Genomic DNA, 144,179 nt, shown 5'->3' with positions numbered 1-144,179 from the left:
CCATTTTTCTCACTGTTATAATGCTAATAAACATGAGTTTCTATTTCCTTAGGCTAGATTCCTAAAAGTAGGAGTGCTAGGTCAATGTTTGTAAAGGTTTTACTTTCAGAAAGATTGTAGCAATTTATTTATTTAATTATGTATTTATTTTTACTTAAATATATGGGATTGACTTGATCCTATTCCCCACTTACAAAGCCTCTTGCATTGGTTTTATTTATTTATTTGTTTGTTTACTTATTATTCTCTCTTATTCACATTCTCCAATCTCATTCCCCTTTCTCACCACAGGAAATCATTTTGGTGTGTTTAGTGTATATCATTTCGTTTGTAGGTATCCATTTAAAATGTGTGTTATTGTTTTAGATGCATGTATTTTTTTCTTATGTAAATAGTATTGTAAGGTGTATAATTTTTTTTTCTTGTTTACAACAACATATTTTAAAGATTTGGTCTATTGTTTCTAACTACTGTGTAGTACTTCATTCACCACATTTTGCCTAAGGATGTCTTCAATTATGGACACCCAAATTATCTCCAACTCCCACAACCAAAAACAACACTGCTGTGAATGTCTTCAAACACGTCCCTTATGGGACCTGAGCGAGACAAATTTGGGTTATATATCCAGTAGCAGAATTAGATGTTTTGTAGTTATTTTCTCTTTTATATAGTTTTGATTTTCATTTTTTGATTACTGATAAGGATAAGTGTGTGCGTGTGTGTATTTCTTTAACCATTGTATTCTTCCAGGAATTATCTGATCACATCCTTAGCCTGTCCTCCATTGCGTCTTTAAAGACTAATTTAGCCTATTATTGATTGTAACACATTGAATAAAGGTGATACATGAGTCCACACACCAGTCCATAATGATATTCAAAGAAAAAAGGAGAAAAAAAAAAAATCTCATTTGCCACCAATGGAAATATTATGACACTAACTCCTTTGTCAGGAAATTGGTTATTAAAGACAAAGAATGAAGCATTTAACCTGCCATTTTAGGAAGAAATTAGGTCCATCCCCAATTGATAAGGGGAAACTTTTCTTTACGGAAGAATGTCAGCTAGTAACTGTAGGACTGATAGAAAATCACCATTTTACAATCTCCAATGAGATAATTGATTCAGGCAAGGATTATCACTGAATGTTAAATTATTTAAAAAGGAAGAAAAAAGGACCAATCTACCATTGTATCTATTCCCCACCACTCACTTGCCCTATGAACACTTCCAATTTGCCTTCTGCTTCCACCATTCTATTGAAACTGCAATGCTTAGGGGACAATGGTGACTTCTCAGTTGCAAAATACAATGGCTTTTTCTCATCCTCCATGATCTCTTTATAGGATTTGACATTAGCAACCACCTCCCTTTCCTTGAACTCTCTTTTTGTCTACAAAAGACTGATTTTCTGTTGTATATTTCTGTATAATAAACCAGGCTAATATTAAGTGGCTTAAATCACTAATTTATTATTATTTCTCATGGTTCTGTGGGTAGACGGGGCTCAGTTGGGTGGTTCTCACACAGAATCTCTTGTAAGACTACAGTCAGGTGGTGGCTGGAGTCCTGTGAAAGCTCAACTGGGCTGGATATCCAAGGTGGCTTCCTCACTCACTTGTCTGGTACTTAAGCTGAGATGGCTGGAATAGCTGGGTATTAGGAGTACATCTCTCCTTCTCTCAATGTGGCCATCTTGAGCTTCCTAACAGCCTGGTAGTCTCAGGATAAATAGACTTCTTACATAGTGCCAGGTATCCCCCAGAGCAAATGTTCCAGGTGTCCCAGGTAGAAGCTATAAGGCTTCTTATGAGACAATTAATGGTTTCTTTCTCACCCAATATGCATCATCCACTCTTTCTAGCATTCTTTTCTTTCAAGGGGAAAAAGAACCTAAAGACCCTTCCAAAGCTAAGTGTAAAGCCCATCCATCTTTTTATTGCTTCATTTTTAACTATGTGTATATCCATATCTAACCGAAAAGCAATTTGAAATACTCGCTTTTTATCAAGTCTTTTGAAAGCATTTAACTTAGTTTTCATAGAACCAGGATCTACTTCCCTTTTGCACTTGTGTTTCTGCAGTTTACTTAATATTTAATTAAATAACATGATTGTAGTAATAAATACAACAAACATAAACAAGTTAGGGACAAAGCACCAGAAAACAGCCTATTGGCTGTGAGTGTTCAGTATATGAAGGTATAAATAGGTGTATTTTACATAGGAAATGGAAAGCTTTGGTTAATCAGTTAAAAGAGTTTCTAATATATCTTTTATTGAATCTTTTGAATTGGAAGTAACATAAGCCACTTTAAGACACAATTTATTGGCACCTGCAACCTAAAGTCTAGGGTGGATCCAGCATGGCTTGATTCAGGGGCTCAAATGATATCTTTGGCTCCTGATCTTCCTTCATCTCTCAGCTGTGCTGACTTCATATGACATTCCATGTGGTGGCAAGATGGTAATGGCAGCTCCTAGCACAGAAGAGAAAACATGTATCCCTGTCAGCAATCCTAGCAAAAGACTCACTACTTTCATTGGCTAAGATTGAGGATGTGCCCACCTCTGAGGCCAGGGCTATATGGTGACCTGATTGATTAGGACTGAGTCCCATGCCCCCCTGAAGCCCCCCTGAAGCCCTAACCCCATGGACTGAGAAGAATTGTCTAAGACTATTCCAGCATGCTATTACATAAGTCCAGTCCTGCGGTAATGATTGAAAGAAGGACTCTGAGAGGCTTGAGGGCAACTATAACATCTTGTTCCTCCCTGTACTCTCAGCGTCCCCCCCCCCCCCAGTACCCCAGTATCCTGTAAGTTTCCCTGCACACAGGAGGCATTGCTAATTGTGAACTAAAATTCGTGAGCTTCTTTCTCTTCATTTACTGTGCATTTTAAGGCAGTTTATAAGAGACTTGCCCTTGGTGTGCAAAATGCCAGTCCCCATTTGCCTGAATTTTGTTATCTTTTGATCTCTCCTGCTGTCAAAAGACCTCAAAGCAGGTTTGAATGGGATTCGGACTCAAAGACACACAGTGCTGAGTTCCATATAGAATCCTGAGTAAAGTCTTTCCGCTGGATCTCAAGTCTTGCATGTTGCTTTGTAATAGTGGTCGTGGTGAGGCTGCAGTTTTAATTTCACCTTCTGGGTTTGCACTTTTAAGGACTCTCCTAGGGTCTTTCTCCTAGTCTCCCCGGCAGCCTCCCCCCTTCCCTTGGTTCCTCCCTTCCCTGCAGCCACAGCTGCCTGGCTCCAGGGCACTCAGACAGCACTGTTGCCTTGGCAACCCAGAAGGGGGCTTCAATCTACTGTCTCCCCAGAGGGGCTGTGCTGGCCCTGAGCCAGGAAAAGGCAGGGGGCAGGAGATCTGACCCACCCAGTGCAGGGTATATAGGGAAGTAAACAGACCACTGGTGTGCTGCCTGGCAGAAGAGAGGGAATGTCATGGGTATGATTGTCTGAATGTTGTAACAGCAAACCAGTGAGGATAATAGGGCCAGCTCAGAGAACAGGAATGGGACAGGAGAAAGAAGGCCTGATGCCTCTTGGGCTAAGATCTGTAGTGACTAGTTAAATAGCTGAGGCTCTGTGTCAGTTTCCTGGGACTGTAGTGACAAAGTATTACCAACTAGGTGGCTTAAAATAACAGAAATTTATTGTCTCACAGTTCTGGAGACTAGAAGTCCCAAATTAAGGTGTCAGCAGGGCCCCCCTCTCTCCAATACCTGTAGGGAAATCCTTCTTTACCTCCTGATAGCCCCTGGTGGTTTGCTGGCACTCTTTGGCCTTCCTTGGCTTGCAGCTGCATAAATCCAATCTCCGTCTTAGTGATCACATGGCGTTCTCCCCGTTTGTCTCTTCATGTGGCCATCTTATAAGGAAACAGGTCATATTGGATTAGGGGTCCACCCCACTCCAGTATGGCTTCATCATAACTAATTACATCTGCAATGACCCTATTTCCAAGCAGGTAACAGTCAGCATATCTTTTTTTAGGGGACGTAACTTAACCTAGGACAGGCTCCCAGATAGATATGAAATGATGGGGAAGATGGTTTTAGAAATTCCCGTAGTTTAAAGGTCTGGAAAAGTTATTGGACAGGACTAAGGAAAGCCTTAGTCCTGGGCTTTGATTAAGCAGAGGGGAGTCATGCAGGGCCGTGGAGCAGGCAGCAGTGAGTACCTGTGATTACCTGTGAGACTAAGTGTTTTTTGTCATTGGTTGCTTTTTATTTTTCAGTACCAGTGGAATGAGCTGCTTCTTTCTCCAATGCTTACTCTCTAGCTGACTGTTTAAGTCACAGGCCAGCCACATAGCTCCAGCATGGCAAAAACCTCCAAAATAAATAGCATAGAGTTTGGTGCAGTTTAGAAGTAAGACCTGTACTTGCCAATTGTGTCAGTCTCAGTTGCCTTATGTCAAATGAAAATAATCAGAGTACCTATCTCATAGAGCTGGTGGAGGGATTAAATGAAGATTATACATATATATTTTTTAGAAGACTATCTGCCCAAGTAAAAACAAATGTTCACAATTATTGTGCAAAGATGCATAGTTCATTTGGCTAAGAAACACATGAAAAACAATTATTATTAGTGTTGATTGTTAGACTTTAGACCCTGGAAGTAGTGCCCCTCCCTTCTCTCCAGGAATAAGTCTCTCACATTTGCACGGCACTTTCCAGTTTTCAAAGTATTCTGTTACCCATTTTCCTTCTCTCTATGTAATCATCACAATGATCTTGTGAGGTGTCAGGGCTTTCATTATTGTCTCCAGTTTATAGATGAGAAACAGAGACCCAGATGGGTTAAATCAGCTGCTTTCAACATTGTTTTCTCCTAGGACACATATGACACAAGATGCCTTCAGGTGGACACACTCCCGTGTGTAATTCCTGCCATAGCTTCATCCCTTTCTCTCCCACTGAAAAGTACTTGATGCTATGTAGTCATTAAGAAGGGTAACAGGGCTATATGTAAATGATGTGAAAAGATATCTCTAATACATTATTGATGAAAAAAATCAGATTGCAAATTTACTATTTGTAGTAATACTCTATGTATAATATGTTAACACAGGGGTAAAGTTGTCAGAAAGGCCACATAGGAAACTGTTACCAGTGGTTAACTCGAACTGAGCAGTGAGAGGTGGTTGAGTGGGTGGAAAGAGATTTCACTTTTACGTATACAATTTTTAAATAAGCATGTATTATTTTGATAATGAAAACTTAATTCTATTTTTGAAATAGAGCATTTAGTATGCAAGCAATTATTATAGGCATACCTTGAATCTGCTCTGATTTTCTACAAGAAAATCATTCATGAATATGCATAGGCTATCCCTGGAAGTGTATTTAAGAAGCTGATGACAGTTGTTGCCTCTCAAGAGAGACTGGGGCACTGGGGTTTGGAGTCAAGGATGGGAGGAAAAGGAACTTTTCACTGTATACACTTTTATACGATTTGATTTGTTTTTAACCAAACACATGTGTTATGAATTCAAACGAATTAAGAGAAAATTATTAAAAGCTTCCGTGATTTATAATTATCAATGAATAATTTGTAATTTACCTCATGACCAATCACAACATACCAGTGCTTCCCACTGGATAAACACTAAGCACAGTGCTGAGATCCAAACTCAGGACTTCTGACTCCACGTCTGTGGCTTTTGATACTACATCATTGCCCAGTGTGGTTGCTTCAATGGCTGCACCCACCCACCCTCAACACCCCTCAGGCCCATTCCCCAGGCTCAATAAGCCATGGCAATAACATCACAACTGTCATGGCAGAAAAGTCATGACTGTGGAATAAACTCCCTAACCAATCTTTAGCCACCCACTCTTCTATATTGTTTCACCTACTTTCTTTGTTTTTCTCATTGAGATACAAGTTACCTGTGGTAAAGTGCACAAATATGAAATGTTCATCTCAGTGAATTTTTGCATATATTCACCTGTGTAACCACCATCCAGTTCAAATTATAGACCATACCATCTTTCTGGAAGGCTCCTTCATGGCCCCTCCAGTCCATACCACCCCCTAAATATAACTCCTATTCTGACTCCTATTATCATAAAGTTTGCCTGTTTTTGAACTTCATATTAATGGAATCATAAAGTATCTACTCTTTGGTGTCTGGCTTCTTTTGCTTAACACTGTTTCATGATTTATCCATACCGTGTATAGCAGTTCATTCCTTGGAGTGGAAGTACTAAACCACAGGGTGTATATATTCTTACCTTTAAATATACTGCCAAAAAGTTGTCTAATGTAGTTATACAATTTATCCTCCTACCAGCAATATAAGAAAGTTCCAGGTGCTCCACATCCTTACCTACACTTGATATTGTCAATCCTTTTAATGTATGCCATTTTGACGGGGGTCACCAACTCTGTTTTGACCCCTCCTTGGTTCTCTTGTTCCCCATCTGTTCAGTCCTCTGGTCTAACAGCCCCTCGATGGACTCTTCGGACTCTTGACCAATGCTTCCTTCATTTCTTTCCTGGAATAGAACGCTATCCTGCTCTCTGACCTCAGCCCCAGATTGAATCCTAGTGCTCCCCCCAAACAAATCTGATCTCTGCTGTAGGCTGAGACCTGATTCCAGCACAGACTGAGCCCTAATGCTAATCACAGATGGATCTCTTCCATAATCACAGACTATTCTCATAGCCCAACACAAACTGATATGCTTTCAAATCTTGATTTTGATCTCAAATGTTATTATGATGCTTGTGATTTACATAGTTTAAAAAATTACAGGATCATTGTGAAACTCCAATCATCAAATGGTAACCATTGCTTTGTGTATCTACACATGCAATATTTTAAAAAAATAATGTAAAATTGAATGTAAATCACAGCCCCAATCACAACTACAGTGTGAACCGTGATCCCAACCACTGTCTGAGCCATGACTCCAGTAGTAAACTGAGCTCTAATCCTAGTATAGGCTGAATCCTGACCCTACTCATAAACTGACCTGATTGTAACTCAGACCAATAAATAAAACTGGGCCAACCACAATGTTAGAAATTATTAGAGAATGTGAAATTGAAAGAATAAAATGCATAGTGAAGCAAACTACTATCTCTCCTCAGGTCACTTCAAATTTTAAGTGTAACTGAATTTTGCTAAGTTAAGAGACTATAATCAACCCCACCCTGATATGTTGTAAAGAACAGGCTGGAGGCGGGGGAGTGTGGCTCAAGGAAGCCTAAATCTGAGCTAGCCCTGCAGATGGCGGTGCAAAGATGGGTAACCTTCCTCCTGTCCTCACAAGATGGCAGGTTTATTTTAAGGGTGTTTTTTTTAACACCTTTAAAAAAAAATGGATTCAAAGAACACTGGGGAAAGCCTCTGATTGTTGGGCTTCTGCCCATGGTGCCTGTTTTTTAACAATGGTATTTGACTTCCAGCGAGATTTGTTCTCTCGTTACATTCTGATCATATTGCTTTTCACATCCCCCCTCCGAGCAGTGGCTATTGGAAAAGAAAAAGGAACCAGAACCTTCAAGAACGAATGCATAGAGGTGCTGTTTGCCCTTCCTCTGCTAATCAGCAGCAAGCTGAGAACATAATTTTCTCTTTTTCCTGTGCCCTTGAGAAAAATCTTGATTTCACCCTTAACACTAAGAGAAGTGTGCCTTAATGAGCTCTGTCCTGTGAAGGATGGGTGAGGAGTCTACTTTTCAAAGTGGACCTTCACAGAAGTTTTCTTTCCTGGACAAAAACGTTCATTGGTTTGAGGTTTCTGATTTCCTAAACATTAACTGGGTAAGATAACTTGTATGAAAGAGCCATATGGTATTAAGGACAGGAACTGGGCTGGTGTCAGAAGACCTGGGCAGCTCTGCCACCACATATGACCTGGTACAAATCTCTTCCTCTCTAAGCTTCCTCTTTCCATCTATAATAATAAAATTTAAGTGTAGCTGTTTGTACCGTGTTTCCCCAAAAATAAGACCTAGCCGGACAATCAGCTCTAATGCAGCTTTTGGAGCAAAAATGTATACAAGACCCAGTCTTATTTTACTATCATATAAGACCTGATCTTATATAATATAATATAGTATAATATAATATAATATAATGTAATATAATATAATGTAATATAATATAATAAAATATTATACCGGGTCTTCTATTAATTTTTGCTCCGAAAGACGCATTAGAGCTGATTGTCCGGCTAGGTCTTATTTTCGGGGAAACAGGGTAATATCTTTTACATACATTACGTCATTTATCCTTAAAACAATCCCCATGAGATGGACACTTATTATTCCCATTTCACAAAAACGCTAGCAGTGATTTAGAGAAATTAAGACTTGCCCAAGGTAACACAGTTTTTTTAACACCTGTGTTTTGTTTTGTTTTAGTTGAATGCATCCCTTTAATGTTGTTATTTATTATTAATTTGCTCACTGACAAACATTTTTAAAGCATCTTCATGTGCCAAATACTGTTTTTGACTCAAGGAACAGGGACATTTTCAAACCTAATTTTGTTGGTTAACGACTTTATAAAGGTCAGCATGTCAGCTGAAGGAGGTATGAATAGTTTTCTTTTCTCCTTCTCTTAGGACAAATTTGGGTTACTTTATAGCTCTGTGCCCCTGGAAGTCTACTAAAGTTGCAAAGTCAGCTATGGTATTAGGCAGCATTGCTTATAGTAAAAATAACCCCTGATTTGTAAAGTTCACCTGGGCCAGGATATATAAATATTTGGTGGGAAGCCATGGCTTTGGGCCTCCGTAAGTGCAGTGACTCTTGTAACTCGGCTCATCTCCCTTAGGGAACATGAAAGCCATGCCTAGGGGACACAAGGTATTGATTCCTGTCTGGGATGGGGCATTTCTAAACTAAGATTGTCACCACATTCACTGTTGTGATCTTGTCTCTTTGTACCTGAGCTGTCACCTGAAGGGCCAAAGAAAACTAATCACTGGATTACTGCAGGAACTCCTGCTGACAAGAAGTACCAGATGCTGTCCTGCCGGCATGCTGTTTCTTATTTTGGACCCTTGTGAGTTAATCTGATGCCAAGTGAGGCCTTTGGACGTTGAGTGAGGCTAAATGTCTAGTTGAGCCCAAAGACCACCTGCTGGTGGACATTTTAGGAACAAATCCAGGTCAAGTAATTTTAAAGATAGGATTCCAACTCTGCTGTTTTCTGACTCTAGAGCCATGGTTCTCAATCTTTGCCACACATTGGACTCAAACTGAAATGATATTAGAATCACTTGCCACAATGGACATAGAAATGGAAAAGAAAAAACACTGCTACACACAACATGGATGAATCTCTCTGACATAATGGAGAAGGAAAGAAGCCATTCACAAAAAGAGTACATACAGGATAACTTCACTTATCTGAAGTTCACAAAGAGGCAAAGCTAACTAGAATGATGACTATTGTTGAAGGGTGGGTTTTGACTGGAAGGAGGTACAAAGGAGTCTTGTAGGGAGCTATAAATATTGTATACCTGGATCTGTGTGGTGGTTACATGGGTGGCATATATATTCATAAAATATGTGAAGGCAGAGTTAATCAGAGAATCCAGAAATATAGGCTGGACCCAAGTTTGGGTGGGTTACTTACTAAATGGGAGATCAGGTAAATTTGAGGCCTTGGGCTGCCGGCTGTGTCTTCTAGAAAAGCTCCGACTGACTCTAGGATAGAGAGTAAGAACCTCATGATACGGTGTGTGAATAGTGTTTCAACCAGAGAGATCAAAGGCTTTGAGAAGAGAAATAGGGATACAGGACCTGAATTTTCAACTCCCAAGGGAAGCACAAAAGCAGAGCATAGGGCTGCAACTAAAAGACAAACCTCACTATGCCAGGGGCTATTAATATAAAACACAAAACAGATAATATTTTGTGAATATCAACATTTGGAATGGCATTTTATTTTTCACATGTCTCTCTTTTTTCCTCCTCTATTCTGTAAGAAGTTTAACTGCAGGGGAATTTAACAAAATAATTTGTAAGGCCTTATTTTAGTCAGTTGGGAGCCCAGACAGCACCTGAAATTAGGCTCTACTCATGATCAAATGGATTCATTCATTCTTGGCTTCAGGCTAGGACAAAACTTCTGTCATAAAACCCAATTGAAAGGCAGAATCCAGGAGTCATGTCTTTTGAGAAATGGCTAAGAGGATGGAGGTCATGGCCCTAGAGAAGCAAAGATTTAGGGGAAGAGGAAGAGGATAGCACACAATATATGTCTCCAGAGATCTTAAGGTTTGCCATGTAAGAAAAAGCTAGACTTGCTCAGGGTGATTTCAGAGAGGAACAAGGACCAGTGAGTGGAAGTTGTAGGAAACAGAGGTGCAATGAAGAGACTCTTTCATAAGGAATCAGAGACACTGCTATTTTCCCAAAATGTAGTTTATTCATGCATGCTTTCATTTGCCCAGCTAGGCTCTGAAATGCAGAGAATGTGATACATACAGAGACCCAAAAGTTCCCTTACAGAGCTTATTAAGTGTAGCAGAGACCACAGGCTGCCTATCTAATATTTATTCTCCTCCTCTTTCTTACTGACAAAATCCTGATTTTGTAATGTGACTGTAATGTATCCAGCTAACATATTATGTTGCTCAATCTCTCTTGTAGCAAGGGATGCCCAGTGAGATGTGAATGGAAACTACAGGGTGGGACTTCCAGGACATCTCCTTAAAAGAGGCTGACTTAGATAATTGAGGTACTAGTAGTGACCCTTTTTAAAAAATTTCTGCCTAGAATATAGATGTAATGGCTAAAATTTGAGGTGCCATTTTGGGCCATGAGCTGCCCTTTGGAATGGAACCCCCTAAGGATAGTGGAAGATAAAGACATAAGGATCTGGGGTTTTTAATGACTGGAAAGTCACCATATCAGCTCTATATTGATGTCTCTGGGCTTCTTTTACATGAAACAAACCTTTACCTTGTTTTTTAAGTTATTTATTTAGGTTTTCTGTTATATGTAGCCAATCCTAACCCTGACACACTAAGCAAACCATTCTTCAAACTTAAATTGTGTAAAATGACAACTGAAGTCCTTGTTAACTCAAACAGCTGAATACCATGACTATTATTCCCTGAGGTCCTAGCATGGTGTCCCCTTCTATATGAAACTTCCCCAGATTCTTTGGGAAGATTCAATCTCTTCTCCTTGGATCTCCTACAGAACTTTGTTTATTCTGCTAGGATAACGCATCAAATTGAGTCTCATGGCAGGTCCCCAACAAGCACATTATGATTACAGTTCACTCCTGGCTGCATACACGTAGCCTAATGAGCGTGTTTAGATGGGGAGGGCACCCTTGTTGCTGTCCAAGGTTCTGAACCTCCAAACGCCGAGACACGGTTGTTTTCTTCAGTTTCTGAGCCACTAATTCCACCTGACCAACCTCACCAAACAATTCTGTTGAGGCAAGGAAGAGACCATGGCAGGAGAAAACAGTAAGAGCTGACAAGAGAGACAAACTAACAGAGACCAGAGGCTGCTAAGAGCATCGCCACTGAAAGGAGGCCCGGGAGTAAAAATGAAAAAAGAACACAAAAAGTTTTGACAATTTCAAATAATGTTCTCGGCTAACAACGATTGACAGCTAAAGACGAGTCATAAATTTGTGTTCTAAGTGATGCACATCTGTGCAAGTATTGATAGGAACAACTATATTTATGCAGGCAGAGAACCAGAATGTCATCCAGGTTGTGATGGCAGGAGGAGTGATTGTCACTGGATTTACACCAATTTGCTCACACTTCTTCTTTTCAATCTTAATAAATATTTTGTGATTTTTCAAAGAAATAGTGCCACACAAGAACTTGGATTGTGACTTATGTTTTTCAATTCGTACAGCTAATTTCATGTCTTTTGTTCATGGTCTACCATATTTTTATTGGTTACAGAAAATGTTTTCCCTTCCCCAAATTTGGAGAATGGGACATTCTATCCATATATCTCTCCTCCTTGCGACCCATCCCAGGTGCTCACTCTACGTTTGGCTTGGCTAGCCGAGTGAATCTCTCCTATGCTCTTGATTCAAATTCATGCTAGATGTTTAAAAATGCATCATCTCAGTTAATCCTCTCAACAATATCAGTAAAATTATTCTCATTACAATTAAATTCATGTCATGGATCTTTGAGTCTGTTAATTGAATAGCTGAAACAATGAATAGTAATTCACAAATGTCAAGAGTCTATTCTAATTTACCTGTCAGTCTCCCAAAATAGCCCATGAAAACTTTGAAGTCATGAACTTTATCTATTTATTATTATATTTTCAACAATACCTAGCATGGTTCCTGACACATAGTAGGGGCTCAAAAGTATTTTTAGAATAAATAAATTAATTAATGGAAATGTATAATAATTAGTATTTCATTTATATCATTTAAATAGGTACATTTATGAATAATAGATCAAAGGAAATCTCAAAATAGTCTTAACTGTGGTGAAAGGATTAGAAAACCATTCTACATGCCATTTCTACTTTGTGAAACAATGCACTCTTGAAAAATAAGACAGAAATAGTGAAATAACCCCCCTTCACACCTAGGTGTCACTCCTGTAATGAATCAAAATGATTTCGCTTATTCTAAGGAATAGAAGGGTAAGCCCTCCAGGCCCATCTCTTTCCCTTCCTTCCCTTTCTTCCCTTTTCTCCCTTCTCCTTCTTCTCTTTCCCCTTCTGTTCCCATTTACGGATATCCTACTGTATTAATACACAATGAGGATTTCAGCCCCTGCCTTCAAAGAGTTTACTCTCTAGTCAAGACAAAAAAAAGTGCACAAATAGCAAGATCTATAATCATAGTGATAACATCTAACTTTGTACAATAACATCCAAGCCACAGTTTTGCCCAGAGCTGCCCTCTTGTCCCACATGAACCCCATATTGGACGACTTGGCTGACCTTATCTCCTGACAGAGCACAGGAGCAAAGAAAATTCTTTTTCTCAGTCTGTAAGTACCCGTTGTATCTGGCTGGACTACAATAACACAAGGCTTTCCTCTGAGATTAGAAGCTAGAGAAAGCCTCAGAATGATATCCAAAATGACTAGAGCTCCTCAAAAGAAGGATTATAACAATGGAAAGCGCCTGTATAGATTTTCCAGTCTAACCCCCTCATTTTTCAGGTCTGGAAGTTAGGGTCCAGAGAGGTAGAAGGACCTGCCTGTGGTCACAGCAAGTCAGTGGCAGTGCCAGGGCCCAGACACAGGTTTACAACCTCCCACTAAGTATTCTTTGTATTTTCCACTATTTCTTAAAGTTCCCAGGGCTTGCTCAGTGCTAATGTATACAAACACAGGCTGTGCCCTGAACAGCTCCGACGTGAGCTTGATGCAAATGGCACCCTTAGTGTTTTGCGTGCAGCCGCTCTGGTTTCACCAATGTGCTCCTGAGATTCTTACAAGTAGTACATGACAAACTTTAAAGACACTAGTAATTGGAGCAGCCGGATGGCTCAGTTGGTTAGAGCGTGAGCTCTTAACAACAAGGTTGCCAGTTCAATTCCCACCTGGGATGGTGGGCTGTGCCCCCACTACAATTAAAATTGAAAATGGTGACTGGACTTGGAGCTGAAGGACAACAACTTGGAGCTGACAGGCCCTGGAAAAACACACCATTCCCCAATATTCTCCAATGAAAAAAAAGATAGTAGTAATTATGCATTTATTTTAATGTTTAGGAAAACATATAAAAAGCACATCACATTTTGATTTTTATGGATAGGGATATCACATAGTGATCAAAAGTTTACTTTAAAATTTAAATTAAAAAAGATAAATGAATTAAAATTAAAATATTTTTAGAAAGTCGAGGGTAAATGGGATCAAATATATGGTGATAGAAGGAGAACTGACTTGGGTGGTAAACACACAATGTGATATATAGATGAAGTATTACAGAATTGTACAACTGAAACCTATGTAACTTTACTAACCATTGTCACCCCAATAAACTTTAATTAAAAAAAAATATTTTTAGAACGTAGTATAACTAGTACAAGAATGTAGTAAAAATCTTATAAGTGGTATGCAAATTACTGAAGTGTGTTGTATCTTGCTGCATCCCTCCAAGATAAGCTAAAGGACTTTGACAGATTTAGCTACTCAGGGCATTATGAGAAGATACCTGTTTAATGTGAAAGTGATGATGGAATAGTTGGATACACGTACATTTAACAGACACAGGTTGGAAGTTGTTAGGAGAGGACATTTTATTCAGGAAGGATAGAGGGCAACTAGGTGGAAGAGTTAGGCCTGACAAGTCATGGAAATTATTATACTTTCAAATATGTGCTCTCGGATAAGTAAAGGGTCAGCTAAAAGAAACCCTGTAACCTCTTTTCCTGTAATCGAATGTGAATATTTATCAGAGGAGCTAGATTCAAATTCTGACTCTGCCACTTTCCAGCTTATGCCCTCTGCCAGGTCACTTAACTCCTTTGAGTGTATTAGAAAGCTGTGTTGTGAGGAATAACTATGAGAATGTAAAAATGCCTTGAAAGGGAGAATGAGAGAAAGACTGCAAGAGAGAGGAGGAAGAAGAGAAGGATGATGAAAGAGAGGAAGCCAGGTTGGAGGGACTGTAAGAATGGGAGTTGGTGAAATTATCTCCGACTTTATGTGCTGAAATAGTCATTCTTGTCACAAGCTGCTAGATTTTCTTCTTATAAAAACATTTCTAAGGTGGCAGATGAATATATTTTTAAAAACTTTTCTGAAACATAACACTCCAACAGGATGTGTTAAATGCCAAGAAAAGAAGGCAGAAAGAGGTAAAGTCCTTGGATAAAAAGGAAGATAAATTGATTTATGCATGGACCTATGGAGAAAAAATTCTTGCCCTCTTTAAGAAGCCTTACTGACCTCCTGGGTGAAATTGACTGCCTTGGACTCCCTCGTACTTACACACCTTCTGCTAGGGTTGGTGTAATGGTTTAGGAGCTTCTGTTTGTCATTCCCATTAGATAATAAACCCCTTGAGTGTTGAGACTGAGCCTTCTTCACCTTCTGTATTCCCAGTTACTCCCACAGAATCTGGCACAGGTCATATGTTTAATTTGTTTGTTGAATGAATAAGCTTGGCTCAAGGGACCTGAAGCCTGTCCTTTGAGGGATGAATAGCAGTTCAGAGGACATTTAGGCTGGAGAAGAGATAACTCTGGGGGGATATACTGGTGTTTTCTAATATTTGAAGAACTGTCTTGGTGAAGTGTATTTGAAAAGGTCTATATGGTCCCCGTGGCACAGCCAGGACTAAGAAAGCAAGTCTTGACTCACTATAAGGGATTCTAACCATCGTAACTGGCTAATAATGCCATGGCCTATCTCAAGGGGGCAAGGGCTCATTTCAACAGAGACTGGATACCACTTTTCAAAGTTTCAGATACTGGATTAGATGATCTCTGTGGCCTGCCTGGCTTCTACTCTTCATATGAGTTCCTCCTCATTTTCTTGTTAAGTTTCTGACTGATTTTAAAACATCTCCCCACTGGGCACCTCTATCCATTCCTGGAACCATAGACTTCAGAGCTGAAAGGAACCCCAGAATTCGTTTGGTCCAATCACTTCGTCGTACTACTCTACAAATGAGAAAACCAAAACCCAAGCCAAGCAGCTAGATTATGGTGGAAGAGAGCCCTAGAACCCAGATCTCCAGGGTTCTCCACTGCTGCCCAAGATATGGTGCCATTGTGTCCGAGCAATATGACTCGCTTCCCTTTTCTTTTACCTGAGTCTTATAATATCCCAGCAGGTACTGTATCTCCATTCCCCATTCTCTCATTTCAGAATAAAAATTGAAAAAGAGAATATGCAGAGTTAGTAGACTTATCATAATGAAAATATCATCATTCTTTTGATAAACCACATTGCATAGTGTTTAAGGGACGTAAGCTGGAAGCAGAATGTACCCCCATGTCCATGAGTCCTGGTGCAGGGCTTCATGGGTCCAGAGGCAGAGGCAGCTGTTTTTGATTTATGCAGGTGACATATGGGATTGAAACTTGAGGGTCAAAGACCTGGGTTCCGGGTATGCCACTTTCCTAGCAGTGTGACAGTGGGTAAGTTAATTAGCCCTCTAATCCCCAGTTTCCTCTTTTCTAATGTGAGAATAACTATACCTCCCTCTCAGGAGGGTAGTAAGGCTTAAGTAAAAAAGCATATGAAACTGAGCACAGTACTACCATAAGCCCTCAATAGATTTTTTAAAAAGACAGCTCTAGCCTTTTTGTTTTTCTTCCCAGTGTCTTCTCAGATATAAAAAGAGATAATTGAATAAAGCGTCTCCTCAACATTCCAGCCTCTTCCCTTTCTATGGGAAACAATTCTGTCCAATCCCAGTGTCTGTCTCCGTGAAAACTTGCCCTGCATTCTAACTAGATCACATTGCACAGTCACTTCCTTCTATGAGAATGTTTCCCCATCTGTAAACGAAGGCAGGAGAGGAAGGAATGTCTATTTTCTATTTATAGCAATCTGTACCACAAGTATATCTTAATTTTGTAATGTCAAGAAATAAAGGATTTTTTAAAAATGGACTAGAAGGCTCTCTAAGGCCCCTCCCTGTTCTTACATTGTTTGAGCCTGAGAGTCTAAACCTTCTTCTCTTTTCCCCACTCCCGTTCCTTCCTCCATCCCTACCCTCTCTCTGGCCTTAGAACGCAGAACTCAGCAAGAGTGCACCATATAGGTGGGAGGATTGTAAGAAATAGACTTCTCCTCGGAACCCCCAGTAGAAGCCAGCCCCAAAATCACTACAGCTGGAAATGTAGGGAAGAAGCCCAGAGGAGATCTGGTTGCCTCACGTAGCTGGAGCACAGCCTGTCTTTTAAATTCGATTTCATTGTGTCATTCCCATGCAGTACCCAACTTCCTTTAGGGAAAGCCAGTAGTTGAGTTACAGAAATACAGACCTCAAGGTGTGCAAACTGGGTAATAAAGAAATCGAGTTCCTACAAAAATCCTGAAACAAACCCTGACCTTGTTCTTGTCCCTTCCCCACTCTCTTCCCCCCCCCCCCAAGAACCAAATGGCTTAAGCTGTTCTGACCAAATGACATTCATTTTATTTTCTTTGGCCCATTTGCCCATTTTAATAGAAAGAGGCCACAAGCTAGTTACCCTAAAGATTTATATTTATTTTTTTTCCAAGAGAATATAAAGTAAAAATTAGACATATGTGGAAAGACGTGTCTGACTTCTCTGGGAAAAATTACAGAAGGTCCAGTAACAATGAGACCACATTTCCTCAGGGCAAAAATTGGCTGGGGCTAAGTAGCAACTGCCTCTTTGGGGCATGGACTCTCCAGTTGACCCATCTCTATGCCTCCCTTGTATCACCTGACCCCGCCATGCTCAGCCTCAGTTTTATACTGTGAATCCCCGTCCACCTCACTAGAGCCTGATCCTCATAGACAAATGAGTTTATAATTTCAGGAATAGATTTTAAATGCCATTGTCTGTGCATCAGCAATCAAACAAAATTATTTGCAGTCAGAAAACATTTGAACGCCGTGAATGAGATTACAAAAGTGTCTGGACCTGGCCTATTATAGGCACTCAATAAAGAGTAGTTGCTATTCGTAGTACTAGTATTAAAATTATTATTACTTAACTGGGATATGTCTTGTCATTTTGAGGACAAAATTAGGTCAGTGATGCAGTCAAGAGAAACACAAATGGGATTCTTAAAAAGCACTGAAAAGCAACATAAATCTTAACCGAATGCCCTTGAAAACAAAAGGGGAATTATATCACAAAACACATCCTTATCTAATGAAAATCCTCATTACAAAGCTCTGTCCCCAGAGTACCCTTCAGGTTGATTCTTCAGGTTAACACTCTTCAGGTGACAGCACATTTCATTTCCTGCCTCTTTTCCCATCTCCAACCCCTGCCGATTTCTCTCCTCTCCCTTCCTTTCCTAATTCCAGTCTTTCTCTTGAAAAGTAGTCTGGCTGACTCTCAGCTTCTGTTATTCTCCTGTGAGAGGGTAAAAAGAGTAGCCAGAAGTGATTGTAAATACTTATATTTAATGTTCTTTTCTTTTATCCTTATCTCAATTATTAGTTTTTACAGGATGATTCCTGAGAAATTATAGAAATTTTCATTCATTGTCAAATATCCCAGAAAAGAGTTCTTATAATTTAGACTAGGGTGGGTTAAGACTTAGTAAAGGAATGTATAAAGTACATTAGGAATATAGAGATTGGGACACAAATGGATGTAAATCAGTGAAATCCAGATAATGCCTTTCCCCCTTCCACCACTCTGCCTCCCCAATACATCACTCCCCAACAATTGTAATGAGCTCAGCAAAAACGAGTGGGAATTTCAGGCTCAGAGCAGTCATCCCTCGCTGGCTTCTGGGAGGAGGGAGGTGCCCAAATGACCTTCAGCAGAATTCTGCAGTCCAGAAGCTTCCCTGGGTGTGCAGCCACTGGCATTTAAACTAATAAACATGATGAGCAAAGAGGGTCCATATGTGTAGTTGATAGAAGTCAAGTGTGTGTATTTAAATCAATTGTGTGCAACATATGAATGAGTAGCAACATTGAACACAACCTTTAGGAAAAGACAACAGGCAAGTGCAAACAAAAAGAAAGGAGAATATGTATTATTCATACCATAAAATAAATTCAAGGAAAGCAAAATCTATTTAGCTATTTACCAAAGGGAGAGCACTACATAATAAAGCTTATGGGAATAGGCCAAATCTCTACTTACAAGAAGATTAACAACCTTAAATTTCCTTGTTATAAAAATAAGGATGAGGGGCCCGCCCGGTGGCTCAGGTGGTTGGAGCTGCGTGCTCCTAACTCCGAAGGCTGCCGGTTTGATTCCCACATGGGCCAGTGGGCTCTCAGCCACAAGGTTGTCCGTTAGATTCCTCGACTCCCACAAGGGATGGTGGGCTCCATCGCCTGCAACTAAGATTGAACACGGCACCTTGAGCTGAGCTGCCGCTGAGCTGCCGCTGAGCTGCCGCTGAGCTGCCGCTGAGCTGCCGCTGAGCTGCCGCTGAGCTGCCGCTGAGCTGCCGCTGAGCTGCTGGATGGCTCAGTTGGTTGGAGCGCGTCCTCTCAACCACAAGGTTGCCAGTTCAATTCCTCGAGTCCCGCAAGGAATGGTGGGCTGCACCCCCTGCAACTAGCAACGGGCAACTGGACCTGGAGCTGAGCTGCGCCCTCCACAACTAAGACTGAAAGGACAACAACTTGACTTGGAAAAAAGTCCTGGAAGTACACACTGTTCCCCAATAAAGTCCTGTTCTCCTTCCCCAATAAAATCTTTAAAAAAAAAAAAAGAATGAAAATGCCTGAACTGGACAGTGAAATAAAGAAACACAGCAAAGAGAAGGGAGCAGACCGAATAAGAAAGTTGTTTGGCTGCAGTCAGGTCCACAGGCGTGGGACAGGGTGAGGAAGAAGGGCCTCTCAAACACCGAAATCATATAGCCAGAGAAGTTCAAGGACAACCAAAAGATGGGGAAAACAAAGTTTTAATGAAGTCATGAGTTGCAGAAAGGAGGGAATAATCAACAGCATCAAATGCAAAACAGAGGCTCCATACAAAAATTCCTTAAATTTCTACAGAATTTGGCAATTACCAGTAAGAGGTCACTAGAGGTTTTTTTGAGCTTCCCACAGAAAGGAAAGACTTTTGCAGAATTAAAATAAAGAACTTTGAGGTAGTTGTCATTTCTTATGTTTGCTGTCTGGCTTTCTCTTTAGCCTTTTATAATAAGTGTACTCTAGGGAGGGGGGTGGTAGATGAGGGTAAAAGGGATCAAATATATGGTGATGGAAGGAGAACTGACTCTGGGTGGTGAACATACAATACAATATATAGATGATGTAATACAGAATTGTACACCTGAAACCTATGTAACTTTCCTAACAATTGTCACCCCAATAAACTTTAATAAAAAAAGAGAAATATAAAAATGTTAGCTCACTTTTATAATAGAGAAAAAAATAAGGAATACAACATTTAAAATAATAATAATAAGTGCACTCTAATTTTGCTATGAAAGAGACATCGCTTCTTATTTTCAGCTATGTGGTTCAGGTGAAGCAGATGCCATTTCCACGTCCAGGTGTTGATGTGGCAGATTGTGAGTTGGATAACATACTCTAGGTAACAACATTCCCAGCCCTCTGCTCCATTGCTTGCTTCACCTGTACCCACTTTCCCAATCACTTTGCAGCAAGCAGTGACAATGTGATATATGGCACAAAGAAGACATAAATTCTGCATAGACATGATGACTAGAACTGGGGCATCCATCGTGAGAAAAAGTAAAAAGATCAAGAGAATTACAGGTCTACCAGCCCTGAATCATTGAATCGCTGGATGTACATAACTAGCTACATGACTCCAGATTTTTTGTGATGTAAGAAATATAAACTCCTGATGTAAACCTCACTCCTTGGTGGGAGAAGTATCAGTCACATTGCAAAAGAACATGTGCAATGGGATAAATATATTGATCCAAACCCATCTCTGGAACCCATCTCTGGGAAATACAATCTGATAGAGACTTTTAGTTTCAAGTTACAGGAAGCTCGAGACTAACTTAAACAAAGAGAAATTTTTTTTTTAACTTTTATTTATTTTAAGTGTGTTTTTCCAAGACCCATCAGCTCCAAGTCAAGTAGTTGTTTCAATCTAGTTGTGGAGGGCACAGCTCACAGAGGCCCATGTGGGGATCAAACTGGCAACCTTGTTGTTAATAGCACTGCACTCTAAGCAACTGAGCTAACCACCCAATCCAACAAAGAGGAAATTTATTGAGTCACACATGTGAAAACTCCAGGGATAGGGCTGAATTAATCTGTTGCAGAAGATTTGTGACCTATGGTGATGCTGACCTTGCCCCAGGTCCAGAGGTGAATATGTGACTCAGGTCTGTGCCAGTTCATACAGAACATTTCCTTGACAACAGCGAATTGTTCAGGAATGGGCACAAGAGCCAAGTCAGGACAATTAGAGCCAAAGAAACTCGATTTCCAGGATGTTTGTGTGAAATATCAGAGAAACAGACTTCTCTTTTCCTGAATTGAGCTCAGAGATGAAGCTGAGCTCAGAGATGAAGACAGAGAAACTGGGTTCTGGTGACATAGCTTCAGATTTATTCAAGCCTTATCTGGAGTCAGCCTGATCCCTGGAGTTTTTACATATATGACTCAATAAATTTCTCTTTATTTAAGCCCGTTAGTCTTGGGTTTTCTGTAACAAGAATCCAAAAGAGTCTATAGCAGACTGTAGTTTCCAAAGATGCCTTTGGACCAATATATTTATCCCATTGTGCATGCTCTTTTGCAAGGTGACCCAATGAGGTCTATGTTCCCACCCCTTCAGTCTGGGTAGAACTTGTAGCTGCCCTAACCAGTGGAATATGGCATGGTGATGCTATGTGAAATCTGAGGCTAAGGTAGAAAAAAGCACAGATTCCATCTCTCTCTCTCTCTCTCTCTCTCTCTCTCTCTCCCCCCCCCCCTTCTCTCCTTCCCTTTGTAACCTACCACTATATTGTGAGGAAAAATAAGTCACTTGGAGAGGCTACATGTGGGTGTTCTAGCCAACAATCTCAGCTAAGATCTCAGCTGACAGCCATGATCAGTCACTAGATGTGAGTGAAGGAGCATTCACTCAGATGATTCCAGGCTCCACTCTAAGTCTTCCCAGCTGAGATCTGAGACATCAAGGAGCAGAGACAAGCCGTTCTGGTGGTGCCCTGTCTGATACCCTGAACCACAAAAAAGGTGAAAGATAATAAATGATTATCATTGTTTTAATGCAACTAAACTTTGGGGTAACTGTTCCACAGCAGTAGATAAACTAATATAGAATAGGTTAATAGAATCGGTGTTCTATGTGAGAGTGGTTTAAGAGGAGGAATAGAGTGGGAAATAAGTTCGCAGAGTGTAAGGTGTGAATTGGAGATGAGAAAAAATGATGCCAGAAAGCAAGTTCCTCTGGAAAATGACCATGAAAGCATCTCCTTGGTATTAGGAAAGGATAAAACAAGTCTGAATCCAAAGCAAACAGCAGCTCATCATCAGAGGACTAAGGTTACAAGTGTGATAGAATCCTGGAGGAGGAACTTCAGTTAATAGGTTTCATGAATTCCCAAAGGCATTAAGAAGGACTCAAAGGTGAATCAGTGAAACCCTCAAGAAGAAGGCATTTATTTGAGAGGCATTCTCTCCTCAAAACCTCCAGCAGACTCCATTGCCTTCAGTAAGGATCAAGCCCTTCGGCCTGGCGTTCGAGGGTCTCTCCCAACCTCCCCTTTACATACCCTACACTGCAGCAGAACTGCAGAGCTGCGGAATGTCACTACCTGATCTTCTCCAAACTCTCCGTCACTTTGCCACATTTGGGGAGGAAGCTCTGGGACACCAGCTTTGGCCACAGTTCTCTTCAGAGCCTGTGCCTTTCTTCCCTCAGCCAAGGTGGGGAAGCCTCCTGGAGAGAGCGACCAATGATGTGTGGTCTGAGGGCCTCCAGCCTTCTTCTTATAATATTTTTAAAATGAGGTATAACTTATGTACAATAGAATGCATAGATCTTAAGCGTACAGGTCTATGAGTTTTGACAATTGTGTTCACCTGGGTCACTACCAGTCCAATGACGCTTTAGAATATTTGTATCACCCCGAAAATTTGTATTCCCCTGCCCCTTCCCAGTTAACCCTTGTGTACCTCTTCTTCCCAGCCCCCAGAAGACAGCTGCTCTGACTTCTCTACTATAGATTCGTTTTGTCTTTCTTTGAACCTCATATAAATGAAATCACGTAGTATGTATTCTGTGTTATGCGTCTTTCACGCAACATGTTTCTGAGATTCATTGGTGTGTTTTTTGGTCCATTAACTGTTCATTCCTTCTTACTGCTGAGTAATATTCCATTTATGAGTATAGTACAATGTGTTGATCCATTTCCCTGTTGATGAACATTGGAGTTGTTTGGAGTTTTAAACTATTATGAATAAAGCTACTGTGAACATTCTTGAATATTTCTAGTCGACATTTGTTTTCATTTCCTAGGAGTAGAATTGCTGGGTAATTGGATAAGTGATTGCTTCACTTTCTAAGAAACTGCTAAACAGTTTATCTAAATAGTTGTGCCATTTTATGCTCTCATCAGCACTGTATAAGTTCCTGTTGCTCTCCCCTTGCCAATATTTGGTATTGTTAGTCTTTTGGTATTGTCAGTGGGTGTGAAATAGTATCTCATTATGGCTTTAATGTGCATTTGCCTGATGACTAAAGATGTTGATAACCTTCTCATGTGCTTATTCATATATCTTCTTCTGTGAAGTGTCTGTTCAAGTCTTTAGCTATTTTTTAAATTGACTTGTACCTGAAGCATTCTTGCTTGCCAAGGTTACAGACATGGAATCCAAGAGCCCACCTGGAATTCTCTTGGCCCTGGCACACAGCTTCAAGGCAGGAAGAAAGGCCAGGTATCTGTAATCAAAGGATCTGAATCTGCTTAGGGGTTAGGCTACACAGGATTGCGCACGTGTTGCATATTGTGTCTTTTGACATTGGACATGACACAGTGTACCTGGATAAGGAGCAGACTTTCTGAATATTATACCACAATAGTGGGTCGCAATCTTGGAGACAAATTAGAATTGCCCGGGGAGTTCTCATTCCCCAGAGATGCTGATTTAACTGGTGGAGGGGCAGCCTGGGCGCTTGGAGTTGTAAAAGTTTTTCAAGTGATTCTAATATGCAGTCAAGATTGAGACTCACTTTTCTAAAAGGAGAGACTCTCACTCATTACTGAGCATCTGCTATGCTATTTTGCTAAACCACCAAGGTAATTCAAACGGAATATTCGGTGTCTTGTTCACATAGGGAAGTTGTTTAGAGAAGCTGGAGATTATTTATCAACATCAAGTGTCCAACTGCAGAACGGTGACCATGCTCAGTTACTTTTCTTTCCTGGCTTTATAATTCTCTCAAGACCTCATCTCACCTATAATAATCACGTTTGCAAAAAGGTGAGGATTTAGCCCTCATAGTTCTAGACACAGCCACCCAGCAATTAAAATGAAATGTAAGAGTCATCTTTATTTTTTTGTCTTCAGTTGATGCGGAAACATCCCATGTATAGGAAACTCACTACCAAGTTCCATCCCACCAAAATCCAGATTTCAAATCTGGAAAAGGTTGTTCAGAAATCATGATTTAGGACAAGGGTCAGCAAACTTCAGCCAATAGGCCAAATCCTTCCCGTGGGCTAAATCCACTCCACTGCTTGTTTTTGTAAAGCCTGTAAGCTAAGAATGCTGTTTACATTTTTAAATGGTTGAAAAAAGTCAACACAAGAATAAAAACAAGAATTATATGAAAATCAAATTTCAAGGTCCATAAAATGTTATTGAAACACCATCATTCATTTACATATTATTTATGGCTGCTTCTGCACTCTGATGGCAGAATTGAGCAGTGGCAACAGAAACTGTACAGCCCACAAAGCCTAAAATACTTACTATCTAGCCTTTTACAGAAGAGATTTGCTGATCTCTGGCCTAGATAAAGATTCTCTGGATGGGGAAGGAGAGTGGGAGAAGTCAGGAATGTGTAGATTGTGTGGGGCTTTTACCAAGAGTGACCCCTGTCTCCCCACTTCCCCATGAGGCCAAACCCTGGGAGATATGAAATAAATAGTAGCAAATAATAGGACTTCCTATTTCTTGGGGTTATCTGAATGTAGAGGGTTGACCCCCTTCTGCGTTAGAGCCCCAGAGAGGGGTAAAACCAGAGAAGTGGCAGCGCGGTTAAGTCCAGGGCCCTGGTTCTCAAAGCCTGATTCCTAGACCTGTGGCATCAGTGCCCCCTTTTATCCATGAGTGAAACCTCAGCTTCTCTTCCAAAAGTCACCTTGTAGCTGCAGTGGAGGAAGGCCCTTGTGACACAGGTAGACAAGATGAGATGCTGCGACACTCAGTAATGGACACACTTTGTAGTCAAAAGTTAGCTGATTTCAAAAAGGCTATTTGGTTACAAAACTCTATAGATAAATGATCTTATTTCTTTTTAAAAAATCACAAGGAAAAAAGATAAGAAAAATCCTACAGATTAAAAAAGACTTAAGGAACATGGCAACCATTTGCAAAGTATAGCTCTTACTTGAATCCTGATTTGAACAAATGGGAAAAAATGAGACAATTGAGGAAATGTGCACTTTGGATATTTGATTATATTAAGGAAGTTTTGTTAATTTTTTTTTATATGTGAGAATGGCATTTTTTATGTTTTTAAAGTAATGCTTATTTTTTAGAGATGCATTCTAAAATATTTATGACTAGATGTAATACCCAAGCTGCGCTTTCAAATAATATGGGGCAGGAGGGTAGTAGGCAGGGGTATAAATGAAACCAGACTGACCATGAGTTGATAAATGTTGCAGCTTGGTGATGAGTATAGGGTTCATTATATTACTTTGTGTACTGTTGTATATGTTTCAGGTTTTCCAATATAAAGAGTCTTCTGGGTTTTTTTTAAGGCTTTTTAAAAGAGTAATGATAACATGCATTTGAAAGAAGACACAGTTATTTGTCCAATAAAGTATTTAGAATCCTTATAAAAACATGACAGTATTTGTGCCAGTGAGTAAAACATGAAAGATACGTGTGATGACTGAGATTTTGCCTGCATATTTTCCAGTATTATAGTATGCAGGGGCTGCTTTCCTCATTGTATTCTCCCTTCAGGGATAGACAAATCCACGTATTCAGAGCCATGCATTCCTTGGGCCATGAATATGCCTTTTTAGGGTGTTGTCATTGCGATATGGTGGAGAAGGTGGGTTGGAGGGAGGAAGACCTTCCTGATGGGCAACAGCAAACCCTCACGACAAGCCAGGCAAGGACTCCCAGAGGCAAGGTTCTCTCTGAGGTTTCCTGGTTCACAGCGTCAGTCCTGGGGTTATTTATCCTGCATATCCATATAGTTCTCCAAGGATTCTTCACTGTGGCCATCTCTTAGTTAATTATAGATGCTGCTTCTCTTCCCAGGCGAAAGCCACTACAGAGCAATGAAAACTTAGGGGTTCCCTTTCAGGATATGGAGGTCCTAAATGGCACTGGTGATTTGCAGAGGACTCAGGGGTATTTAGTTTTTAATGCTTTTGATGTGGCTGTGGCTTGTCTCCAGTCTCCAGGCAGGCTTTCAATGAGATGTGTGTATCCACATGGGTGGTCTAGTACAGAGTACAGTCATGGGAGTGGCCAAAAGAATTCCATAAGGCTAAACAAATAGGCTTGGTCAGACTTTCTCCTGAATTCTTTTTTTGTACCCAGTTCCCCCAGCTGGAATGGGTGTGTTGATATGGAGTCCAATCTTGGCTTGGGAGCCTGCTGAGGCCCATGGTCCTTAAAATTACAGTTTGCATGTACATCATGATAATTGGAAGTGGCTCAGCTATTTAAGGCTGTCTTGTTGCAAAGTTTACTCAGTCCTTGCTTTGCAGTCCCTTTGCCAGAGTTTTGAGGGTGATGCAGAATATGTGGTTGAAATTTGATGTTTAAGTTTTTATACACATGTTGGAAAGCTTGTCCTGTAAAATGGGAACCTTGCTCTGAGTCTATATTAAGAGAAATCTCCCAGGGAGGAATTACAATCTTTTTAATCAGAGGTAATAGAATTTGCTTTCCTGCAGGGGAATGCCTTGAGTCATCCAGAGGATAGTTATTTCTTGTTGTTTACAAACCACCCCAAAATTCAGTAGCTTAAAACACCAATATATTATTCTCATAAATCTGTGGATCAAGAAGTAAGTTCAGGCTCGGCTGGATGGTACTTTTGTTCCACAAGACAATGGCTGGGTCACTCAGGTGCATTCAGCTGGCAGCTGGGCTGCGCAGGTTCCTCCGTGCTCCTCCACGTGGTCTTTTCCTCCTCAGGGCTACCTTAGGCTTCCTCACAACATGTCGTCTCAGGTTACCTCATTCGGACGTGGTGGCTGGCTTATAAGAGGGCATCAAACCACTTCTGTTAAAGGCTAGGCCCAGTACTGGCCCAGGGACACTTCTGCCATATTCTTTTGGCCAAAACAAGTCCCAAGGCCAGCCCAGAATCAATGGGTGAGGAAGTGGACTTTACCTCTTGATAGAGGAAGGGCATGTGTGTACAGGGAGGGAAGGAATTGATGAAAGCCATGTTTGGAGACAATGCACCACAGTCACTCCTCACTGGCCACGACAACTCCCATCACTCTCACATGTAAAATACACCCACACCCTCATCTAAAAGTCTCATTCCATGAAGGCATTGGTCTGAGGTCTAGCATCTTCACATGTAACTTGGGTGTAGGTGAGAGGAGGCTCCTCAGGTGTAACTCTGCAGATGTGGAGGCTTGTGAACTAGAAGGCTATGTCATCTTTCCGCTACACATTCAACCTACAGTGGTGAGGCAGGAGGAGAGGACTACGTTAGACCCTGTTCTTTACGGAGTCAGGGAACAGCGCACAGCCGTTACTGATTCCTGGGGATCCTAGGATCCAGCCGGGCACAGGTCTCCAGTTCCCCTTCCAATGTATCTATATATCTGTACTTATATAGAGAGATATATAGTTTCAAGCGCCTGGAAGGGCAGTTGCCACATATCAGTCTCTTCCTGAAAGTCAAGGGGACATTAACCCCTCAACAGGCCCCTACGTCCCTGTGTGGTACTTGTGATGTGAGTGGGGAACAAAGTCCTGGACCACAGGTTCAGATAGAGTAACACTGGGAGCCAATGTCCCTCCAGAGGCCAATGTTCTGATAAGCACAGAAGGGTATACTGAGTAGAACAGAATTGAATAACGAACCAAGTCCCAGAGTCAATCGGGATGGAGAAGGTTCCTGGCCGGGAGAGATGACTGGGTCCATGATGGGTCTGAGGTGAGCTGGTCTTGCAAGGAAGAACTTCGGAGAGTCCCGGAGTATGGTGGCTTGCACCGTGCAGAGGGCTGTAGCCAGAGCGCCCAATCAGACTTCTCACAGCATCGCTCTGGAGTTTTGCTTTTATCTTCTTTTCCTTGGCCATGTTTCCTTCTTAGGTGAGAACCAGAAGTTGTTTGCCAGGAGTTGTTTACCTCTTAGGTGATAACCAGAAGTTGTTTTGGTGAACGTGTTTTATCACTCAATTTTGTTATGCTCAGTTTCACACAAAAACATGTTTACTTCACTCTTATCAGTCTCACACATGTGTGGCCATAGTCCTGTCCCTACTAGTAAACAACTTGTTTTGCAAATCGCAATCCAACATATGTAATACATTTTATATGCTCTATACACATATATGTGTATGCAATTATATACATATGTACATATATACCGGGGGTGCCAAAAAATGTATATAAGTGGATACTTTGGTAAAAGTTGCTCAAGCAGTAGTTTGCCACAATTAGAAGTGTCTGGATGCTGATGGTAAACACTTTGAACACCTATTGTAATTGCAGAAGTCAAACGTGACTTGTACTCATCTCTTGTTATCGGTACATATTGGTATATTTAGTATTACAATTTTAATACAATTTTCCTTTGTTAAAATGGCACCCTCTTTTTTGGCACCTTCTGTATATGTATATGGGGGGGAGAGACAGAGAGAGAGAGAAAGAGAGAGAGAGAGAGAGAGAGATTATAAGGAATTGGCTCATGAAGCTATGGTGGCTGAGAAGTCTCACAATCTGTCATCTGCAAACTGGAGACCCAAAGCCGGTGATGTAACTCAGAGTCCTAAAGCCTGAGAACCAGGGGAACTGATGATGTAAATCCTAGTCTGGGGGCAGAAGATGAGATAAAATGTCCCAGCAGCTCAAAAAAGTGTTGAATCCTTCCTCCCTCTGCCTTTTGTTCTGTTCAGACTCTCACTGGATTGGATGCTATCCATCCACATTGGGAAGGGTAATCTACTATGAGTTCAACTCAAATGCTAATTTCATCCAGACACACCCAGAAATAACATTTAATCTGTGCATCCTGTGGTTAGTCAAGTTGACACATAAAATTAACCATCACCCATGGTATGGATATACCACAGTTTATTTAACCACTCATCTATTTAAAGACACTGAAACTAATATAATATTGTATGTCAACTGTAATTAAAAAAAATTTAAAAAACTTCAAGGAATTAAAAAAAAGACACATGGTAGTTTCTAGTCATTGGCTGTGTGAATAAAGCTGCTATGAAGATTATGAATATGTTTCTGTGTGAAAATAAATTGTCATTTCTCTGAGATAAATGTCCAAGAGTGATTGCTGCGTCATATGTTAAGTCCATTTTTGGTTTTAAAAGGAACCACCCAACTGTTTTTCAGAGTAGTTGTACCATCTGACATTTTCATCAGCAGTGGATGAGTGATCCAGTTTCCCTGCATCCTGACCAGCACTTGGCATTATCACTATTTTTTATTAAAGCCATTCTTAATATTTTTACAATCAAAATTCCCCCACAAATTTCCAAAATGTTCCCTAGCTGGTAGCATTGCTTTCATTGAGAATAGCTAAATCATAGACTGCACATTGGGATTGCCTGGGGAGCCTATGCTTGGGCCCCTCTCTCAAAAATTCTAGTTTAATTGGTCTGGGATGTGACCTGGCCATCAGTTTAATGTTCCTGAGGTGAGGTCAACCTACAAACAAATTCATTAAACACTGATGCTATTCTCATGACTCAGTCATTTCAATCCTAAAGTTTCAAGATCCTGTGAATGAGATAAATTCAAGGGTTGAGATAATTGTTGAAGTTGAGTAATGGTGCTTGGATAATACAAGATTTAAAAGCCTTGGGCCGGCCCGGTGGCTCAGGCGGTTGGAGCTCCGTGCTCCTAACACGGAAGGCTGCTGGTTCGATTCCCACATGGGCCAGTGGGCTCTCAACCACAAGGTTGCCGGTTTGATTCCTCGACTCCCACAAGGGATGGTGGGCTGCACCCCCTGCAACTAGCAATGGCGACTGGACCTGGAGTTGAGCTGCGCCCTCCACAACTAAGATTGAAAGGACAACAACTTGACTTGGAAGAAAGTCCTGGAAGTACACACTGTCCCCCAATAAAGTCCTATTCCCCTTCCACAATAAAATCTTTAAAAAATAAATAAATAAAAGCCAGAGCTGCATTATTTTCCCAGCAGAATGTCAGTAGAGCTCAAAGGAGGAAATAAAAGTAACTGTGGCCCAACAAGCCGTGTTATAAGAAGAAACTGTTTTTATAGAAATGTAAAAGACTAAAACCCAAACCAAATTATATAAAAACAAACCACAGATGCCTGGGACACATTTCAATTCCTAGAATTATAGTGTAGTGGTAGAAAGAGAATGGGTTCTGGAGTTAGAAGTCCTGGTTTAGAGTTCTGGTTTTTCCACCCAAAAGTTATGGGATCTTGGATGAGTCATTTGGCCTCTCTAAAATCTAGTGTACTCCTCCCTGAAATTGGTAACAATGGTTTCATCAGAGGCTTTTTGCAAATATTAAATATGTTGATAATAAGCTATATTTTAAATCATAGCATACTGTAAGTGTGATTTAATTACTACTGATAAGAAAAACAGAAACATTTGCTATCTGGGCAGCATCCAGCTCATCCCAAGCAATATTTAATGAGCATCTTTTATGTAACGTTTGCTGTGCATTATCAATTGTATTTTTATTTTCTTAGTTTTTTTCGTTTTACTTTGGAAATTTCAAACACACACAAAAGTAGAAAGAGTAATGTAATTTGATTCTTCTCAAGCTTTGGTATTCCTATACTTCACCCGGGAGCTTGTTAAACTGCAGATTCCAACTCAGTAGGTCTGGGGTGGGGCATGAGACTCTGGATTTCTAAAAAGCTTCCCTGTGACACTCATGTTGCTGGTCTGCTGACTACAAATACCACATATTTGTGTCGCTATAACAAAATACCATAGACCGGATGGCTTAAACAACACATGTATTTCTTATAGTTCTGGAGGCGGGCAGTCTGAGCTCAGGGTACCAGCATGATCAGGTCCTGGTGAAGGCCCTCTTCCTGGTTTGCAGATGGCTGTCTTCTTTGTGTCCTCATATGGCTGAGAGAGAAAGCCCTGGTGTCTCTTCCTGTTCTTAAAAGGGCACTAATCCCATCATGGGGGCTCCCTCCTCATGACCTCATCTAAACCTAATTACCACCCCAAAACCCCATCTTCTAATACCATCAACATGGAGGGTTAGGGCTTTCACATAAAAATGTTGGGGAGACACAAACATAAAGTTTATAACACAAGGGCATAATGAACTTCCAAGTACCATCACGCAACTTCAACAATTATTAACTCACAGCCAATTTTATTTCCACCTTCACCTCATCCATCTCCTCTTCTAAGTAAATTGCAGACAGCCTGTCATTACACCTATATTTCAGTATGTATCTCTTTTTAAAAGAGAATTAAAGTACTCTCTTTGAGAAACAATAACCACAAGACCAACACTACCCCTCAAAATTTAGCAGTAATTCCTTAATATCATCTAATATCCAGTCAGCATTCACATTTCCCTGAATGCTTTGTTTATTGTGATATATTAATCTTCCAGCTTTTTCTTTTCCTTGCTTTTTTTAAAAAAAATTATTATTAAAGTAAGTAAGATGTTTCTTCTGTAGGGATTTCCATACTCTGGTTTTGCCGCTCACATCCTCATGAGGTTGTTTAACATGTCTCTTTTTCTTTCCTGTATTTCCTGTAAATTGGTAGTTGGAGCCAGAGCCTTAATTGGATTCAGGTTTGATTTTTTTGGCACGGCTACTTGAAAAGTGGTGCTGTACACTTTATCAAAAGGTACATAAGGTGTGGTTGTCTTTCTTTCCATAACCTTTTTTTTTTCTTGTTTTGTTTGTTTGTGTGTTTTTTTCTTTTTTTCTCTCTTTTTTCCCATAACCTTTTAAAAGGAGCCCTCTCTCCAAACAATGGAACCCATGATTGGGGTATGCTGCCACCAGGTGGTGACAGCACACATAGCCAGAAGTTTAAGCAGTAAAGCAAGAGAAAACACTTTTCATGAGATCCCAAAAAGTTGGACTTGTCTTCCTCATTGAACCTTCATTAAGTCACCACAATTCTTAAATGTGATACTTCAAAACTACTTAAGAAAAAAAAACCTAATATTGTGTCTTTATAGCACTTTTATAGCATGTAATAACAGCTATATTTATTGAGCCCAAGAACTTTGTGTCCATGATCTTATTTAATTCTCACAACACCCAGGAATATTAAAACACAATGTCCATGGTAAAACAGTGGTGAGGCTGGGCTTTGATGTCTACACTTGTTCTCTTAACCATTTCTGTACCTCACTTCCTTGCCTTTTGGTCTGTAAAGCGGTCATCTGTATTATACTTGCTGTCCTCTTCCTCCCCAAGCTTCTAGCTGTCCTGTTTTTCTTTCCTGTTCCCCTCCATTCTCCCATTCGTTCTTCTCCCATTCCTGCCCTGGAAAACTGGCTTGTGTGGATTTTATCCCCAGGATGCCTTACGTGCTGGCTTCCTAAGGCTTACACCTGAATTCAGCGCAATTTATTCTTAGTGCTTCTTTCCTACTTAGCGGTGTTTCTGAGTGCTACTTCCAACTGCAGTTTCTCCTCCAGGTGGCCGCCCCTCTTCAGTTGGCTTTTCATCCAACTTCAGTTAATAGAATTTCTCTTCTTGCCCCTCAGGCTTCACAGGATTTTAAAAACTTCCCACTATTCTAATCCCTGGGAGTCTCAACTTCCCTGTAAGTATCTACTCCACCCAACTCAATGAGTAGTATCTTCATTAAGATGATTTCTTTTAAGAAATCCCAGCTGAGGGTGCCATCCATTTCTTGCTGGGATTCTCTCATACTCACTTCCTCACCTTTAATTTTCTCCTCAGTCCACTTCAGAAAGATAGAACTATAGCACTTCGCTAAGAGGTTCCCATAGTTTCCACCTTTTTTAGCCAATGGTTAATTCTCAGTTCTCATCTTACCTTAATGTCCTAGCGCTTTGGATGCACTGCTTGAAGCCCTTCCTCCCCAGGCTTCCCTGTCATCACGTGGTTGTCCTTCTACCTTCTCAGCCACTCCTTCTCTTCCTGACCACATTATGGTGGCATATCCCGGTGTCCAATTCACAAACCTCTTCCTTATTTCTACTCTCTAACTCTTCATTTCATCTAATCCTGGACCTCAAATACCACTTCTACACGGATGACGCCACAGTCTGTTTCTGATCTCAAAGTATCTCCAGAGTTCTAGAATCAAATATCTAGCTGCCTACTTGCCATCGCAAAATTAATAAGCCTCAGATAGGATTCTTGATTCCAGACCTCCTCCCACCCCGACTCCTATATACAAACATCTCAGTTGATGACATCATTATTTACCCAGCTGCTCAGCTCAAAAACCTTAAGAGTTGTCCTTGACTCCTCTTTTTTCCTCACTCCCCAGGATCCAGTCCAGCAGCAAGTTCCGTGAGTTCATCCTTCACGATATAGCCAGTACCCCAACAACTTTTCATCATCCACTGCTGTCCCCCAAATCCAAGCCACCGTCACCCACTTGGATAGCAATAGCTTTTCTGACTGGTCTTACTGCTTAAACTCTTCCCTTTTCCCGTTGATTCTCCCCACAGCTACCTTCTAGTCTTTTGGAAAGGTAAATCAGGTCACGTCGTTCCCTAAGTGTGACTTTATGTCACACTTGGAATGAAATCTGTGGTGCTTCCATACGCTGCAGGGCCCCATGCAGCCTGGTGGCTCCCACCCCTCTGCCTAACTGCCAGCCCTTCTGCCCTCCCTCCCTTCACTCCAGCCACACAGTCCTTTGAATATGCCAAGCTTGGCCCTGCTGAGTCTGTCTCTGTGGTTCCCTCTGTGTGGAATGGAATGGTCTTCGATCATTTTTCACCCTTCACACCTCTGCTCTCTTGTTACCTCCTCAGAGGGGCTTTTCCACACCACCCTATGTACAATAGCAACTCTCTCCCCACATCACTTCCTACCCCCTGTCACCCCTTAGTTTTCTTAGTCAGCAAGTGTCAAGGACTGAAATGAAATCCCTTATTTGTTCACGTGTTTGTTTTGTCTTGCCCACTAGACTGTAAGCTTTGTGAAAGCAGGGATTTCTAGGTGCCCTGTAAATACAGAGGGTACCAAAAAAATGTATACATATATTAAGAAAGGAAACAACTGTTAAAATCGTAATAATATATACCGATTAAAAAAGGTGAATACAAGTCATGTGTATACATTTTCTTGGCACCTCCCGGTATTTGTTGGGTGGGTTAATGAGTGAGTGGTATCATTGTCGGCTTGGTCTCTACACATAGCAAGGGCTTGGTACAAGTTTGTTCAAGGGAGAGCCTTAGCACGCAGGCCCTGATTCCAAAAATTCCAGGCCCCATGCAGGCTCCTCTGGCCTTGGGGGTGGAAAGTGTGTGAACTCACTGGGATCCCCCGAGGGCTCTGCATGCCTTTGTCAAGGGCCCAGTGATAACACAGCTACAGGGTGGGAGGTTTAAGAGGACTGTCAGGAAGGCCTGCTTACTGTTGCCATGGCCATTTCTTAGGCTGATCCCTCCTCTTTGTCCTTCAGTTCAGTTCTACACACATTCCAGCATCCTCTGCCAGCCCTGCTATGGGGAGGCAGAGCCAAAGAACCCTTTCTATAATGAACTCTTGGCAAAGAGGGGTCCACAATAGCGATAGCAGGAGATGAGAGGACTGAGTACAAAACAGAGGCCAAGCAGTCAGGCCCACCATTCCCTGATCAGCAGCCCATCTGGACGTTTCTGACCTTGGACCTGATGCTTTGCCTTAATCTAGAAATATTCCTTAGAGTAAACAGATTGGGCCTTCCATGCTCCAACCCAGCTTCAAGGATTTGGGGGATCCTGGCTGGCATGGAACGCTTCTGAACTGATTGGTAAAGCTGCTTTCAAGATGTGTTTGTACCCAAGGAGGTGGGTCTGTGGGCTCCAGTTACCATAGAAGATGACCCTCCAGATGACCTTTCCTTCTGAGGGTCATGGCTGTCAGGCACACACCGTATGGCAGCTGAGTGGGGGTCTGGAAGACAATGCAGGATCACTTTTTTCCTCGGGAGGTATGGATGCGCATTCATTCACATGTCAGTAAAAATGTATTGAGTTGTTACGTGTGGTGGAATACAGCTTTTAGAGATGTTTAACAATATTCCTTTCTCCATGTAGTTTACAATTCTCCCCTCATCTCACCCATTTCACCCCCTTTCATTCAAGGTATTGCCTTTTTTGTTGCCTCTGTCTGCGGGGAAGGGGTAAGAGAAATCAAAGGAGGCTGTCTTGCTTTGGTATCCAAAATGTGTGCCCTTCCATAAATAAAGGAAACTCCAAGAGTAGACAAGATTTCTATGAGAGAGAGGGGCTTCCCCAAATCCCTCAAACAAAGAAAAGGTTTCTCTGTGGCTGGAAGGAAGAAAAGACAAATGGGAAATAATGGGAATAGAGACCTTGGTAGTGTATGGAAGAACAAGCCCTGCCTTCTGGACAGAGCCCCAAGAGGCAAAGCTGAAGCTCGGAGCTTTCTTTATCTCAAGGAAGGAACACCCTGATTCCCACGCTCTTAGATGTGACACAGAGGGGAAGAGTGCTTCCAGGCCAGAAGGGTGTTGGCTGTCAGGAATAAGAGAAATAGTGGTGACAACTGGCATAGGCTGATGACCAAAAGCCAGATGTGCACCTCCAGCATCTTAATCGGCTGGGGGAGAATTGGGGGGCGGGGTGACTCCAAAAGACTAAGATTAAGTTTCTGCTCCTTTGCAGAATGGGAATTCAAACTCAAAATTAAGCTGTTAACACACACACACGCACACACACATACACACTCACTCACACACGTTATATTTCAAAAAGAAAGTTTATTGTGCTTCTAGTGTGTACCAGGCTGGGATCAGCTACACAGACACGGTCTCTGGCCAGGCCTGGGACACTCCTGTGCAGACACCCCTATGCTGACAGAGTGGCTGCTTAGGCTTTTTCTGAAATGCAGCACCTCTTTCATTCAACTCTAGCCTGCTACACAAGGTCCTCCATAATAGGTTCCCTGCTTACTTGATCTTCCTTTCTTCCCTTGTCAAATTTTTCTATATATTTTTCCCTTTTCTTCTATCTTCGCTCTCCCCCGCCCCCACTCCGGTTCAAGCCGTTGTTTGTCAGTCACAGCTCCCTGGCCCATGCTGGTATTATGAGCCTTGTGCTCCCCCACGGCTGAGGCAGTCGGTCCGTCCCTGTGCTCCAACCACCTAAACCACTGGGCTGGCCTAAATTATTCTATTTTTTAAAAGGCCTAACACTAGTATAAAATACTTCAATCCTCTGGTCAGAAATAATTGCTACCCTCTTGGGGCTCTAACCAGCATGGCTGCGTGCTCTTGTATTTGGTATTTCTGTTTGGTCCTTTATTAGAGCTGGTTGTTTATGGATCTGGCTCTTCTGTCTTGGGCAAAAGCCACATCTCTTTTCTTCCTTTTTCTGGCATTGCCCTGAACAGGGCCTGGCATAAGGTAGATACTGGTGGCTGATGAAAGGATGAATAGCACAAATTACCCTGTGTGAGAGGGGCAGACATTTGTTTATAGAGATGTGCATGTAAGTGCACATGAACCATTCAAAAAATTGTAACGGGTCTTCTTATTGCCACTAATGGTGTTATCATTGGTAGAGATGTTACATCCCAAATGGCCTGACCCACCCAGTTAGTGACTCACGAAAAAGGGATCAGCAGAATCATAATCCAACCTTCTTATTGTCCATATGAGAAAATAGGCCCACAGAGTCCTGCCTCCTCGCACTGGACTGTTTTCTCTTGTGGCATAATTACTCTCCTTAATTCAGTAATATTTAAACTCTTTTGACTATGTATACTCAAAATATATTTGAAACTTTAAGTAGACATCTAAATTTTCTCATCATAATTTTGAATGCTCACAAAGGACGTAATTTTTGGATTATTATAAACATAATTTTTAAAAGCTGGATTATAGTAAACATCTTAAAGCTGTAACATCACTTCTTTAAAGATATCCAGTAGATGGGAAATACTGCAATGATTTGATACCCACCATCATCCATTAAAAAATACATAAACAAAAATACACGAACTTTTTAAACACTCACTCCTTTTCCCTTTTTTCTCCTTACTTATATTTCCATTCCACAGAATGTTATCTTAATTTTGCTTTGCTTGAAAATCTTTTATCCAGCACCCCACTGTACTTCATTGCAAAGAAATACATATATACACTATACTGCTTCACAGCTAGGTTGAACAGAGAAATTTTAGGGCAGAGAAACTACTCTCTGTGATACTGTAATGGTGGACACATATCATCATGTATTTGTCTAAACCATCAAATGTACAACACCAAGAGGGAACCCTACTGTAAACTATGGTCTTTGGGTTATAATATGTCAATGCAGGTTCATTAGTTGTAACATATGTACCACTCTGGTGGGGGATATTAATATTGGGGGAGGCTATGCATGTGTGGGGACAGATTGTTTAGGGGGAATCTCTGTACTTTGCCCTCAAATTTGTCGTGAACTTAAAATTGTTCTAAAATAAGTCTATTTAAAAACTAAATATAAAAACATATATATAAATTTATACTTCATATTTTTCTTTCCTGTGGTTGCAATTTTTACTTTTTTCTCCTGGATCAAGTTATCATTACAATTTAATTTATACAGCATGAAAATTACATAACAAACTGTAAAATGTATTAGAAAGACTTTAATTATGATGCTGGGTTATTGTTTATGATACCTTGAATTATCTAATGGACAATTTGGTCTAGGGGTGGTGGTAGTGGTGGTAGTTTACTCCTCGTGGCTGGCAAAACATTTTAGTAAGATTTAGAGGAAGGACAAAAATGAGAACAGTGACTACTAGTGACCTCTGCAGATCAATTTTAGAAACAACGTAAAAAAGTTGAATTATGTGGAAACTTTGTCCACGCTACTTGGAGAATCTCAACATGCCCTCCTGGAGAGGTGTACCCCAGTTTGAGGGCCAAGGCCTTAAGTCACCCAGCACAGCCCAAGGGCCACTCGGCCACCCCACACCCTGGCCAGCCCTTCCCGCTTCCGGTCCGATGACGGCCGCGCGCCCCCGCCTCACTGAGACCCGGTGCGCGCGCCCCCGTCGCGCCCCGCCTCTTCCGGCCCGGGAGGTTTGATTCCCTTGGCGGGCGGAAGCAGCCCGAACTGCACGCTCGGAAAGTCTGCCAGGTGTTTCCGTCCTCACCGCTTCACCTCGGACCAGGTGGGCTCCTCGGTCCGTCTGCCCCGCCGCGCCCTGCCCGGCCCTCCGCCCCTCAGGTGAGTGTCTCCCGCGTTAGGTGGGGTCCGGGCAGGGCGCGGCGCGAGGGAGCGGCGGGGCGAGCCCAGTTTGCTGCCGGCTCCCTGGAAGCTGAGAATTTCACTGGAGCCCCACCTGACGGGCCCAGTTCCCTGGATGAGCTATTTAGCCTTTCCGACCCCCTGGTTTTCTCCTCTGTAAGTGGGGATAATGATCGTACTTAACAGGGTTCTCGGTAAGGTAGGTGTGCAGGCGAAGCGTATGCCCCCAAGGGGGCTATGACAGAACTGAACTGCCATTCCCGGTTTCCATGACCTTGTCTCCGCGAAAGTTGAAAGAAGGGTTTCGAGTTATTAATATTTCTGTTCCCTTTACTGGGGCCATCCCGTGAAAAAGGATATGTGTTATCATCCCCCCGTCAGAGTCCAACTCCTTCCTCGCCGGTCATTTTCCTAAAGTAGTGACTTAGGAGGCTCATGCCAAAAGGGGAATATGCACCGAATGCTGTAGCGGTAAAAGGAGCAGCTCCCACCCAGAAACCTGTGGGAAAAGGGGGCACTCCCCAATGAGGGCACCCCAAGAGAGCGGTCAGGCCCCTAGCGCCGAGGACGAGTAATTGTTCTTGAGCTTCACCTTTGGTATTTCTCTTCGGTAATGGATTGGGGGAAGGTGGAAGGCGGAAGGCGGAAGGCGGAGAGTACCAGCGGTGCCAGGAGTTTTGCTTAGAGGCCAGTGTTCCAAACTTTTTTGTTTGTATTTTGTTTGTTTTCTATGTTGTGTGGGAGAAATCAGAAACACTCTTACTGCATCTTCATGGGCTTGTTTCACCAGTGGATCTGCCCTTCCTGTGCATCTACTGTGGACCAATGAGATGGGCAAATCAGTTCCTTGATGCCTTTAGGATTGAATACCTCCCGCTGGTGCTCCCAGAAGCCTTTGCAAGGGAGCAGGCCAGGATGTTAGTAAATGTATTACAAGGCCACGTTACAAGCCATTCTGTATTCTACTCATTTGAAATTCCCTCCGCATCAATGTCTTACCTAGCTCACTAGATAAGGTAAATGTATTACACAGCAGGTAATAACATAGCCTAAATAATGTTGTGTTAGTAAGAAAATGTCCCGTTTTTTGCTATCCTCTAAAAGTTAATGATAAATCGCCTCCCATTATCTGGGCAATTCCTTGTTTCCTCAGAGAAGTTCAAGACCTCAATCAGATATGCCCCCGATTCTGTTTAATCACACTCAGAAGGATATGTCAGTGTCTGACTGGAGTCTAGTTTTTTTCTTCATTATCTACAGTTGAGGTGCTACCTTCCATGTTGACTTTTCTTTTTCCTTTTTTCTTTTTCTTTTGGCATTTTAAGCTGTTGGAGTTTATTTTGGGAGTTTTGCAAGACAGCAATCTCTATTTCTTTTTTTTTTTTATTAAAGTTTATTGGGGTGACAGTTGTTAGTAAAGTTACATAGATTTCAGGTGTACAATTCTGTATTACATCATCTATAAATCCCACTGTGTGTTCACCACCCAGAGTCAGTTCTCCTTCCATCACCATATATTTGACCATGTTGACTTTTGATCGTATACCTCCTTTAGCCGTTACAAAGTTGGGTTACTCCAATCACAAGCCTTTCCTGTGTTCTGCATTCCCAAACGCTAGAGGATAAACTGGGTACTTAATATTTTGAATCAGCTCCACTGCCACAAAATTTAAAAACCAAGTAAAATCTCTTATAGCAGTTTGCAATATAAACACCGGTTTTCTTATTCAGTAACAAAAATGATGTTCCCTGGGTTTGATAGATGTAATTTAGGCACACATTGGTATTACCTAAAGACATAGTGTAGTTTGTTTTTACAAGGGGGTAAGGAAAATGGAAGGAAGAAAAAGAGAAGATGCATGGTTCAGTCTTACACTGGTGCAAGTGGATCTTTGCTACTCGACCAGAGGCCATGACCTGGTCTCCAAAAGTCATTTGGGAGAAATTTGTCAAGAATTTAGTTACAATACTCTTATATCCCTCATCTGGGGAAGTGAATTCCAACATCATAAGAAATTGCTTTCTTTCTCTGAGTGTGGCAAGTTGAAATAGCCCAGCCCTCATATGGAATTTATGTGTTTCCTAAGGCCTGCTTCTTTCCCTTTGTCTCTTGTCGTCTGGTTTTTAAACTTTGAAATGTCTCTTTGTGTTTCCTCTTTAGCCCCTGTGTTCGGAATGCCCCAATACTGCGTTAGTTTGTTTGGGCTTTGCTCTTGAATGAACTTTGATAGCCCACTTTTATAGCAGGCAACTTCAGAAACAAAGTTATTGCCTGACATTCCCTCATTTCCAATCTTCTGCTCTTTTTCTTCTCTCTCATCAGGATTCCAAAGATTTCTTAGCCTTATGTTGTCATTGCCTGTTTTGAAATTTCTTAGTCCTGTGATTCCTGTTTTTTGGGTGTGGTTCTACGTCATTCCCACATATGCCACACTGACAAATGCCCTTTCAAAGATTTTGGAATTAGTACCGCTGTTAAGGATATTTCTAATCCTGTGCCTTAGGTTTTCAGTGAGAATAGATTTGTCCTCTGTGGTGTCTCCTTGCCTGAAGTAACTTCTGCCACTCCAATGGAGGCAGAAATGTTTCATTTTATATCACCAACTTTCCATCAGCTCTGGGACCTGACTGCTGCTTCTGTTTGCCTACCCCATTCATGAAGTTTTAGCTACATTAAAAGTTCAACCTGCTTATTAAATGGGTTGATTGCCATCTCTTTGTAGGAAGTGGCTAATATTGTTTATTGGATCAGAATGTCTTTTGCCCATGATTTTTATCTTTCTTGCTACTTCAGCTTTGATGTTGGGACTAAAACCAGTTTTTTTAAGCTGATGTTTTTCTTGAGTTTTGATATTTTTTCCTCCTGAAGCTTCTGCTCTAGGGTTCTGTCCGCTGACCACAGCTTTGAAGGCTTTTTACTTGCTGATAATAATTTACCTTTTATCTCCAAGTAAGATGATTCATGAAATCAGAGTGCGTCATGCATTTTAAAAAGGATGTTAAAAAATATATCCTTTGTGGCTGTTGGGCTTTTGATAATTTCATTCCATTTTTTTCTCCACCTCAATTTAAGATGACTCATCCTCACTGTAGTAAGGACCTCCCCTATTACTCTGTCTTTTCCTTTATAAACTCACCATACCCCTGAGGTTGAACGCACACTCTAGGTTTTCCAAAGTCGTGGCCATTATTAAGGTTTAGTAACATGCTGGTCACTCAGCTCTGGATGAGACAGGATGAAGAATAGAGAACTTGAAGGTCGTGAACGTGGTGCCAGCCACCCATCAATCCCAGCGCCCTCAGGGAGCTCGCTAGAGCTCTGCCTGTTGGTAAAGGGAGACTATCTCGTGTTAGAAATGAACACTAGCTCCAGGTTTCCACTTCTGAGAGGCCGTGATCATGATGTATGAGCTCTGCCCTGTCCAGGAGGAACTTTGCTTTCAAGTCTCAGCTGTGCATGTACTCACTTAACCTTTCGAAGTGTTGGAAAGAATGGGGTCCGGCATCCTGAACCCTGTGCAGCCATAGCTAGTCCACTGCTAGGTCACTGGAGGAGATTTGTACACAGGGAGAGTCCAGGCAAAGCAGCGTTTCATCACTAGCTGGGTCTTGGCCTCACACTCCTTTGTGAACTCTAGAGCCCTCATGTGCTGTGCTGGACTATACGGGAGATTCCTTGTTCCTGACTCAGTCACCTCCATTGCCCTGGCCCCTCTCATTCCTGCTTGGCTATCTAATGGGTGTGGGGGTATCTCTTCCCAAGGCTGAAATCCTAAGTTTTATCCACATTTGCCTCTGGGAAGAAGAGCCCCTTAGAGAAACCATTTCTGTATAGGTTCACCTTTCACCTCATGTCTGTCCACCTGTGAAGAAAGCTCCACTTTGTAGCACCTAAACTCAAGTCTTAGGACTTGACCTATATATGTGGGTACTTTAAAATTATTTAGAAATCTACTTCACAGAAACTTTCTTTTACTAGTTTTACTTGTTTCTTCTTTATTGGCTTCCATGAAACTGTATTCCTCTAATTTTTACTTTTCTGACTGTTCTCTCTACCTCTTCTTCTTGCCACTTCTAGCTATAGGTCTGGTGTGGGTAAGACCTTAGCTGTCTATATTTTTAAAGATTTGCCTTTTTTAAGTCTTTACAGGAACTGTAATTGATTTTGTGTATGGTGTGAGATGGAGGAGATACAATGTTCTTTTCCCCCCCATATGGTTAACCAATTGCCCCAGCTCTAAATCTACATTTCCATTTGCTGGTACCTCTAAAAGCAGTTTCAGTTCACTACATGTAATTTTTCTCTTCCTCTGGGATCTTTGCACTTAAATTCCCTCTTTCGGGAATGTTCTTCCTTTCTTTTTGGGCTACCAACTCCTGTTAAAGCCTACCAATCAAAGACCATTAAGAACACATCTGTAGTAAAGAACATCAGATGTTTTTAGCTTGCTGGTGCAGGAGAATCCATACTTCCTAGGACCTTGGGGTGTCTCAGTAAGAGTGAGTTAAAAGGGGCTTATAGGATTTGGGCTTATGCTGAGTGATTTTAAGAAGGGGTTTAGGAAGCAGGGACCAGTTTTGGAATGGCTTATATCAAAGAGCAGGGCATTTCAGCAATTGGGTATCTTAGAATAACATGGTCCTGAGGATGTCATTGGTGAGAAAGCAGCAGTAAGTCAAATAAAGGATCATTATCATTTTAACAGCTTTATATAGAAACATTGTTTACATGGTCATGTCCAGGTCCTGTTGAAAACATTACTCAAGTTTTGGTAGGAATGTCCCAGTCTGATTACCAGCCAGGCTGATACTCTTTTTCTTTCTTCTCATCCTTTGAATTAGATCTTGGCTTAAATATTACCTTCTCAATGACCCATTCTAACCACTGTTGCTTATTTCTTTCCCAGTATTTATTATAAATTGTAATTATTTAATTTGTTGTCTATTGATTTACCTTTTGTCTTCTCTACTTGAATGCAAGATCCATGAGGGCAGGAACCACCTTTCTTTTCTTCTCCATTATAACCTTAGTGCCAAGCTCAGGTCTGGCACATCATAGGTGCTCAGTAAATACATCTGTATGAATAAATGAATGAATAAAAGAAAATTCAGGTTAACAGTCTGACTAGTTCTGCCAGTACACTGCTAATCTCTAGTTAAAGTCAACTAAGAGCATATCCACTGTAAATATAACAAAGTTGGTATGAAAGTGACCGTATGGATTAACGCACATGATAGGCCCTACTTATCCTGATGGTTTTTTTGTAATTCTACTTAATTTTAAAACTCTGGAAGACAGAATCAAATAAGATCTACCTAAGACTTTACCACTAATTTTTATGTATTATTTGATATATTACTTGAGTATATGTAACACAGGTAAGTTGTGAAGCATAATAATAAAATATGTATCCCTTTATGTGTCTTAAAATTGTGTATCATTGGAGTCTTAATTTGCATTTCCCTGATGACTTATGAAGTTGAGCATATTTTCATGTTTTTATTGGTCATTTGTGTTTCTTTGCGAAATGCCTTTGTATTTCATTTGCTTATTTTTCCGTTGGGTCTTTTTCTATACCGTTGTCTTGGAGTATATGTTATAAGTGTTGCAAATATTTTCTCACATTTATGTATATTCTTTGTTTTAAATGACGTCTTTGGATGTGCAGAGGTTCTTAATTTTAACGTTGTTTATGTATTCTTTTATAATTAGCACTTTCTATATCCATTTACAAGATCCTCTTCTATCCTGAAATCATGGTGATATTCCTTTAAAAGTTTTAAAGGTTTGTCCTTCATGTTTAAGTTTTTACATTATCTGGAATGATTCTTATGTATGGTGTGAGATAGGAATCCAGTATTATTTTATATGGATAATCAGTTTTTTCAGTATCATTTACATGCCTAAAACGTATTTATATTTGCAGTTACAGGAGTGGAGGTGATAATCTCATAATTCCTTTTTTGATCATGTACTATTTCTGTCTTACAGGCTTTTTATAATTTTAAGTGAACTTCTAGGAGAACCATGAAAGATTATGATGAACTTCTCAAATACTATGAATTATATGAAACTATCGGGACAGGTAATTGTTATTTTTTCTTGGGGGCAGAGGATAGAGCATCTATTGGAGTGTGCAGTGTATTTGGGCAGTCACAAGCTTTAGTCTAACCTATGTAGTTTTAAAGTTCTTCAACCTACTTAGTAAGAAAAAGTGGAGCAAGAGAGGAGAGTAGTAAGAGGCCTTGTAGTCATTTTATTTAGAATAAAACTCATTGGAGAGTTTTGAGCCAAGGAATGATCTGACCTTTGTTTTTAAGGGTCGTTCTTACGGCTTGATTGTGATTGGGTAGGGGGAGGGCAAAGCAGAGAGCTGTTAGGAGGTTATTGCAGTAGCTCAGGTGAGTGATGCGGGACATGCTGGTGACAGGATGAGGGTGATAGTAGTGAAGGTACTGTATATAGACATACGCACATACACTTATGTGTGTGTTTGTGTAGTTTAATTTATGGAGGTGTAATACATAGTCAAATATGCAAGGTGCACTAATCTTTATAGAGTTTTGTATAATGCATATATTCACATATGTTCCCTGCTCAGATCAAGAGACACACAACATTTCCAGTCAATACATTTCTTTTTTCCCCCCAAGAACCAATGAGGTTTGTTGATGGGTTGGATATTGAGTGTGAGACAAAAGAGAAGGGATACGTATGGCCCCTGGGTTTTTGGCCAGAGCACCCGAGAAAATGGAGTTGCTATTTACTGAGATGCGGAAGACCATGAAAAGAACTACCAGGACCTTCTTTTTAGAAATGTTGGGTTAGCGATTTCTTTTAGATACCTAAGTGTAGACATTTATCCAGCTTTTGATCCAATTTTGAAATCTAGTTGCTTATCTTCACAGTTTTAAAATTGAATGGAAGTTTCATATTTGACTTTTGTCTCAGCAACTTTACATTGTGTTCTAGCAATGCTAATTATACAGCAAATTTAATTGCAGTATTAATTATAAAGCAAACTATAAAGCAAATATAAAGAGTGAATTCTGTTTGATATAGACATTTGATGAGGAGAGGTTAGGGTCATGGCTAACACTTTGGAAGCAACAGGAAGATAGAACCACAAACTTCCAGGAGTATGGATTAAGCCTTTTAAATGCATGTGGAAAGTTATTTGTGCCTGAGTCTTCTGTCTTACAGGTGCTTTTTTATAATTTTGAATAAACTTCTAGGAGGACTGTGAAAGATTATGATGAACTTCTCATATACTATGAATGCTGTTTGTGCCTGAGTTTGCTCTGATGTTGGTATTTAGGTTAATCTTGTTTATCTCTTCATAATTTTCCTACACTTAGGTGGCTTTGCAAAGGTCAAACTTGCCTGTCATATCCTCACTGGAGAAATGGTAGCTATAAAAATCATGGATAAAAGTGCACTAGGGGTAAGTTTAAAATTATTTAAAAATATTTGAAGAGCAGGTTTGTGAATTAAAACCTGAATTTGCTCTAAAATTCTAGAGCCTACTCTTTTATTAGAATAATATTTGTCTAATTTTTTTAAAATTGCCAGTTATGTATAACTATGATTTTAAAAAGTAATCTGGGCGAAAGGGTTACTTTGTCCTTAATTTTAATGCAGGGCAATGGCACATATTTGAAGCCTGTTGGTTCCATTGTTTCATGGTCTTATACGTGTTTCTGGGAGTTAATACCTCCCTTGTTTATCTTCTCATGATCACCTTACTCAATAGTGATCTATTTTATAGTATAGAGAGATCTTACGTCCTAGTATTTTATTCATAGTGACCTTAGAAGTTATCTAATGAAATCCTTTTCCTGATCAGCCTCGTTTTCCGCTACTGAATGCTTTCAGGTTTGAGTTGCTCATTACCTCCTAAAGCAGCCCATTCAATCTGTGGTCTTGGCTATAATGTACATAAAATTTTTTGTTTTTATATTAAGGGAAGACTTATCTCTTCTGATGGTCTTTATGGGCCTTTTATATACCTTTTCCAGTGACTGTACTCATCGTGAGTGGTCTTCCCCCCCCCCCCCCCCAATTCTATCTATCTTCCCTATGGTTTGGATTCTATGCTTTTGTTCTGGTCTGAGAATTCACTAGTCTCTCAGTACCATGTTTCCCCGAAAATTAGACCTAGCCGGACCATCAGCTCTAATGCGTCTTTTGGAGCAAAAATTAATGTAAGACCCGGTCTTATTTTACTATAACACAATATTTTACTATAATATAATATATAGCCAGCTCTTTAATTATAATATAATATAATATAATATAATATAATATAATATAATATAATATAGGGTTATGAGCACTGCGCTCTAACCACTGAGCAAATCGGCTGCCCAATGAGTTGTTCTTTTTTTTTGAATTAGATAGTTTTTTAAATTTTATTGGGGAATATTGGGGAACAGTGTATTTCTCCAGGGCCTATCAGCTCCAAGTTGTTGTCCTTCAGTCTAGCTATGGAGGGCGCAGCTTAGCTCCAAGTCCAGTTGCCATTTTCAATCTTTAGTTGCAGGGAGCGCAGCCCACCATCCTTTGTGGGAATTGAACCGGCAACCTTGTTTTTCAGAGCTCATGGTCTAACCAACTGAGCCACCCATCCGCCCCCCAATGAATTTTTAAATAGACACATTGGACTTGTTTTTGGTTTGTCTCATTGCTGGAATGAGACAGAGTTTAACATCAGTTGTTAACCTTATCTTTTGTTTTTAAGGATGTAAGTGGTGATTAACATATATAAATAAGTCAATGTAAGGAATTTTGTTATAGCAATGTCACTCAGTTCTTTGAACTCCTTCCAAAATATGTCAAAAATCACAGTGACCTATATTAGAAATTATTTTTAATAATCTATTTACTGATAATTTAGGCTCTCCTTCAATATTTTTTATCAGTTCCCAGTATTATATTTATTAAGCTAATAAAAAGGCACTAAAAACCATTTTCTTGAGAATTTAAACACTGATTACAAATCTGATTAATTTCCTTAAGCAGTTTAAACTTTAGTTACAACTTTACTATGACTTATTTACTTGAACACTACAAATGCTTAAATAGCAAACAAAATGTGTACTGTTACTACAAAATGTATTACCACATTGGTATGCAAAATGTATTCTAAAGCATCAGTATGGTGACATACATTCATTAATTCATTATTTTTAAACTCGTTTTTGTATTTTCTGTTGTTGTTATGCTTATTTTAGTTACTTCTTGGGCTTTAATAATATTTTGATTACTTCCAGGGTTTTAGTCATCAGACTCCCACTCACGCCAAAAAAGGAAGAAAAAAAAGAGATCATATTAGAATAGTCAAAGTTACAATTGACTCTTTTTTTTTTTTTTTTTAAGATTTTATTGGAGAATGGGATCAGGACTTTATTGGGGAACAGTGTGTACTTCCAGGACATTTTTCCAAGTCAAGTTGTTGTCCTTTCAATCTTAGTTGTGGAGGGCGTAGCTCAGCTCCAGGTCCAGTTGCCAGTTGCTAATTGCTAGTTGCAGGGGGCGCAGCCCACCAACCCTTGCGGGAGTCGAACCGCCAACCTTGTGGTTGAGAGGACGTGCTCCAACCAACTGAGCCATCCGGGAGGCAGCTCAGCTCAAGGTGCAGTGTTCAATCCCAGCTGCAGGGGGCGGAGCCCACCACCCCTTGCGAGACTCGAGGAGTTGAACTGGCAACCTTGTGGTTGAGAACCCACTGGCCCATGTGGGAATCGAACGGGCAGCCTTTGGAGTTAGGAGCACGGAGCTCCAACTGGCTGAGCCACCGGGCCGGCCCCTACAATTGATTCTTGAAGACCTGACATCTGGGTGCATAGTACTATATAATTGGATCTTAAACCACAGATCATTAGATTGAGTCCCTTTTTACAATAAAGTTTTACATGTTACTTCATGGATATCTAGATTTGTCTTTAACGTGGACTTTAAAATGCTTTCAGCTTGGCTTCTATTCCTCTTCCCCAACCAACTTATTTGGAAAATTTCAAGCCCCTAGAAAAGTTGGAAGATTGAGACAGTGAATACCTACATGTTTCACCTACATTCACCTATTTTTAGCTCAGCATGCTTCCTAAGGGACATTAGTAAGACTAAAAGTGGTAGCTTAGGCATGCACACTGAGTAGTGTTTCTGTCATTCCTTGTTTGGAAAGCTAACCTCCTAAGGGAGTCTGAGATTGTTTTAATTTTTCTGGACGTTGTGCTATTGACCCACATGGAACATGTTTTTCATAAAACCCTCAAGACTTGTTTTTTAAATGTAAATACAAATTTTATTTGTTATATTTTTCTGTATTGTTGAACAGTTTGTTTTGAGGCTGTTGCTCAATATTAAGGCGGTTGATATTGATGCTTGGAACACTTCCCAAATAGGTTTATTGTACATTTAATACAATGTTTTGTCACAGAGTGATTTGCCCCGGATCAAAACGGAGATTGATGCCTTGAAGAACCTGAGACATCAGCATATATGTCAGCTCTACCACGTATTAGAGACAGCCAACAAAATATTCATAGTTCTTGAGGTTAGTAGTATGTTCCAGAGACCTCACGGTATTTGGTCATTGTTTCAGTCCATTCAGGCTGCTATAGCAAATATCACAGACGGGGTAGCTTATGAACAACAGGATTTATTTGTCACAGCTCTGGAGGCTGGGATATCCAAGATCAAGGCACCAACGTGGTTGGGTGAGGGCCCTCTTTCTTCCTGGTTCATAACTGGCTTCTTCTCGCTGTGTCCTTACATGGTAGAAGGGGCAAGGGGGCCTCTCTGGAGCCTCTTTTATAAGAGCACAAATTCCATTCACGAGACCTTTGCCCTCCTGCCCTAATCACTTCGCAAAGGCCCCATCTTCTAATACCATCATCTTTGGGGGTTAGGATTTCAACATAGGAATTTTGGAGCTGGACACAAACATTCAGACCATTTCCATTCACTTTATCAATAGTTAAAAGTATGATTCACCTGAAAGATTAGAATAAATATTAAGTGGCTTACCTATTTGAGTTCTTCTGTCTAACAATTTAGATCAAGGAGACGACATGTAATAAACTGGAGATTGTAGATATACCCTTTGTAATAGACTGCTTATGAGGAAGTGTGGTTTAGTGGACAGGATGTATTAGAATTTGTTCCTGGGGGAAAGATTCATTTCAGTTTATGTAGTGTATTAATCTTGGGCTGCTGTAACAAATTACCACAAACTTGGTGTTTTAAAACAACAAATTTATTGACTCACAGTAATGGAAGCTAGAAGTCTGAAATCAGGGTATGGGCAAGGTTGGTTCCTTTTGGAGAATCTATTCTATGCCGCTTTCCTAATTTCTGGTGGTTGTTGGCAATCCTTGGTGTTCCTTGGCTCATAGATGTACCACTCCAGTCTCTGCCTGTGTCTTCAAATGGTCATCTCTTATCTTCCTGTCTTTAAATGGTGTTTTCTTATTTCAAATCTATTTGAAATTGTCCAAATTTCCCTTTCCATATGAGGATACAAGTCATTGGATTAGGGTCCACCCATATCCAATATGACCTCATTTTGACTTGATTACATCTACAAAGACCTGTTTGCAAATAAGATCAGGCTCACTGCTACTAGGTGTTAGGATTTGAACTTATCTTTTTGGAGGACACAGGTCAACCAACCCACAGTCTATAGGCAGCTTTTAATGCATGTGTTATGCAAACCAAGCTCTTTTATGTTTTGACCTGCCCTTTTTGACTTGGAACATAAAGTCTTTAAAACTTGCACCATTGATCTCTTGTTTCATTTTCCTTAGTCTCAACCAAATAATTTGTAACTGCACATCATTTTCACACATTAGCTTTGTTTTAAAAGCACTTTTCAAAATTCATAAAGCTGAAAGTTTTCAACCTAGAACCATTTTATTACAGTGTAAGTCCACCCACATGGTCAACAGTGGTGATTTTAAAGCCTTTTTAAAAAGCTTATCCCTTTGTACAAATTAAATAAATAAATAAAACCAAAAAACCTCCACGAACCTAGGACAAAATTTAAAAGCTACAAGAGACTGCCTGTTTCAGCAGCGTATATACTAAAATTGGAACGATACAGAGATTAGCATGGCCCCTGTGCAAGGATGACACAAATTTGTGAAATGTTCCAAACAAATAAATAAATGGGACTAGAGAGTATCTATTAAAAAGTAAAATTCTCTCCCCTGTGTTCCAGTCATCCAGTTCCCTTTCCCCTGATTTAATCACTTTTCTTGTTTCCTGTAGCTTTTCCATGTACTTATAAATACATACAAGTACATATATTTTATATACTCATATATACCTTGTTTGCCTGAAAATAAGACTTAGCTGGACCATCAGCTCTACTGTGTCTTTTGGAGCAAAAATTAGTATAAGACCTGGTATTATATTATACCTGGTCTTATTTTAATATAAGACCCGGTCTAATATAATATAAGACTGGGTCTTATATAATATAAGGTCTAATATAATATAAGACCTGATCTTACATTATATAATGTTATATAAGGCCAGGTCTTATATTAAAATAAGACCTGGTCTAATATTAATTTTTGCTTCAAAAGACGCATTAGAGCTGATGGCCTGGCTAGGTCTTATTTTTGGGGAAACATGGTATGTTTGTGTGTGTGTGTGTGTGTGTGTGTGTGTGTGTGTGTGTGTGTGTATGTATATATATGTGTATATTTTTATATTTATATATAAAAATATGTGTTTGTAGCTTACTGGTTTTGGTCACACATATGGTCACATACTATAATATTATTCTATACCTTGTTTCCCCCCCCCCCCACTTAACATTTTAGCTTGGAGACAATCTATGTACATTCACAGAGATTTTGGATGTTTTTTTGTTTCACCTTATTTTGTCTTTATTTGAAAATATAAAGTAGGCTGTTTTCTTTATATAAATCTTATTGAATAGCATTTTATTTTTACATTTTAAAGAAAGCAGACTATTGCTTAGCAATTAAAAGTATTCAAACATATATTTTCTACATAATTTATTGTGAGATGATCATTGATAAATTAATATGTTGGATTTTTACTTTTAAATTCCTCTGACATGAGTTCTAAGTAGTAACAATACCTGTGTGACTCTTGCTATTGAAGTATTGTTCTGGAGGAGAGCTGTTTGACTACATAATTTCCCAGGATCGCCTGTCCGAGGAAGAGACCCGAGTTGTCTTCCGTCAGATCGTATCTGCGGTTGCTTATGTGCACAGCCAGGGCTATGCTCACAGGGACCTCAAACCGGTAAGTGCCATAGTTAGATGCTCACCTGAGAGTTCAACATCATTTACCTGTTACTAGGTGTTTTCTGTTTATAGTCTATCTTGGCTTTGCTTTTTTTACCCCATTCATAATGTATCTTTGTTTTTTCCTCCTTTCTTATGACTTCTGGTAGACTGTTTAGGGTGGACTTATTACTGGCATTTTATTTATCTGCCAATTGTGTATGACATTATAAATGTCTTTGTCATCAGCTGTGGAATATAAACCTCAGGATTTTATCTCTAGGAAATAAGAATTTTGAGTATTCTCTTCGAGTGTATTGTAATTGAGTATTTTCCATTCAATTCTTTTTTCCTAAGCTCTTCTTCCTTTAATTTTAATTCCACTCAGAAAGGAATAGTTCACTGAGTGGATGGACTCTACTTTTCAAGGACAGAATAAAAATGTTAATACTCATGTCTGCAGGCTCTGACTAATATGGATGATGGTGAACATGGTTTTTAAATGCTACTTGGTACCAGGATCAGAATACTAGAATTGGTCTGACAAGATATGGCAGTGTTAATATCTTTTTCCCTCTGTTTATACCCAACCCTTTTATTTGAGCTCACTCTTTTGGTTTAAACTTGCCTTCAGCACACATTGTTTGCTTATAGTTGAACCTCAGAGCACCAAAGAGAAAATGGTTTATGCTAATGTGTCTTGAGAGGAAGTGGGATAGTTACTAACATTCTTCCTCTTTCCCCTTCTGTACTCCTTGTCATTTCATTCTTTTTAAAATGATTTTTACTCTGTTGTCTGCAGACTTTTTAATATGAGAACCTTAAATCATTTTTAGAAATGGCTAGAGGTGAGATGTGTTATAAGGAAGTCAATATGCAGTTGTGAAAATATCTTTGTTTTTCCAGGAAAATTTGTTGTTTGATGAATATCATAAATTAAAGCTGATTGACTTTGGTCTCTGTGCGAAACCCAAGGTAAGTGCAGGGATAAAAATGTATTTATTTCCTTTGTAAATGTACCTCTTAGTCTTGCACTGACTTCCACTTAGTGTTTATTGAGCCTGGTTGCAATCATTGAGAAGAATGTTAAATTTCATCCCTATTACAGGTTATCTAGATGATTCTAATGTGTAGCCAAAATTGAGAACCACTGCTCTAGGTCCAGGGTTGGTCTTGCTGAAGACCCCATGAGGATGCTGTGAGAGAATGTGCAGTGCTGAGGTGACAGGAGACCATCAGAGCATGAATACTGAATTGATTAGGCATTTGCAGTTTGAGTATGTTGCCACTAGATGATGTCTTTGTTCATTTAGATACGACTTTTTGAAATTTAGTGCAAATCTATTCTTTATTATCCAAATGGTTACATAACTAACAGTCAGTTACTTTTGAGAGTCCCCTTTCCTCAAGGGGAGAAAGTCCACATGTGCTTTTCAATTTATGCCGTTATGTATTTTCTTAATTTACACTCCATAGTTAAGTACTGACGCTCTCCAGCATACTTTCTCTTTGAGGTGACTTTGAACTTTCCACCTCTGCTGTCTGCAGCAGAGCTCCTGTGAGGCTGCCTGTTGGAGGCTTCCTCCTGAGCTCTCTAATGATGGTTCTCACAGTCTCTAAAATGAGCTGTCCACACTCATTAAGAATGTTGAAATTGCAGACCTGTCTCAGCCCTTTGTAAAAGTCCCATGATTATTTGCTACTCCAATCAGCATTAGCTAGGTGCAAAGGGAAGCAGATTTTGCCCCTTCTGCTGAATGGCTGATTCTTTCTGATTTTTCTCTCTTTCCCTTGGCTTTGCAGAGATTGTTAGTGGAGACTGTGTCTGGGAACCAAATGCTAGAAGGCGTTTTTTTGATCAGCAGGCATAGAAAGATAAAACATACTTTGAGCAGATAAAGAGGTTTAAGTCATGTTCTCCACAGGAGGCAGTGGAGAATGTTTGTGACAGACTCCATTAGCCTTTGTTTCTGGCTGCCATAGGTTTGACCCACACAGACACCATCAAAAAAAGCAGGGGTTGGCTAGGAGAACTTTGCCTCAGCTTTCTGCTGAGGAGCTCACCTCTGGACATGTTGCAGTTGTAAATGAAATCTCACAATTATACAAGTTCTTTGCCGGTTGTGGAACTCTGTGCTATAGGTGTTGGGCAGTAGTATCATTTTCACTACGTCTTGATATTTCCATGGGAAAGCAGAGATGGTTGAGCAGATTCCTCATTTGACCAGATCTGGAAGCTCAGGTCATGATTGGTGTTATAACTGAGTCTAGAAAACAGACTCTCAAGGCACTGTTCTATGTAGCATATTGTTTTCTTCCCTTTAGGGGGAGATAAATCTCTCTAAGATGTCATATTGGAGAAAGGGTCCAGCAAAGAAATAATCCTTTTTCCTTGAATACGTGGGGGTGCGAAGACATGCTTGGATGTGCGCTAAGCTGATTATTATGCAAACGAATGTCTAGGACATGACTGAATTAAGGGGAAAAGAATTTTGTTCGTGCCAGGTTGTATGTAGTATTGGAAAGTTAGAGAAGAGAAAACCCCATGTGCTTGCGTGTAGGCAGAGAGTATTAGGGTTCCTGCAGAAGTCTCTTATTATTTGGAGTAATTCTTCGTCTAGCTTCTCTTTGCTGTGCTGAAAGAATGTTTAAGGCTTTAATTCTCTTAAGGGCTGTAATGAATAAGTGTTTCATTTTTATCTTATTGGCAGGGTAACAAGGATTACCATCTCCAGACATGCTGTGGGAGTCTTGCTTATGCAGCACCTGAATTAATACAAGGCAAATCATATCTGGGATCAGAGGTAATTATTCATTGGTTAATTCAATGTATAATCAATATACATTTATTGTTGACCTGTAGTGAGTCAGGCACGGTGCGTTGGGGATTTAGCGATGAGGTAAGAAATAATCTTGTTAATCAGAGAGTTCAGTCTATTCAGAGAGTGATATATGTAAAGTAATAAATGAAATGAACAATTTACAGTATGTGTAATAATGCATAGTACACTTACGCAGCAAGGATGTATTTCTGGGGTCCTTGTTGTGGTTGTTTTTGTGTTAAACAGCACCATAGTGTAGGCTGGTTAGTCCAGACAGGTAGAGCACAAGCCAGGGTTGCAGGCTTAGTTTTCAGAGATGCTGCTTAGCACAGTCCATCCATGATATGTGCCAGAATTTCCTTCTTTTTTAAGGCTGAATAATATGCTATTGTATGTATAGGCCACATTTTGTTACTCATTCATCCATGGATGGACTTCCTTTGGACTGGGATTGCTTCCACTGTTTGGTTATTGTGCTGATAGGAACAAATATCTCTTTGAGAGCTTGCTTTCAATTTTTTTGGGCATATAACCAAGAGTGGAATGACTGGATCATATGGTAATTCTATTTTTAAATTTTTTGAGGAGCTGCATACTGTTTTCATGGTGGCGGCAGTATTTTCATTCCCACAACTGTGCACAAGGGTTCCACATGCTAGATACTTTTTATAATGTTTATTTAAGCCCCACAAAAATCCTTTGAAGTGAATCCTATTACTCCATTTTATCAATACAGAGGATGAAGAAATTAAGATTCAAAAAATGAAGTGCCTTCCCAGGGTCACACAGCTGGTAGCTGTGGTCCAGATTTGAACTGAGTGAGGCTCGACTGCATATCTGTACTCTTTCCAGTGTTCCATCTAGTCTCCCAGAAAGAGTGATAATCCTATGCCTAATGTTCACAAGATTCCTAGAGGGCTGTGATGAGGCCCTGTTGGTTTGCATGCATCTGAGATTTTCCTATAGGATCTTTAAGTTGTTGTCTCATCCATTTTAGTTTGACTTTCCATCCTTTTTTGTAAAAAGAAAGATGCTACCCTTCTTGCCTTGTAACATTTTCCAAAGGCTCAAATGTGGGTGGGAGCTGTGACTTCTTAGCCAACGATGGTGTCATTATTGACTAAGGCCCAAAGCGGCTTGAATAAGTAGTTAGTACTTAGGACTCATGGGACACATGGCTGTCTTATATAAAGGTTAAGCTTCTTTCTGGAATTTTGAGATTTGTAGCGCTGTTTGTGCTGGCAGGCTAATTTCTAGCCTCTGTATTTGAAAAGTCAATCGTTGAACTTTATCAAGGTTTGTCTCCAAAGAGAGGACTTTACAGTGCAGCTTATCACATTTGCAGATTCTCAGTAGTAAATTTTAAGACTTGTTTTGACATTCTCATGTGTGTTTACATAACCCTCATATGTAACAAACCCTCAGAAGCACTGTAGAATTGTCTTTCAGAATTAGAGACTTGGCTTTGTCTCCTTCCTCATTGTGCCCAATCCAGCCCAACTAACTGGAAATTATTTTCTATAAAGTGTCAGAGTCCAGTGTTAGAGATCAGTGCACTGAACTGGACATCAGGTGACCTAACTGGGTGGCCTGGGTGACTTTGGACAAGCCTTCCTTTCTGGACTTTAGGTCCCCTGGCTGTAGAATGAGTAGGTTTAATTGGATGATTTCAGAGCCCTTCCAGCTCTGTGAAGATTCTATGATTCTATTATGTGTACTGCCATTCTCAAATATGTTCTAAATTTTCTTTGGAATTACTGTTTTGTTTTTCTCCCTCTCAGGCAGATGTTTGGAGCATGGGCATACTCCTATATGTGCTTATGTGTGGCTTCCTACCATTTGATGATGATAATGTCATGGCTTTGTACAAGAAGATTACGGTAAGTACTACAAGGCATATAATTTCAATGTGAAAGTTTTCTATACTGCATACTGTATGCTTCTATTTATAGAAGTACAAAAACAGGCAAAAGTAATGTATGCTGTTAGAAGTGAAGGTAGTGGTTCCTTTTTGGAGGTGGATGGTAACTGGAAGAGGTATGGGGGGGCTTCTGTTTCTCCAGCTGGGTGCTAGTTACAGTTGTGTATTCAGGTTTTGAAAACTTACCAAGGTGCGTACCCTTATGATATGTTTATTTTTCTATATGTATATTATACTTCTTCAGTAAATGGCTTAAAGCAAAAACAAATGGGAAAGTAAACATGTAAGATGATTTTTCTGGTAAGAGTTTTTGTTTGTATCCTGAAATGGTTAAGTTGCTGTGTTTAATCACATTTTCCTTTTGAGTTATGGTAAAATAAGAGAAACTATTTCTTTTCGAAGGTAAAATTTGGCTTATCACAGTTAAGAATACTATACGCTTTGTCAAAGTCATACATATCAGACATAGAAAGTAGATTTGTGGTTACAGGCGTATGGGGTAGAGTGGCAATGGGGGGTGACTGCTAATGAGCACAGGTTTTTCTGGGGTGATGAAAACATTCAGGAATTAAATAGTGGTGATGATTGTACAACTTTGCGGATACCCTGAATTGTACACTTTAAAAGGGTGAATTTTATGTTATGTGAATTATACTGTTTAATTAAAAAAAAAACCCAAATCACGTATAGCAAGGAAAATACTAAAATTCTTTTTGAAGAGTTACTATTCAAAGCAAGCTAACAAAAGAAGATACGTAAAGAGGAAGAAAGAGCACCGTGTGGTGTCCGTGGCAAAGCAGGGTCAGACCAGCAGAGTGCGGCTTGAATTCCATTTTGTCTAACAAGTATTTCCTGAAGGTCTTCTTTGTATGAGATACCGAAGGGCATGAACAAAGATCTATGAAACTTGATCATAGGCCACCAGGGCCTGATGTCTTGTTGGAGACAGATCCAAGCCTATCTCAAAAGGGCAAAGGGTCAGGGATGCCATATTCTAATGGGTATAAAGGAGGTTAATACAGCAGCGGGGCTGGGCTTGGGAGAACATCTTAGGGTAAGTGCGGTTGGAGCAGGGCTTTAAACGAAGGGTAGAAGGACTTCAGAAAGGAGTGCGGGAGAGAACATACCTAGTAGAGTAGATGGTATGAGCGGAGGTGTAAGATGGGAGAAGCATGGGGAGAAATTGTCAGAAGTTTTATGTGGATGGACCACTGGGTCTCTAACACCCTTTAGGTAGAGAGACTACCTAAATCAACTCTCTCATTTCCGGGAAGTAGCACAGAGTTGAAAGTAGTAGTCCCAGGTGGCCCGTTGTCTACCCAATAGAAGTCAAAAGGCACTGAGTTCAGTCTTCAATTTTTAAAATTTATTTGACCCAATAGTTTTTCCTAAATCCCACCCTGGGAAGTGCAGTAAGAAATTTTGCCTCGAGCACTGTTCGTGACCTGTTAGTCTGGCTGTGGCTAACAGGTTCCATTCCAGTGCCACAGCAGTTCCAGGGACATGTACGAGTATGACTGACTGACTGGTGGCTCTCAGTTTCAGATCTTGGAGACAAAGTGCCTAGGGGCTGTGGGTTAGGGCTCTTGGTAGGGACATAGCATTCCTCCCTTCCCATCGCGGAGAACCTGCCCCAGGTAGCAGAGGAGGGCCAGTGTGAATGGCACTCCTAGTCCTGCAGGTGACGCTTGTTGGAGGCTGGAGCACGGGGACACACCTGTATGTGTCCCTTCCATGTTTCCTGTCTGTTCCACTCTGGGAGGTGACATTCAGCTATCCCTCTGCAGGTGGGGGTGCAGGCATGAGCTGCTGTTATGCCTTCTCACAGGCTGAGGGGCCACTGGAGTAGCGGAGGGGAACCCCTGTTTATCCCAATGCCTTCCTCTTGTCGCCTTCTTCGCAGTAAGCTCTCCTCACCTGTGCGGAGGCTTTACCATAGCGCCCCCTGGAGGCCTCCTGTGGTATTGGGATCTCGTCGGCTGTGATTTGTGTGAATTCTCTTTCCCCAGTGTGTGAGCTTTTAAGACTGTGAGTTTTTTCCTCACACTGCTTTTTTGAGGTCAAAAAAGACTCGCTATTTGGGAAGCACTGATTCAGGCAGAAACCCAGTAGTGTTCTGGTTGGGAGACACAGGCAAGGGATATTTATCAGGAAAGGAAGGTGGACAATTACATCAATAGAAGGAAGGCATTTCTATTAGTGAAAATAAACTAAGATAGTGACGCTAATTCATTGTTTTTAGTGTTCAGTCTGGTAGTCATAGTATCTGCTTTCTGTTATCCTTGCACATAGTTCTTTGGGATTCGGTGTTGCCTTAGGCCCATTCCAAGGCTTATTTTGCCTTGTTTTAACATTCCAAAGGCTTGAGGCATAAGACGTGCAAGACAGTTCCTCTGGGTTGGCAGCTCTGACTCCATTTTAAGGTGGCTCCATTTATATTATTCTTTTTTGCAGGATGTATGTTTAGACGAATCTAGTCATTTGAAGGTATCACTAACAAAATTGGCTGATGAATGGGATGAGGGGAGTAACCTGAGCAGTTAGAAATATGGGGCTGCTGTCAGCTGAGATGGAGAAGACTCCGGGTAGAGCAGGGATGATCAAGAATTCACTTTTGGACATAAAGAATGTGTCCATTTTGTCTAATTTTTCAAATTTATTGGCATGAGATTGTTTATTTACCCAGTGACAAAGTGCATATCAGATTTTTTACCTATTTTTGCAGGTTAGTCTATACATATACAAGGAATCATAAATGTTATCTCTTTATGACACCTACGCCCCCCAGTTTATTCACACAGATGGTAGCATACCACAGACACTGTTCTGCATCTTTGCATCCTTTAACTGTTGAAAAGGTTTTCATCCTTTAACAGTGTGCCTTGGAGATCATACCATTTCATACCCAGCTCAGAGCCTCTTCAACCTTTTTAATAACTACGTAGGACTGTAGTGTATATACATGCACCTTAATTTGTTTATCTGGTCAGTCCTAGGTTAATAGACATTTAAGTAATTTCCAGGTTGGCATTTTGTACATTGTGAATATATCTGGAAGAAAATTCCTAGAGGAGAGTTACTGGGTCAAAGGGTAATTCTGGTATTGCCAAATTGCTTCCCAGTGAAGTTCTATCAGTTCTATCAGTTTATACAGTAGAAATAGCACGAAAATTCCTGTTTCTCTATACTCCCTTCAATAGTGTATCACCCTTTTTGATCTTTATGTTTAAAATTTTGTTTTTGCCATGCAGGAGGTTTTTATTTTTATTTAGTTAAATTTATCAGTCTTTTATTGTCATACTGGGAAAGGCTTTCCTACTTGGATTTTTTTTTTTTAACTCCCATGTTTTCTTCTTGTATTTTTATGGTTTCACCTTTTTTTGTATTTAAATATTAGATTCACGTGGAATTTGCTTTATTGTGGTTTCTTGACGAAATGTCACTAAAAAAGTTGTAGAGATTTGTTTTCATGTTCTTGATTCTGGTTTTAAAAAATCTGGTAATTGTGATGGCAACATAGCCGTATATACTTGAATTTGAGGTTCATTGTTAACAATAATGTGAATAAGTCTATAATACAAATGGTCATTTCAAGTTTTGAGACAACCTATTAGATCTCATTAGGTGTTTTTTTAACCTTGTGTTTTGGCTGATGAGCTCCCAATAAGTTTTAGCTTTGTTGTTGTTTGTGCTTGTTCTTATCTTTAATCTGTGCTTTCTTTGCAAGAATTTTCTGTTACTTGGCTATTTTGTGAGGATTTAGTTTAGTTAAACCAGATACTATAATCTGTAAATCCATTTAACTGGGCTCAGGTAGAGCATAGTACTTCACAGAATACAGAGAGTGGGGAAGATGGAGCCACTTCATGTGTCTCTCAGTCAAGGAAAAATTACCCCATGCAGGGACTAGTGAGGAGGCCAGTGCCAATCCATGTAGTAAATATTAACAGAGCTTAATTTCTGTCTTATTTTTTAGATAGAAATGAATATAATTAGAATTCCTAATACCATGTTTCCCCGACAATAAGACCGGATCTTATATTAATTTTTGCTCTAAAAGACGCATTTGGGCTTATGTTTAGGGGATACCATCCTGAAAAATCATGCTAGGGCTTACTTTCCAGTTAAGTCTTATTTTCGGGGAACTGCGGGATGTTCGTCCACACCCTAGTGTATCTTCTTATGTACCTGCTGGTGTGCGCATGCCCCGCCTTAGAAGACGGCCAATCAAGAGGAATGAATGGGCGACTACGAATTCTTTAGTCCCTCAATTAATGTGATCTGTCTCAGCCAAGTTACTGAGTGTCAGTAAATTAGGGCTTATTCTCCCTGGAAATGTTCTGAAGTTATGACTCTGCTGAATAAGGAAGAAAGTGACTGTCAGTGTAACTGGGCTAGGATTGACGTACGTCTGTGAACATTGTCTTCTAAGGATACTTGCCTTTTGGTGATGAGTATTTGGGAATTGCACTAAGACATTTTGCTGTAAAGGATGACTATAATAATTTTATCCAGGAAAAGTTTGTTGTTTAATTTTTAATTTTTATTGGGGAATATTGGGGAACAGTGTGTTTTTCCAGAACCCATCAGCTCCATGTCAAGTTGTTGTTTTTCAATCTAGTTGTGGAGGGCGCAGCTCACTGACCCGTGTGAGAATTGAACCAGCGACCTTAGTGTTATGAGCGCTGCGCTTTGTGCTCTAACCACTTAGCAAACCGGCCCTGCCCCCAGCAAAAGTTTTGAATACTCACTTTGACCATACAAAAGTCTCAGTAAAGCCCTCTGACTTTGAGCAGTCTAACTTCCATATACCCCATGGATATATACCTAGTAAAACAAAAGTGAGGTACTGTATGGACTTACTAACTATAAACTTTGATTTTAGAATAATTGTATTACTTTTTTGTAGTGATGATTATGCAGGGCTATAATCTTTGATTCGTGATGTTAAAATGATGTAGTCCACGTGTAAGAATACTTGGCAGGAGGGCATGCATTCCGCTCTCAAGTATTATCCAGGCATGAGGGGCAAGTTAAACAGAAGGGGTGATGAGCTGAGGTTGGGGGGGGCGTACATATCTTTGTCTTACCCTGTTGGAAAGTACTGATTGATCTGTCAAAAAATCAGTCCTGCCAATCCTGACTCTTGAGTAAGTAGCATAATGCACAACTCTACGGATGTGTGGCTAGCTAGGCGTCTGTGTTGCAGCGTAACTTACTCCTTTCTAGAGTGCTAAAGGCAAGGCAAGATTGCTCCAAACCTCAGTCAGTCTTCTTTGGTACGTAATAGAGAGCAAAGGGGGGCAGACGACCTGTTGCCTACCACCTGTTGACGTAAATAAAATGTTATTAGAACACAGGCAGACCTGTCCCTTTATGTATTGGCTATGGCTGGTTTCACAACATGGTGGAGTTGAGTAGTTGTGGCAGTGATTGTATGACCCACAGAACCAAAAATATGTACCATTTGTTCCTTTACAGGAAATGTTTACTGACTCCTGGTATAGAGCTAGTGATCTGTAGTAGAATGATCATCCCAGAGCCCCCTCTCCTTTCCTACTATATTGGCCTGAAATGCCCAGGCTTGTAGTTTACCAAGAAACTGACATTCAGTTCACTGTTTTTATAATGAAAAACAAAGTGTGTATGGTAAAAAGTTAAAACAGTACAAAGGTGTATATACGAGGTGTGACAATTAAGTTTGTGAACTTGCCACTGTGTGCCTACATTGGCAGCACTGTACAAACAGCTTGGTAAGTTTCATAACCGTGTTATATCAGGGTCTCACAGCTGTGTTCGTGTCGACGTGTGGTGGTGTCTTGCTGAGTGGTGTTCATTATTGTTGTTGCGTGTTTCTGTGTGCTGTCACGAGAATGTCTGAGCTTAAATTAGAGCAATGAACAAACATTAAATTTCTTGTTAAACTCGGCAAGAGTGGAAGTGAAATCAGGAACATGTTAGTCCAAGTTTATGGGGATAATCCCATGAAGAAAAAGGCAGTGTACAAATGGATTAAATGTTTGTCTGAGGGGAGTGAACATGTCACTGAAGAAGAAAGGTCAGGGTGGCCAGTAACGAGCAGAATTGACAAAAACATGGCAAAAATATGTTGAATTATGCATCAGAATTGTTGGCTGACTGTGAGAAGCATAGCAGACCATGTAAACACCAATAGAGAAACAGTTAGGAAAATCTTAACTGAAAATCTTGGCATGAGAAAGGTGTGTGGAAAAACGATCCCGAAGGAGCTCTTGCGTCTCGACAATGCACCAGCTCACATGGCGCTGTCTGTGAGGGAGGTTTTAGCCAGTAAACAAATAACTGTATTGCAACACCCTCCCTACTCACCTGATCTGGCGCCCAATGACTTCTTTCTTTACCTGAGGATAAAGGAAATATTGAAAGGAAGACATTTGGTGACATTCAAGACATGAAGGGTAATATGACAACAGCTCTGATGGCCATTCCAGAAAGAGTTCCAAAATTGCTTTGAAGGATGGACTAGGCACTGGTGTCAGTGCATAGCTTCCCAAGGGGAGCACTTCGAAGGTGACGGTAGTGATATTCAGCAATGAGGTGTGTAGCACTTTTTCTTAGGATGAGTTTGTGAAGTTAATTGTCAGACCTTGTATAATGCGCACCCACGTTTCTGGCCCAAACTTTCAGGGAAACAAGTCTTTCCTTTTAATTCAAATTTTTTTTTGTTTGCATTTAGGTACTTGTTTTTTGTATTATAAAGGAATTTTAGTGTTTATTTTTTTAACATTGTACAAGAAATTTTGTGTAATAAATAATTACAAAACACAAGAACAGGTACAGGTACAAGAAATTTTATGTATCGGTAACAAAAAGGCCAAGAACTCTTCATTGTTGCAAGTTCTTTGTAAGTTCAACAAAACTGATGATCCTATTCCAGGGTATTATTTTGCATATGGATATCGTTATTGATTTCTAGAGTTACACTTTTAACTCCTAAGCATAAATAAAAGAATTAAAAACATTTATATAGATATGGAATTAGTACCACCCATGTATAATGTATATCCTTATTTTTCCCTCATAAATTTGGACAAAAAAGTGTGCATGGTACGTGGCAAAATATGGTACTTAATATTCATGAGCTTTTCTTATTTGGCAGATTCTACCCTAAGTGAGGTAGTTGCTGTTATTGTCCCGCTCTTATAGATGAGAAAACTAAGAAGAAGATACCTTGAATAACTTACTCAGGGCCTTATAGCAAGTAAGTGGCTGAGCTAGGATTTGAACTGAGCTAGTCAAGCTCAGAGCCCGTTTTCATAACCACTGTGAAGTATTGTTTCCTGACTCCGTAGTTGCTAGTCTCAGAGAAGCATAGACACCTGGAGGGGGAATGAGCCTCATCCTAAGCTGCTTTTTGTGCCAAAGCTTTAACTTGGAAATGTTTCTAGACATCCCAAGTCTTCAGGTTTTCCAAGGCTACAAATTAGTCGTCCTGATTCATATCAAGTATTGTGCATTAGCTTTTCTACTCACTTTAGGTGTCATCCCTGGTAGAACAACTTACTGGTCCTCGTTTTCTTCTTGAGTAGTGTTAGAGCATTGCAGCAATCAGTTATTTCCAAGGTCCATCCCAGCTCTGAGTAGCAAGCGATAAGTTCTCTGACTTCTATTTATTCACATTCAATCTTCCTTGTTTGCTTCAGCCTAGCATTCTCCTCTGTTGAAATTTTGAATCTTGATTCTGATCTCATGTAATATCAGCTGTCCTTGTCAGAATCGTGCCATTTTGCACATTTCTTAAATATCTCCAATCCAAGTTGTTGATTAAAAAACTCAATAGGACTACCCCTGAGTATTCTGGGTATTGCTTTTTAGTCTGCATCAGATATACTTATCCGTAAAGTTAAAATAAGTAACCATTAATACACTACTGAAATTGAACTACATTATATCCGTGGTGTTCCTCATTTACTGACTTAACTCCAAGCTTTGATGTTTTTTTTCTTTTTTAAACCTATCTGGACCTAAACTTTTATGCTGTTTAATTGCCTTTATTTGCTGTTACTGCAAGTTCACATTCATATGGCAGCCATGGAATTAATGCTCTTAATTATTAATGTATTGTTTGTTTCACTAATACAAGGTGAATGTACCAACATACAAACTTCAGTTTTCTCTACTTTTATTTATTTGAGTGCCCTAGTGGATCCTGTATTAATCCTTTGGGGGAAAGGAATTAGCTTAACATAATAATGTAAAAGTATTGCATCCTAATAGTAGATATTAGATCCAAGGTTTGATATTTTTGGTAAATCAAATATTTTTTCAGTGGAATAAATATGGTACAAAATGTCTAAGTCTTGTTCAGTAGAGATTTAGCCATCCTAATTAATATTATTTACTAATACTGTATATTCTTTGTTTCTCCTACTCTGAATTTCATTTTTAGTTTTTCATGTATTTGCAAGTTGAAAATTGATTCAAATTAGGACTTTTATGCATTATTGTGGAATTTAATTTCACACATTATAGATTTTGAAATTTATTGTAATCTTGGCTCAGAACTATTGTTCCGAGTCGCAGTGTAATACAGTCTGCTGGTTGAATCTAATTAAGGTGTCGTATCACTTGCATGCAGTATGTATTTTTGCTTAGAATGTTCTAAAATTCCTCACTTGGGAGTAACACTTCCCTCAGTTCTTGGTTTGATTGAAAAACCCAGCAATATTTGATGCACTGTATGTAACTCTGATTTAAGAGGCAGACTTTATTTATCTTTTGCATTTGTTGACTATTTTAACCAAAATGCTCAACTGCAATTTCCAGCATGATTACTAAAAGATTGAGTATTAATCTTATTAATGTCACCTATATTCACTTGCCATCACTGCATTCAAAGACAAGCATGACTGTACTCCAGTTCTGGGTGCACAAATATTAGGGAAGTATAAATAATTTAGTAAATGAAAGTCGAATAGCTTGAAAGTAAAATTGCTTTCTAACAAGTATAATTTATAATTTTAAAGAAAATGAGCAAATTATATCTTATGAGATTATATTTTACAATTATAGAGTTGACTACAGTACTATGATTCTGTGTTGGAAAGATTGTGTGTCTTTCTTAGCACCATGCGAAATGAACAATTTCAACCTCACCAGAATTCCCAGGATGGTCTTGCTTATCAGCCCACAAATCTTTTTTCCCCTCCACTTGGTTTCTCCCTCTATTACCTGTTTCTTGCTCTCATTTGCAAGGTAATCATCCCTTAAATAAACAAAAATTCTCCAAAGACTGAGCATAAACCAGGGTTACGGGGCAGAGCCCTGGCTGACACGGGGCCTTTTGTGGACGTGTTCTTCCTCAGCAGAATCGGTCCTCTCAAGATCTTTTCTGTTTGATCCTTAGATACATACTTTCAGTGTTTAAATAAGGAGACTTTCTCCCTGTCTACTTGTAGGCTTTCTTAGAACTTCCAGCATAGTACAATAGAAAGAGTACTGTATCTCCCTTCTAGTTTTTTCCCCACATCTTTTTTTGCTTTGAAGCAATGTTTCTCAACTTTGGCACTACTGAATTTTGGACTAGCTAAGTCTTTTTTGTGGGGGGCTTCCTGAGCATTATGGGATGTTTAGCAGCATCCCTGGCCTTCATCCACTAGATGCCCATAGTAGCCCCAAGTCATGACTAGCAAAAATGTCTCCAGATGCTGCCTGATATCCCCTGAGGGACGAAACCACCCCTGGTTAAGAACCAATGCCTTATGATATTGAACAAGTATTTGATTTCCCTGGCTGAGATGTAATTTCCTCATTTGTGTAAATGTGGTTAATAATCCCTGCCTACAGCACAGGACACAATATTTTGTAAAGTGTCCTGTGTGTTTTATAGTACTGTGTATAAATAAGAAGTTGGGTTAAGCCAGGCAGCGGAACTCTGCTCTGGACTGTATTTCTGTCAGTATTTCAGTGCAGAAAACAAAGCTGAGAATGTCAGGTCATGCTGATGGGTCATGGGCCTCATGACTTGTTTGTGGATGGTACTCTACAGAGTTGTTCGGTCCAGACAGGGGGAGTGGCTGGGTACATTTTTTCTGGAGGTGATGTGAGCAGGACATGACTAGTTGTGTTCCTTACCAGGCAATCCTAAGATCTTGAGGCAGCTGAAATGGGATCAAGCTCCAATGGGGGGAGGAAGGGGGCATGTGGCATTCCTTAGAATGACTTTAGCCTTTTGCTATGCTGAATATTTAGCACTCTGGCATGCACGGCTTTGGGCCAACATGCCCATCTTTGGTCCACCACTGTTTTGAGTATTGCAATCTCCCTCTCCTATTTATTTTATATCAAACGAACATTTGTGATCTCTTCTGTGCATGGCATTGTATTGAGTGCTTTCAGATGCATTCCCTTTTATTCCCTTTGTAAACCTGTATGTGGCATTACTTGTTTTACAGATAATAACTTGTTTTACAGATAAAATACAGATAATAACAGTAATAGTAGCAGTAGTAGATGCAGCAGTGGTAATAGAAACTAACATATACTGAGTGCCTGGCACTGTGCTAAGTTCTTTATATGTATTAGGTCATTGAATCCTAGCAAGAATTTATGGAGTAGATACTATTATTATGCTCCTTTTTACAGATGAGGAAACTGAGGCACAACAAGATTAAATACCTCTTCTACACAGCTAGTAAGTGGTAGACCCTGGATACGAATCTAGGCAATTTGTCCCCAGAGTCTACTCCCTTAAGACAGGGTCAGAGATATTAAATAGCTTGTACAAGTTCAAGGAGCTAATAAGAGGCAGACCTTGGATTCACACATAATCTATGACTTCAATTCGTTGCTGTTTCCACTATGCTAAGCACTCACTGTTCTCTCTGTTTCTTTCTGGATAGCACTGCTTCTGTGGTGCTCGTTTACAGCACAACACAGGGATCTAGGAGAAGATACTTCAGGAATTCATGATGGGATGATAAAAGGGGTGGTAAAAAGAGGCAAAGAGGAACTTGGAATCAGTCTGGTGGAGCTCTTGTTCAGTACTTGGTCTGGATATTTTAAAATCTGCTTTCTATAGAATTTTACTTTTAATTAAGAATGCTTTGGTTTTGGATGGTAGTTTCTGGATTTAAAGGCATACCATTTCTTTTATTATCATAGGTCTGGTTACGGGCCTGTTAGCTAGCTGTGTGTTAGAGCAGACCAGAATGGGCTAGGACCTGGGACCACACTTATCCTTAGGGTGGGCAGGCGCTGATAGGAGACAGGTTATTTGAGGAACTTAAACCCTTATAGATGGTGTATTAGTTTACTAGGTTGTCACAGCGTACTTCATGGGATGGCTTAAAAAAACATGTTTATTCTCTCACAGTTCTAGAGGCTAGAAGTCCAAATCAAGGTGTCAGCAGAGCCATACTCTCTGAAGGGACTAGGGGAGAACACTTCTTTGTCTCTTTCTGGCTTCTGGTGTTGCCAGGTATCCTTGGCATTCGTTGGCTGGTAGTTGTGTCACTCCAGTCTTTGCCTGTCTCCACATGGCCTTGTCCCCTATGTGTTTGTGTCTCTGTGTCTAAAATTCCTTCTTCATATAAGGACACCAGTCAAATTTATATTTATGGCCCCCCCTAACCCAGTGTGACCTCAACTTGTTTACATCTATAAAAGACCCTGTTTCCACACAAGGATGTTTTCACGGGTTTTGGGTGGACATGATTTTTAGAGGGTTACTATTCAGCGCAGTGCAGATGGTATCCAGAGAGTAAGCAGCAAATGGCTCTGCATACAGTCAGCATGAGGGAAGATCCACTGGGGTACATGGGGGTTCTGACCAGTGAGTGAAGCATGACAGAGGATACTCTAGGAACAGGTTGTGATTGGAGATTCAAGTAGATCATTACCATATTTAATTAGTGTAAGCAGATAGGAGAGTCCTTACCCCAGGCTGGTCTCTACTTTCTTGGAGTCCCTGGCAAGAGCAAGGTAAAAATCTCTGAGGTATGAGGCAAATGGTCAGTTTGCCATGAAAGAGAGCAAGTCAGGTACTTTGGATTTGAATCATGAGAAGCCTTGGTCTCAGGAATAAGGAAAAGTTCAGATAGAGTGGGGCCAGCTAGGTCAGGACAGGGCAACTGTAACTTAACTGCTGCGTCCCAGAGAGTTGGCTAAAGCATCTAAAAATGTCCCCTTCCTTGGGATAGGCCTGGAGGCCAGGAAGCATTGAGCCGTCAGCTTGGGGTTCCGTTGGGCATGGCTGAGGGCCAGGAAGGAGAAATGAATTAGAGGTTTCATCATTATAATTCAGAACCAAACTTTGTCAGTCAGTTTCTGATACTGGCAAGTGTTAAGGTGCGCTGGCATAGTGTAAATAAGAGTAGGTTCTCTAGGTAGTACTGGGGATTTCAGATAAAGGAGAATGAAAAATTTAATGATATTAAATGTCCTTTGTAAAATGAAAGCTCTTCCTGGGAAATACTTTGTAGGTCAGCCTGTCTGCTTTCATCAGCGAAGCTGAGTTGGCGGTTGAACTGTTTTGACGTCAGCATCTTTTCTTTTTAAATTCATTGCTTGATAGGGCTTCTTTGGAACTTTATTTCTTTAATATAATCAAAATCCATACCTGTCTGTTTCTCCCCTCGCCTTTAAGCTGGACTGATTTCTGGTAAGAATTACGTCCTAGACAGTTCACAAGAGCAGAGAACCCCAAGGCTGGTGCTGGTCGATGGCTTTTCCACCTACCAGCCTCCGTCCTTCTAGCCTTGTTCAATTACTGTTGACCATTTTTTTTGGGGGGGGAGGGGGCTTGCCCTTGTCTCCCTGGACCTATGTTATATTTCTAACCCAGAGTCTTCAGTTAATTTTGTCTTTTATTAGTTTTGGGGGCCCTCTGAAGTTTGCCATAGCAGACCATATTCCTTAGTTCCCAGAGTTACTATAAACTATTCTGTGCTGAGTGTTGCTGCTCATAAATGTTTGTATGCTCATAAATTATTTGCTTAGGATAAATTGCCAGAAGTGAAATTGTGGATCAAGAATATGCAGTTTTGAATACTTTTTATATGTATTTCCAAATCTCTTTAGAAAAGTTTATACTCTCTAGTTTTATATATAGGCACTCTTGTCCCTGAACTGTTACTAATACTGAGTGATTTTTTTTTTTTTAAGTTTTGCAGTGATAGACAACAGATGGTATCATATTTTTGTTTAAATTAATTATCTTTTTATTACTAGATTGAACATGTTTCATGTTTTTTGGCCATTGAAAAGTTCTTGTTTGAGCAATTACCTGTGAATATTCTTTGCCTGTTTTCTTTTGGAATGTATGCTTTTTATCCCATTTATTTATTAAACAAATATTAATTGAGCACCTTTTATATACTAGGGCTAGACAGTGTTCTAGGTGAATAAAAGACAAAATCTGTGATTAAGGAGCTTATATTCTAATGTAGTAAGGCAGAAAATTGAAAAAAAAAAAAAGTAATATGACAAGTGGGGATAAGGAGTGTAAAGAAAAGTCGGCCTGAATGGGAGGTAGAGAATGACGGGGTGGGTGGTGGGGGCCTCACTGCTACCTCCCCCTGCTGTTAAGTGGAGACTGGAAGATGAAGCACAGGCTCCCTGGTATTTGGGGAATGCATTATGGGCGGAGGGAACAGAGTGCAAAGGCCTTAAGGCAGGGACTGTGCTTGACACGGGACTGGGTTTGGTGCATGCGAAGGAGAGTTAGGAGGTGAGTTTGAGGTAACAAAGGGTGGGATGGATGTGGGGATACAGACCTTGCAGGGCCTTAGAGCAGAGTAAGGAACTGGATTTCATTCTGAGCGAGATGGGGAGCCATTGGAGAGTTTTGAGTAGAGAAGTGACAGAACCTGACCCAGTGTTTTAGAAGAACATTGGTGGTGTTAAGTGGGGGACATTGATGGAATCAGGAGGACCAGGGAGGTGCCTCTTGCAGTGTGCCAGGTGGGAGGTGCTACTGGTGTGGAGGTCGTGACAGGTGATTCTGGGTATGTGTGGAACATAGAACCAATGAATTCTGCTGATGACTCTAAGGTTTTTGGCCTAAGCAACTGGTGATGCAATTGCCATTTGCTGAGATGGGGGGAAATGTGGGGAGAACAGGTTTGGTGGTGGTGAAATCTTAATGATTTGTGAGAGCTTTTTATATGATGGAGTGTATTAATCTTTTGTCATTTAGATAGAAACTCCCCCGCCCCCCAATTTGTTAATGTTGGTGGTGTTTTCCTATACATGCCAGCTTTCTATTTTGTCATCTGTTAGACTATAGTTTTGGGTTCTGCTGTCATGTCTGGAAAGAGTCTAAAAATCTTGTTTACCTATGCTTTCTTTAAGTACCCTTCGGTTTTTGCATTTAACTCTTTAATCTGGGAGGAATTAATTTTGGTGTAGACTGTGAATTACAGTTCAATCTTAATTTTTCTCAAATAATTGACCTCTTATCCTGGCATCATTAAATAGTTTGTTCTCTGCTAGGAGACATGATCGTATCATTTCCCCTGAATTGGGAAAGAGGGGTGTGTGGCAGGTTGTTTAGAGGTACCGTGTTTCCCTGAAAATAAGACTAGCCAGACAATCAGCTCTAATGCATCTTTTGGAGCAAAAATTAATATAATTTTTACTATAATACAAGTAATATAAGTTATTTTACTATAAGACCAGGTCTTATATAATATGTGATGTGATGTGATGTGATGTGATATGATATAATACTGGGTGTTATATTAATTTTTGCTCCAAAAGATGCATTAGAGCTGATTATCCGCTAGGTCTTATTCTCAGGGAAACACTGTGTTCTGTCATGTGTTAGTGCTTAGCAAGCCCCTGGTCTTATTTTTGGTTGATGACTTGGTGACTAATTTCTGAGCATACCAAGTTACAAACATTTGTCTCCTGAGTATCTTCTATTCCCAAAAGAGATACTGGCCTTAGAAGGGGGCTTTTATCAATTTCCCTCAATGACTATGAATTCTGCCTTGTGGATGATATGTGACCTGTTTTTAAGCATGGCCTGTGTCCTGACACCAAATAAGCTTTTCTGCTATGTCATTTTGTCAATTGATAATTATTCCAAGATTATAAACTAAAATTTTCTTCAGCAATGCGAAATCGACTACAAGGCATACTGCAGATTCCCAGGTCCTGTAACCTTTATGTTTTCTACTGTTGTAGTCTGTACTCTAGTCCTTCTCTGATATGTGGATAATTTAGAGGTGACAATAGTATTTAATTTACTGGATTTTTTTTCTTTAAGGCAAGAAATGGATTTCTTATGTTATTAATAATGTTCACCAAATTTTATAGTTGGCTGAAGTCTTCAAGCTTGGAATTAAACCTCCAGTATGTTGTTAGCTTTGAAATTTGTGTCAAGGCTGACTGAACCTAAATCTCTTAAATATTTTCTGTTTTTTTTTTTGTAGAGAGGGAAATATGAGGTTCCTAAGTGGCTCTCTCCCAGTAGCATTCTGCTTCTTCAACAAATGTTACAGGTAAACTTTGTTATTTAGTATTTTTAAATAATTTTTAAATAAGTCTATTGCAATTGTTTGATCCAACTTTAGGATGTCTGTGGTGCTATTACATCTGGAGGACAGCACCAGTTATCTATTAGCTTTAAAAAATACCATTCATTATGTCTGCTGTGAAAATATCCTCTACGAGACACATTCTTAATGCTGTTGCAAATGCATTTTCTTTTCGACCTCTACTGTATGTCTTTGCTGATAATGGTTTTTCCTTCTTTTCCTTGAACATTGTCTGTTTTCTCTAACCAGCTCTTGCTCCACTATCTTTTGCTTTCTTGCTCCCACTCTTGTACATTAGATTATGTAATAGATGCTGAATAAATGCTTGAGTGAGCTAATGTACAGTTATAGGGGCCCCATGATCTAATGTAGTGGGTCTCAAACTTGAGCATGCATTGCAGTTGCCAGGGGGGCTTGTTAAAATACAAATTGCTGGCGCCACGCTGAGGGTGTCTGATTCAATAGATCTGGGGCAAGACTGAGAATTTGCATTTCTAACAAGCTGATGCTGCTTTGAGAACCACAGATTTAGTGGAATCACCTATGAGAGTGAAAGACAGGAATGCTGAGGTCTAGGTATCCGCCCTTCCAATCAGTATGCATGTCACCTACCCTAGTTCTGATTTATAAAATGGGGATGCCGGGCCTGGCCTTCCTGCTAGGTAGTGTTAGGAGGATAAAATGAGATTAATAGGAAACACTTGGAAAATATGAGTACCTTAGTGCAATTTTTTCATTATTATATATTCAGAATATCTCCCAGTTTTTCCATCTATTAAGCCATCTTCACTTTTTATTCAAAATTTACCTCAGGCTCACCCACCTTGATTAAGTAGGGCCAGACCACCAAATCTTTGTGAGATTGAAAACACCTCATCCTTTCTTGTAAACTCCAAAAAACTTAATCTTTGTTGATTAATTTTCTTCTCCTCACATTTGAAAATTACAAATGGAAAAGAAAGGTGTGCTTTTCAACTTGTCTATGTGATGGTAACCTCATGGGGAGGTAGAGATTGCATATTCAGTATGAATGCCCGCATTGTGGCTGCTTGAATATTAAATTGGTGAATATTTCCTGTGAATAGGTTTTCCAGCAAAAGACTATTACATCATACAATAGATTGACTGAACTTCATGAATAATGTCCATACCAATGAAGTTCATGTTTGTTAAGCATTTATCTTCTAAGCCTGTGTTGGTTGCTATAGTTTTCTTGCCTCTATTGCCTTTTTAAAAGCGCTTATTCCAAGGCCATTTTAAGGTCTTTGACAGCATTTTTGTGATGATAAAGTTTACATCTGTTCTGATGAATTTTGAGTTCTGTGTCCTTTATTTGGAATGTTAATCTCTAGCTACCTCTCAATGGCCACTAGGTGGACCCAAAGAAACGGATTTCTGTGAAAAATCTTCTGAGCCATCCTTGGATCATGCAAGATTACAACTGTCCTGTCGAATGGGAAAGTAAGAATCCTGTAAGTAAAATGAAATCCAAAAGAAATTAAAAAACAAAAAAAAATTGTGTCAGCTTTGTGTGGATTCAGAGCCTACAATGATGTAGTCTAAATATAAAAGAAAATGTTCTTTATAGACTTGTCAGATTGGTATTTGGGAGACTTGTAACCTAATTATACATTTGCCTGTTTATCTCTAGGAAAGTGGTTCTTAACCTGGGCTGTGCAAGAGAATCACCGGGACCTTTGAAAAAATGCATGTGCCCTACCCCCAGAACAATTAATGGCCATTATTATTATTATTATTATTTTATTTATTATTTTTTAAGGAGGGCGCAGCTCACAGTGGCCCATGCGGGGATCAAACCGGGAGCCTTGGTGTTATCAGCCCCATGCTCTAACCAACTGAACTAATCGGCCACCCCCGTGGCTATTTTTAAAAGCTTCCAGATGTTTCTCATGTGTATAGTCAGGACTGTGAACCAGTGCTCTGGGAATCATGGGCAGGTTACTTAACTTTGCCAAACCTATTTATTCGTCTGTAAAAAGTAGGTTAAAGTAGTTCTGTCTACTTCCCAGAGTAGTTATGAGGTTACAGCAGTTCTCAAACTTTTAAGTCTGAGGACCTCTTTGTACTCAATATTTGTTTATTGATTCATTTAAAAGTAACAGTAAACCTATTATATTTCATCACAAACACACTATTTTCAATTACAGGTGCCATTCAATATTTTATATTAGCTTCAGGTGTATAGCATAGTGGTTAGACAGTTATGTAATTTATGAAGTGATCCGCCCATTAGTCTAGTACCCACCTGGCACTATGCATAGTTATTACAATATTATTGACTATATTCTCTATGCTGTACTTTACATCCCCTTAACTATTTCATAATAACCAATTTGTACGTCTTAATCCTTTCACCTTTTCATCCATCTCCCCAACCCCCCTCCTATTTGGCAACCATCAGTTTGTTCTTTGTATCTATGAGTCTGTTTCTGTTTTGTTTGTTTATTTTGTTCTTTAGATTCTACATATAAGTGAGACTATATGGTAGTTGTCTTTCTCTGTTTGACTTACTTCACTTGACTTACTTACCTTCTAGGTCTATCCATGTTGTTGCAAATGGTAAGATTTCATTCTTTTTATGGCCAAGTAGCATTCCATTATATATACGTATGTACCACATCTTCTTTATCCACTCATCTATTGATGGGCACTTAGGTGCTACAAATATATATCTTTATGAAAAACAACTATTTAAAATATAAATTTAGTGAGAATAGTAGCATTGTTTTACATCTTTGAAAATTTCTTTAAAATCTAATTTAATAGAAGACACTTGGATCTGATATACATTCAGTCTATTTTGCTAAGTTGTTTTGATTGAAGCATATGAAGAAAATGTAGCCTTAAACAGATGTAGTTAGAAGTATATTTTAATACTTTAAAGGGGAAGTATTTTAATTTCAGATAATTGGGAATGTTCTCTGATAATCCACTAACACTTATGCAGTAAAGTGGAGTATGGACATGGATCCCATAGCTTGGAGAGGTGTGTCTCAGACGTGCCACGGTGTAGGCTTGGTACAGCTGTGAGTATGTGCTTCCTGGAATAATCTCACCAATAAATATAAATACTCTCCCAAAGGCCAGCTGGTCCTGGAAAAATAGACTGTGCTTGTTCAAGCCCCTCCTCACTAGTATACCCACTGTCATGGCCATGCAGCCATGAGCTGAAATCCCTCCTGATTCTCCTATGACTGTCAACTCCTAAAATTTCTTTTCTCCATATTCCCTTCGGCCCTCCATGACATCTTTAGTATCTATTGAGCAAATACAATTAGAGCTGCAACTGAACTCCAACAGCTGTCGACACAGAGCCGAAGAACAGCAGAGTGTGAAGGTGTGTGCGCAGCGCGGCCGGCGCAGCGCCAGGGAAGCTGCGACGTGCCCTCGTGGGGCGGAGAGTGTGGGCGGTGCAGACGCCTGTGTTCATCCAGTGGGGGTCATCATTTCTCCACGTGTGAGAGGGCTTTGCGTGATCCTCACACGATAGGGCACACTACTGTTTGCAATAGAATAGAGGCCAAAAGGAAGAAAGTCTCCGATTTCAACAACAAAAATTATTTTAAATTGGGGCACAGTATAAAGTAAAATGTATATTTTTGAGTGTTCCAAAAAGGTATGTAATTTTAGTGTAATAATAGCTAATATTTATCAAATACTTACCATAATAGAATAGTGTGCTATTATAGCAAGGACTCTGTATATTGTACTACAGTATAATATAGATAGAACCTTTAAAATTGTACGTTTAAGAGTCAGGTACTATTCTGTGGGCTTTTTGTTTTTAACTCTTTTAACTCATTTAATCCTCATACCAATCCTCTGAAGTAGATGCTATTATTGTCCCCATTTTGCAGATGAAGCAACTGAGGCACAGAATTGTGAAGTAACTTACCCAAGGTCAAACGACTAGTAAGTGTAGAACCAGGATTTGTACCCAGATAGAAGAACTCCAGAATGTAATGGGTCTATGGGTCAACTAATTTAAACTCAGGGCTTGTGTCCTGCATAGCTGTAGCCTTCGCAATAAGCAGTGCTTGTCTGGTCTCTATTGGAATAGCTGTTGGAGCAGAGTCATAGAGAGGTGGCATTGTGGTATGGTAGGAAAAACCCTGGGCTAGGAATGAAAAATGCCAGTCTTGGGCAGATAAAGGCATGAATTTTTCTGAGTCATTATTTTCTCATCTCTAATTTGGGAATATACAGAATCACTATAAGGGATTATTGTTGTTTTTCAAAGTCTTTGCTTTTCTCTCTTGGTATTGTGTTTCATCAAGAGTGACCTATAAAAAAAATAAATCAGATTTACCTGGATATTTAGGGTGTAAATGCTGTTCTGTAACTCTATGCATGATCCCCTTTTCATTGTTTTCACTCACAGATCTAGAACCTAAGTATTATATCGAATAGAAGTTATATTTAGTCCCATTTTTTGCCCTACGGAATAGCAAATGTAGTAGGCACGGATAATCCAAAATAATTGGCTAGCTTTTGGGATGCATTTTTGTACTTTATTTAACTGGAGTATATGTGGCTGAAAATTCAGGTACTTGTAACAAAGTATTGAGCCTCTTTGGAAAACTCAGTTGGAGCTGAGCCGTATTTTTCAGACTTTGGTGACTTGTCCACCCCACTCTTCATTCTTTCTAGTTTAGGAGCCCAGGAAAGAAGATAGCACCTCCTTCTTACCCTTCCCCCCTTTTCCACCTACACATTGTGGTAAAGGTACAGAGCAGGAGCCTGTGGGAGAGAGAGAAGGTTTTTATTTATTTGTTTGTTTGTTTGTTCTTGGAGAGTAACTTAAGGCGATGGAGGGAACCCCAGATGTCTTTCCCTTCTCACTTGAGCAGTAATGAAGATGCCCAACTGGGTGCTAAAATGTCTGGGCTTCTGAGGATGAGCCCTTTCTGAAGCGGGAATTTACAGTTTTGAGAACCACCAAAGTCAAAGCAACACAATGAAAACTTATTCTTGGCACTTTAGACTTTCTAGTGCCATGTTAGACTTTTATAGTAGTACCGTTAGTATAAATCTGCGTTGTCCCCACCTTCCCTGTAGCTCACGAGGGGGCTCTTGCAGCAGCCAATCCTGCAGGTCATTGTCTCGGCTGTGCTTACGTTGTCATGATGGCAGCATGAGTTTCTCTTGAGCCCGTTGTTACAGGTGTGATGTCCAGAACAAGGGGAGGTCATGATAGTGCTCTGGGTTGGGCAGACCTAACCTGAGGGACAATATGCTACACGTCGGAGCCACCCTTTTGCCAGTCTATTGTACAGTCACCCATTTTAGGTGCCTGGATAACTACTCTTTTAGGAAATTCCAGTGCAGCTCTTATGGCAGGAAAGGAGTATATAATCCCGTAACAGTTGATCAGATGATGATGGACTCCTCTTGAACTGCTTATTGTCATCTGCTTACATCTTACAAAATTATGGAGCATGTTTATTGTTACCCAAGAGGTTGACAAACTCATGTTGCTTTTACACATTGGTGTTTGGTTTTACAAGGTAATGATAGTAATTTTAAAATTTCAAAATAATATTTTGTAATTTTTTTGTTAATAAAGTTTATAAATTTATTTTTGTTAGCTTATTCACCTTGATGAAGATTGTGTAACAGAACTCTCTGTACATCACAGAAACAACAGACAAACAATGGAGGATTTAATTTCATTGGTAAGAAATATAGCATGAATTTGTAATATCTTTTATTTCATTGTTCTGATTTTATCAGTGCACTAAAAATAGGATAGCAGCATTTTCAGAGTTATGATTTTATCATGGGATAAATATTGTCCTTATTTTTATGTATGATTTTTCACTCAACTCTTTTCTGATATTTGCTGAATATTCTTTTTAAAAATGACATTTATAAAAGAATTAGAGTGAAAAAAATTAAGAAACAGAACAAACTAGTCCAGAGACTTGACAGAGTTCTGATTTTAACTACTTTAAATTCTTTAACATGGAACTATGATTCTGCTATAGAAATAAGATAAACACAAAATAGTTTTCTTCTTACCTAAAAGCTACCCTGTGGAATCACATCCAAATACCGTGAACCAAATACCATGAAATTATTATCATGATTTCTGGTGTTGGATCATTTTAGCTCTTTCAGATGCTTAATCTCTAAATCACATGTTTCCTAGAGATAGAGGCACTCAGAGCTGTCTCCAAGTATAATATAACATGCTGGGCTGGGATTGCACCCTCGTTTTCTCTTGGTTCAGTACTATGTCTTTCATCACTTGTGATTTGTATTGGTTTTTTTCTGTTTTCTAACTTGCAAGGTAAAGGCCCTAAGCACTTTTTTTTTTTTTTAAACTAACAGAGTTCTGCTAAGCCACTGTTCTTTTCAGTGAGGAAGAGATAGAAAGGAATTCTGTTGAATGACATAATAAGCAAAGGCTCTGGAATATGTCTGGAAAACAGTGATAATTTACTTTTTCATGGAATGAATAGGAATGGCAAGAATTGGGAATTGCTGCAAGATATGTTAGGTCCTTAGCCTTTTACATTGAAAACTTGAAGTTTCCATATAAGCAACTTTAAAAAAATTGGAAGACTTTTTTGGGGGGATGATCTTTAATAGAAGACTAAATTTCAGATACATAAAATTGGAATAAAAGCAAGGGACTATGAAAAAAATTTATTTTCAAATTTTCGTTATAGAAATTTTCAAACACCTGCAAAAGTAGAGGGAATAGTATAATAACAATGATCTTCCATGTACTCGTCATCCATTTTTAACAGTTATGTATTAACATTTTGTCATTTTATCTATATCCCAACACCTTACCCCATCTGCCTTTTCCAGTTGGGTATGTAAAAGGAAATCCCATACATCATGTCATTTTATCCAGAAAAAATTTGGTGTGAGATCCACAGACTTCTAAAATCTGAATTTTAAAAGCAACATACTCAGAATTTTAAGAATCATTGCAAAAAGTCTTTAAAATAATATCCTTTATGAGTTTGTACATACAATTTTCAAACTTAGAAGTGAAATGGAATGAGCAATTGTTTTTTTCTGATACAGAAAACAAAATAGATAATAAAGCATGATAGAGATTGTTTTCTAGTGTTACATCTCTCTAAAGATCCATTATTCTGCTAGCTAGGCATGAGAGAGATCAAGAATGCTGTGAGGAAAGCAATAGTTTCTCTTTTTTGTACTCTTTCCTCATTCTCCCCCCCCCCCCCCCTTACGAGTTTCTTTGCCTGTTTAATTGTTTGCAGGTAATGTCAGGTAAGTTCCATCTCTTCCTTGAGTTCTAAAAGAAGCAAAGAAGAAAGTTCATGGCTGGTTACATGGATTGTTAACAGGGTCTGCTGCATTGAAAGTGCAGTTGTGAGAAAACGGCCGTCACCTAAGGAGGCCTGGGAGGGCCTGCTGCACTTGGATTCGTGCTCTCTGATTCTGTCCGTGCATTTTCCCAGCTGTGGGCCTGGATATGGACAACTAGGTGGCCTTGGGTGTGACCATCAAGGATAATGTTTCCTTAATTTCTTTAGCAATTAACATTATTGGACCCAAATAATCAGTCTCAGACTGTCTTTGGAGCCCAGTTCTGGACCATGGTTTCATTCTTTAGACTTCCTAACTTGAGGCAGATCCTGGCGTGGCTGTGGAGCCTCTTCTCTGTGCCCTTACAGCGCTTCACCTCACTGTTTGTACTATCTTCCCTGGGCTGCTATACCAAAGTACCACAGATTAGTGGTTTCAAACTGCAGAAATTCATTCTTTCACAGTTCTGGAGGCCAGAAGCTCAAAATCAAAGTGTTGGCTGGGCCATGCTCTCTCCAGGGCTCTCAGGGAGGGTCCATTCCTTGCCTCTCCAGTTTCTGGTGGCTGCTAGCATTCCTTGGCTTGTGGTTGCATCACTGCAATCACTGGCTATGTGGCTACCTTGTCTTCTGTCCCTTTCCTCATTCTTCAGTGCCTGTCTATACTTATTTCCCAGTCCTAGGGAAGAGTAGAATACGTCTTCTCAACCTCAGCTGACCATTGGAATCACCTGGGAACGTTAGTCCTAATGCCTAGGTCCCACTCCTGGAGATTATGATTTCATTGGTCAAGGTATGGCCTAGGCATGAGAACTTTTAAAAGCATCCCAAATGATTGCAGTGTGCAGCCAGGAATTGAGAAGCACTACTCTAGAGTCTTGCTATTCCAAATGTGTCCTAGGACCAGCAGCATCAGCATCCTGTGGTGCTTATTAGAAATGCAGAATCTCAGGCCCCACCCCAAACTTACTGAATTGGAATCTGCATCTTGATACAGTCCGAAAGGGATTCATGTGTACGTCAAAGCTTGAGAAGCATTGGTCTAAGTCAGTGATTTTCAACTGGGAGTGAGTTTGCCACTTGGAATGTTTTTCGTTGTCACAGCTGGGGTGTGTGTATGTGCTAATGGCATCTAGCGGGTAGAGGCCAGGGTTGTTACTACAATATACAGAATAGTCCTTTATAACAAAGAATTGTCCGGGCCAAATGCTAATAGTGTTGAGGTTGAGAAATCCTGGTCTAGATAGTCTCAGAGTTCACACTGGTCCTGGGTACTTTCTAGTTTAAAGAGCCTCAGGTAAACCAGGTTTGAGATCAGCTGTGATCTGTTAATATTACTGGCATCTTGGGAGCTCTACGCTCGCTTTTGGGGGTGGTTAGACAGGACACAGAGAGAAATTTAGTGTGATCCATGCTAGTTTGGTGCTGCTGATCTTCGTGCAGAGAAACAGTATTATTCCCAAACATTCAATCCATAGACCTCACATTTTTATATTGTATTCATATATATGAACACTCAAACTGCCTTTATATGCAGAAGTCAGAGTGTCATATGTCTCATGATTTTGAGCTATCTCATTGCAGCCCTCTTGAGATCCCCAAAAGTGGTACTAGAGCTTCCACCTCATTGCTTTCCTTACTTTCCCTCTATTCTTCCAGCTGTGAGTTGCTCTGGATTGTGCGAACAGCCAGTCATCTGGGAGGCGAACTTCACTGAGGGTAACATGTGCATATGAGAACCTGTTCAGACCAAGACATCCCTTCCCTCCAGCCCTGCAGTGCAAATTCCATGTATTCTGGTGGCAGGAGTTTAAATATTGAGAGACTTGGGAGCATGTCAGGGGAAGGATAGAGGGCCGCTCTTCAGTTTCTCAAGCCCTGTGTACCAGCAGCTGCCTCTCCTCAGCCCAAGTGCCTGGGTAGTTCTTTGGCCTGCTTGAACAATAACTGGGGACTAAAAATGTGTTTAGTTTTCTAGAAATGGTAACTTCTTTGTAACAGGTAAACCTATTGCCTTACTTTCAGACATTGGACTTTCAAAAGAGGGCACTGTCTAAAACATAAGGGAGATAGACATTGGTTGTGTTAGACTTGTGGACTGATAACACCTGAAAGTGTGACTGATGTGTTGATTTATCTGCTGTTCAACACAGAACTCCCCTGTGCATCTACCTTCTCATAATGAGAAGTATTCAGTGGCTATGGCAAAAAAGTTATAAAAAGGATACGTTTTTGCCTAGGGAAAAAGAGGGTTTAGAGGATGGTTGTAAAACTCCTAAGCATGCTTTAAAAACTATCTAAACCTCTTAGCACTGTCTAGGTATTACACGTATTTACATTGGCTGGGTTATGCCATTGTTGATAAGCAAGTGGTAACTTGTTTCTGAGCCATTGTCTCTAATTAGTTTATGGCATCTTCAGAAAGGTGGCTATCATACATGAGACCATAGATATGGGAGGTGGGGAAAAAGTCTTTATTGTAGTCGTTGGAAAGTGGAGAGTGATTATAGCTACATAGTTTTCACCCAGTTCCCAAGTACTTTCTCCATGAAACCTTTTCTGTCTTTCTGTATCAAAGTCAATATTCATGATGATTTATCACAGTACAGTGGTACCTTGGTTTTCGAACTTCTCTGTTGACGAACATTTCTGTTTACAAACACTGTAAATTTTATGGATCTATGGTATCATTAGATAGTAAAACTTATGCTAAATTTGCAGTTTTTGGGGTTTATTTTAAAGGTATGGAACAGATGAATCCATTTTGCATTGCTTTCTATGGGGAAACCGTGCCTCAGTTTTCGAACGTTTCAGAACTCGAACGGTCTCCGGAACGTTAACATTCAAAAACCGAGGTACCACTATAGTTTATATTTCTCCTATTAGATGGATAGATCCATTATATAAATTTCAAAGCATATACTATGATTGTGGCCATCTAAAGTATTAACTGTTAAAATTTATAAATAAAAACAGAATTGATAGTAGCCTCTTTGGAGCATATACTTTGCGAGGAGATACATAGCATTAAATATTATTCAGTATTATTAAAATTTAACACTTTTACAGGGCAGAGCCTCATAGTCTTATGAGTACATTATTTAGAAACTTTCAGTTAAACACATGGGTTGAGCATATATGTTTGCCTCCAACACTTCCTAAAACCCCACTAAACTAACAATAAAGGGATGAAAAGGCAAAAAATTCACAATAAAGAGAATAAAAGAGAAGACAGAAGTAATGGAAGTTCTAAGATTTTGGAAGTTCTAAAATAGATAAGTGGCAGCTGGCATAGCAATCTGGAGAGAGCTGAAAGCTAAATGCCTGCGATGGGAAAGGGTAATAAATTGATTAGAGCACTCGAGCTCCAGAAAGGCTCAGGGATCAGCGGTGCTAGGAACCTCTGAAGTCAGGGAAGTGAGCAGGTTGGAAACCAGGAAGATTGGTTGAAAATCTGTATTGGAAGCAGTTAGAACCCTGTATCACTTTCTCTACTTTATGCTGCCTCTTCCCCACCCCGGCTGAAGATTGGAGACATTGAACAAGAAACACTCTTCTTGTACCACACACAGCTCAGGTGGAGGTGATGAGTCATTGTGAAAAGGATGCATGGACACACACAGTCCTTACTGGACAGTGAACCATTGCCTCTGAATCCCTTCACTGTTCAACTCTGAGAATGCTGGAACTAGGATTTTATCCTATTTGCAGTGGGGGTGGGAAAATATTGGAAGATTCATCTGTAGGGACAACCCAAGAAAAAAAACACCTACTATAGCAATGGTTGGGAGTTCAGGTTTCCTGTCTATTCACTTTAGAGAAAAGTCCTCAAGGTAATGAGCAGCCCCAGACTACACAGAGCCTTTAATTAGCTGTGTATTATAATTCTTCACTTTTAGAGACAGAGAGCCAAAGATCACCAGACATTTGAGGAAAGTTTCTAACATGAAAGCTGAAGGTCAAAACAAATGGTGTGGAGTTGGGAGGGAGAAGGAAGAAAAAATAAAGATACTCAGAAAAAAATAGATTAACAGGGAATGGAAGAAAATGGCTAAGAAACGATAATATTCTCAGAGGTAAGAGAAGCTATTTCTTTCTTGAAATAACAATAAGATGACTAAAAAGGAACATTTCAAAAAACAGGTCTTAAAATGTTTAAATATGACCATGGAAATGAAAAGCTCAGTAGAAATGTCTGAAATGAGTTAATGTGAAATCTTTCAAAAGTAGAACCTAGAGACAAAGAGATACCAAAGTAGAAGAGAAGGGGTAAGAAAATTCCAACATATAAATAATATAAGTTGCAGGAAGATAAAACAGAGAAGAAAGAGGGGAAGAAACCATCAAAGAAATGATACAAGAAGAAATATTCCAGAACAGTTTCTAAGAACATAGGGCCTTAACCAACAGTTGGCAAATGGATGAAAATAGATCCACCTAAAGGCCTGTTTTAGTGAAATTTCAGAAAATGAAAGAGAAGATCAAAAAAGTTTGTAGAGACAAAAACCAGAAGATTATACACAGTGTTGGGAGCCGGAAAGACTTTAGATTTTTCAATAGCTATACCAGAAGTGAGATGACCATAGAACAGTGCCTTCAAAATTGAAAATTATTATCAACCTAGAATTCTATACTCAGCCAAAGTAGAAGCAAGTGTGTGGATAGAATGCAGTCATTTATCAGACATGCGAGATCTCTAAAATTTACCTCCTATTCATCCATGCTCAGGAAGTTACTGGAGGATGTGTTTCACCAGAGCAAGAAAACAAACCAAGAAATAGGAACACTTAGGGTCTAGGAAACAGCATACATTTAGGACAGAGGCGAAGGGAACCCCTAGATGGACAGTTGAATGGCAGGCTGAGAAAGAAGCCAATCCAGAGTGGCGCATGGAATGCAGACATCAGATGAGACACATTAGCTGATGTGTGTGAGCATACTCAGAGGAGGTAAAGAGTGTTGAAGAATGTAGAGTTGAGTTAGTAAGACAAATAACTGCCTCTTTTTAGTTTTTAACTTCAGGAAAAACAAAGTTATTAAAGAAGGAAATGCAAGGATAGCACCCTGTGTGGTTTAGCTGCAGGGCTGATAACTCATCTATTGTGGCCATACTAGTTGCTAAGATACTAATATGTATACACTGATTGGTAAATAACTATTACCCAGAGGGCCCTCCCTGTTGGCCTACCTCTGCTAGGCCCTAGGCATCTCCCTCCAGTCCCACCTTGAAGGCATCAATTAAAAGGTTAATAATTGACCTGGCCCATCCCCCCCCCCCATCCTGCTCACCACTTGGCCTCTCTTCTGATTGGTTGGTGTCAGGGTATTAATTAAACGTGTGAATATTACCTTTACTTGGTTGTGAATACTATGTATTTAAATATAATAATGTAAATGTTGATTTATTACAAATTATGATAAAATTATAGTAGCAGGAAGATACAGGGAGGAGATGTGTGTGGGGAAGGAAGGAGTTGTTAGTAGAGCGAAATTCTTATTTTAACCAGTAGGAAATCTATAGTTAATATCTGAAGCTGAAAAAAATTAAAGCTGTATAAAAATTAATTTAGAAATATAGAAAAAAGAGCTAAGATGTTGAAAAGTAGTTCTTTCTGGTGAGTAGAAATTGGGTGTGTGGTGTAGGAGATAGCTGTTTTTTCATTATATTCCTTGTAAAGCTGAAAAATGTTTTAAATTCTAAATGTCTGTTACATTGAGAAAAAATTAAAGTAGAACATTATTTCAAAAAATGCCTTTAGTCTTCTAAACAACTTGATTTTCTTTTCCTCCAGTGGCAGTATGATCACCTCACAGCTACCTATCTTCTGCTGCTAGCCAAGAAGGCTCGAGGAAGACCAGTTCGTTTAAGGCTTCCTCCTGTTTCCTGTGGTACCCCACTCACAAACGTCAAGGTAAATGTGAGAATGTTTTGTGTGAACACCTACTGCTCTTGCCACGTGCCTGCCCTGTTCATGAGTGGGTACACCACTGGGAAAGTTATCTTTGCTGGTATTAAGGAGCCAGAGGCAAGACATTTTATGATGTAAATATTTTTGATGAGGGAAATGGATAATTCAGAACCTGAACTTTTAAATTTTGAATGTTAACATGGCATTTAAAAAAAAAGAAAATCCTCCCTTCTCCTTTTTTTCCCCACAAAAGTAATTCCTGGTTATTGTAGAAAAATTTTAAGCCACAGATAAGCTAAAATAAAATAGTATTTACTTGAAACTTACTATCTATAGATAATGTAGTTTATACAGAGGGTGCCAAAAAAATGTATAAGATGAATACAAGTCACGTTTGACTTCTGCAATTACAAGAGGTGCTCAAAGTGGTTACCATCAGTGTCTAGACACTTCTGATTATGGCGAACTACTGCTTGAGCAACATTGATGAAAGTGTCCACTTACATACATTTTTTTTGGCACCTCCGGTATTTTACTGTGTCTTTCTGGTCTTTTTAAAGTATGCTTATTTATGCAATGTATGTACATGTAAGTGGTTTTAAAAGACACAGTGTAATTGAATTACAGGTAATTTAAAAAATTACTGGTAGTAAGACCTGTGAATATGGGACGTATTATACTTTATAAGACATGAAATATTTCAATGAATATTTTGATACTCATTTATGTTAAGGGTTTAGCTTTTTATTTGTTTTGAACAGTAGCAACAGCTCATGCAACTGAAATTCCTTGTATGAGTTAGTTGTAACCAGATTATTTTTTTCTGTTTTGTCACCTTCGTCTCATTTTCTTTGTCACGAACATTTAGAGTGGCGGAGAAGCTGTACACACTTGCAAGCACCATGTCATTCCCGAGTGCTCACATTAGCCTGCTTTCTGTGTGATTCATTATATCTCCCATGGCTTAAAATTCTGCCTTCCAAATACTTTGCCTGATGGGTGTGGAACTTTGTGCTATAGTCTTCCCTCCAGTTAATTCAGGTGTAGTTTAAATGATTTTAGCACTAGGGAACTGTACTTTTGTTATCCTCAGAGAGAGATAGTTGGCGCTGTGCGTGGAAACCAGTATAACCCAAATGATTATGTGGGCGAAGTGGTTTTTGTTTTTCTTTAAGTCTCAAAACTCCGTTAAAAAATGTTAAAATGCCACTTCTTTCATGACCTTTTGTTGAATTCCCTTTAACACCTCATTCAGATAGATCTCCTGGCACTTGTCAGTCGTGTGGCTGCAGGTACGGTGGGTCCTATGTCCATGCCAGACCTGGCTTGTCTCCCTTCTTCCCTCCCCAGTTAGTCTTTGACCAAACTAAGAACTAAAAAATCCTAGCACAAGTGGCCTGTTGTGTAAAGAAATCTCTGAAGCGAACTAATCTTACTCCTGGGATGGTTTTCTGTTCTGTTCTTAGAGAGTTTTGTTGGGCTGGTGAATACTCCACGCACAGGCAGATCTTTTGTCCATAGGTTTTGTGATCAGCCCATCAGCCACCAGCCCACATCACCAAACCCTTTAAACTCTCAGAATCAAGGACACAAAAGCATGCCCTTTGCTTCAAGGTCATTTCAGAAAGGCATTAAATACCTGTGTACTTAGAATAACTACTTCAACTACATTTTTAAATTCATGATACCTCAATTAAGAGGTCTGGGACACTTCCCTAAGCCATTGGATTTTCTTGTATCTGGATGGAACCGGCCTCAGTTCATCTGCTTATATGATTCATAAAGTATCCGAGTGGAAAAGATCTGGGAATATATTTACACTTCTTTGCTCTAATGAGCATTTACCTAAAATTTAATTATTTGGGTATTCATATCATTGAATCGATTTTTTATAGCAGATACACATTTTAATAATGAAATAAAGTGGTAATCAAATGTTGAGTTCTTTTCTGATCTTTATGCAAATCATTGAGACTTGAAGCAAGCCATACAGTCTCTTGGTTCTATTCTCCCCCTTGATCAAATCATTTTATTTCTTTGGGGTGTGGTTTATAAGAAAGTAAGTGATCCTGAACTGTTAATCAGTAGATGGCAGTTTCAGTGAAACAATAATACAGTCTGATTCAAGAATCATAAAAGACCACATTATCATCAACATCATCAGCATTTTCAGGCTCCGTCCATGGCTCTTGGGAAACAAATCTCTACAAAGTGTGGTACTTGCTCCCTAACAGTTAAGTTGAGGCAACACATATGTATAGGTAACACCACATCAGAGTAGATGGTTAGTGCCAGGTAAGGGGCAGAGGTGTGCTCCAGAGGCCTTAGGGGATGAGGGTGACCCCATGGGTTATCCAAACCAGATCCATAGTCAAGTTTAGAAAAACGAAAAAGAAGAACGATATTTAGAGCAAGATAAATGGAATTAGCACAAGCTCAGGCACCTACAAGTGCTGGATATATTCTGTCGATAGTGGCTAGACTTGTTTGGCTGAAATGAAAAGTTCAAGCAGGGGAAAAGTGAGAGTGGAAGAGAAGCAATGAGTGAGCTGGAAGGGTAGGTGAGAGTTAGATTGTAGAGAGCCTTGAAATGCCATGTTACAGGGGTTAGACTTTACACTCTAGATAATAGGAGGAACCATGGATTTTTGAACAAGACACGACAAATCACTGACATGACTGTAATTAAAAAAAATTCATCCGGGGCAGCCGGGCGAGCTCTGAGCAACAAGGTTGACGATTCAATTCCCCCATGGGATAGTGGGCTGTGTCCCCTGCAACTAAAGATTGAAAACTGCGACTGGATTTGGAGCTGAACTGCACCCTCCACAATTAGATTAAAGGACAATGACTTGGAGCTGATGGGCCCTGGAGAAACACACTGCTCCCCAATAAAAAAAAAAGAAGAAAAGAAATCTTAAAAAAAAAAAAGTTCATCCAGTGGTATATAGAATTGGTCAGGGATGTGTGTGTGCTGCTACTCTCTACTGTAGTACCCATGACAGCCATCATTCATACAAACTGTACTGTTCCCCACTGAGCCTAGACTTAGCTTTCGTATTTCTCTCAGCCTAGCACTGATGTAACTAGGTGCAGTTGATGGTAAGTGGCAGTTCTAGAGAACTCTGTCATCCCTGGCTGAGAGGGTGGAAAGATTGGTGGCAGAGACCACATTGATGTTTCGATAGTTCAGGTGTGAGAAGATTTGTCCTTGAATTAGAACAGTGGCAGTGGGACTAGCAAAGAAAGGATGAGGTGTAAGAAATTCAAGTAAAATTGCCTGGCCAGGTTAACTAAATGTTAAGGGAAGATGAAGAAGGGAGAAATAAAAAATACAATTATACTCCACTGTCTTAGAATTAATTTGTTCCTAGTAGAAATTGCGAACTACTCTGTGTTCTTATAGCTAAGAAACTTGTATTTCAAAGTTGTTTCTCTTCCATCTTCTACTTTGTCAGAGCTTTTTATTTGTAGATTTGCAAAGAAGTTATTTGACTGGCATTATAGAGATTATCTGAAAGTGATAAGCTAAGTAGTATGCCATAAACATAAGAATGTACCAAGACATATTTTTTGAAAATTAGGAGATTCTCCTATCAAATAATCTGAATTAAAAATTTTTGACTTCCTGTTTTCTGTAATGAATGGCCAACTCCTTCAACATACCATTTCATTTGTTTCTGCTTCCAGGGCTTTGCCCTGTGCCAGGAATATACTATTTTAAAAATTGAGTCATGGTGGTGTTGTCTCTAAGTTCTTCTATTTTTGAACAGTCAAAGAACTTAAGTCTAGAAGATGTGACCACAAGTGATGAAAATTATGTGGCTGGATTAATAGACTGTGAATGGTGTGACGACAGTTCCTCAGCAGATGTGGCTACTCCCCGAACACCACAGGTTGGTTAACTTTATTTCTATTTAAAGCAGGACACGTTGTCTCAGTTTTACAAACATCAGGACTCTAACATGTGATCTAGTATGTGCTTGCAAATTTAATGAATTCCTAAACCACTGAAAACATTACTGAGAGTATTTGGGATATGAATGAAAGAGAAACCAATTATTTCCACGTTGAAGAAAGCCAAGATTCTATTGTGGAACACTTTCCTGCTTCTTTTCCTTTTCTTTTCTCTTTTTTAAATGAGGTATAATTTATATGTAGTTAAATTCACCATTTTAGTGTACAATTCTACGTTTTGGCAAATGCATACAGTAGTGGGACCCCCACCAGAATCAAGAACAGTTCTGTTGCCCCCCTCAATTTCCTCATGACCCTTGGTAGTCACCTCCTCCTTCCTCCCAACTCAGAACAGCAACTGATCTGTTTTCCTCTCCTTTCAATAATCTTTTTATCCTACTTGGAGTTTGTTGAGCTTCTTGCATGTATAGTTAATATTTTCCCTCCACTTGCTGAGGGGGCCACACAGAGTGTACTTTTTCCTTCAGTAGTGGAATACAGCTGCAGGTATGCGTGTTTCTGCTTAGCGAAGCGCACCAGAGATTCAGAATACGAAGCTTTTCTTGGGGGCTGTTTACTCAGGCCCTCTTTGCCTGTGTGATCAGTCACAATCATAGAACTAGTAGACTTCCAGAAGGAAAGCAGGCGTTCACCATAAATCACACTGTACAGTCCACACCATGGTGTAGCAGGGCTCAGTGCCCCAGTGATATAGACAGACTTATCAGTGTTGGGAACTTTTAGAAAGCTTGAGTTCCTAGACTCCAGCCAGAACCTGCTATGTTAACTCTTGTGCAGCGCAAGGCCCATTACGTATGTGCAGGAGTTCTACAGGATATATACTTAAAAATTGAATGCGTATCTTCAACCTTAACCAGATAATGCCAGTTTTCCCCCCAAAGTGAATGTGTTAATTGTACTTCAGCCAGCGGAAGAGTGTTCCCATTGTTCCACATATTTGATATTTTTAGCTATTTAATATTTTCTAATCTGGGGAGTGTAAAGTGATATTTCACTATGGTTTTAATTTATACTTTTCTGATTACTTAGGCATCTTTTCATGCATTAATTAGTCAATGGTATTTCCTTGTCTATGAAATGGTTTTTCACGTGCTTTGCGTATTTTTCTGTTGGATTGTTTCTTTTTTCTTGTTGTATCGAAGGAGATCTCAATCTTAATTCTGATACTTTGTTGGATATGTATTACAGATATATTATCGAGTTTGTCACTTGCTTTTTTACTTTGATGACAGACGTCATTAATTTTAAAGAGTCAGAAGTTGTCAGCATTTTCCTTTATGGTTTGTAATTTTTGTGTCTTTTTACAAGTCCTTCCTTATCCAAAAGTCGTAAATGCATTCACATATATTGCTTCTAAATGTTTTAAAGTTTTTCCTTTCACATTTAAGTTTTTAATCTGTCGGGAATTAATTCTCCTGTATGGTATGAGGTAAGGAACCAATTTTTCTCTCATATTATCAGTTGTACCAGCACCATATTATCAGTGTACCAGTCCACTCTTTCCCCGCCTATCTACTCAGGTACGTGTACGATGTATCAAATTGTCATACGCATATGTCTGTTTCTGGTCTATATTTTATTTTGTTGGTTTATTTGTAGCAATACCACGCATCTTAATTAATTTTATAATAGTTCTTTTATCTGGTTGGCCAATTTCCTCTTACTTTTCCTTAGGAATGTCTTGGCTATTCTTGTCTATTTGCATTTCCATATACATTTTAGAATCATCTTGACAAATTTCACATACTCAAAAATTGAAATTACATTGAATTTAAGATTCACTTTGGGGAAAATTGAAATCTGGATCCTTAACTCCCCTACCCATAAACACAATATACCTCTCCATTTATTAGGTTTTAGTTAATTGCTTTCAATAAACTTTTCTAAATTTTTCCCAAAAAGTCTTACATATCTTTTTATTAGATTTATTTCTAGGTACTTTTATTTTTTATTACTATTGGGAATGGTAGGTATTAAAAAATCTCATGTTTTTACCATCTGGACTGGCGTACAAATATGAAATTGACTTTTGTGTATTGATCTTATATTCAACAACTTTCCTAAACTCTTTAATTCTTATAATTTGTCTGTATATTCTTTTGAGTGTTCTACATAGAGAATTATATCATCTATGGATGACAGTTTTATTTCTTCCAAGTCTTATGCCTTTAATACCTTTTTCTTTTATTACTACACTTAGTGGTCCTAGCACGATAGCAGACATTCTGTGTTCTTCCCAATTATAAAAAAGGCTCTGTGGAATACACTGAGGCTAAGATTAAGGGTTGAGAGCTTGGGTTGTGCTGGGTTGAAGCTTTTCTTTTAGATAGGAGTTGTGTTTGCTTCTACTATGCTCCTGGAACACAACCAATTTAGGACTACTTTAAATTAAATTCTAGGCTTGAGATTTCTGGGACCATCCACATAATATGAATTTGGGTCCCAAGCCTATGTAAAGACTGTCCTATGGTTGCTTACAAATTATTAAAGGAGACTTTATTTTCTCTTTCAGAGCTAAGGCCAAGACAGACCATTTTCTTGCCGAGTTCTTTGCAGGACAGATTTATATTTAGTTCACTGTTTCATTTTAGTTATAGCCTCTCCTGGCTTTTCATGGGAGCTTTGGATCTAACTTAGTGTTTCGTGTAGGTCTACGGCTTCCATGGCTGTTAAAACTCAAGCTGTAGGTTATCTGATAAAGTAGGTAGATGCCCTTAGGGAAGTGGGTAGTCTCATCCTTGGTTACATTTTATGGATTTATGCTCCTATATTAGTTTGACCTCTGAGGCCTTTCCTTACTATTTTACAAGCTCAACTATAAATTAAAAAGTATTTTCTATCAGCATATCTGTTAGAGCATTTTAAATTGGTTTTCCTGCCCTAATCATTGACTAAACTTTTATTTTTTGGTACAAATTAGAGACAAATCATGGCAATCTAGGAATAGGAAGCAATTTTTAGGGATTTATTTGTGGCCATTCTCAATATTGCCCAGGACCTGGGTATGTTTGAGTAAACATTTAGTCTGAAACATCGAAAACTATCTGTCAATAGAATGGACTAAAGTGATCTATGTGTACGCGTACTAAAGAGAACTGAATATCCATTTTCAAATTTCTTGGTATTGCCAATAATATCCTTTTGGTAGTATTTCATTTTAATAAAAAAAGGTACAAGGTAATTTGCAAATGATTAAGGCATGTTGTAAAGAAATTGACTTTCTTCTTCTTCAGTGTGCTTTATCCCGTGACTTTTTTTTTCCAGTTTGCGAAGCATTGGACAGAATCAAATGGTCCGGAATCTAAATCATTAACTCCAGTTTTATGCAGAGCATCTGCCAATAAATTAGAGAACAAAGAGAATGTATATACTCCTAAGTCTGCTGTAAAGAATGAAGAGTGCTTTGTATTTCCTGAGCCAAAGACTCCAGTTAATAAGAACCAGCATAAAAGAGAAATACTCACTACACCAAATCGTTACACTACACCCTCGAAAGGTATTTGCTGAAACACCATTAAATTCTATTGTTCTTGCCGTATTTCCCCAAAAATAAGACCTAGCCAGACAATCAGCTCTAATGCATCTTTGGAGCAAAAATTAATATAAAACCCGGTATTATATTATATTATATTATATTATATTATATTATATTATATTATATTATATTATATTATTATATAAGACCCAGTTTTATATTATAGTAAAATAAGACTGGGTCTTGCTCCAAAAGATGCATGAGAGCTGATTGTCCGGCTAGATCTTATTTTCAGGGAAACAGGGTACCATGCTAAATAAACGTGTAGCAGGTCAGGAATGACTAGCATCGCTCTCAGGAATTTCTAGGAGAAGCCAAACTGTTTTTTTATTATGTGTTATTTGCATTAGTTGAAATGAAAGCATATTAGTCACCTTGTCATTTTTCTCAAATGATACTGAGTTTTTCTCTTTTTCACATACGTAAAGTTGAATCATAGTATCACAGAATATCAAAGCTGAAAGGCAAGTTAGAGCTCATTTAACCCACTTGCCTTTTTTATAGCTGAGAAACCTGAGATTCAGACATGGGAAGTGCTTTGCCCAAGGTCATACATCTAGGTTTAGACTTTGTTTGCCCCTTTGCCCTCACTTATAATGACTAAACTGAAATCTCTGCTGATCCTTCTCTGCCTCGTTGTATTACTGCCTACACACCAGCAGGCTGGGTAAATCTGTGATGCCCTTCCGGATATCCATGCGCAGATATTACAACTCTCTCATTTCCTTGGTTTCCTCTCTTCGGCTTAATCATCACCAATTATTTAAGCTGTTTCCTTTATGACACCTCAGTGTTTTAGTTGCTGGCCTCATCTAGACATTTTATTTTGTGAGTGTTCCTTTTAAAACAGTGCCTAGAACTTTACCCAGTTTTCTACTACTGGGTCTTATCAGGGTAAGACAGCATCATAAAAGTAGAGTGTCTGCCATGTTTATTGCAACACGGCGTACTACGTAAGAGGGGCCATATTTGTTGTCTGGTACATAGTAGGTGCCCAATGCCTGGTATATAGTGGGGACCATATCTGTTGAATGAAGGAATGAATAAATTAGAGCTTGAAGGAACTTTATTTACCGAGATAGAGTCTATGTCACTTTTTAAAATGATATCTAAACTTTATATTAACCTTTTTCCCAGCAGTTGTGATCTACTCTTGTGAAATGTTAAGATCCTAACGAACCCAAACTCTGAAACATTGCCATGTTAACTGCTACTGAACTGCATCCTGTCTTTGTGCTTCCAGTTTGCTAATGGGGCTGATAGCCAGTTCCAGAGTTCTCCCTCTTATATATAAAAAGCTGAAAAACTTTGTCAGAATATTTGCAACAAGTCCTGTTAATCACATTCTCCAGTCCATCAACTCAAACAACACTTTCCCCAAAATTGTGAGGCTCGTTTGGTGTGATGATGATGTGTGTGTGTGTGTGTGTGTGTGTGTGTGTGTGTGTATGGCTGCCTGTGGTTGTTATGAGGGTTCAGTGAGGTAACACCTGCACGTAGTAGGACCTCAATAGTGTTTGCTATTCCATCTTTTCCCTGTGTGTGTGTGTGTGTGGGGGAGCTATTTCTGGTAAGTTATTTCTCTTAATATAGGTACAACATCCTTTGTGAGGAGTGGGGTTGGGCAGGGAGATAAGATGGACCGTTAGCTCACGTTAGCTCATTCAAGGCTTTTACAAAAAAGCCTTCGATGCCTTAGTCCCTTCAATATTGATATTTTCTACTTTTATGTAATTCTGAAGGTTTTGAAATATGGATAATTTAGAATTTATAATCTTAAAGTGTCATCAGTTTACATGTCTTGTCCCTGTGAGAAAGATTATGCTGGTCAAAAGCTATTATTGCTGTTTTTCTTTAAACATAAGCACTGCCTATGGGAGCAAGTACCTGAAACCCCGATTGATAGCTTCCATTAGTGCTTTGCATTTTACTTTCTCTCTGACTCATTTTTGACATAAACATTAATTTCATTTTTCTGAGTCCTGTTTAATCCAGTCAGTGACATTTTGTTGAAGGGTAACTCTGTACAGTAGTACAAAGTATACAGAGATGAAAACTGTTTTCATACATGTTGATTGATCTTATTTTCTTGTTCTTGTGGAATCGTTGGGAATAGTGCTGAAGAGTTATAAACAAAACTAAACATCCAATCTCTTTTTAAAAACTTAGTATTGTATATTTATTATAAAGTGAATAATATTATCTTTAAAGGTATACAACTTTTATTTATTTTCTTATTTTAACATTTTAAAAATTTTCAATTACAGTTGACATTCAATATTATATTAGTTTCAGGAGTACAGCATAGTGGTTAGACATTTTTATAACATATGACGTGCTCAGCTCAATAAATCTAGTACCTATCTGACATCATTCGTAGTTATAATATTATTGACTATATCCCCTATGCTGTATTTTACATCCCTGTGACTATTTTTATAACTGGCAATTTGTACTTTTTAATCCTTTTCACCTTTTTCATCGAGCCTCCCAATCCCCCTTCCATCTAATGGCCATCAATTTGTTCTCTGTATCTATGAGTTTGTTTCTGTTTCATTTGTTCATTTATTTTGTTTTTTAGATTCTACATATAGGTGAAATCATATGGTATTTATCTTTCTCTGTCTTATTTCACTTAGCATAGTAACCATATTGGTTAATGCAAATTTGTTACAAACTATCTGGGATACAAAGTCCTGCTAGAATAAAACACAAAATTCTGGAATAGGGAATATAAAAATGACCAAAGCTCATTTCTCTTTAATAACTTCTGTCAAGCATTTACAGGGGTTGTCAAGCTAATAGTTGAATAGGGCTGTGACTTGAATTAACACCTCTCAATACTATGTCAATTAAAGGCATAAATTGAGTTATTGTATAAATACATATTGCCTTTTATTTATAGAAAGGAGAATCAGTAATCACAAAATCTGTATTTATATTATCTATTTAGATCTCATGATATTTATAATAAAATCATAAGCATGGCCTCAGTTTTGCAGTGAAGAAAAAGAAGAGTGACACATGCAAAGGAAAATGATGTTTTTATTATAAATTACACAAACATTTATTTAAAGAATTAGAGCCTTAACATCACCAGGCAAGTGATTATAGTATTTCTGAGTCAATGAATGAGGTGATGTATGCATTATTGATAGAAATTTTGAAACCGTAGCATGTCAACTACATACGGTTTGTGTTTGTTGTTTTTCTAATAGTTAGAAACCAGTGCCTGAAAGAAACCCCAATTAAAATGCCAGTCAATTCAGCCGGAACAGAGAAGTTAATCACAGGTGTCATTAGTCCTGAGAGGCGGTAAGTGTTCTGTTTTTTAGATTCTTTGATCTTTAGTATATGTAACCAGATTTCCTTTTTTCATATATGCTACACCCGTTTAAGGTAAACCATGATGTAGATTCTGTCGGAGACTGTAGGGATGTCTGTGTGTGGAGGCTGGTCTGTGGTCATTATGGGAGCTGTTGCCACTGCCTTCCTCACAGGGGAGAATTGTGAAACTCGTCAGCAGTGGCGCTGGCACCTCCATTTAAAGGACAGCGGGCTGGGAAGACAGTGGCCCTGGTTTTATTCTCTCAGGCCCATATTTCCCTACACTTCTGCCCGCAGAGTATAGACATCCACTGACGGTAACAGTCGCTCAAACAGTAAAGATACTAAGGGGTGAGAAAATCTGTTCTTGTATGAATGGTTCAGCAGCATAGGTAACCCTTCATTGTCTTTTATCGCTATTATTTTAAGCAGGATCCATTTTGAGGACAATTGAGAGAATTAGAATGCGAACTAGCTATTAGATGATACTGTGGCGTTATTAATTTTCTTGATGTTCTAATGGTATTGTGGTTATGGAGGAGAATGTCCTTATTTATTGGCGATGTTTGCTGAAGTGTTTCAGAGTGAAGTATCATGATATCTTCAGATGGGTTACTTTCATATGGCTCAGCAAAGATGTACATATATTTAATGCATTTATTATCTATCTATATACATAGAGAAAGCAAATGTGGCAAAATATTAACAATTGTTGAATCTGAGGATATATGGGTATTCATTGTACTATTCATTTAACTTTTCTGTATATTTGACATTAAAATAAAAGTTGGGGGAAAAATAGTTTTGCTAAGTGGCATTTGGCTGGGGGGGTATGGCTACATTCCAGCGGGAGATGGCTTTTGTGCCTGCTGAGGAGTGAGCCGGGCTGGCCTGAATGAGGCCCACCTAACAAACAGGACAAAAGCATGACCTGTGAAGGCCCCAGTAGGCAGGAGGCCCAGCTCTACTCATGAGTTGCTTTTTTTTTTTTTTAAGGTGTCGCTCAGTGGAACTGGATCTCAACCAAGCACATGTAGAGGATACTCCTAAAAGAAAAGGAACCAAAGTGTTTGGGAGCCTTGAAAGGGGGTTGGATAAAGTTATCACCGTGCTTACCAGGAGCAAAAGAAAGGGCTCTGCCAAAGATGGGCCAAGAAGACTAAAGGTAAGTGGACTGGAAATCTTTAATGAAGATTAAAGTCAGAAGGTGACTGCTACTGAACTCCTTTTTTTTTTTTTTTTTTTTTAAAGAAAAGTACTAAATGAATGGATTAGTATTTTTTGTTTACTTATTCATTCATTTAGTTAATACATATTTTTTGAGCATCTAAAACATGCATGTTATTGTGCAGTAGGCTTTGAGAACACACAGGTAAATTAGATAGGGCAGGCCTTTTCAAGAAGCAATAACTATAATTCAAATATTCCAGTTTAGGTAGAGGGGTTAACAGCAGAGGCAACATGGAGGTGGGGGAGCATGGGGCGTATACGAGGAACTGCCTTAAGGAGGCTTTAAGGATGGGGGCTTGAGCTCTGTTGTCATAGCTCTGGCCCACAGAAGAGTCTCTGACACCTGGGTACCCTTGGGGGCCCTCACGGAGTATCTGAGTGCACGGGAAGTTCATTTGAACTTTGAGTGTGGTCTGTGTGAAGAAAATAGTGAGCAACAGGCGGGGAAGGTAGGCTGGCTAGGAGCTTTGCACCTTATTTGATAGACTTATGATGCTTTAAAAGGTTGACCGTGTCAGTGATGTGGATACTCTATTTGGTGGGAAAGGAAAAGGAAAAGAAGTCACTAGTAGGTATAGAATGCTTCTTACTTTCTTGGATTCTCTGAGCATTCATTCAAACATTTAATGAATGGCATTTTTGTTTGGGGAAGTAAGAGGTAAAGGGATGAATAAGACACAGCACATGGCCTTGAGGGACTCGCAGAGTAGCAGTGAGAGCAGACGGGATGTTGCCGCTTTGACACACCGGTCTCAGTGCTGTAAGGAAAACGTGTTCCAAGAGGGGTGGGCCCAGAGGAGGGGGAAGAAGATGGTAGTGCGCCCTGTGAGTTGGGGACTGGGTCTCTGTCTAGTTTTTACGCTGAGGACCTCATTTTGAGCAAATCTGGACAAGTTTGGGGGAAGGAAAATGCTGAGCTGTTGGGCAGAAGGGTGCTTCAAGGGAGATTGTGCTGGATCCCATTTATGTCTTAAAGTGGAAGAAGATAGGACTTACCCATTAGTATTTGTTGCCTTGTTGAATTTACATAATACACTGAAAAGTTTTATGTTACATATGACTGTTTATTAGGCATATTTTATCCTTTTATTCTTAGATTAGTTAGAGACAGTTGTAAAGTATTCCAAACCGTGACATGGGGATTAAGAAAACCATCGTACCATTTCCCTGAAAAACATTAAACAATAAAGAAAATTAAGGAAACTTGTCCAATTATATATATCATTGAGAAGCTAAGCAGTGTCAAACACTAATGGATAAAGTACGATTAATTCTTTATTTTACAAAAAGAATCACTTAAATTGTGATTTGAAAGTGTTCAGTTTATTATTATCTTGACAAAGCCAATTTAGTTTGGTGAAGGAGCCTGGATTGGGATCCAGGAGACAGCCCTATCGTAGCTTATGCCACTTGTTCCTGTTGTAACTTGAAGCTGGGCTTCTCAAATGCCAGTCATTTAACACTTACCTTTATATCAGCCTATCAACATATCATCTGCACTGTTATTTATCTGGTATTATCTTTATATTGACTCTTTTCTTTAAAAAAAAAAACACGCCAGATTTATAGGGATACAATTGATGTACAATAAACTGCAGATATTAAAAATGTACAGTTAACATACTTTTAGCATTAAAGATGTACCTGTGAAACAATCACAATTAAAATGACTAACTTAGAAAAAATTTATGTTTACTTAAAAGGAAACTATGTATTATTAGTTTTGCTAATTATATTTTTCCTAAATCAGATTGGCACAAATATATAAGTATTAAAATAAAAAAATTTACTCATGTACCAGTCAGAGTTGTCTTGTATATCTCCAGTGATAGTTTACATTCTGGGAAACCCCACCCTAAGAAATATATATCTCTTCTTTGGGACACAGGTTCTTAATTTAGTTGGATGTTTTCCAAGCTTAGGATTTTGTTATTTATAAAAACTCAAATCTGAAAGACATAGAAAGTATGATTTTGTTTGAGTGAAGTACTACTAGGAAGATAGGGATTTCTGTCTGTCTCTAGGACCTATTAAAACAGTGTTTGGCACATAGTCAACCTTTAGTAGCTAGTTGGATGGATGGATGGATGGATGGATGGATGGATGGATGGATGGATGGTTAGATTCAGTTAAGAATGAAATTATCTGAGAACTCGGCTCTCACTAAATGAGGAAAAAAAATAACTTGATGCTACTTTTTCAAACGGAATACTTTTTATATTCATTTTCACATAGAATTGTCATAGAATCAGCTCCTGGGATTCTATGATGTTCTTTAATAATCAGGAAAGAATTAAGGAAACATATCCAATTATATACAAACAAAATATTCTAGGGCATTTGTTTCATCTTCCCACGGTTTACATTTCAGGACTGTTACTGTCTCTGTCATAGTGGAGGAAGGGAGAAAGAGGTAAAGCTCAAATGGGTAGACATTTAATATTTATTTCTTAAAAAAGATTGGTAAGAGAGGAAGAGGAAAGTATTAAAAGGATGATCTGGATATAGTTCCTGATTTCTCTAAGCTTTCCTTGTGCCATCTTAATCCAATTTACCAAGAGTTGGTTGTAGATTTCAGTATTTTTCTTGAAACATTTCCATTTGAAATGGTTCTATATGGAGGAGTTTGGGATCTCTAAATCAGGTAGGGTGGTCTTTGTGTTGGTATAAAGATTTACTTCTCATCCCATCTTTTTCTTTTTCAAGCTTCACTATAATGTGACCACAACCAGATTAGTGAATCCAGATCAACTCTTGAATGAAATAATGTCTGTTCTTCCAAAGAAGCACGTTGACTTTGTACAGAAGGGGTAAGAAGCACACTGACACGCTGTTGCATGTATTACTTGATATTATTTGAGCTTTGAGAAAACACAGATTGATTCCCCACTCCCCCCTTTAAAAAATACATTTCTCCCACCTCATTCCAAAAAGCTTTTGTGGTCGTGTCATTGTTCATAATTTAATCTCTTTTGCTTGATACGAACTAGAAATTTTTTTAAGTATTATCACCACTTTTGAAGTTAGACTTTTTCAAAATAAGATAATCTGAACTTCTTCTAGTTTTCTTTTACATCCTTTATTTTCCTTTGATGTTCTGCTTTACAATAATACTTATAAATTATAACCTAAATTTATGAGGCACCTCAAACAAATCAAGGATCTATAGAAACTCTTTTTCTTTATGACTTGATATTTTACAAGATTAGGTTTCTAGTACTTCAGAAAGTCATTTCACTGTAATTCTTTTCCACTGTTGAGTGAACTGCCATCAGAGCCTCCATGGTTATGATCTCATGGTCTGAATAGCCAGACCTCTTCTGATTAAGATGTTCACATTTCCAAACATTTCCACTCAGTGTGTCATTTTAAAATTTCACTATTAATGCAGCGAAGAAGAGCCACTAATAGACTTAACAAAAACATTTAGATAGAATAGTCAATCTAGAGTTAAGATTTTAAGAAACAATCTTTGCAAAAGTAATTTTACTTTTCACTCTCTGTAAATGTTAGCAAGCATTCCTTATGTGAACTTTGGCTTTCTTCTTTAGATGTCATTATAATACATCTAACTCATGCTTGGGGTTCAGCCACAGTTCCAGGACCTCCAGCCAAATCCATATCAGAAAGCTTTCAATCATCTTCTCTTCAGCATGTGGTCTCTACCACATCACTAACTGGCTGTTAACCAGGAATTTGTTCTTCTAACTTCCTGATGAACCAGAAGGTCTCTGCCTTGATCCCTTTTTTTTTTTACCTTCTTTGATACAAAGCGCAATAACAAAAGCTACCTTTTTCAGTTGTGTGATTGTACTGATCTCAGTTATATTCCATTATTATCTTTTTCCAATCAGGAAGAATTACTTTTTATCTTCCATATGACTAAATTGCTCTAGGCTTTGTCTTCCCATCAGGAACCATCACTACAGGTTACTCCTCTGAGTGTCTGATATTGACTGCTTATTTTAAGAGGTCAAGCCCCAAAACATAACTAAGTTAATAAGAAAAAGAGTGACATTTTGTGAAAACTCATAAAACATGACAGATACAAGTAATTCCTCCACATTTATGCGGAATAGTCGATCCTGTCATTTATTGTTTGTCTATATTGCAGATCAGTAAGACAAATAAAACTAAAATATAATGTGAAGTAATTAAAAAATTGATTTACATGAATTTAGTTTATGCAACTTTTCAGGAGCATACCTATTTCTTAAGATGTCTTTAGGCTTCATTTAGTCTGGGCCTTTCCATTATCAGAGTAGTTAACATGGCAGTTCTAATTATATATGCCATACATTTCAACCATGGAAATGTACCATCTCCTTGGTCTTTGTTTTGTAACTCTGCCATAAAGTGTAACAATCATAACTCCTTATTACTGTTGGAAAAACCTCAAAAACACATGTCCTTCTGACAGCTTGGTGACTTTAGCTTTATTTATACGAAAGACAGAAGTTTCTGATGAGGTGCATGCAAAAAATATTTTTAATCTTCCCTGAGCTTTCCTTTGTCGTGAACATTGTGGAAATGGCCTAATGTTCACGGATTACACTGTTGAAAGAGTTGCATAAAGGATGCCAGAAGATTTCTTGAGCATGAATGGCATGTATAGCTATGAAAGAAGGGCTTTTCTTGGAGCAAGGGAGAATTCTGGTAAAGCCTTTTCATCTTTATTCTTTCTTAAGATCCTAGTTCAGCTTCTGGGAGAATACCAGTCATACTCCATCACTAAAGCATAGCTGGGTCATTTGGAAACTGTAAGCAGTAATATATTGCTTAATAGGAAATAATGGTGTATTTTCTCCACCAGCCTCCTAGAGGCTTAGAAATCTCTTGTATTATACAGAATATTCATGGTTCTACTAACTGGCTTTTATCTTGTTCTTCACAGCTATACACTGAAGTGTCAAACACAGTCAGATTTTGGCAAAGTGACAATGCAGTTTGAACTAGAAGTATGCCAGCTTCAAAAACCCGATGTGGTGGGTATCAGGAGGCAAAGGCTTAAGGGTGATGCCTGGGTTTACAAGAGATTAGTGGAAGACATCCTATCTGGCTGCAAGGTATAATTGATGGATGGTTTCCATCCTGCGGGAGGCGTGTGGGTGTGATACAGCCCGTGTGGAGACGGGTACATTGGGTTGGATTGTTCAAGTCCACTGGAACCACAAACTCGTTTCTGAAGAACTGTCTTAAAGACCAGTATCTTTTTGTTTTTAAACAAAAGATATTATTTTGTAGATGAATGTAAGGCCAGCCTATCTTGTCATTATCTGTTCTGTCTCTTTTAATCATGTGGCTCTGTGTATCAATAACTGTTGACTTTCCTAGATTCACTTCCATATGTGAATGTAAGCTCTTAACTATGTCTCCTTTTAATGTGTAATTTCTTTCTGAAATAAAACCATTTGTGAATATAGCAGGCTTCTCTTCTTCTTTGTATTTAATTTTGATCCAAATAAAACCTCAAATGGCTTCCTGACTATTAAGTAGAGACTATTTGGAGTATGTTTTATCTGTTATCAAATATGCCTTGGGCAGAAAAACAGATAAGAATTCATTTGCATAATTTTTTCCTGTGTCTGATTTAAGTAGGATTTATTGAGATCGTTAACTAAGTCACAGCTGTGGTTACCAGAGTTAAACAACACATTTAATATGTTGAATAAAAGAGTATTGACTTCAGTAAGTGTGTTCGGTCAACAATGATAAGTATCTGAACTATGAACCTACATGAAATGTTACTTTATGGTAATTTTTCTTAAGTCTCAATGTTGGCCCCAAATTTGTATTTTTATTTCATTTTATTGGTCTCTAAAGGCCAGCACTCAAGTTATATTTGTATGGATTTTACCAATTAAACTAGTTGGAGAAAAAATAGCACTGTCTCTAGTCAGTAGTCAAGGTGTATTTTGTCATTTATTCAATAAACATTTACTAAGTGCTAACAAGCATTAGGTCCTGGGGCTGAAGAGGATACTGTCTAGTAAACTCAATGAGTTTAGTCTGTTAGCAGGGGCAGATGCAGAAACCAGTGTTTATAGCATAGAAGGGAGATCAACTTTGCCTGGAGGAAAAAGAGATGATTTCTTTGAGAAAACAGTATTTGGACGAAAGATATATAAGTTCAACAGAAAGAGAGGAGGGAGTATGACATTCTTGACAGCAAGAACAGTATGTGCAAAGGCATGGAATTATAAAATGGCATGGTGTGTTTAGGGTGGAGGCAGAAGGTCGTGCAAGGGGGAAATAGCAGGAGATGAGGGGGGAAAATTTAGCTGGAAATAGTGATGAAAGAACTTGAATGCTCCATGAAACAGTTTGGCAAAGGAGAGCTGTCAACATGTTTAGAATTTTTTTTAACAGCTTTATTGAAATATAATTCACATACCATAAAATTCACCCCTTTAAGTGTACAATTCAGTGGTTTTAGTATATCCACAGTTGTGCAACTATCACCACAATTTAATTTTAGAACGTTTTCGTCACCTCAAGAGAAACCCTGCACCCGTTAGTGGTCGTTCCCAATTCCCCCACCTCACAGCCCCTGGCACTAATCTACTTCCCGTCTCTATGGATTTGACTATTCTGAACATTTCATATAAATGGAATCAAACAATATGTGGCCTTTTGGGTCTGGCTTCTTTCACTTAGCATGTTTTCAAGATTCATCATGTAGCATGTGTATCCGTGCTTCATTCCATTTTATAGTTGAAAATATTACGGGTATATGACATTTTATTTATCCATTTATTAGCTGATGGACATTTGGGTCGTTTCCACTTCTTGGCTATTAAGAATGGTACTATGAACATTTGTGTACGTACACGTTTTGTGTGGATCTCTGTTTTGTGTACAAGGTGTGATCACCAAATATGGTTAATGTTTAAATTTAAAAAATGTATTACAGTAAATGACACATTGCTATTAATCCCCCTCAAAATACTCCTCCTCTCTTTGAACACACTTATCCCATCGTTCTTGCCACTTTCTGAAGTAGTTCTGGAAGTCCTCTTCCATGAGTGTCTTTAGTTGCGCTGTTGTCGCTGCCTCGATGTCCTGAAACGATTCAAAATGTTTTTCTTTCATGGTCATTTTGACTTTGGGGGAGAGCCAGAAGTCGCATGGTGCCAGATTCGGTGAATAAGGTGGGTGAGGACACACCGGAATGTTTTTATTTGACAGAAATTACTGTGCCAGAAGTGAGGTGTGACACGGAGCATTGTTGTGATGGAGGATAAATAAAGACACTCACAAAAGAGGACTCTAGCACTGCTTCAGAAAGTCGCAAGAATGAGGGGATAAGTGTGTTCGAAGCGAGGAGGAGTATTTTGAGGGAGGTTAATGGCAATGTGTCTTTTACTGTAATACTTTTTTCTAATTTAAACATTCACCGTATTTTGTGATCATACCTCAAATACCTACCGTGTTTCCCCAAAAATAAGACCTAGCCGGACCATCAGCTCTAATGTGTCTTTTGGAGCAAAAATTAATATAGGACCCAGTCTTATTTTAATATAAGACCTGATCTTGTATCATATAATATAATACCAGGTCTTATATTAATTTTGCTCCCAAAGACACATTAGAGCTAATGGTCCGGCTAGGTCTTATTTTTGGGGAAACACGGTAGGAGTGGAATTGCTGTCAACTGCCAAACTGCTAAGCATTTTATGATCCCACTAGTGATGGGGATTTTAATTTTTCCACAGTCTTTTAATATTTGTTATTGTCTGTCTTTTTTATTTTAGCCATCCTAGTGGGTGTGAAGTGGTATCTTGTGGTTTTGATTTGCTTTTCCATAATTAATAATGTTGAGCATTTTTTTCATGTGCTCATTGGCCATTTGTACACCTTTTTTTTGGAGAAATAACTTCAGATCCTTTGCCCCTTTTTAATTGGATTGTTTGGTTTTTTTATTGTTGAATTGTGAGAATTTTGTAGTTCTAGATATAAGTCCCTTATCAAATATATCATTTGAAATATTTTCTCTTATTCTATGGGTTGTCTTTTTACTTTTTTGTGGTGTCTTTTGAAAAACCAAAGTTTTTATTTTCCAAAGTCCAATTTAGCTTTATAAACATAAGAGAAGAATCACTCTTCTATCCTTGTGTCAAATGGCATAGTCTGGAACAGTGATTCTCAAAAACTTTTGATCGTGAACCACGGTAAGATGTTGAACCATGTTGCACTTAAGCTCATAATAAAGAGCTTTCAGAAAAACCAAGCTACCTGACAAGAGAAAGGGCGCTTAGAAATGTAGTGGTTGCTCTGTCGTTGGAGGTGTTCAGACCTGTTGGACCACCATTCGTGGGATAGGTCATAGAAGGAATTGAAGGACTGAACTGAACCAATAGTCCTAGAGCTTCTGTCCACCTTAGCATCTGTGGACCAATAACAATATGGAAGATAATGAGTCAATTGTTTGGATGTTAGAAGTAGAGTGACCCAAAAACTTTGGCAGCAGCACTTTAGGTAGTTTTGAATATTTTGGAAGTTGAAAATGATAGCATGATCAATGAGTTGCGGGAGCAATAAAAGCTTGTGTTTGTTGGCTGTGAGAGGGAGGAATAAAGTCATGATCACAGTAGCCCTCAGGTAGTGAGCACCCACTATCAGGTCAGCAACTTCTGACCTGTGGGACACCCTGTAGCCTTTTTGGGAAAGTTTTTTTTGAACACAGCCATGCTCACGTGGTCTATGACTGCTTTTGTGCTGCAGTGGCAGAGCTGAGTTTTGACCGACTGTGTGGCCTACAAAACATAAAAGTATTTACAGAAAAAGTTTGCTGACCCCTGATTTTAGATGAATGTTTTCCCATCACCACAACATGTATTATATATATTAACTCATTTACTCTTTACACTAACTCGAACGCTGCAAGGTAGGTGGTACCCTTTTTTTCACAGAGGAGGAGACAAGGCTCAAAGTAATAACTCTCTCAAGGTCATAAAACTTACAAGTGCATTGGATTTGAACCAGGCATGACAGGCTCCAAAGTTCATGTTCTTTCTTATGCCAGAAATAGAGGTGATACTTCTTTCTTGAGATTGTACCATTGGGAAAGCATGATTTTATATACAATACTTATCAAAAGATTGCTTTTTTATAGCAGCAATCTTACACAAACTGGTTAAGATGTGTGTAGGAAACTTCACTAATTCAGACTTTATTACAGTGCAGTTCACTACAATTGAGTATGTTATGTGATTCTTCTTAGTAAAAGTAATAAGTTCAAAGTGTCTTCCTCTAAGTAAACTAAGGAGAATAGTTTACTAAGGAAATAAGAATCGAAAGACTGAGCTTCTGGGTTCCACAGTGGTTTCATGCATTTCTAAGAGCTTAGTTTTATGATTATGATGATATAATATAGGCCTACAGAATTATATATTTAACAGCCTTTTTGTAGGTTCTGGAGTAGGATCCATTTCCTTGCCATTTCCAATTTCCAGAAGCTCCTGCATTTTTCAGCACATGGCCCTCTTCTCCACCTTTAAACAAGGGTAAGTTGAGTCCTTACCCATGTGAATGTTTATAGCATCTTAACTTCACATCGCTCTGACTTCTTCCACACTCACATTTCCCTCTGACTCTGAACTCTTCTCCATCCCTCTTCCACATTTTATGACCCTAATGATTACATTGGGCCCACCCAGGTAATGCAGGATTATTTCCCTATTTCAGGGTCAACTCTTTGGCAACCTTGATTCCACCTGCAAGCTTAATTCTCCTTTGACAGGTAACATATCATATGTATTGATCCCAGGAATTAGAATGTGATGTCTTTGGGGGAGGGTCATTCTTTTGCCTGTCACAATGGTCAACTGATTTTTGACAAAGATACCAGGACAATTCAATGAGGGGTGGAGGGAGAACAGTCTTTTCAACAAGTAGTGCTCAGATAACTAGATATCCACGTGCAAAAAGTGGAGTTGGAGCCCCACCTCATACCACATAAAAAGATTAACATAAAATGGATCAGAGACCTAAATGATAAAGCTAAAATGATAAAAATTATTACAAAAAATACAGGATTAAATATGACCTTGGATTAGGCAATGGCTACTTAGCTATGACACGAAAAGCACAAGCAACAAGAGAAACAATAGATACATGGACTTCACCAAAATTAAAATATTTTGTGCTTCAAGGATGCCATCAAAAAAGTGAAGGCAACCCACATAATGGGAGAAAATATTTGTTAAACACATATCTGATGAATGTCTGGTATCCAAACTAGAAAAGGATTCTTAAAACTCAAGAATGAGACAGCACAGTTTCTTCAGGGCAACAGATCTGAACAGATGCTTCACTAAAGAAGGTATACAGGTAGCAATAAACATATAACGGATGACAAGATGCTTACCATCACTTGTCATTAGAGAATTTCAAATTAAAATGAGATGCTACTATGTATCTATTAGAATGGTTAAGGTCCAATAAACGGACAAACCAAGTGCTGACGAGGATGTGGAGTGACAGGAACTCTCATTTATTCCTGGTGGGAAGGCAAAATGGCGCATCCACTTGGGAAGACAGTTTTACAGTCTCTTACAAAGCTAAATATAACATCACCATATAGCCCAGTAATTGTTCTCCTAGGTCTTTGCCCAGTTGATTTGTAAATTTAGGTCCATGTAAAAACCTGCATGTGAATGTTTATAGCATCTTAAGTCATAATTGCCAAAAATTGGAAGCAACAGAAATGTCATTCAGTATGTGAATGGATAAACAAACTGGTACAGCCATACAATGGGCTATTATTCAGCACCAAGGTGAAATGAGTTATCAAGCTATGAAAAGACGTGTAGGAACGTTAAATGTGTATTGCGAAGTGAAAGAAGACAGTCTGAAGAGATTATCTGCTGTACAATGACAATTGTATGACCTGGAAAAGGCGAAACTATAGAGACATTAAAAAGAGTAGTGGTTGCCAATGGAATGGGAAGGAGTGTTGAATAAGTGAAGTACAGGGAATTTTTAGGGTGGCAAAACTATTCTGTATGATACTGTAATGGTGCGCACATAATATACATTTGCTAAAACCTATAGAAATTTATAGCATGAAAAGTAAACCTTAGTTTGTTTCAGTCTCTTCAGGCTGCTGTAGCAAAGTTCCATAAACTAGGGAACTTAACATTTCTCACAGTTCTAGAGGCTGGGGATTCCAAGATCAAGGCCCTGACAGATGCCTGCTTCCTGGTTCAGAGTCTGGCGTCTTCTTGCTTTGTCCTCACATACTATGTTTCCCCTAAAATAAGACCGGGTCTTATATTAATTTTGCTCCAAAAGACGCATTAGGGCTTATGTTCAGGGGATGTCATCTTGAAAAATGCTAGGGCTTATTTTCCGGTTAGGTCTTATTTTCGGGGAAACAGTAGTAGAAGAAGTAAGGGAGCTCTCTGGGGTCTCTTACAAGGGCACTAATCCCATTCATTAGGGCTCCACCCTCATGACCTAAGCACCTCCCAAAGGCCCCCCTCTAAATACCATCACATTGGGGGTTAGATTTCAACATGAATTGGAGGGTGGGGGGCAGACACAAGCATTCAGTCTATAGCATTACTGTATGTGAATTGAAAAAAGATTTAAGAAGCTGGGATATCTTAGGAAGGAATGTATACTGCGACAAGGGAATCTAACTGTATTACAAAGGTAGGAAACAACCTCACTGAAGGGGGTGGGAGAAAAGGTGCTGATTTAAGTAACTTTGGAAATTCAAGGCAAAAGGAACCACCCAATCACTGTACCCCAGGTGAGAAAGTTGTTTCCCAAGGGAGTACAGGTTAACAATTCAGTATTTGTATCTGGAATTGAAGTAAATGGATGGCAGATGGTGAAAGCCAGATTACTCACTGTTGAAGTGGGAATTTACAGATAAGCAATGGTAGGAGACTAGATGGGATTACAGTAGGAGACACCAGTAAGAACTCACTTTACCTCAATATAGATACAGATGGTTACATATGGAAATATTGATAGATATGTATATATACACAAGTTAGTATTCACACATACATGTCTTTGCTCTGTCTGCTGAGAAACTCTAAGACACCCAGAAACAACAGGCACAGCTAGTGCCAGATCTTGGTTCCTAATCCCATCCTTCAATAAAAGGAACCAGGGCTCCTGGGAGAAATGGCTGGTTCTAGTGCTGGGGCAGGAAATGTGCAAGATGAGTCTGGAACATCTTGTAGTGCCAGGAAGTAAGGAAGTGCTAACACCACCAGCACCACCACCATCCACATTGGTGGGAGTATGCCCTTAAGTGGAAGAGAACTCAGGATTATTGGCAGATTTTAAAACATTTAAGATGTTTGAAATGACAATTGTTGTAAAAGCTCTGTTATATCCTAGCAGGGAGACATTGAGCAATTGTGTGGCCTTTGAAAGCTTCAGGTTCTCAGCTATAAAACAAAAAATAGTTCCCTCCTCTGAGATGCATTGTATGAATTGTCAGAATATGTGTGCAACTCAGAGCACAGGGTCTGCCCAGAGTAAGCCCCAGAAGATGAGCTTCACAGTATTCTCCTCACTGGTCTCCATGTAGAGTCATCTTGTCAAAACCCAAATCTGCTATGTACGCACACACCCAGGCCTTCCACTACCAAACTTAATGCCCCTTAAATGATTATCCAGTTGACCCAATGCCATTTGTTGAATATTTATCATTCTTGACTTTTAACTGTTGAGTTCAGTTACTCAGGTAACACTGAATTTGAACTTCATAGTTGGCGCTAGATGGAACATGGCAAAACATACATGTATGATACTGTGATCCAGGTGCTAAGGGCTTCAATGAGAAACACTAGGCAGCGCCAAGCTGTACAGAAGTTCACACAGGAGGTTTGCTTGGTGTCTCCTTTCCACGCGATCCTCACTCGAAGCCAACTTTCCAAGAGGCACCTGTCTCTCATAGCATATGAGGAGAAGGCTCTGGGGCATGACCTCTTATTCCTACTGTGAAGCATTGTAAAGGCTTCACTAAGACTAACTGTGACATTTGGTATCACGGTCTAGGCGCTTGTGCATTTTAATAGGAAGAGCACTGGATTCTTGGACTCCAGACCTGGTCCTGCTGTACGAACTTGGGTAAGTCACTGCCTGTCTCCAGGTTTGTTTCTGTAAACATGACACACATACAAACCTTTTCTAGGGTACCTCCTAGATGATACCACAAATGACATCAAAATTTGATGTGTAATTTGCAATGATGGATTAAAGTTTCAGCCAAGATAGATAGCTCCAACATAGTAGCTACAAACACCACACCATGTGGCGTAAGTATACACTCAAAATACAGCACTTCGGCCAAAAGACACTCTGGCCTGGACCACACACTCCCTCTGTATTTAGGTGTCCATTGTGCTGACCTGCTTGGTGTTTTGAATTCCCACTGGTTTATACACTCTGAAAAGCCTCAGACATTTGCTTTCTGGAGAGAAATAACTTGCAGAGAAAAATATTTTGAATTACCAAGCAAAGAGTTATAGGGAAGAAAGATGTAATTCCATAGGAGACTTTCAAAGAAGTTTGGTGGCTAATGGGAAATTTCTTACATTTGTCTTAAGAGATGTAAACCGTACAGAAGGCCAAGGTGTACTCGGAGGTGAGAGCCATGTACTTGGATATTTTAGTGTCAGAGGAAAAAACAAAAGGTCTTTGGAAACTGAATGTCTCAGGATTCATATCTGTATTTTATTTTTACACTTGAATGTATTTTTTAATGTTAAATTTGATTTTGTTTGGGCTGGATATTAGAATTAGGAAACACTGGTTTGTAGAATTTCAGAGCCAAAAGGGGCCCTTGAGATAAAAGTCTACTGCCCTTCCTGCCCGCCACCCCACTCACCCCATGTCCTTAGCTGAGAGGAGGATCTTTTTTTAGAGACATAGATGGAAAGAAATCACAGGGGACAAGTCCAGGGTGACAAAGATCCACCATTCATCATGGCTCCTGACTACGAACAGTTGGAGCCTTTCTCTTTACTCTGTGGGTTTTTTTTTTTTTAATTAACCTTTTTTCATTTTTCCTACTTTAGAATTTCACATTATAGTCCTTTGTTCATTCTCCTCTTTTCTCTTGATAATGAAAATGGATATAATATGAACTTAAACTCACTTGCCCTGGGTCATTGCCAGCGCTTAATAAAAGTGTATTAGTATTTGTAGTAATGATAATAACCCGCAGATAATGATGTCGCTAAAGACCAAAGGGTCCCCTTGCGTGAGAAACCCCTCCTTCTAGTCACCTAGCTTTGGATTTAACGGAGACCTTGACTGCTTCAGAGAGTCATTGTCTCTTAAATTATCAAGGTTTCATGGAGACAAGCATTCTTCACTTAAGGGTTTTCCAGACTGTCTGATGTGCTGGGCTCTGGATAACCTTGTTTCTATGTCATCATATGTCATGCTGCCTCTTGGAAATTGTTCCCTGATGTTTGCAAAAATGAACTACTTGAAGGAAAACTAAAAGAAATTCCCTTTGTTCACTTATACACACACACACACACATGCACACACTTTGCTATTGGAAATGGTTACACTCAGATAAGTGGGTCAGGGTCATGAGAGGAATAGAAGCTGTGTGATGTGAGGAGTGTGCAAGGAATGGACGAAACCAGGCTTTCCAGAGATGAGACTGAGGAGCTGAGACAGGCACAAAAAAATCTGAAGATCTGTGGAGGAGGGATTTGACCTTTTCTGGTGGGCCCGCTGGGTATTAGGAAGACCAAATGCATGGCTACAATAAGAAGCGGATTTGGTTCAATATGGAACAGGCCTTACTTCTACCTGCCTGAGAAGGAAAGATGCTTGCCCAAGTGGCCAGTTCCCTGCCCTTTGAATGCTCCAGCAGAAGTCGGAGTATCCCTCAACAGGGACTGTTGAGGAGGGATCATAAGTAGGTGATGTTTGAATCGAATCACTTGTGGTTCCCTTCTAACCCTGAGAGGCAATAATTCTATGAGGTTCTTGACATGAGAATCTAGTATCTGAATTTTACCTTGTAGAGTGGAAGTTCCAGGGGTTTCTTGATAGAAAGTTCAAGTCTAGGATCTGGCTTTCGGATATGAAAAATGGGCCCAACATCTCCCCTAGTTATTTGACTAGATCTAAGCCCTAAGCAAACCGCACCTGGGCCCAGCCATTGTCAATCACAGTGTCTGAGCAATAGGTGAAGGAGCTGAGGAGAGATGGGAGGGGAAACAATAAGTCGTGGAAGCCAAGAGAGGAGACTTTGGCTTTGGGGGGGATAGACAGCAGTACTGGGTGCTGCAGAGAGGACAGGGAGGCTGAGAAATGAAAAGAGGGTATTGGAGCTGTCCAGAAGGAACCAGGGGCAGCTTCAAGTGTGAGGTGACAGAAACTTGACCTCAGGAAGACAAGAGGGTTGCTGAGAAGTGGAGGCCAGAAGTTGAGACTGCATCCTCGCGGATTTGGCTGCACGAATGATTGGGTGGAGGTTAGACAGGCAAGACTGAGCAAGATGAAGCTTGAAGGCAGAAGGGAATGAGAATAAAGACGAGGAGAAACTGCTGCTGTTGGAGGCAGAAAGGATGTTGGGTCGGGGAGGGAGAGAGAACTTCAGTGTGGTAGTTGTAGCTTGCAAAGTGCTTTTCAGGTCCGTGATGCTATTTGATCTTTTAAATAATACCCCGTGGTCTTTGGAGAGCATCTCCATTTTCTTCAGATTCATGAATAGACTCCATGCAGATGGCACTCATTTTAAGTGAAGGTGAGAAATCTTTTGGGCTAAGGGGGATATTGGAGTGTGGCGATGGAGGAAACTGCCCACAGGTAAAGGGGCTCCAAGGGCACCACTGACTTGCTTGTTGCTGAATTCAGTGACTACGTTACTTCTTCCTGGCCTCTGACACTGTGGACAACTTCCTCTGTTTGGAACTTTTTCTGCTTTTGACTTTGTTGTCTTCTGGTTTTCCTACTATGCCTGCTCAGTCTCCTTTTCAGCCTCTGTTTGCCCCTTCAATGTTAATTCCAGGCTTCTGACCTTGACCCTCTTCTCTTCCTACTCTTCACATTTCTCTAGATGTCCTCACCTGTCCTATGGCTCACGATGGCTCCCAACTCCGTATCTCTGGCCCAGAGCTCTCTCCTCAGCTCCAGCCCGTTTGCCCACCTTTCCGCTGTGCAGCTCCACTTAGATATTTTGCAGGCACCTAAAGGCAACATTGCTAGACCCAAACTTAGTATCCTCCCAAACTCTATTTTCTTCTATAGGTCCTAGCTTTAGGGTGGCTGTACACCCCAGGTTGCCTGGGATAGTCTCACTTTAAGCTTATTGTCCCATTATAATTATTAATAATCCCTCCTTTTACTCTACAAAATGTCCTTGTTTGAATGGTCCATTACATGGTCGTTTTATCCATTTTGGACAATGGCATGACCCCTCGCTTAAATGCCCATGCCAGACACTTCATATTTACCCTAAACCCTCTCTTGCTTCGCTCCCATGTTCTATATTGTTCATCTCATTCCAGTAGATGCCGAGCCCCTGGACGGCAGACACGGTGTCTTATTCACTTCATATTCTCAGTGCCAGACACAGAGTCTGGCCTATACAAATGCTCAATAAATGTCAAGTGTAGGACACGAAGATGGAGTGAAAGGGTGGAATTAGGAGCCATAGTACATTAGGGCTGGAATGTGGGCCCTTAGGCATATCTTCTCCTCTTACAGATAAGGAAATTGAGGCCCAGTGTGGTGAATGAACTTGATCAAAAAAATTCACGTGGCCAGTAGGCAGGGTCAGTATTGGACCCTAGATCTGCCAGAATCTAAGGCTCTGTTCTATTTTTAAAATCTTCTTCATTAAGTAGAGGGATAGCTTAGCAGTCAGCCTTCATTAGGCTCTACATTGTGTGTGTGTGTGTGTGTGTGTGTGTGTGTGTGTGTGTGTGTCTGTCTGTCTGTCCTGAGGGTTTTTCTTTCCAACCATGTTCAGAGATGATGAGCAGACCCTACAAGGCTAACGGGAGGAGCATTACGTCAGTTTTCTGTTGGAGACGTCTTCACCCTCTTAACAATGCCAGACCAGGGTAAAATCAAATGTGATCTGACAGCTGCTCAGGTGTTCCTTTTATTTTGGTTTTTAACCTAAGAATCAGATGCTGTGCAACACACCCTCAGCCTGGCAGGAGGCTATGATGTCACTTACTGCTCAGGCTGACACTTGTGTTGGTAGACAGGGGGATTCTGGGAAAGACGCTGTCTGACTGCTTTTAGTGGATCTTCCGTCCTTCTTTTAGTTCACTTGAGATTCTTCTCTTTGCCTGGACCTGGATAATAAATCATTTGATTTTGAAAAATCATCCCCTTTTCTGAGCTTCATGCTCCTCATTTGTAAAATGAGTAGGCTAGACTAGGTCCTTTCGTAGCTGCATCCAGCCCTGAATTCCTTGGTGTTAAGTGTCCTCTGGCCATTGCCTAGAGCAGACTTAGATATTCCTATCCCATCTCTATCAAAATCTATGTCTCTGCCTTGCTCTTGGCTAGACCAAATATCTCTCCTATTCTTACACTTGATACTTACATTCATCATTCCTTAAATGTTGAATCCTCTTTCTTTTCTAAACATTCTTATAAGCTTATTTCAAGTATTTATATTTAACATGAAAGTTTAATCATGAAGTTGTTAATCATAGAAAATTATTAAGTAAGTGAGTTTAGAATGAACATGGAACAGCTGAAAAAAATGAGTGAATATTTCGGAATGAGCACTTTGGAAAAGAAATTTATGCATAGAAAACAATGGAGAATTACAATTAAGAGCTCTAGGGATCTCAAACTGATTTGTCCAGCTATTACATAGTCATTTCAATTTAAATTAAAATTGTAACTATTTTCTAGTCTACTAAAAATATGAGGTGTCATATTAAGAGTTTTAATGGCGCGTTCTCTGGGGAATGCAAAAACGCTAGATTGTAGCACATAAATAACTATATAGTGAAGAGTGAATAAATTTTCTGCCAAAACTGAGTATGATAAAAACAGAAATGACAGTGGATTATTTTATTCCCTCTAGTGAAGCGCGGCTTACACATTATAGCAAAGAAACAGTTCACAGGGTGTCTAATTCCATATCACTTTGTCAGAGCTGATGAAAGGAACAACACAAAAAATTTTAACTGGTTGATGAACTCAGGCCTAAATGAGGCCATATATTTTGTTTCCAAAGTAAAATATTTTTAGCCACAGAAAGTAGGTTGATATTAATATTTGATAGATCTGATTCATAGAAAATTGGATTAGTCAAGGTTTTAACCACTATAGAACATGTTTAAGGCAATCAAACTTCTGGAGGGGAAAAAAGATTGAGTCAAAAGCAGGAGGTGTGGTTTCCTGCAGTAGGCTAAACTCTGCGCTGTGAGCGTGTGTGTATATGTGTGTATTTATTCATGTGTGTTCATGTGCGTTCATGTATATTAGAATTGTTGCTCAGAGTAGGTGAAAGGTCTGATGGTAGCACACAAAGATTTGGAATTTTATTGTAATGCAAGTGAATTAAGATAAAAGAAGCAGTATCTGGACATCTGGAGAAAGAAGAAAAGTAAGAACCAGAGGCAAGAGTGTTACTATAACTAACCTTGGTTGAGCTTCCTCGTAGCCAAGAAGAAAAGGAAATTAGTGGGTTTCATGATTCTTGTCATATCAGTGTTTTTCCTACTCCTAAGTTCTTGGAAGAATTTGTTGCTTAGAACGGTGGTTCTCATATTTGAATACACATAAGAATTATCTGGGGAGTTTACAATATACTGATCCGTGAACCCTGCCTCTAGAGATTCTGTTTAATTTGTCTGTGGTAGGACATATACATCTATCTATCTATCTATCTATCTATCTATCTATCTATCTATCTATCTATCTATATTAAAAGCATATACAGTAATATTTATTTATTTATGTATTTATTTATTTTATTGGGTAACTGTGTTTTTTCCAGGACCCATCAGCTCCAAGTCAAATGGTTGTCCTTCAATCTTGGTTGCGGAGGACGCAGCCCACCATCCCATGTGGGAATTGAACCGGCAACCTTGTTGTTAAGAGCTTGTGCTCTAACCAACTGAGCTAACCGGCCGTCCCCTATACATCTATATTTTTAAAAACCTCAGGTGGGTTCGATGCACAGCCAGATCTGTGGCTCAGTGGTATAGAAAACAAATGAGTAATCGTTGTTCTTCAGAAGCTGCAAAAACTCCTAATACAACCTATTATATTGGTAATTAATGTAAGAAGAGTATTGATTTGTAGTTCAGTGAAGGCATTTCGAAAACAATTCAAATTTAGTTTTCCTACCACATAGAATTATGGGCACCTGTACTTTCAGTAACGCATTCCTGAAAAGCAGACATTTTGCATACAAATGCTAATTGGGAGCCAATTTTCCATTATTTTAAATAGAAACAAAATTCAATGTGTTACATGTCAACCCCAAACCCTCACCCAAATTTTACTAAAACATAACTAAAACTAAATGCCTTTATTTAAGTTACAAATGATCATAATAGGATGTAAAAGGCTTACCATATCCTTCCTGTCATTAAATGATAAATAAGGGTTGTGAACAGTTGTTTGTGCACAGTGACAAAGCTTTTAGTGCCAGCCTCCCCTGAGACCCCCCCCCCCCCCCCGTTGTTGTTTCCTGGCGTGCTTTTCAAGTTTGCATGTGATTCTGATGGTCTGCCAGTTGTAGCTGGAGTATAACTTGAAAGTTTTCTCATACATTGTTTCATAGATGATGTCACAATGAGTTGCTGCGATAAATTTTTAATGAATTAAAAATTTTTTTCTTTATAAATATTGGCTGAAATATTATATTGAAAGATATGTATCTTCTATGAAGTTTGGGTATTCCTAGTCTGAGGCCTCCTACCAGGAAAAAGTTAAACATAAAGCCATTCTTTATTTAAAAAGTCCAAGTTGGATGACCAGGGTTGAGAATTGAGTAAGGATTTTTCTTTTCTCTTCTCTTCTCTTCTCTTCTCTTCTCTTCTCTTCTCTTCTCTTCTCTTCTCTTCTCTTCTCTTCTCTTCTCTTCTCTCCTCTCCTCTCCTCTCCTCTCCTCTCCTCTCCTCTCCTCTCCTCTCCTCTCCTCTCCTCTCCTCCCCTCCCCTCCCCTCCCCTCCCCTCCCCTCCCCTCCCCTCCCCTCCCCTCCCCTCCCCTCCCCTCCCCTCCCCTCCCCTCCCCTCCCCTCCCCTCCCCTCCCCTCCCCTCCCCTCCCCTCCCCTCCCCTCCCCTCTTTTCTTTTCTTTTTTAACTGAAAGTAACATAACACTCTCCCTCATTTAAGTGGTATTCATGGCAAGAAGTCCAGAGGTGGATGGTCACAGAGCTGGTCCAGAAATGTAACAATGTAATCAGGGGCTGTGATTAGCTATGATCATTCCCACCTGCTTTATGCTTTTCTGCACTAATGGTATTGATGATGTCTCCCCTCGTGGTCACAGGACGGCTGCAGTAGCTCAGAGTACCATGTCTCTGTCAAAAAGAGTTCAAAAGCAGGAAGAGAGAGCAGCGAAAGAACTCATCCTGTTAAGTCTCTCTTTGTAGCAGGAGCAAAGTCTTTCTCACAAGCCTTCTAGGAGAGTTTCTCTTAACATCTCACTAGCAGAAATGGCTTTCATGGCCATCCAGAGCTATACAGGAGGCTGGAAAAGTGGTTATCTTGCATCTACAACCTAATCATGCAAGGAAGATGGGGGAGAAAAAAAGGCCAGTTAGGAGGTTCAGTAGAGTCCAGATTCTCTCGTTAAAGAGCTATGTGTCCTTGGGTAGGTCTCTTACCCTCTATACATTATGGTTTTCTAACAGACCATTTGGCTTGCATTCAAAGGTGTTACTTAAAAAGGTTTGACTTGATTAGGAAGGAGAATCTCTTTGGAGATTTTTGGGGCACCTTGGCATATAAAAATCTAACAAGTTCTGCAGTAAAGAGAACTGCAGAGACGAGTTGAACTTTGGCCAACCCAGCATTTCCAAAATGTGTTTGACTACAGAACCTTTTTTATAAACCAGAAGCTAATTAATATGTTGTGCATCCAATGTTCTATGGGACTCTTCAGGAAACACGAGCTGTCAGGTTGGCATTTCTTGAAAACAGGCTCTTCATCTTTAAATTTCACAGGGTCCTCAGTAGTTTCCAGATAACTGCTGCTCATCCTTCAGTCATAGCTTCAATCTCACTTCCTCGGGGAGGACAGCTCATGCATCCAAACTCAGAGGTCAGAGGATGCACACACATCCTGCCTAAATGTATCCTGTCCTCCTCCTTTATAACCCCCCAATGGCTTTGGGTATAATTATATATTGTCTATTTTGCCGGAGAGACTGTCAGCTCCCTGAGAGCAAGGGTATGTCTTATTCGCTTTTTTATCCTCAGTGCCTATCACAGTGACTAGCACATAGTAGTTGCTCAATACGTATTTTTGAGTGAATGAATGCCTCACACATGGCTGACTATAGAGGTATTTGTGTAATGGACACCTTGTGTTTAGTTTCCTGGCACTAATTCCCCAACCACCTTCTTCTAGGATTGCCCCCTCCACCCCATTTTGTCTATATGTTGGTTTCCACTGGTCCAGGAGTGGGTGCCTGGTCTAGTAACCCCTCCTGAGGCTTTCATAAAAAAAATTTTTAACTTTTATTTACTTTATTTATTTAAGTATGTTTTTCCAGGACCCATCAGCTCCAAGTCAAGTAGTTGTTTCAATCTAGTTGTGGAGGGCGCAGCTCATGGCCCTTGTGGGGATCGAACCGGCAACCTTGTTCTTAAGAGCTGGTGCTCCAACCAACTGGGGTAACCGGTCGCCCCCTGCTGAGACTTTTAAAACTTAAGATAAAAGGAAGACCAGATTTCTTTCTTCTCAGTGGTTAAAAATCTAAGAGGCCAAAGTCCGGAACTATTGGGCACCATATTTCCTTCTCTTTGAACCAGAGAAGTGGAGAAGATTGATCTGGGAAAAGATATATGCCCTCTGTGTGTATATATATATGTGTGTGTGTGTGTGTCTGTGTGTGTGTGTACATATATGCATATATGTACACATACACACAGACACACACACACACACAGTGCCAAAAAAAAGGATACACATTTTAAGAAAGGAAAAACTATTAAAATTATGCTGATGGTGACCACTTTGAGCACCTCTTGTAATTGCAGAAGTCAAATGTGACTTGTATTCATCTTTTGTTATTGGTATATATTGATATTGAGTATTACAATTTTAATACAGTTTTCCTTTCTTAAAATGTGTATACATTTTTTGGCACACTCTGTGTGTATCTATACCTATATCTATTTATCTATATATCTATATATCTATATCTATACCTAGGCCTATACCTATGCCTGTATCTATACCTGTATCATCTGTATCTGTATCTATAGGAAATCACAGGAACCCAGCCAGAGAAGGGGATGAAGAGTGTACTGATCAAGACTGAGCTTGTAGGTTTTGCACCTGAGACCCAGCCACATTCCTGTTCTTGGCTTTCATGAGATTCCCTTTGACCCTTACGATAACTGTCTCTTTCTTGCTTAAGCTCATTTGAGTTGGTTTTCTGCTTCTTGTGAATCCTAACTAATATAATTTGCTAAATGAATTAATTATTGAGCATGGTGCAGGTGGAAAAAGAAAGGGAATTTAGGGCATTTCGGTTCATAATTTCATATAAAACTGTGAACAGAGGGAGTGAGCTGAATTCAGGTTTGAGGAACTAGGACACAAGCAGAGCATGCCAGACTCAAGTAGAAGGAAACCTTCAATCTATTTATGTACATGGTGGTTTTGAGGATCAAATGAGTTAAGAGGCATAAATGTGCTTTAAAAACTGAAATAGAAGGAACTTTTTCAATAAATTCCCAATATGCATTCGGGTGGGGGAATAGAGTATAAAAAGCCCAAACCACAGACATTACCATGAAACCTGATGGCCAACGTTCTGCAGCCGTCATTGTCCCTTCTAACGCTCAGACCTCTCCTGCCTTCCCTGCAAAGAGCACTCAGCCCCACGCTGCCACAGCACCTGGCTCATCAGCGCTCTGCAGGTGTGTTCAAAGTCATTCCGCTTCTTGTTCCCTATCTGCCCTACCTGGAGACGTTCTCAGACTGTGTGAAGGACGCCGTCAGGGCCACTGTAGGGTGACTCTGGTGACTGAATAATGCATGAAACCAGCAGTGGCCAAGGGGAAGACTCCTTAAGTGGGTGGTGGGTTGAGGACAGAGTCTGGTCTCCATCTGGGGGATCTGACTTTCCCATCCATGGGGTCTTTCAGATTGATGGCTCAGCCCATAAGGATGAGGTGACTTTAGTAGATTCCTGAAATGTTTCTTAGCTGGGCTAGAAGAAGGTATGAATTGACAAATTAGACAAAGGTGCTTAACAGTTTACACAGGATGCTCATGTCCCATTCGTCTCATTTGGGCCTCACAGTAACTCTAGGAAGTAGAGGGGTCAGGCATTGTTATCTATTAGTTACTGACAAGGAAACTAAGACCCAAAGAAAGCATGATTTGCCCAAAAAAGATCAATCTTCTGGGGTGACTTAAAAATACTCCTAGATTAACTGAACTCACAAGATTTTCTGTTCTTAAGGAAAATTGGATTATCAGGATGATTTCTCTAGAAACAGTGTGGTATCCTGGTTTTCAAAGCTGTGTTTTAACCAGAATAAACTAGGGAGAGTTAAAAAAAAACCCACAAAGAATGCTGGGCTCCACTTCCACAGATTCTGATTTAGTCAGCCTGGGGCCGGCTCTAGAATCTGTATTGCTAGAAATCTGCTGTTTCTGATGAGCAGCAAGATGTGGGAACCACTGGTAGGTTGAAGGGAAGCAGGGTGTATGGGTCAGGCCCCCAGGCTTCATCACTGATTCCGTGGTGGCCTTGGACCTCACTTGCCCTGTCCATACAATAAAGGGATTGGCTTAGAATAGATGATCTCAAAAGTCCCTTCCAGTCCTTACATTTTACATGTCCTTTTAAAAATTGCCCACAAAGGGTGGTGCTTTGCAGCGTTCTGGCACCTGGAGCTCTGGAATAAAGAAAAACTTGATAGAAGTGTTGGAGCAGGTGTTGTTGGTTGCATTCCTGACATTTGTTCTTTCTCCCTCTTGTCTAACAAACGTGCTGCCTAAATACATCCCGTCCTCCTCTTTTACAACACCCTAATTGCAATAAATTATTGGGTATAATTATATATTGTCTATTTTGCCAGAGAGACTGTCAGCTCCCTGAGAGCAAGGGTATGTCGTGTTCACTTCTTTATCTCCAGTGCCTAGCACAGTGGCTAGCACATAGTAGGTGCTCAATACATATTTTTTGAGTGAACGAATGCCTCACACATGGTGGACTATAGAGGTATTTGTGTAATGGACACCTTGTGTTTAGTTCTCCAATACTAATCCCCCATATTTATTCAGATAGCCCTTCTCCCTCATATAGCCACGTGCTTGCAGAGATATTGACTCACATTGATTATATAAGCCAATCAGAATAACTCCATCCCTCAGTCATGGTGATTGATCATGGGCATGTGACCCATTCCTGGCCTATGCGGGGAGGTTTGCTAAGAGCTTCTGGGAAAGGAGGGTACTCGAGGAACTTGGAGAGCTTCTGGAAGTGACCCTCATTTTACCAATGGATATAAACAAGGCAGCAGACAGCCCTGATTCTCTTGGCAGCCATCTTGCAACCAGCCTTGGGATGAAGCTCACTACTGACTGCAGAGCAGACTAACAGTGGATTAATCAGGGTAATTATCATTAGCTGTTTAACAAACAAACCTCCACATCTCAATGTCTTAATACAACAGAAGTTTATTTCTTGATCATGTAAACTCCTATCAGGAGTCTGGAAAAGGTCTTTCATGTGGTGTTATGGGCTGAATTGTGTCTCTCCGAAATTCACACGTTGAACCCACCCCCCCCCCCGCCCCCAGTACCTCAGAATGTGACTGTATTTGGAGATGGGGCCTTTAAAAAGATGATTAAGTTAAAATGAGGCTGGGCCCTATCCAATCTGACTGGCAGCCCAAGAGGAGATTTGGACACATAGAGACACAGGGCTGTGAGTGCACAGGTGAAAACCCATGTGAGCACACAGGGAGAAGGTGGGTATCTGCAAGACAGGAGGGAGGCCTCAGGACAAACCAAGCTTGCTGACACCTTGATGTTGGACTCACAGCTTCCAGACTGTGAGAAAATAAATTTCTGTTGTTTAAGCCCCTTACTTTGTGGTATCTTGTTAAGTCAGCCCTTGCAAACTAATACATATGGTAATTCAGGGAATCATGTTCTTCCAGGTGGTTTTGCCATACTCTTGGACATTGGGGTCCTCCAGAGCTGGTTGGCAGATGAGGAAAGACATAATGGAGGATTGTGAGTGGCAGGTTTCTTTGCGCCTTGTTTGGAGGTGGTACACACCTGCATCCACATTCCATTGGCTAGAAATGAGTCACATGGCCACACCCAACTACAGGGGAGGCTGGGAAATGTGCTCTAGCTGTGTGTTCTGGAAAAATAGAAAATAGGTGAGTGAGCATCAAGCCTTCACTACCTACAGAAAGGTCTTGGATATGTGATGGCAAGGATAATCCACTGAATCAACCAATCCAGGAACCAGCCCAGCCTCTGACTTCACTATGGGTACCAACCCATTTCCTTACTGTTTAGGCCAGTTTGTGCCAGTTTTCCTGTTTATTACAGCTTAAAACATCCTAACTGCTACATGTGCCAGTCTTTTCTGTATTTCTGCTCCCTGCTGACCAGAATTGGATTTATGGCCACACTGTGGGACTGGAGAGTGGAGGGGTAGGAGTGGGGGTAGACATAGGGCTTTCCCTTGGAGTGAAAAGCAGAAATTAGCGTTCAAGGTAAAGTGGCCCTGGGCCTTTCTTTCCCAATGGTGTTGTGGGACAGAATGTGGTATCCTAAAAGATGATTCTTAAATCTGATATAAAGCCAAGTACAGTGGAAATTACTGACAAATTAAATTTTTATTTTTCTATACTTATATCTCTCTTCCCAGATGCCAGTATCTAACATATCATGATATGATTAATTAACAAATATTTGTAGCATGAATGAGAACCAGATGAGTGAAGGCTATCCCTGACGACCTCCAACCTCATTTTCAACCTCGTCTTCTATCACTCCCCTTACGTATCCTCTCCTCCAGCAAAATGGGTAGATGTGTCCTGCTGATCAGCATCTTTCCCTGTGTCTACATTCTTTTCTCTGTCTGGAGAACCTTACCTCTGGGTCCGTCTGGGCAAATCTTGCCTGTCCTCTGCACCCCAGCTCAAGGACTTTTTCATGACCAATGCCAGAGTCTCTCTGTTGAGCCCCATCTCTCCTTCCTCAGGATGCTGAGAAGCCTTGCCCTTCTCTTACCCCACTTCCCAAATTCTGCTGGATCTTTGCAGTTCTTTGTGCTCTTTGCACATATATTTGTTTCCTTCAGTGGAATGAAAGCTCCCTGAAGGCAAGCACAGCCTGATTTATGTACATGCGATAGAGCCTAGGACATTGTTCTGTGCAGAGAAGGGCTCAGGGACTGCTTCTGGGAATTGAACGCATTAAGGACATTCACAATGTTGTACAATCATCACCTCTGTCTAATTCCAGAACTTTTCATCATCCCACACAGAAACTCTATACATTAAACAATAACTCCCCATCTGTCCCTCCTGCCAGCCCCTGGTAGCCACCATTCTACTTTCCGTCTCTGTGAATTTACCCATTCTAAGTACCTCATACAAAAGGAATTATACAGTACTTGTCCTTTTGTATCTAGCTTATTTTACTGAGCGTAATGTCCTCAAGGTTCATCCATGTGTCAGAGTTTCCTTCCTTTTTAAGGCTGAGTAATATTCCATTGTATGTATACACCACATTTTGTTTATCCATTTGCCCATGGATGGACACTTGGGTTGCTTCTGACTTTTGGCTACTGTGAATAAAGCTGCTATAAATATTGGCGCACAAGTATCTGTTGGAACCCCTGCTTTCAATTCTTTTGGGTATCTACCTAGGAGTGGAATTGCTGGGTCATGTGATAATTTTGTGTTTCACTGGAAGAACCGCCATACTGTTTTCCACAGTGCTGCATGATTTTACATTCCCACCATCCTTTTCTATTTTTAATCTGGAGTTCATCCTCTGCCACAGCTCTCCAGCGTCTCCCATTTATCTTCCCTCCCTAAACATCCACCCTGTGTACAAAGCGGATGTGCTTGTCTCACTTATTAGAGAAAAAAAAAGTTGCATTAATAGTTAAAAGTATGGTATTACGGCTGTGTCTGGCAGTAGGTGATTGATGGCCTCCATTACACCCCATTAGATATTTTATTCTTGTTAAATGAAGAGCAGCCAACTTTGTCAAGTATTTTTAGTTCCCTCTGGTCTTATTGGTCCGAGCTATTCTTCAGGACGGCCTGTAAATGGCCACATATGGCTGAGTGTCTGCAGGACGGATGGCCGTGCAGCTGGCGTTCATTGGCCACCAATTTACCTCGGCCCCCTTCATTGTGAGCCTGACAGCACCGGGGAGCCTTGTAGATCTAACCAAATATATCTATTTTCTAATTGTCTATTTATCACCTTCTGGGGATTTGTGGGCCTCCTATCTGAAGGCAAAGGGGGGATGGCCTTGAACAATGATCCTTGTCAAGGCTCTCGCTCTCTCTAAATTAGGGCCTAGTTGCTAAATAACTAATTTAGTCCTGCTATCAAGCTGAAAAAGTGGGTATTCAGCGCAAAGTGCCAGCTGGGGAATTGATTATGTCTTCTCTCAGCGAGTGTGATAAACCTGCCGCCAAGCCACTGTGGAAGGCTGGGGACGGCTCCCCGGGGGCAGTGGCATTTCATCACGGAGAATTGGCAGAGGTGCCAGGTCCACTCCCTACATGGCAGCTGAAGTCTGGGGCACCGGGCCTGCCCCACCATGGCGCCCACAGGGAGTCTGGCCTTTGTGGCACCCTCCTGATCTGTGACTTCTCCTTGGAACCGTGGGGATGTTTGCATCTGTCAGAGACAGGATCAAGTTGAGAATTGGGGAGAGGAGAGGAAGGTCAGTTTGACAGCCCCAATTTCCAATTAGAGTGAGATTATTGAAGGAAGCCCAGGCCTGTGGTGGGGGAGGTGGGAAGGAATAAATAAATGGGAATTGGAGGTTCTAAGGAAAATGTATTAATAACAACTACCAGATTTTGAGCAGAGAAGAGGGCTGGGTAGCTGAAAATAGAGAGTTATGCTTTGCTGTTTAAGAAATCTAACAACAACAAAAACCACAACAGCAATCAATTACTCAGCCCCCCACACCCCAAGCCAGGCACTGTGTCAAGGGTCTTCAGATCCGTGATCTCCTTGAATCTTCTCAACATCCAGGGAGATCAGGGTTCCCACCCCTATTGGTACTTGGAGAAAAAGAATTTCAGACATGTTACCTAATCAACTTGTCAAAGACTGAGCTCTGCCCATAAATATCTCCCCCACCCAAATTTTTTACAGTGCCTGGAATGCCTTCATCATTCCGTCATTCAACTGGTCTTTCTTGAATACTCTTCTGAGTGCTGGGGGCTGGAGTGGGGACTCAGTCAGACCAGGCCCTGCCTTCATGGAGCTAATCTTCTGGTGGGGGCCATTGACCACGCCTGTGGTTCTCAACACAGCAAGACCCAAGGGCCCCTTTGTAACTCAGGTCTTTTGAGTGGCTCCTTTATCATTCTGAAATTAAAGTTGCACATAATACATTCTACTTGTTCACATAATTTAAACAATGATATAGCACTTTCACTGTCATATAATGGAGAAATAAAAGGAAAGCAATTTTAATAAAATGCTACCTATTTCAATATTCAAATGTTTGGTCATAAGTACACCAGAAAGTATCATGAAACATTCAGATGCTTACGCTTCCTTACAATGAGTGTTTGAATGTAAGAAAGAAATAATGTTGATCACATTTTCTCTTTATCTTTGATAATTTGAAAGAAGGGCTAAAAAAAGATATCGGTAAATATACTTAGAATTACTTTGAATGCAACAGCTACAAATGCAGACTTACATAAGAGTAGGGACAGTGAAAGAATGGTGTTACCACAGATGATGTCATTTTCTGAAAGGAGAAAACTTCAAATTGCAGAAAGTAAAATAATTGCTCTGTTTTTATGGAGTGACATTCCTGGAAAAGTCAGTGTAACTTACACCAAGCATACTCTCCTTTGTGCTTGTGTGTAAGATGGAATTTGAGTCTAGATTTAGATCATTATAAATGGTTTTTGGCCCACACGGGTATCTGGTTAAAATTCAGATGTTGTAAGGATGTGAGACAACCCAGGCCTTGCCTCCCAATCACAGAATGTTGATTCTGCCCCACTGACAATCCCTGAACTACAAAAAAAGACAAGTAAATAAACAAGAAAATAATAAGTAGTGACAACTACGATGACCAAAATAAAACTGGGTGATGGGCTAGGGAGTGTGTAAGGAGCTACTTTGGGTTGGGAGATCAGGGTTTCTGGTTTGGGTTAAGTGGTACCTCTAAGCCCAGATGCTCCTGGGAGGAAGAGGCAGAAGAGGCACAAACAAGCATCCTTTGGAGGGATTCACTACTCCATGGGAGAGGGGTGGGGAAAAAAGGAGGGTCAGGAAGTTGGCCAGCCTGGAGACTCAAAAGGCCCAGGTTGGGAGCTGCTCTACCAGTTGCTGAGTGACCTTGGGCAAGTCATTTTTTTCTTCGTGAGCCTCAGTTTTGTTAACTATGAAATGGAAAGAATGAGGATCACATTGCCCTCCTTCCAAGTTAATGAGAGGATCCAAAGTGATGGGAGCAAGTGCTTTATATACCGTAAAATTATAACAGGCCTTGTTTATAATGGGAGAAACAAACAAAAGCCTCCAGAAAGGGGTTGGTTTAGAAAAAGAATGGTACAATCACTGAGTAGAACTTTATGTAATCATTAACATGATGGAAAATAATAGTTAATGGTATAGAAAGATGTTCACAGGGCATTAAGTGAGAAAAGTAAGTTACAAAATAATATGGAGGCTATGATCCTATGTTTGCAATTAAAAGAGGAAAAGCAAGCTAACAAACAAAACCTAACCAACAGACGAAAAAGAATTGGGGGGCGGCCGGATGGCTCAGTTGGTTGGAATGTGAGCGCGAGCTCTCAACAACAGGGTTGCAGGTTCAATTCCCACAAGGGATGGTGGGCTGCGCCCCCTGCAACTAAAGATTGAAAATGGCAACTGGATTTGGAGCTGGGCTGCGCCCTCCACAGCTGGATTGGGGTACGGTGATTTGGAGCTGATGGGCCCTCGAGAGGCACACTGTCCCCCAATATTCCCCAATAAAATGAAATAAAAGAATTGGAAGGATGTATACCAAAATAATAACTGATGTTATCCCTGGGAATTAGAGTTGATTGTCATTTTATTTTTGCTCCATTGTATAATGAACAGTATCTTTTTTATAATAAGAGAAATAAGCCACAAACATGATTTTTAAGAGGCTTGTCACACACCAAGACCCCTGCTAGAATTACTGGTACCATGTCTGGGTGGGTGGCCAGTTTACTATCTTCTTTCTTGCATTTCACATGTGCAAAGAGAAACTGTGGCCACTTGCTGTCCAGGAAAAGCTATGTCATCCCAAGAAGAAGCTGGTTCTCTTTTTTATATCATGTTCTGTGCCCTTAGAGCTTGAGTTGAGTGGGTCCAGGTTCTTTTAGGCAGAGCTTATGACGTACTGGATTCTGGGCTAGGTACCATTATTTTAATCCTCATGACAGCCCTATGAAGTAGACATTATTACCCCCATTTTGTAGGTAAGAAAAGTAAGGCTCAGGAAGATTAAGTGACTCACTGCTGGACATATGTCTTCTAAGTGGAAGAACAAGGATTTAAACCTTCGATGTCTAACTCCTAAGCTAGTGCTGAGATTTTGGGCATAAATTTGTAACCACTTGGGAGATTAATTATTGGCCAGGTTTTCATGTCTCTATAAATGAAGCTGAAAAATTCCTAGAGTTTCAGTTTCCTCATGGCTAAACACCCACCTGTCAGCCTGGCTGGGAGACAGCAGGGTAAAGAGGAGAAAGTGCTATTTGTACCGAGGCAGCATGTGGGAAACACGGCTTCCTTTCCCTGCCTTTGGTCTGGGACGGGATTACAACCCTGCCACCGGCCTCTCTCTGCTCAAACTGAAACCCATCATGCTGGTGGGTCAGTCTCAAGAGAGATTCCAATGAAGGACCTGCAGGGCGGTCCTTGTGGAGCCCCAGCCTTCACAGGGAGGGTCTTGAATTTAGCCAGACTCCCAACTGTTTATCCACCAGCCATTCACCCATTCTCTCTCAGAAAAGAGAGATTTACCTTCTATTCAAGTCTGTACTCTCCTGTTACAAGGCTCACTCTCAATCACTTAATTTTGACCCACAAAACACTATTTGGGGATGACATATTGGCCCCCAATAACTTCAATCAACGCTATGCTTCAAATGCTTATAAAGGTCACTTACTAGAGCAAAAATGGAGACAAAAATACCAAGCACAGATTTAGTCATTTTTCCTTATAATTGCAAGTGTTGGATGTTGTAAACAAGCCTTTTAAAGATCCCTTTAAAAAACAACACACTAAGTGGTTACTTTGAAGAGCTCATGAATAGAGAATGGGTACTGGGGGCTAGGAGTGTAATTTCCAGTGACAGCATCACCCCTGGATGCAAAGTGTCTTGTATCTTAAATGACTTAGATGGAAGCGAAGGTGATGCAGTCTGGAAAGCTGCGTTAGGTGACGCGAGAAGTGGCTCTAGTGACAAAGATACCAATGTCAGATACGTATGTGAAGAGAATGAATATAATTGTTTCATGAATTAAATGTGAGCGTGGAAAGAAAGCAATGTTTCTCAATATACTTGGAATTCATATAACATTACATTAATGTTAATTGAAAATTCCTACATTAATTCAATTAACATGCAACACATTAATTTCAACTAACATTAATTTATAATTACTACATTCGTATATTAATGTTTTATATAACTTACTTTAAATATATATGACACTAAACTTTTAAATTTATTGAATAGGGAGACCTTTGACTCTCTCATCTATATTCCTAAACGTTTATACATGCAAGTTGGTCAAAAGCTTTGTTTTGGAGCTTTCTATTGGGAAAGGCAGATCTCTCTGTATTTGGGGTTGTTACATAGGTAGACATATTGACTGTAGGCCTACTATGTGCCAGGCATGGTTCAGGCACACAGTGAGCAGCCTTGATGGAGGAGAAACCAGAGTCCCAAATAACTACCTGAGTGCTGATGGTCAGTGTGGGAAGAGGTCTAACTGACCCTTCACCTTTCTGACAGCCAGATTGCTGGGCCCAAAGGGACATGAGCACTTGCCCAAGAAAGGACACCTGGAAGAAAATGCAAGTTCTGTGGCAAGGAGAGGAATGACAAGAGACAGCAAGGCAGACCCAGTCTGGTAGCCAAACACCACCCTTCCCTATAGCACTGTCCCCACCCCTGAGCCTGAGCTCAGCCTAAAGAGAAGTAAAGAACAAACACTCCCCACAGGGGATATTCTACTGTAGAGAGGATGCATCCACTTGCTGGGGCAGGATGGTGGCTCAGATGGAGTTGACTTCAGTAGGGTTAACCAGTTTTGCTCAATGCTTTTCCTAAAATAATTTTGAAACTCTATGTCCCTTCTTGAACATTTTAACGTTGACATCTAGAATATCTTAAACAATGTAAAATAATTAGAAAGGATGTAATGTCTGGTGTATTATAAATATGGAAGTTGTAAGATAAAACTCTCACATCACTGTTTTAAATGTGTCCAATAAAATACAAATATCATAGCAATTTGATACCTGACACCATCCTTTAAAACATACATGAATGAGCTCTTATTTAACAGTAGGAAATTGTATTTCCAATCCACTTCCCCCACAGAATTTTATTCTAATGTAATGTATTTTTATGCTTGAAAGTCTTTTATTGATTTTCCTATCATACTTCTCTGCAACAAAAAGATGTATATAAATTGAATTTTTTTATTTCCTGTGACCACAAGCCTCTAATAATTAAAAAAAAAAATTCTTCTGGATTGAATGACGATTTCAACTATTAGTAATACAAACTCGATGATATAACGTGAATGTATTGCAAATGTTGATAAGCAATTATTAAGTAGTAATTTATTAGAAATGTTTCTTTCAATGCGATGGATGGGGCCAGGACCACCTTGGAAAGGCATGCAGTCTGTGTACTATCATGTTTTCCCCAAAATAAGACCTAACCGGAAAATAAGCCCTAGCATGACTTTTCAGGAGGACATCCCCTGAACATAAGCCCTCATGCGTCTTTTGGAGCAAAAATCAATATAAGACACGATCTTATTTTCGGGGAAACACAGTACAAAACTCCAGGGAGAGCCATTCCCATAGACTCTGGTGGAATGACAACTGCTGGAACTATGTAGTGAACAACAGGTGCAACTGTATGTGGTGGCCCTGGATTTGAGGAGTGGTGGTTATAGTGCCTCGATTCAAGGTGATGTTGAGAATGCCATTTGTTGAACTGTCCCTTTATTTGATGCCCCAGACATTTGACTCAACAGGACAACGTACCATACTGAGATTCAGAGTGAAAAGATACCCGAGTCTGTTTGTATAGTACAGTACAAGGCAGATTATAGAAGGGAAGATGGGAATGCAAACCTGGCGCGATGCTTCCAGCACAGGCAGATCAGTTCTAGGAAAGAATTCATATGGAAGCTGAGAACCGGAAATAGATTCCCTTAAAGTTCTCTGTGCTTGGTATCCCCTGGAATGTCTTTCCAGGGCATCTCCACTGCCCAGCTGACGGTGCCCACAGAGCTGTTTGTGGAACTGACCAGATTGGAGGCTTTCTGCTGTTAGCCAGATCCTCTGTCTTTTGGGCTTGGCAGATCCTCTCAGCCAGGACCCCAAAATCCACAGAGCCTACAGAAAGCCCATCCCTGAGAGTGGGCCTGGGAGATGCTTCATACCAGCCTAAGGAAGAGCAAAATAATAGCACCTACTTGTTTAGAACTGAATAAGTTCCAGGCAAATTCTCAGCATTTTACTAATCTCATTTCATCTTTCCTCAAACCTAACAAAGTAGATACAATTATTCTCATTCTATAGATGAGAAAACAGAGGTTTACGTATATTAAAAACTTGCTCAAAGTCACTCAAATGCATGTGCAGCAGGGAGCTTTCAAACCTCATCCAGGTCAGCCAATCTCTAAAGCCTGACCCCTTTTCTATCCCAACATGTCTCTTTAAACCATGAAAGGAGAATGGAACTATTGTACTTACGGGTCTACTGTGAGCAAGGTGCTTTGCACTGGGTCACATTTAAATCTCACTACCATCCTGTAAGGTAAATACTATTATCTTCTTGTTATGGATGAGAAAAATGAAGCCCAAAGGAGTAAGCAGTAGAGTTGCAGTTGGACCCTGAGTCCATCCATCACCAAAGAATAGCCTCCTTCCCCTCCATTAGGCAACTCTCTGAGCCTTGATGCTAGTTCTCCAACCACTGCCAAGGCCATGAGCACAGAGTCCATTACCCTTTATTGTATGTCCTTTGGTATAAACTACCTTGGATTTACCTACAAAGAATATGGGCTATAAAAACAATAAAACCACTGTTGGAAAATTTGACCTCCGAGTCCATTTGGCCCAGCCTCACATTTTCCACAATTATTTAATTGAATTTAATTCCAAGAATGCTTCTGAGCCCTGGCCAGGTGCCAGGTGCCAGCCAGGTGCTACTAAGGGCATTAGGGGATGAAGGCAAAGGTGGCTCCTGCCCTCAGTTGCTGCCACATGACAGGAGGTCTTATCTAAATTCCAGAGAGACGGTGGTCAACATGGAGTCCTAGGAACAAGAGGAGGGAGTTGATTCTGACAGGAGGACCAGGAAGGCTTTATGAGCCTGGCAGAATGAACTTGGGTGTTATTGCTGTGGAGTTAATTCTGTTTAAATAGGCAGTTCAATCTGAAGGATTTAGATAGCTGTGGCCCTATGGTCTTAGTTTGAAGTGCTTGAGTCTGTCTCATCTACTGATTGGGAGTTCCTAGGTCAAGTCTGTGCAGAGCTCCTCATAGCATTATTTTGTGAAAATAATTCCAGCTAAATACACGTTGGCTTCTCATTGGAGTACAACAAGAATTAGTTCTTCACCAGGCCACTCTCCTCTTTTCCCTTGCAAGTAGGATTGATAAGGGCTCTGAAGATCTCAGGAATCTCCTGGGTATTTCTAAACTTGACCTGCACAAAATCCTTAGCCAGACACCTACAGGACTGTTGCTGAGACAGCCCCATGATAGTGCCTCCCTGGTGCCCCCCTGTGGTGAGAAATGGAGCTTCCTCCCGGGTTGCTTCTTGCTCTTTTTACGTGAACCACACCCAGACCCACAAAGAACGCCACTCCCCTGCAGAGTGAGCACCACCTGTTGTGGGGGCAATGTTCTATAGAGGAACCCTCATGGGCGTGACTTGGCGTAGAACAGCCCTGATCCTCAAGAGTTATCTTGAGAACCAGGCTGGGAAAGAGAGTCAGTCCTTTCCCAGGCAGCACTCAGTGGCTGAGTATATTTTCTCTGCAATCCTGGGCCATTGGGCTTCTCTGAGGAAAGATAACAAGTTTTGGGACCACACTCCATTCCTAATTTCTTTTGGAAAAGTCCTAATTAAGTCAAACCTCTAACTCTATCATGATGGTTTGTTTTCCTTTTATTGCCATTAATTTTTTTTTCTTTTTGAGTAATTTTAGTTATAAGGAAATGAGTTGTGGTCAATGCCTAGTGTCATTTATCTAGTTCTTACCACGTACCAGGTGTTTTCTTGAGATGCCACATTTCATTCTGCAAAGTAGGCAATGTTGCCCCTGTTTTACTGAAGAGGAGACTGAAGCTCAGAAAGGTGGAATAACTTGCAAGGTCACAGCCCAGGTCTCTCTGACTCTAGAAAGTGTGTTCTCTGCGTGGAGACTCTTGAGCTAGCTCTTATAGGCCTGTCCTCTACCTGTCAGCACCCTCTAAAGTGTAGCATCTATTACTAAACACAGCTTAGGTAGATGGTAGCATGATTTCACTCAATCCACATGTGGGATTAACGCAGCAGAAAGACTGGTACCTACTTTGCTGTGTGACCTGGGGCAAGTCACTCACCCTCTCTGGACCTGAGGTGTCTCATCTGCAGAAAAAGAGCATGGAATGGATGATTTCTCAGGGACTTTGTACTTCCAAAGTCCTGTGCTTCAAATGCCACAGTAAATTTAGGGGCTTTCAGGAGCTGCAGCCCATCAGATATTCTCCCCAACTTGACCTTTTCTTAAATTCATTTCATTAATTCTCTTATTCATAAGAATGCATTTTCATTTCATGGTTCCTATGTTTAGTGCTTTCTCCTGATGATGCTTCTCTTCCCCGGTATAATTTTTTGTTCCATTAATTTCCAAGGACCATTTTGCCAGATCAGAGTGTTAAGAATCATTCACACCTCTTCCATTTGTCTAACCAACCGCTCATCCATTTCTCTCCAGAAATAATTGTATATGGTTCAATAAGTTTATTGTTCAAATCTGTTTACACTTTAGGGTGCATCTCATCAGGATTCACTACAAAGGGTGGAAGCCAGTTTCCAATTATCATTATTATTTTTGTTTCTCCAAGTTTTTCAAATATTCCTTTTCTTCATCTTTAGGAATTGTTTTTTCAAATTTTTCAAATTTATTTTTTCTTTATATTGAAGATAAACTTTAAATGAAAAAAAAAAAAACTGATTCTTTTCAATATTTACTTGCCTGTTTTTCCCAACTCACCGGGGCTAGTGAATCACCTGGGCGCGATGCTGGCTGGGCTTGTTCTGTCTCCAGCATGACTCTGCCTTTATTTTGAGACGTTGTCTTTAAGGGCTATCGGATCTTTGTGACTCTACAGGCAGAAGACACAGTGGGCAGGGGGTTTCTGAGGAGGGAGAGAAGGGAGAGAAGAAAAAGAGAAGCAGAAACAGAAGTCTAGGAACAAGAACAGGAGAGAGAATTCACAAATGAAAACATTGCTGGTCTCAGAACCAGGTGCCAAACCAGACCCAGGTCTGCCTGACCCTGAACCCTTTCAGGGGTGGAGGTAGCGCGGTGGGTAAGAGCTTGGGGGTCTGCGGCCCACAGAGTGGTTTTCAATTCTGTTCTGCCAATTAGGGTCTGGGCAGTGTGAGTAACTTCCTTCACCTCTGCCTCAGTGCCTTAGCTATAAAAGTGGGTATAATAACAGCTCTTGCTTCATAAAGTCATGTGGGGATTGATTCATGCAGCCACTTATTCAAGCATTTATTAGGTTCCTACAGTGTGTCAAGTTCTGTTCTGAGCACTGAGGATACTGTGGGGAGCAAAACCCAGACCCCATTCTTGTATTTATGGAGTGTGGTCAGGGTTGGACGACATGTATCACTATTCATTCTCATGTAAAATTTACCTGGACTACCAGATCACCCACGATGCCCTGGAGGGAGTCCTGGGGGTCTACCAGGTGAGGAGAGGGGACAGAGCATAGGCAGCGGCAGGTGTGGCTGCGGCAGAGAGGGTGGAGCCCAATTCCTGGTGAAGCTGGTGGGAGAGAGCACCAAAGGTGCCTGCTCCTTGTAAGTAAGGTCGCGATCTGCTTTGCTCCGGGTAGCTGCTCCCCTGTGTACTTGAATTGTGACTGCAGGCGTCCTAGGGGCTGCAACCATCACCCTGAATGGGAACCCAGCTGTTTAATGCCTCCTGTCCAACCGTGGGGCAGCAGTGATAGGCCCAGGAGGAAGGAGCTGGGGTCAAGGGTCCCAGTGATTGGGGTGCTAGGATCCACCTGAAGGAGAGCCCAGCTGCAGGAGGTTCTGAAGTGAGGTGACACAAGGCAGGGGCCGTGAGATTTTCTGAAACTGTCTCCAGCTGTGGTTCATAATCTTCAGCGAGTATCAGAACTAGCGGGGTAGTTATTTCAGTCAAAGATGTCTGGGCTCCATCCATGCAGGTTGATTTATCAAGCTTGGGTGAGGGCCTAGAAATCTGCATGGTAGTAAGAGCCCCAAGTCGGGGTTCTCCCGAGAAGCACTGCCGGATGGCTATTCGACCTTCTGAACAACGTTGGGCCTCGTCTGGATTCCAGCAGCTTCAGTCGGGGGAACTGGGAGGCTTCTCACAGGAAAGAAGTCTTCTGCTTGGGTCTGAATGTGCTAGTATTAGCAGCTCCCCAGAACCTAAAAGCACTGTGTTTCTTGTCAAATCCACGTAGCAGCATGAAACTGGATTTAAGGAGCCATAGCCTGGTACATCGTTTCAATGAAGCTATGAGAACCCTGCCGAATGTGCCATTAGCTGTGGGAACAGCTCAGCAGGTCCAGTGAACATCTGGATCCAGTGCTCCTTGGTGGCTGACACTCAGGGAAGGTGGGACATGAAGATTGGGGTGTGCTGATTCAGAGAGGGACTCAGCCCTGGGAGTCCTGCCAGGCTTAGGGAGCTGTTCAGGGACAGGCCCTAGAAGAGGTGGAGGCCATGTGGAGGGAGCAGAGAGGGGCAGGGGGAATGGAGGACTCAAACTTGGTGGCAGGGTGATCTCCCGTCCTGATTTGTCAGAGACTTTCCTACTTTTAGCCCTGAAAGGCCCATGTTCCAGGAGACCCCTCAACGAGGGCAAAGAGGGATGGCTGGTCACCCGACTTGTTAACAAGGGAATTGCATTCTCCTGGGAAGGCTGGATTTCTCAGTGGTTACCGCAGAGACTCTACCCACCCAGAGCTGGATATCAATTCTGGTTCCACTATTGCTGTGTGATCTTGGGAAAGTGTCTTAACTGCTCTAGGTTTTACTTTTCTGATCTGTCAAATGGCAAGAATATTGCTTCCTTCCTAAGAGGATTTTGGAAAGGAGTAAGTGCAATGATGCACATAGAACCTTAGCATAGAGCTTGGCACATTTATTCACTCGTCGAATATGTTTTGGCCACTATTGTCGTATTTCACCATGTTTCACTGAATCTGAGATGCATCAATTGTATGATATGCACAATGATTGATCTATTACGGGGGAAAAAATGCTGCCGGTTAAACTTTGACCTGTGGTGAAGATGTGAAAACGTGAGAAAATGCTCACCTTAGAATCAGTGAACCAGGTAGCGCACTGGGAACTGCTCAGGCTATAGTGCTGAATCAGGCATTGCCCTCTCTGCCTTTACTTCATTTTCAGCCCAGGGCAAGCTTGTGGAGTGATAATTTTCTAAAAAATCCTGAAGTGTAAGTGTATCTCCTTGAAGAATGTGTCAGGTATTCTGTGTTCAATATAAAAAAAAAAATCATGATGTGAGAGAAAGTTTCAGGCTGTGTGGTGCGCGGGAAGAAAACATTCTTGGGTTCCCATTGGGACACAACTGCCTGGTGACCCAGGGCGAGTGGTTGGTCGAACTCTCAACCTCATGTGTAAAAGGAGGGCTTGACTCAGCTCTGAGGCCCTCCAGGCTTTGCCCTTCAGGAACCCTGTAGGGCGGAAAAGCCCTTGTCCCCCAGTGCTAGGAAGCGATTGCTACCAGTCAGATGGGCTGACAAGGGAATGCAGCCCTCACTCACTGCCTGACGGGAGGTCGCAGAGGGGGTTGGGGTGGGGTGGAGGAAGCTTCAGGGGTCCGAGAGCTCCACTGGGATTGGATGGTAACCAGTGGAAACATCCTATCTTACCTTCTCCACCTCTCTGTTCTCTTCATTTTCCGTTCCCTATATGAGGAAATTCCATCTGCTGAGATCAAGACATGATCCATAAACCATTACAGCACCTGCCCCCACTCCAATTGTGCTTGATTATCTTCCAGAGGAGCTTTCTGAAAGGTCAGGTGTGGGGCGTTTTGGCATTGTTGTCAGGGAGGGTGCCAATTTCTACCTAATGCCCAGCAGGAGCACTGAGTGGGGAAAACCCTCGGCTGAGAGGGTGGCTCCGGAGCTGTTTAGGGGCAGCTTTATGGATCTTGTTAATTGGCACCAATGCCGGCTAAGGGGGGAAGCACTCAGGGTGGGCTGAGGGTAGGGCCACCCTTAGGGTCTTTCCTGCTGGAGATCTGGTGTGCTTGTGGGAGCAGAGGGCCAGAATTAGACACTTGTCCCAGGGCCCTGGTTGAGGATGGAAAGTCATTCCAGGTTGGGCTGGGATTGGAGAGCTGACTTGGTAAAGATGCAACACTCAAAAATATACACTTACTGTTTTTTGTTTCTTTTTTCCTGACTAGATGAATAATATTTTTTTTCATGGTAGGAAATCTGGAAAAACACAAAGTAAAAGTAAAAGAATAAATTTTTTAAAATCATGGCAATCCCATAATCTAGAGTCAACTTCTTTAAAATTCTGGTGTATTTTCTTTCAGAATCTTTTTCTAAACTTAGGCCTAACCCTTCCATTTGAGAATCCTAGGGCAAGAGCTCTTGTGGAGTCCCACAGATCACTGCTTAAGTATTTAACATCTAAATCATTTCTCTAAAATGGATATCTTCTACAATATTCAAAACCATGAAGATAAAAGGCAAAATTCAAATTACAATTAGAAAATATTAAAAATTTAGATCAAAGTTATTCCAATAAAGTTGACATTTTAAATTTAATTTTAAACAATTGATTAAATTAAATTAATCTTTAAAATAGTAAAACTCTATGCTATTTTTAATGGCTAATGTACATCTATTAATAGTTATCAACTGGTATTGTGCTCATGCATATTTTGTCTAGATCTACATACATGCAAATTTAAGAGTAAAATGACTTATTTGCTATTGCAAGATATTCCTCAGCTGCTATGTGCAGCTGCTGCAAATATTTTCCTAATTAGTGAGTATCTCTGGAGTCAGGAATTAGAACACAAAGAAAAGCAAAGAAACGGACACTTGGCACTACTGGGAGATGGCATTTTGTTATGCAAGAAAAGACTGCATTTCATGCTATGTGAGAGGAAGTATTTGACAAATTAATTTTGTCTTTTCTCTTACTTAAACACGTCCATGGCTCAACTCTTCCCTGCCCTCTGAAGCAGTGTTTGTCTCTGGTGGCAGCAGCAGCACAGCCCACACGGAGTGGCATTGGGATTCAGTCCTGTTTTGTTTCATAGACAGAGGGCAAGAGATGGAGACACATTTCCTGGGGCTTGAATGATGTTATTTGCGAAGTGATGTTTAGGGTTATGCTATGCAGCACTGAGCACCAGCTCCCAAGTAACAGAAGTGCCCATGTCTTCTGTAATAACTGTGTGTATGTGTGTGTTGATGAAATGCAGACCACCCTAAATTGTGGGGCCCAAGTATAAGGTCTAAGGAGAATATAAATGTGTATGCACACACACACACACACACACACACACACACACATATATTTTACAATTTAGGAACATATTATATGTATTATTTTTTCCAGTTTTCAGTCATGAACATTTTCTTTATATTCTTCTAAAAACTTATTTTTAATGATTGTACAATATACCTTAAATGAGATATGTCATCATGTATTAAACTAGCCCCCTAGCATTGAAATTTTTGTTGTTTCCAATTTTTCTCTCTTATAAACAACACCACAGTGAACATCCTGATGCACATCTGAGGTCCATTTCCGGAAGTGGCATCACTAGGTCAAAGAGGATATACATAGAATTAAGTCAGGGAGGGCCCCTTTAAGAGCCCCATGTTGAGCTGATAAGCTCTTTTATCCTGGTTTGTTAAGGTTTGGTCCCAGGGAGAATGATGATGCAGGCAGCACTGGAATTGGTCCAGGGAGTAGAGTCTGGAGTTCTGGATCCCAGCTCTATGTGAACGAGGACAAGCCTCTCCCTGCCTGAGCCTCAGTTCCTCCATCTGTACAGAGGAGTTGAACTACGGGGGGGCGGGGGGGGGGGGCGGGCTCCATCCATTAGACCACCCTGCCCCCTGCTGGCCAGTTGCTAGATACCAGTCTCGGTGCCGACTCCAGCTGGAAGAAACCAGATACTTGTTGAACTCACTGCAAACCAACTGCCCATTGGGAAACCAGCAAGCTAGGAGAGGTGGAGAGGTGGCTGCTGTTTCCTTTCCAGAAATTTCATTCTTGAGCTATGCTTTCAAATGTCTCATTTGGTTCATTTGTTCAGCAAATGCTCCCTAGTTCCTCCTTTGTGCCAGGGCTGTGTGAGGGGGTTGGGAACTTGGTTTTTGCTCTTGATGAATGCACAGCTTAGAAAGGGCAGAACTTGCCACATACAGGACAGAAAGAGAGGTACAGAAAAATGCTTCGGACATTTCATTATTTGGCTACTGCTGGGCTCTCAAGCCCCTGATATCCATTGGTTTGGACAAGGAGCCCAAATAGATGGTTGTACTGGGTTGAACAATGTCCTTCCAAAACTCATGTTTATCTGGAACCTGCAAATGTGATATAGGGTCTTCGCAGGTGTAAGCAGGTTAAATGGGATCATGCTAATGGGCCCTAATCCCCTGACTGGTGTCCATATAAGAGAAATCAGAGACACAGAGCGACAGAGTGGAGAAGGCCCTGTGACAACAAAGACAGAGATTGGAATGATATATCTTCAAGCCAAAAAACAGCAAGGATTGCCAGGAGCCACCAGAAGCTAGAAGGGGCAAAGAAGGATTCTTCCTCTAGAGCCTTCAGAGAGAGCAGGGCCCTGCCAACACCGTGATTTTGTACCTGTAACCTCCAAATCTGTGAGAGAACAAATTGCTGTTGTTTTAAGCCACCCAGTTTGTAGTAATTGTTACAATAGCCCTAGAGAACTAATATAATAGTGACTGTCTGAGGATGAAAGTTGGCAAACAGAGGAGTACTAGGAATCTAATTGTGTGTGCATGTGAGAGAGAGAGAGAGAGAGAGAGAGAGAGAGAGAGAGAGAGAGAGAGAGAAATGAGTGTGTGTGGTATATGTGAGTAGGAAGAGCTGGAAGGCCCGAGTTGTAGCCTCAGTCCAGCTGCTGACTGGCTGGCTGTGTGACCCTGGGTGAATCTTATCCCCTCTCCAGGCATCGGTTTGTTGATCTGTATAGGAAGGGTTGGATTAGACCAGTGGTTTTTATAGTTCATTCTGCTGCTGTTTTATTTCCTTAAATTACATTCTTTGAGACTAAGCCAAAACTTTTTTCTTTCCTTTCCTTTTCTTTTCTTTTTGAGAATCAGAACTCTTTTTTTCTCAGACAAAAGTAAACCTAGAGCCCTATATATAAAAGAGTATATACCATGTTTCCCTGAAAATAAGTCCTAATGTGATTTTTCAGGATGACATCCCCTGAACATAAGCCCTAATGCGCCTTTTGGAGCAAACCGCAATATAAGATCCGGTCTTATTTTCAGGGAAACATGGTATATGGCACATACATACACATGCAATAGGGCCCTAAGGCTCGGTGGAGAACTTTTGAGGAGTCCTAACCCAGCTCCAAGGGCATGAACATGTGCTCAATCCTGCACTGGCCCCCTGGTGTTGAGAAGAGTATATTTGGTGTCAAATAATTGCAGGCAACAACCTAGAAGTGAGTCACTTCCTTCATTATTGAACAGGAAGATTTGTTCAGTCTTCTGGGTTTACAAGCATGGGGTCACAAAACTTTCCTGTGGGCTCAGAGAGGGTTAAAGGTATTAGTTCCTTGTGGGTGCTGTAACAAATCACCACAAACAAAATTTTATTCTCTTGCAGTTCTTGAAGCCAGAAGTCCGAAATCCGTTTCGCTGGGCCAAAATGAAGGTGTTGGCAGGGCCACGCTCCCTTGGGAGGCTCTAAAGGCGAATCCATTCTTTGCTTCTTCCAGTTGTTGGTGGCCTCCAGCCTTCCTTCGCTTATGGCTGTATCATTCCATTCTCTGCCTCTGTGGTCATATTGCCTTTTTTTCTGTGTATGTCAAATCTCCCTTTAGCTTGCTCTTATAAGGACACTTGTGACTTAGGACCGTGTAATCGCTAATCTCTCCATCTCAAGATCCCTAAGTTAATCACATCTGCAGTCTATTTTGCTGTGTATGGTAAGATTTACAGTCTAATCCACGGGTGAGGACCTGACGTTTTGGGACAGCCATTATTCAGCCCACTACAGAAGTGATGTATCTGCAATGAGTCAGTGGCAGAGATACATTCTGTCAGTTTCCTCCTCTATTTTTTCTTTTTTTTAATTTTAAGTGTGTTTTTCCAGGACCCATCAGCTCCAAGTCAAGTAGTTGTTTCAATCTAGTTCTGGAGGGTGCAGCTCACAGTGGCCCATGAGGGGATCGAACTGGCAACATTGCTGTTAAGAGCACCGTGCTCTAACCAACTGAACTAACCGGCCGCCCCCACTCCTGTATTATTCTCATTATTCCCATTATGCCCAGTAAAGAAGCTACAGGAGGAACTTGGAGCCCTGTTTTGGGTGAGGGGTGGAGGAGGAGGCACTGTCTGCTACGGCCCTCCCATGGAAGGTAGAGCCATTTCCATGGAGAAGCACAGAGGAGACCCAGCCGGGCAGCCAGGTCTGAAACCGGGTCTGGAGGCAATCCTTTGTCAAAGGTTCATCTGACCAGGGAGGAAACTTGCATACGCTGAGCTAGTTCCTGTGCGAGGAGCTTCCCCCTCTGATGTAATCCCCTCAACAACCCTCTGAGCCAGAGATTGTTAGGACCACTTTACAGATGAGAAAACTGAGGCTCTGAGAGGGCAGGTGACTGGTCCAAGGGGACACAGCTAGTGAATGGTACTGTGGGGACCCAAACTCACCACTGTCTGAAGGCTCCAGAATATCTACTTGGGTCTGGGTTTCTGCTGCCCTGTGCCAAGGAACATGCTCTGAGCACTGGACTCAAGTCTGGGAGCACAGGCCCCCCTTTTAAGTAGTTCTATGGGCAACTCATTCGAAATCTCAGAGCTTCTGTTTCCTCATCTGTAAAATAGGGCTGAGACCCCTTGACCTACCCCCTGGGAAAGACTTGCCCGCCATTCCCCACAGAGGAGAAGCTGTAGGTAAGGTTTTGCCAGACCAACAAGCTATGGGCAGCCTTCCAGGAAGAATAGTGGTGAGAACAAGGTCTGTACATGGGTCTTTGCAAGGCCTGGCACAGACAAGGACAACTGACCCCTCCAGAATGTGCCCAGCAGGCAGGGTGGTGCAGCAAAGCACTTTAGCTGTAGCTGATGGGCATTTAATTTAATTTATCAGGCATTCACTAGGGAGCAATTCTAGGACAAGCTGACCAGGTGATGAAGGTAAGGCATGGTGGCCCCCATCAGTGACCTCACAGGTCAAAAGGAGAGATGGGTATGTAAATAACACAGGCTCAGGCCGTGCATAGTCAGAACCAGGAGAGAGACAAACAGATGGATGTGGATGCTGAGAAGGGAGTGATCAATACTGACTCAGGGAAGGGGACAGTGGAATCATAATCTTCTTTGTGGTCCAGTTTCCTTACTGTCTCCAGTTTGATCCTCACTCCCACCTCAGGGACACAGAGTAAGATTAGTTGCTAATATACCACAAATAAATTTTGTTCTTTTGAAATTAAGAATGGAATGGCCACTGTAGAACGTGTAGAAGATGCAAATAAGCAAAAATAAGAAAGTAAAACTCACTCATGAGCCCATTGCCCAGTGACTCCCCATTGCCAAATATTTTGGTGTATTTCCTTCTAGTATTTTTTTTCTCTATAGATTTCACTCTGCAACCTGTTTTGTAGCGTGTTTTTAAAAAAATGAATAATGTTGTGAATGGTTTTGTACAACTGAATGTTAAATTGCGTACCTAATATTTGTCAGATGACTATATCATCCTTTAACTAACCCCTAGAATATAATTCTTAAAATTCTTACATCTTTATTCACACAGTCAATTATTTCGTCAGGATAATTCCTGGGTTTGGAGTTGCAATGTCAGAGGGTGAGCTCATTTGAACAGCCAAATTTGCCCTCCTCAAAGGTCATTCTGATTTATATTCTCAGCAACAGTGTTTGAAAGTGCCTGCATCTCCCCACGTTCATCTATGCTGGCTTTTATCACCTTTTAATCTTTTGTTAGTTTGATCATCAAAAATGTCCTCTAGCTGGTTTAACCTGTATTTCTAAGATGATCAGGGATTTTGAACATTTTTCCTATGTTTACAGGCCCTGGGTATTGTGTATGTGTCTTTCCTGGTAAAATGTCAAGTTTGTGTTTTCCTGATGTATTTGCAAGATCATCTGAGGTACCAAGACGGGAGATAGTGGCCCCCGATTGAAGAGACAGCTGAGGTTCAGTGAGGGTAAGTGACTTGCCCAAGGTCACTTGGGCAAATCAGTACTGGAACTGAGACTTCTGCTCTGGGCTTTGCAGTCACTCTCTAGTACTTTGCCCACAGCGTCACACTGATAAATGACCCTCTCCTATGGTTCTGGGGAGGGGGAGGGGGAAATCAAGCCTGCCTTGTTGCAATTTAGTCTTGATTCTTAAAATAATCTATCCTGTAACATACAGTAGTGTTAGCAGAGAAAATATGTTCCGCCACTTACTGCTAAAGGAGCTGGAGATGTGCCGTGGGCTGTGACCCTTTAAGAGCGTGCCCTCCATTCTGATAAATCAGGTCCTGTGTGGGAGATTAGTGCTGACGTGTGTGGGGACAGTTAGCACGATTATTAACAGGACACCATGGCTGGAGACAGCTGGCTCAGCGTACTCGAGCGCTCCTAGAGACCCCAAGTCAGGGCTGGACTCTTGAGAGTAGGATTGTCTACCCACCCAGCCACACCCCCAGGGATGGCTCTGCAGCTGGATTTGTCCTGTGTCCCTTAGTGGCCTCTTATGCAGCCGAGATTGCACCACTTCTGGAGAGGTCTACCTTGGGAGGGAGGGACCCTGAGGGCTGGGGTGTCTCATGGACTGTTTCCCAGAACATAGGCAGCCCCATCTCATTTTGTTAAGGC

At 40.3% G+C, this 144,179-nt stretch overlaps 1 protein-coding gene, 1 non-coding gene and 1 pseudogene across 2 annotated transcripts; all 3 read left to right on the top strand.

Moving 5' to 3' along the window:
- The first annotated feature begins 38,222 nt into the window (after window positions 1-38,222).
- MELK (maternal embryonic leucine zipper kinase) lies at window positions 38,223-102,616 on the top strand. The gene is made up of 18 exons (XM_019729271.3): window positions 38,223-38,357; window positions 44,371-44,464; window positions 45,738-45,823; window positions 48,818-48,934; window positions 51,517-51,660; window positions 52,548-52,616; window positions 54,353-54,445; window positions 56,245-56,343; window positions 71,801-71,869; window positions 73,279-73,377; window positions 77,515-77,601; window positions 85,008-85,127; window positions 88,898-89,020; window positions 92,367-92,598; window positions 95,856-95,952; window positions 96,961-97,129; window positions 99,901-100,004; window positions 102,089-102,616. The coding sequence occupies exons 2-18, from the start codon at window positions 44,407-44,409 to the stop codon at window positions 102,264-102,266; spliced, it is 1,944 nt and encodes a 647-aa protein (XP_019584830.2). The 5' UTR covers window positions 38,223-38,357; window positions 44,371-44,406; the 3' UTR covers window positions 102,267-102,616.
- LOC141571387 (U6 spliceosomal RNA) lies at window positions 50,441-50,540 on the top strand (annotated as a pseudogene).
- On the top strand, window positions 57,814-57,944 carry LOC141571424 (small nucleolar RNA SNORA54). Its single transcript, XR_012496167.2, has one exon. It is a non-coding gene; the product is annotated as a small nucleolar RNA SNORA54 (small nucleolar RNA).
- Window positions 102,617-144,179: the final 41,563 nt, after the last annotated feature.

The sequence above is a fragment of the Rhinolophus sinicus genome, chromosome 16 (genome assembly GCF_057876585.1).
Source record: "Rhinolophus sinicus isolate RSI-liver-muscle chromosome 16, RSI-T2T, whole genome shotgun sequence".
NCBI classification, from domain to species: domain Eukaryota; kingdom Metazoa; phylum Chordata; class Mammalia; order Chiroptera; family Rhinolophidae; genus Rhinolophus; species Rhinolophus sinicus.
The sequence above is the reverse complement of the archived record's forward strand: the minus strand, read 5'-3'. Positions and strand labels throughout refer to the sequence as shown.

Bases quoted from the DNA above. Each gene is read 5' to 3' on its own strand.
- MELK (XM_019729271.3), top strand. From the start codon at position 44,407: ATGAAAGATTATGATGAACTTCTCAAATACTATGAATTATATGAAACT. The intron at 45,824-48,817 runs GTAAGTTTAAAA...GTTTTGTCACAG, and splicing joins TGGATAAAAGTGCACTAGGG to AGTGATTTGCCCCGGATCAA. The intron at 48,935-51,516 runs GTTAGTAGTATG...TTGCTATTGAAG, and splicing joins AAATATTCATAGTTCTTGAG to TATTGTTCTGGAGGAGAGCT.